Raw genomic sequence first — 135,248 nt, forward strand, 5'->3', positions numbered from 1 at the left:
AGAGGATGTGGTTTGCCCCAGTGTTTTATCGAACAACTCTCTCCACTTCCTGTTTTCAGAAGCTGGGAGTGGAAGAGAGCCTGGGGCTGGCCCCAGCTGCTGCTGCGGAACAGGGGTCACTGGACGCTGGGACCCTGGCCAGGCTGGCTGGGGGCCTCAGGAAGAGGCCTGCTGCAGCGTCATCCTGGCCGAGATCCCTCCCTGCAGGGGCCCCTGGCCATGCTGCTGCAGGGTCTGCTGGGGCCACCAGAAGCCCACGCTCCTGCCTCCATCTCTCCCCTCTGTGCTCACCTCTCACCAGCAGGCCCTCCCAGAGTCCAGTCTCTTTTGCTCTTTTTTTGTTTGTTTGTTTTTTGAGATGGTGTCTCACTCTGTCACCAGGCTGGAGTGCAGTGGCGCAATCTCGGCTCACTGAAATTTCCGTCTCCTACTCTTTCAGCATCAGGTTTTATTACTGGGATTCTGCTACAGCCAGAGACCCTGGGAGCAGATTCCTAAGGCTTATGTGAGTGTGGACCCAGCACCGTGCCTAGTAGACATACAAAAGGAGCATGGTGACAGTGAGGTCTGTCATCTCCAGCTTAATGACTGTTTTGATCCTTGTCAAAAAGGTGATTTTTGGCTGAGCATGGTGGCTCACACCTGTAATCCCAGCACTTTGGGAGGCCGAGGCGGGTGGATCACTTGAGGTCAGGAGTTGGAGACCAGCCTGGGCAACATGGTGAAACCCTGTCTCTACTAAAAATACAAAAATTAGCTGGGCATGGTAGCGGGTGCCTGTAATCCCAGCTACTTGGGAGTCTGAGACAGGAGAATCACTTGAACCCAAGAGGCAAATGTTGCAGTGAGCCAAGATAGCACCACTGCACTACAGCCTGGGTGACAGAGCAAGACTTGGTCTCAAAAAAAAAAAAAAAAAAGTTTATATTTTTGTTCTAAAACTTATCTTAATGTCTTCATTCTATATTTTATATAATTATAAGAGCTATATAAGATATACTACCCCTAGTACTTTGTTTTTTGGATATTCTATTCACTCCTGATGGTTAATTTATGTGTCAACTTTGCTAAGCTATGATGCCCTGTTGTTTGGTCAAATACTTCTCAATATCTTGCTGGGAGGTTATCTCATAGATGTGATTAACATTGACAGTCAGCTGACTTTAGGTAAAACAATGTGATTAACGCTGACAGTCAGTTGACTTTAAGTAAAACTGAGGTTTCCCAGAGAAGCAGGAATTCTGCTTTAACACTATAACATGTAAATCCTGCCTGAGTTTCTGGCCTGCTGACTGCTCTCCAGGTTTTAGGTTCCAGACTTCGAGATCAACTCTTACCTGAATTTATAAGCTGCTGGTTTGCCATACAGATTTTAAACTTGCTAGTCCCCACAACCGTGTGAGCCAATTCCTAAATAAATCTCTCTCTATGTATAACCTATTGGTTTAGTTTCTCTAAAAACCTTTTACATCTAGTTTCCTGGATGTTAAGTAATACTGAAACTAGCTAGTAACTTCTTTTCTTTTTTTTTTTTGAGATGGAATTTTGCTCTTGTTGCCCAGGCTGGAGTGCAGTGCCGCGATCTTGGCTCACCGCAACCTCCACTTCCTGGGTCCAAGCGATTCTCCTCCCTCAGCCTCCCGAGTAGCTGGGATTACAGGCATGTGCCACCATGCTCAGCTAATTTTTGTATTTTTAGTAGAGATGGGGCTTCTTCATGTTGGTCAGGCTGGTCTCGAACTCCCAACCTCAGGTGATCCACCTGCCTTGGCCTCACAAAGTGCTGGGATTACAGGCATGAGCCACCGCTCCCGGCTCCTCGTAACTTCTTCTTTTCTGTGATATGTCTCTTATCTCTAATAATACTTTTCTTCTTAAAGTCTACTTCATTAAAAATAGTAATGCTGGGCATGGTGGCTCATGCCTGTAATCTCGGCACTTTGTTGGAGGTTGAGTTGGGTGGATCACTGAAGCCCAGGAGTTCAAGACCAGCCTGGGCAACATGGCAAGACTCTGGCTCTACAGAAAAATACAAAAATTAGCCGGGTGTGGCTAATATAATTCTAAGTTAGCACACCTGTAGTCCCAGCTACTTGGGATGCTGAGGTGGGAGAATCGCTTGAACCTAGAAGGGAGAGATTGCTGTGAGCCAAGATCATGTCACTGCACTCCAGCCTGGGAGACAGGGTGAGGCTCTATCTCAAAAAAAAAAAAAAAAAAAGAAGTTATACAGCTTTCTTGGTTAATGCATGCATATTTTTCATTATTTTCCACCTTTCTGTATCCTTATATAAAAGGCATTAGTTGGGTTTTTATTTCCAATTAGTTTAATTTTTATTATCCTTTTAAATGTAACTAATTATTTATTTGGGTTGAAAGCCACCACCAATTTGTTTTCCATGCCTACTCTCTTTCTTCTTATCTCCTCCCACATCTTGTTTTGCATTTATTATTTTTATTATTTAATTTCCTCCTCTATTAGTTTTGTAACTGTGCAGTCTTGGAGTTATTTTAAAAGAGACAGTAGATTATTTTAGAGCTTACAACATGCATCCTTCACTTACCAAAGTCTAACATGAGCTAGTACTTTTTTGTTGTTGTCGTCATTGAGACAGAGGGAGTCTCGCTCTGCTGTCCAGGCTGGAGTGCAGTGGAGCAATCTTGGTTCACTGCAACCTCTGCCTCTTGGGTTCAAGCAATTCTCCTGCCTCAGTCTCCTGAGTAGTTGGGATCACAGGCGTGCACCACTATGCCCAGCTAATTTTTGTATTCTTTTTTTAGTAGAGACAGGGTTTCACCATGTTGGCCAGGCTGGTCTTGAACTCCTGACCTTAAGAGATCCGCCTGCCTCGGCGTCCCAAAATGTTGGGATTACAGGCATAAGCCACTGCGCCTAGCCTATGAGTTAGTACTTCTATCCCCTTCCTAGTCAGTACAAGAACCTTGGAACAGGAATGAAATTTACCCCCAATGACTTATATGCTAATATTTTTGTGTTTTTTAAATATATGTATATGTGCAGCTGGGTGCGGTGGCTCATGCCTGTAATCCCAGCACTTTGGGAGGCCGAGGCGGGCAGATCACAAGGTCAGGAAATCGAGACCATCCTGGCTAACACAGTGAAACTCTGTTTCTACTAAAAATACAAAAAACTGGCTGGGCGCAATGGCTCACACCTGTAATCCCAGCACTTTAGGAGGCCGAGGCGGAAGGACAACCTGAGGTCAGGAGTTTGAGACCAGCCTGACCAACATGCAGAAACCCCATCTCTACTAAAAATACAAAATTAGTCGGGCATGATGGCGCATGCCTGTAATCCCAGCTACTCGGGAGGCTGAGGCAGGAGAATTGCTTGAACCTGGGAGGCGGAGGTTGCAGTGAGCTGAGATCGCACCTTTGCACTCCAGCCTGGGCAACAAGAGCAAAACTCCATCTCAAAAATAAAAGATAAAATAACTAACTAACTAACTAAATAATACAAATTAGTCGGGCGTGGTGGTGCATGCCTGTAATCCCAGCTACTCTAGAGGCTGAGGCAGGAGAATGGTGTGAACCTGGGAGACGGAGATTGCAGTGAGCCGAGATCGCACCACTGCACTCCAGCCTGGGCGACAGAGTGAGACTCCGTCTCAAAAAAAAAAAAATATATATATATATATACACACACACACACACACACACACATATATGTGTGTGTGTATGTGTTTTTGTGTGTGTGCGTGCATAGATGTATCTGTGTGTTTTTTGTGTTTTTATTCTTATTTATGTTGAGAGTGTAGAGCTATGTAAAAATAAACAGAATTGTATAATGAAGCCCCATGTATCCATTCAATTTCAACAACAATCTTATGGCCAAGCTAATTTCATGTATACTCTTTCTCTTTCCTGCTTCCTTCTACCCCACATTATTTCAGTGCAAATCCAGATATATAACTTTACCCATACATATTTCAGTATGCTTTATTTATTTTAAACCCCACAAAATACCATTTTCTATACTACTACAATTTTATAACAATAACATTCATTTAGATTTACTCAAACATTTACTTCTTCTGTTACCCTTTATTTTTATTTATAAAAATATATTTGGGAAAAAATATCTTTGCACACATAGTCAAGGATCTCCTGAGGGCTATGTCATGGCCAAAATATACATATATATTCCATATTTATATCTATCTATATATACACACACATACACACACACATATATACACACACACACATATATGTATTCCACTTTCACTTTTTTATTTGTTTTTTGAGACCGAGTCTCGCTCTCTCGCTCTGTTGCCCAGGCTGGAGTGCAGTGGTGCGATCTCAGCTCACTGCAACTTCTGCCTCCTGGGTTCAAGTGATTCTCCTGTCTCAGCCTCCAAATATCTGGGATTACAGGCATGAGCCACCACGCCTGGCTAATTTTTTTTTTTTTTTTTTTTTTTTTTTTGAGACGAAGTCTCACTCTGTTGCCCAGGCTGGAGTGCAGTGGCACGATCTCGGCGCACTGCAACCTCTACTTTCCTGGTTCAAGCAATTCCCCTGCCTCAGCCTCCTGAGTAGCTGGGATTACAGGTGCACACCACCATGCCCAGATAATTTTTTTGTATTTGTAGTAGAGACAGGGTTTGCCTATGATGGCCAGACTGTTCTCAAACTTCCGACCTCTGGCAATCCACTCACCTTGGCCTCCCAAAGTGCTGGGATTATAGGCATGAGCCACCATGCCTGGCCGGTTTTTTTTTTTTTTTTTTGAGATAGAGTCTCGTTCTGTCACCCAGGCTGGAGTGCAGTGGCAAGATCTTGGCTCACTGCAACCTCCGTCTCTGGGGTTCAAGCAATTCTTGTGCCTCAAGAATTGAGTAGCTGGGATTACAGGCGCCCACCACCACATCTGGCTAATTTGTGTATTTTTGGTAGAGATGGAGCTTCACCATGTTGGCCAGGCTGGTCTTGAACTCCTGACCTCAAGTGATCCACCTATCTCGGCCTTCCAAAGTGCTGGGATTACAGACATGAGCCACCATGCCCGGCCATTTTCACTTTTGAAGGATATTGTTAGTGCACATAAAATTCTAGGTTGGCAGATATTTTCTTTCCTCAGTTTGAAAACATGATTCCCTTGTATTTGATTTCTCCTGTTTTTATTGAGAAGCCAATTCTCAATCTAATTTTGCTCATTTGAAGGCAATGTCTTTTTTTGTTGTTGTGTTTTTTGAGATGGAGTCTCACTCTGTCGCCCAGGCTGGAGTGCAGTGGCGTGATCTCAGTTCACTGCAAGTTCTGCCTCCTGGGTTCACGCCATTCTTCTGCCTCAGGCTTCCGAGTAGCTGGGACTATAGGTGCCCACAACCACTCCCAGCTAATTTTTTGTATTTTTAGTAGAGACGGGATTTCACCATGTTAGCCAGGATGGTCTCGATCTCCTGAACTTGTGATCCACCTGTCTTGGCCTCCCAAAGTGCTGGGATTACAGGTGTGAGCCACTGCACCTGGCCCCTTAATTGTTGTATTTTTAATAGAGATGAATTTTTGCCGTGTTGGTCAGGCTGATCCCGAACTCTTCGTTTCAGGTAATCCACCCTCCTCAGCCTCCCAAAGTGCTGGGATTACAGGTGTGAGCAACCCCTACACCCCAGCCTGAAGGCAGTATCTTTTTTCCTCTGGCTGCTTTAAAAAGGTTTGTCCTTGGCTTTGAGCAGTTTTACACTGATGCATTTAGGTGGTTCTTCATTCTATGACTTCATTCTTTTTTGTCCATTTTAGAAAATTCTCAGCTTTGGCCGGGCGCGGTGGCTCAAGCCTGTAATCCCAGCACTTTGGGAGGCCGAGACGGGCGGATCACAAGGTCAGGAGATCGAGACCATCCTGGCTAACACGGTGAAACCCCGTCTCTACTAAAAAATACAAAAACCTAGCCGGGCGAGGTGGCGGGCGCCTGTAGTCCCAGCTACTCGGGAGGCTGAGGCAGGAGAATGGCGTGAACCCGGGAGGCGGAGCTTGCAGTGAGCTGAGATCCGGCCACTGCACTCCAGTCTGGGCAACAAAGCGAGACTCTGTCTCAACAAAAAAAAAAAAAAAAAAAGAAAATTCTCAGCTTTATCTCTTCAAGTATTACGTCTTTCCCATCCTCTCTCTTCTCTCCTTATGAGACTCCAATTTCACATGACTTATACCTTGTTAAAGTATCTCCCATGTCTGTTAATCCATTTCCTGTGTGTTCTGTCTATTTTTCTCTTTGTACTTCAATTTGTACATTTTGTATCAAACTATCTCCCAATTAGCCGGACATGGTGGTGGGGCACCTGTAACCCCAGCTACTTGGGAGGCTGAGGCAGGAGAATGGCTTGAACCCGGGAGGTGAAGGTTGCAGTGAGCTGAGATCATGCCACTGTCCTCCAGCCTGGGCAACAGAGTAAGACTCTGTCTCAAATAAATAAATAAATAAATACCAGTTCATTATTTATTTATTTATTTTTTATGTTTGTGTCTACTGTGCTGTTCAAATTGAGTTCCTAATTCCATTTTTTTTTTTTTTTTTTTTGGAGACACAGTCTCTATCTGTTGCTCAGGCTGGAGTTCAGTGGTACGATCTCAACTCACTGCAGCCTCTGCCTCCCAGGTTCAAGCGATTCTCGTGCCTCAGCCTCCTGAGTAACTGGGATTACCATGCCTAACTCAGTTTTGCGTTTTTAGTAGAGACGGGTTTCACCATGTTGGCCAGGCTGGTCTTGAACTCCTGGCCTCATGTGATTCACCCCGCTGTCTCCCAACGTGCTGGGATTATAGGCGTGAGCCACCACTCCCAGCCTCCATTTTTTTTTTTTTTTTGAGACGGAGTCTCGCTCTGTTGCCCAGGCTGGAGTAGAGTGGCACGATCTCGGCTCACTGGAACCTCCACCTCCCGGTTCAAGAGATTCTCCTGTCTCAATCTCCCGAGTAGCTGGGACTACAGGCACATGCCACCATGCCTGGCTAATTTTTGTAATTTTAGTAGAGATGGGGTTTCACCATATTGGTCAGGCTGGTCTTGAACTCCTGACCTCAGGTGATCCACCCACCTCAGCCTCCCAAAGTGCTGGGATTACAGGAGTGAGTCACCATGCCCAGTGCGTCTATTTTTTTATAGTGGCCAGTTTTCTGATTAAATTCTTGTTTCTTTATATCCTTGAATATAGATATAAAGTACTTATTTTAAAGTTCATGGTCTGACAATTTCATAATCTAGAGATCCTATGGGCCTTTTAAAAAATTGTCTCTGCTTTCTCTTGAGCTTTGTTCCTGCTGTCTTATTTCCTTGTTTGCTTGGTTGTTTTTAATTTGGCAATGGAGGGTGTGTATAAAAATTGTTAGAAATAATTTTTTTTTTGAGATGGAGTCTCGCTCTGTTCCCAGGCTGGAGTGCAATGACATGATCTCGGCTCACCGCAACCTCCACATCCCAGGGTTCAACTCTCCTACCTCCGCCTCCCGACTAGCTGGGATTACAGGCAGGTGCCAGCATGCCTGGCTAATTTTTGTATTTTTAGTAGAGATGGGGTTTCACCATGTTGGTCAGGCTGGTCTCGAACTCCTGACCTCATGATCTGCCTGCCTCAGCCTCCCAAAGTGCTGGGATTACAGGCGTGAGCCACTGTACCCAGCAATAAATAATTTTTAAAAATAATTTCCAGCCCCAGCACGATGGCTCATGCTTGTAATCTCATCACTTTGGGAGGCTGAGGCAGGCAGATTGCTTGAGCCTAGAAGTTCAAAATCAGCCTGCGCAACATGGTGAAACCCCATCTCTACAAAAAATAAAAAATTAGCTAGGCGTGGTAGTGTGTGCCTGTAGTCCCAGGTGTTTGGGATGCTGAGGTGGGAGTCTCACTTGAACCAAGGTGATCGACGCTGCAGTGAGCCATGATCCTGAGACTGCACTCCAACCTGGGCAACAGAGTGAGATGCTGTCTCAAATAAATAAATAAAAATAAAATAACGTGAGGCCTAGAAGTCTGAAATTCTGGGATCTCCCTTATGCATTTGAGCGGCTGAGATGATCTGAAGCTGGATCCAGTGCTCCTGAGGGCTGCTCTATTTCTGGTTGACTGTCACTCCTAGAGTAAGAAACCTGCACCCCACGTGTGGGGCATTATGGCATTGCCTCCCTCAGCCACGTGAGTAGGTCAACAACACTGCTCTAGAACAGGTGTGGTGGCTCACGCCTATAGTCCCAGCTACTCAGGAGACTGAAGCAGGAGGATTACTTCAGGCCAGGAATTTGAGACCACCCTGAGCAATATATTAGGTTGGTACAAAAGTAAGTGTGGTTTTTGCCATTAAAAGTAATAGCGACCCTGTCTCAGCAAAAAAAAAAAAAAAAAAAAAAAAGGGAAGAAGAGAAAAAGAATCAGCTGGGCATGGTGGCTCACACCTGTAATCCCAGTACTTTGGGAGGCCGAGTTGGGTGGATCACAAGGTCAGGAGATTGAGACCATCCTAACATGGTGAAACCCCGTCTCTACTGAAAATATGACAAATTAGCTGGGCATGGTAGTGGGCACCTGTAGTCCCAGCTATTCGGGAGGCTGAGGCAGGAGAATGGCGTGAACCCGGGAGGCGGAACTTGCAGTGAGCCGAGATCGCACCACTGCACTCCAGCCTGGGTGACTAAGCGAGACTCTGTCTCAAAAAAAAAAAGAAAGAAAGAAAAAAACCCCACTGCTCTGTCTCTCAGCCTCCTCTTCCAGGATTGGCTGTCATCTTGAGGGGAATGCTGGCCTTGCCTGTCTCCAGCCTTGTTCTTCTCTGCCTCCTATGCCTTTAAGCACATGTTTTCTATTTGCTGGGCTGTGAAATCTGCACTTCATCTGATGGGGTTTGCTTTATAGGTGACTAGATCCTTTTCTCTTGGTGGTTTTAGAATTTGCATCTTCACATTGACTTTAAATAGTCTGATTACAGTTTGCCATGGCAAAGACCCTTTGCGTTGCATTGTTTGGGGATATTTGACCCTCTTTTATCTGGATGTCTAATCTCCTGTTAGATGTGAGTAGTTTTCATTATTATTTCATTAATGGGCTGGCATGTGGGCCGTGGTTCCAGGGGGGCTCAGAGAGGCAGCCGCCTGATGTCTGACCGCTTCTCTTTCTGTCTCTTTTCTTACCTGGACTCTGGGTTGCTTGTTAGCTGCTTCTGCCAGTTCTGAGTTTTCAAGGGGAGAGGGGCCCAGTGATGGCTGTTCTTTGAAGGAAAGGGAAGAATGTCTCCTGCTTAACACGTTTCTATGTTTCCAGTTAGTTAGTTAGGTTAGTTAGTTAGAGCCAGGGTATCTCACTCTGTTGCACAGGCTGGAGTGCAATGGCATGATCTTGACTCACAGTAGCCTCCACCTACCAGGCTCAAGCAGTGCTCCCACCCCAGCCTGCCAAGTAGCTGGGACTGCAGGCATGTGCCACCATGCTTGGCTACCTTAAAAAAAATTTTTTTTTTTTTGATACAGACAAGGTCTCACTATATTGCCCAGGTTGGTATTAAACTCATGGGCTCAAGTGATCCTCCTGCCTTGGCCTTTGAAAGTGCTGATATTACAGGCAGGGCTTCAATTTTTTAAAGCTCCCAGCAGGGGTATTAAACTCTCCCTTTCCAGAGAAAGCGCACTCTGTCCCCATCCCTCATGTTATCCTCTCCTGCCTCTGCTTAGGGTTCACTCTGGGGGAATTGCCACTTGAGAGATTCCTTTTTGTGTGTGGCTTCTGACTGACCGGTCCCTGCTCACAGCTGCTGCTTCTCAGGGTGGGGTCCCTGAGGCCTGGAGTGTGGCCTCTGAAAACCTTCAGGGCCAGAAGCAGAATGAGAGCCTGTGGCCACATAGCCCCTGGTGGGAGACGTCCTGCCACCCTTTGCTTCTCTGTGCCACTCTGGCTGTACATTTCAGATCCCTGGGAAACGTTAACTGGTAGGACCTAGAAGGGGAGGTGAGGAGGGGTCACGCCCCAGGTGTGCCTGTGGTGAGCCTTTGTGCTGAGCAGGTGCAGGGAGGGAGGCCCAGGTGCACACATCTGTGAAGTAGGGGCAGCTGGTTGGGCTCCTTGACCTGCTCCAGAACTTCTTATTTTCTAGCCACTTCACCTGCAGAAGGCCCAGGTGGCTGTGGTCTCTAGGGTCCCTTGCAGTGAACATGATGCCTGTCCTCAGCTCCTCTCTAGGCCTGGTGCTGTGCTCAGCACCGTCGTATGTGTGTATGTGTGCACGCACGTGAATGTGTGCAGACATCATGAGGTGTGGTCCCTGCTCTTAGGCAGCTTGCCTTGTGGCTGAAATGAACCATCACCTGCATCAAGGGGTGGAAACACAAGGCCAGATGCAGTGGCCTTGTCTGGAGTCAGATGGTGGCTCTGTGACCTGGCTTCACTCCAGAACTACCTGGGGTTTCTAGTTGTGCAAATCCCAGGTCCCACCCAGATTATGAGTCCAGTTTTCTACAGGTGGAGCCCAGGAAGGTGTATTTTTAACACGATGGTACTGCTCATTCACCCAGCCCAGCCAGTGGTCTCTGTGTACCCAGGAACTGCTGACACAGAGCTGGTGCTCCCCATAAAACGGGAGACAGAGCCTTCACGGACGGGGGACGTGTGGCTTGGTCATGACAGGGTGTTTCGTACCAGCACAGACTGTGTTCAGGTGACATTAAGGACAAGTTCCTGCAGGCTAGCTGCCTGGACAGGGCTGGGTGGGGGTAGAAGAGGGGTCACAGAGGGGCTTCCTCCCGGCCGCCTCACCAGCTGCTTGATTTAGGGCTTGGCTCTGGGTCATCCTGGGCCTGATTCTGAACCACGGGACTGGTGTGGCCTGCAGGCTCCTGCCACAAGCTGTTCATGGTGCAGGGGGAGAACAGTGTCCACAGTTCCCCAGACAGCAGCAGTGGATACCAGGCCCCCAGGAGTTGTTACTGAAGTTGCTGCTGGACAACTCGCCCTTCAGTGAGCTCCACATAGCACCCGTGGTGATGGGAGCCGGGTGGAGAGAGTCTGCCAGCCTGCGCATCAGCTCCCAACTGGGAGGGGCAGAGGGAGGAGGGGGTGGGAGCCCCAGGCAGCAAGGCTCTGGGAGCAGTGGGGCCCTGGGTTCCAGGGGTAACTGGCAGGCCCCTCCTTACTCTACCTCGCTTAGCCTCTGGATGGAGATGCTGGCCACAGTCAGGCTCTGTCTCTGACTAAGGACTGGAGAAGTGGTGGGTGTGGGCTGCTGCCCCGTGCAGCCTCTGAACAGACCCCAGGGCCTCTGCCAGTCATGACTCCTTGCTTTCAGCTGGACCCACAGGCCCTGCAGGACAGAGACTGACAGTATGCTGTCATCACCATGAATGGGGTACGTGTCCGTGGGACTTTCCTGGTGCCCACATCCCCCAGAAGGGTAGGGTGGCCTCTTCATTTTCAAATCCGTCAGAGGTGGCTGAGCCTGAGCCAGCATCTGACACGGAGCCTGGTTGGAGGAGGGAGGTTCCCCGAAGAGCAGAATCACCGTGCCCGGGAATCGTCATTCACTGACTGGGATGCAGTTGCCAGCCAGGCCCTGAGCATCCCTCCTCAAACAAAGGTCTCATGGCACCACCAGTACAGGTGGGGCCTCCACTCGGGGACCTGGGGACTGCATGTAGAAATGGAGACCTCTTGGCGGGCGCCTGTAGTCCCAGCTACTCGGGAGGCTGAGGCAGGAGAATGGCGTAAACCCGGGAGGCGGAGCTTGCAGTGAGCTGAGATCCGGCCACTGCACCCCAGCCTGGGCGACAGAGCGAGACTCCGTCTCAAAAAAAAAAAAAAAAAAAAAAAAAGAAATGGAGACCTCTGATTTGTCTTTAGGTACCCCAGAAAGGTTTAGACCTTAAAAGCAATGACACACCCAAAAAGGCCTGGGCATATATGGTAAAATGTTAATATTTGATGATTCTTGGCTTTTTCTTATACTATTCTGTCTTTCCTACTTAATTTTTAATTGTTATTAAGAAAGAGAGAGTGGGCACAGTACACCTATGGTCTGAGCTACTCTAGTGGCTGAGCCAGGAGAATCACTGGAGCCCAAGAGTTCGAGTACAGCCTGGGCAACATTGCAAGATCCCATATTTAAAAAAAAGTAAGCAACCAAGAGAAGCAGCAGGGATTTTAGGAGGTGGTTCTGCAGAAGCCAGTCCTTTACACCATCTTCAACAATCCTGGCTCTTCAACAATCCCCTGTCGCCCAGACTAGGGGATTCCCTGAGGGGCAGCCCTACCCCATGCTGAGACCTCTGCATGCCTTGGGAGTGGAAATATTTGATGAGACTCCAAGGGGCCCTTGGGACCTTGGGCTATGAGGGCCAGAAAGATTAGTGGACTATGCCCTTTCTCCCCTCTATAGATTGAAGTAAAGCTCTTGGTCAAGTTCAACAGCAGAGAGTTCAACTTGAAGAGGATGCCATCATGAAAACAGGGGTCTTCGGAGCCGAGATTGCTGTGGTCACCAAGTGAGTGGGGAGGGGCTTGGGCTCATGCACTGAGGGTGCCTGTCCCTTCAGCTGTTTCTGCAGAGAAGAGCATGTGTGGGTCTCTCCTCTCTCTGCGTGGCCGCTTCGTGGTGAGGTCAGGCCCCAGGGAACACTTGGTGTGTTCAGCTACCTCCTGTGTTTACTCAACACCAGCTCAGGAATGTCCTTGCCGCCTTGCTTGGAAGCAGTAGGGCTGGCTCCAGGAACTGCCCGAGTGCAGTTTTCTGCCCTCGCTTGGAATTTGTCATGGTCCCAGGTTCCTGTTGAATGGCCATAACCCCTGCCCCTTTGTCACGAGTCAGTTGCCAAGAGAAGCCTGTTGGGTTTGAGAGCAGTTCTTGCAGACACAGACCACTTCCTCTGAGAATTCATTTGCTTCCCCAGGTTGGAATCCGGCTGGGCCCCTGAACTTGCTGGTCATGTGGGCCGGGGCCTCCATCAATCATACCCCGGACTCCTTTCTGTGTCTAAACAGCACACTCACCCCCAACTGCACGGCAGCCACTTGCGTAGCACTCTGGGAGGGCTCTGGGCATGAGCAGCGAGGACTCCAGCAGCAGCCCCCCCAAATAACCACTGCTAATGAGGGTGGCTTGAGAAGCGGCTTTGATGTGCTCCTAAACCCAGTTGCAAAACAAAGCTAAAGTTAAGGCCTCAGCACAGCGCTCTGTTCTAACTTTGAAGTATTCTTACTCTAGTGTCCTGTGTGGCGGTATTGGAATTGTTCAGTGCTAGGACTCAGAGGAGTAAAGCACTTAGCAGCGCAGGACTTAGAGCGCTGGTGCTGAGGCAACCCTTCATTCATTCATCGGATGTGTGTTAAGGCCCAGGCCCAGGGCAGGGGTCAGGGATTCTCTTCTCACACAGCACGCGGGTGGCAGGACCAACACCGGGTCTGATCTCCCAGCTGGGGACACAGGCTGCTAACCCCAGGCCTGGAATCTGTCAGATGCCCTTTCTGTGCTGACTTTACTTAGACAGGCCTCCTGACCTTCCCACAAAGATCATGTGTGACTTGCAGGGGTTCTGGCTGCTTGAAAGGTCCTGAGACAGTACATGCAATGAGGACTGAGCTTGCAGAGGGAGCACAGGCATGCAGAAGGTTCTCTGTGCAGCCCCACACCTAGTCACCTTAACCATCATCCTCACTCCACCTCCATAGAGCAGGTCTCCTGTGTGTGGCCCACGCAGGGCTGCCGGGACACTGAGAACATTCCCTACTGCCGCAGGAGACAGAGGTCCGAGGTGCCCTACATCGTACGCCACTGCGTGGAGGAGCTCGAGCGCCGAGGCATGAAGGAGGTGGGCATCTACCGCGTGTCCGGAGTGGCCACGGACATCCAGGCACTGAAGGCAGCCTTCGACGTCAGTCAGTGGTGGCCTGGGGAGGACAGGATGGAGGTGTGGGAGGCGGTGTCCGCGATGAGATCTCAGAGTGCTCCATGGTCCGGGCATGTCACATGCTTTTCTGTGTCTTTTCTTCATTTACAGTGTTACTATTTTTAAAAAAGAGAAGACAAGAATTATAGAAATAGCTTCTGTAGAAGCCAGTTTTTAAACCATCCTAGCCATGCATGCCACTTGCTGGGGTGAACCAGGGGCTTCTGTGGGGCCTTGGCCTTCCTGCCTTGGGGGTGGACAGGAGGTGGAAGCCCAGGACTCAGTGCAGTCTGTCCACTGCCCTGTGTGACGATGCGGTGGGCAGAGGACACTGATGGGACCCAGCTCAGGCTGGGGCTGAAGCATCTCTGCCTCCATTTCACCAACTCTCTCAGGCTATGAAAGACATGGACCTGCCTCAAGTGCCAGAGGAGGACACAGAGGCCCCAGAAGGTCCTTTCCAGCATCTGCAAAGCAACAGGATTTTGTGCCTGCAGACCCTTCTTTGGGGCACACACCACTGACCCTGACCAGGACCCCTAGAATGCCTATCACCCCTGGGTGGGCCCTGTGGTAATTTCCCTCTGGGGGCCCAGAATAGACCTGGCCTGTGGTGAGGACGCAAGCACCAGTGGCCCATTGGGTCCAAAGGAAGACATTGATTCAAACACTGAAACCAATCAGATTCTCCCACAGCCTTCCTGCCATCAGAAGACACTGGTGCAGGGGTGGTTGCTATGTACAGGGCAGAGTCACCCGATTCCCACGCAGGCACTGTGTCCTGCTGTGCTGGCCTCCTCCTGGCCGTCACATCGGGCCAAGCAGGGGAGAGGAATGGGAATGCCCATGCAGCCCCATCAACTCTGCAGACACAGAACCACACACAGCTCTTGGGAGGGGTCAGATGAGCTGCTTAAAGCCGGGGAGGGACCTGCACAGTGGTCAGCGTGGCAGGGATGGTGCTTTAGCCAAGGCAGGGATGGTGGGAGACTCACTCGGGATCCTGAAGGAGGCCGCTGCATTTCCGTGCTCTTTCCAGATAACAAGGACGTGTCGGTGATGATGAGCGAGATGGACGTGAACACCATCGCAGGGACGCTGAAGCTGTACTTCCGTGAGCTGCCTGAGCCCCTCTTCACCGACGAGTTCTACCCCAACTTCGCCGAGGGCATCGGTGAGCACTGAAGGCCTTGGCCTCATGGGAAACGTCTCCTCCACGTGCACTGCTGCCCTTGGAGGCTGTGAAAAGTGATGTGTGGGAACCCGAGCTGTGCCCCCTCTGCCATGGTCGGTGTTTTAACCCAACCTCAGAAAACAGGACCAAAATCAAGCCTGTCCTGGAAGACCTCGCCCATCCCCAGAGGGCTCCCCGTCCCTGTTCCTCAAGGGGACCAAGAGGGTGAAATGGTCAGCACTGCCGTGCTGTGGGGTCCTAAAGTCTGCTGTCCTCCTTCCTGCAGACCAGGACTGAAGGAGCGCCCAGGTGCTCTAGCCACGGGTCCTGGCCCAGTCAAGCATGGGTTCAAACCTGGCCTGACCCTTAGTCAACCTGCAGGCTGATGGCTAGAGTGGGTGCTGGTTCATGTGGCACCTGTAGTCTCCACATCACCCTTAGGGCAGGTCTGCCTCCCAGGCCCATGCACAGAAGACCTGCAGGTGGCCCTGTGGTGTCCAGGACAATGAGGGAGTCTCTGCATACTTGGTGGGGCTGGAGCCCTCCCACTTCCCACCTCTTTGTGTCCCTCACTCCCGTTTCATTCCACGCCAAACCTCCCCTACCTTGGGCTCCCCTGGGGAGGGGGTGGTGGCAGGAGATGCCCAAGTGCAGCTCTGTCCATGAGCGACTGCTCTCGCAGCTCCTCCTGCTGCTGTTCGTCGGGTGCTGCTGACCCCTGTGAGGTGGAGAAACTGCGTTCAGGTGGCTCATACCCCACACCAGCGCCACTTGCAGAGTCCTCACTGGGAGCCAGAGCTGTGGGACTGAGGATGATGACAACCTGGGCTGTGCAGGGACACGAGCCCCAGGCACTCCACGTAACCACCTCAGGAGAGGTTTCTCAGGAGAGCAAAAATTACACGGGGCAGGCCGGGCATGGTGGCTCACGCCTATAATCCCAGCACTTTGGGAGGCCCAGGCGGGTGGATTACCTGAGGTCAGGAGTTCAAGACCAGCCTGGCCAACATGGTGAAACCCCGTATCTACTAAAAATACAAAAATTAGCTGGACCTGGTGGCACATGCCTGTAATCCCAGCTACTCAGGAGGCTGAGGCAGGGGAATTGCTTGAGCCCGGAGGCAGAGGTTGCAGTGAGCTGAGATCATGTCTCTGCACTCCAGCCTGGCTGAGAGAGCGAGACTCTGTCTTAAAAAAAAAAAAAAATTACGCGGGGCAGAAGAAAGAAGGCGTGGAGGCACGGGTGATGGGCGGAGGGCCCGGCTGCCTGCGGCCCATCGTGCTTGCCTGCGCAGCCCGGGTTGGGGGTGCGGAGAGTGGGCGACCATGGGGTGGTGTGGCCTGGCCCCAGCTCCAGCATCATTGTCTCCACAGGGACATGCAGGCGCTCTGGACCAATGACCACGCGCTGGCCTGGCACCTGAGCGATGACTTCCGAGAGGACCCTGTGGCCTGGGCACGCACTCAGTGCCAGGCCTGGGAGGAGCTGGAGGATCAGCTGCCCAGCTTCCTGGAGGAGCTGCCGGACTGCCCCTGCACCCTGACCCAGGCCCGGGCAGACTCCGGCCGCTTCTTCGTGAGCCTCCAATCAGGGCCCAGTAGAGGGGATGAGGGTGTCGCCTCCCCACTGAGGACAGCACCAGGGGAGGCAGACAGAGGTGTCCTGGAGGGTGGGGCGGGGGTCTCAGGGCACCTGCAGAGTTGGCCTCGGGAAGGCGATGACAGAACCGGAGGCCACTGGGTGACAGCCACCTGCTGCTCTGCAGACGGACTATGGCTGTGACATGGAGCAGGGCAGTGTGTGCACCTACCACCCCGGGGCCGTGCACTGTGTGCGCTCTGTGCAGGCCAGGTGAGCCCCCAGGCTGGGGCCGGGGTGGGGACTGGGGACAGGGGTGGGCTCCCAACAGTGGCCTGGCCGTGACCCACTGGCTCCCGCAGCCCTCGGTACGGCTCGGGTCAGCAGTGCTGCTACACAGCGGACGGGACGCAGCTCCTGACGGCTGACTCCAGCAGCGGCAGCACTCCCGACCGCGGCCATGACTGGGGCGCACCCCCGTTCCGCACGCCACCCCGAGTGCCCGGCATGTCCCACTGGCTCTACGATGTCCTCAGCTTCTATTATTGCTGCCTCTGGGCACCCGACTGTGCCCGCTACATGCAACGGCGGCCCTCCAATGACTGCCGCAACTACCGGCCCCCGCGACTAGGTGGGTGCCATCCTGTGCCCCGGACCCTGGGAAAGATCGGGCTGGGCTGGGGTGCACCCCACCTGACCCTCCACTCTCACCCCAGCCTCCGCCTTCAGAGACCCACACTTTGTGACCTTTGACGGCACCAACTTCACATTCAATGGGCGCGGAGAGTACGTGCTGCTAGAGGCAGTGCTGACTGATCTGAGGGTGCAGGCGCGGGCCCAGCCCGGGAGGATGTCCAATGGTGAGGCCAGGGCTAGGGGCTGCTCTGGGTGGCACAGGGTAGATCCAAGGTGGGAGGCTGGAGCCAAGTGGCGCCCGTTCCGCTCCCACCACCACAGGCACACAGACCCGTGGCACAGGGCTGACTGCAATGGCCGTCCAGGAGGGCAACTCAGACGTGGTGGAGGTCAGGCTGGCCAACGGGACCAGAGGTCTGGAGGTGCTGCTGAACCAGGAGGTGCTGAGCTTCGCCGAGCAGAGCTGGATGGACCTGAAGGGTGAGTAGTCCAGCCACGCGAGGCTTCGGGCTGCCCTCACCTCCTCCCCATTCCTGCGGGGAGACTGAGGGGAAGCCCTGGGCCTTCACGCCTCTCCCAGCCCTGGCTAGAGGCCTGGGCGGTCCGACCTCAGGCCTTCACACCCACCAAGGTGCCCACATCGTACCCACCTGGTCAAAAGCCAAGAGGCCAGGATGGGGGGACATGTCCTCCCTACGGAGCATCCCGGGAGCCATCTGGAGGGAACTCACCCGGTAACGTTCACTGCTGGCCTGCACAGAGCCACTCTTGTGCTCCTGTCTCTCCCTCAGTCCTCAAAAGCCACTGCAAGGTCGCCAGCCCTGCACAGTTAAGGATGCCCCTGGCAAGCGGTAGCGCCAGCATCCGAACCCCTTGCTTCAGGGAACTGAGCGAATGAAAAGATTCCTGGTTGGGATGGGTGGGGACCTGGGAGGGGCCTGTCAGCACTGAGGGTACAAGGGCCCTCGGGATGTGCCCAGGCAGGTGTGGCTGCTGCAGCCAAGGCCAGAGGGACCCACACGTGCATCTCAGCATGGGGGGTTCACCGCAGGGGCTGCACCTCAGGTGCCGCTGAGGGTTCCACCACAAGCAAGGCAGGGGTGGTGGAGGGTCATGGTCAACAGAATTGGCCCTGGGTATGCCCTCCCTTCCCCTGCAGGTGCCCTCACCCACAGCCCCGGGTGCAACCGCCGCCACCACCGCAAGGCCTGCAAAGATGATGCCCAAAAGCACCGTGTAGCTGCGAACTGGTGGGGAAGCGAGTGTCAGCGAGGGGCCCTCTGGGGTGGTGAGTGGGGACAGGTGCAGGCAGGTATATGAGCAGGGTGTCCTCACCTGGCTGGCACTCCGGGGTGGGTGAGGACCAGGTGCCATCAGCCTGGCAGGTGCTGGTCTCTGCCCTGGCCAGGCTGTAGCCGTTGTCACAGTGGAAGTAGATGGTGGAACCTGCCAGGTACCTGTTGCCCTCCTTTTGTCCGTTGGGAGGTGGGGCCAGCCAGCCACAGGACACTACTGGGATGGCGGCAGTGTGTGCTGCTGCGACACAGGAAGGGCAACATGTGAGACCCCCCAGCCCCTGTCCCGAGACCCCAGGGCAGCCGGTGGGACCGCCGATCCTACTTCTAACTGCCCAGCCTGGAAACAGGAACCTAAAAAGTATTGATGACAGAGATAGGAGAGGGCTGGGGCCCTGCTCATTTTGTCTGGAGTTTAACTCACTTGAGGTAAAAGTTTGTGGCTGGCAGAGAGGTTGGTAAATGAGGGAGAAATTGCAAAAAGGAGAGAGTCACTGATTGTAGGAATCCCAAATTCTAAATACAACTGAGGACAAAGCCCTGGCTGCCCCTGCACTCTGTGTGTGGGGGAAGATGTACGGAGCCCAGCTTCCAACTCACTTGGTCAAATGAGGAAACTCTGAAAGTCTCTACAGTCAGCACTGCTTGGGGAGGAGAGTGGCTGTGGGTGCTCAAGGAGGTGGAACTTCATTCCCCAGGCCTGGGCACTAAAGGAGGAGGATGGCCTGTGTGCTGTGCTGGACGGTGATGTTCGGCTTCTCCCCAGGTGGGAGCCAGCAGCTGCTGAGGAAGGGTGATGTGGAACAAAAGAGAGAGCCTGGGTCTGAGGTGTGTGGTGGTTTTAACGGATCTGGGTTTCTAATGAGACACCCCCGGCGCTGATGTGACAAAATCACACCATTGTGTCTAGTGTTGTATCTTCCGGGGCAGGAGATGGTGGTTTCTGTCCTGGGGGCTGAGCCCCTGCAGGAGGCTGGACCAGCACGGGGAGATGCAGAGACGCGTGAGCACAGGGCAGGGTCCACCCTGGGGTGGGCAGAGCTGGGAGGGTAGGCCTGCAAGGGCCTCAGGGGCCTGTGCTTGGGTCATGTGCGAGGACAGTGTGGAAGAGGGGACCCAGGCAGGATGGGGACACCCATAACCCTCCTCCTGAGGACCCAAAGAGAAGGCAGAGCTGCCTCAAATCTTTCCATATGACAGTTCATTTTGTGTGTCAAATTAGGTAGGCCACAGAACCCAGTCATACACTCAAACAGAAATCTAGATGTGTCCATGAAGGTATTTTTAAAGATGGGATTCACATTTAAAGCAGCAGACTTTGATTAGCCTTCATCTGTTTTTTGCGTTTTTGTTGTTGTTGTTGTTTTTTGTTTTTGCTTTGAGACAGGGTCTTGCTCTGTTACTCAGGCTGGAGTGTGGGAGTGCAATCTTGGCTCACTGCAGCCTCAACCTCCTAGGCTCAAACAATCCACCCACCTCCGCCTCCTGAGTAGCTGGGACCACAGGTGTACAGCCCCACATGTGGCTAATTATTTTATTTTATTTTTTGTAGAGACTGGGTTTTGCCATGTTGCCCAAGCTGGCCTCCAATTCCTGAGCTCAAGTGATCCACCCACCTCAGCCTCCCAAATTGCTGGGATTACAGGTGTGAGCCACCGCACCTGGCCAAGTTCATCATTTACAATGTGAGTCATGTCCTTTACCCAATCAGTTGACAGCCTTGATAGAAATAAGATGACGACTGAGCTGTTACCTCTGAGATGACAATAAGAAACACATCACCCAGGTGAGATGACAGAGACTTTGCTTGGGTAAGAGCCTATCAGATCCATGTCACCCCAAGTCCATGTTGTAGGTGACAGCACAGTTTTAGCTCAGCAACGCTCAGCCCCGGGCCAGCTGCACCCACACTCTGCCCATCAGCCCCAGAGCCGTGTGTCTTGCACGGGTCTGTGCCTCTTCCCTGACTCCAGCTGTGCTTGCTCCTTGGCTCACCCTTTCTGGTTCCTCTAACTTTCCACCAGCATCCTTCACCTCCCCTTCCTCAGATACAAGCAGGCCCCATGGACCCAGAACAGGATTCTTTCAGTACTTAAGTTTTACTTCCATTTTTTTATACTTTTCAAACTAAGCTTGGCTTGACCCAAATCAACATCTTTCGACCTCCACCAAAGTCTCCAACGAGATATTTTTATCTTAAACCACAAATTTCTCCTTGAAAAAACATAATTAGGGTGAGGCAATATGAACAATGGATAGAGCTAAAGGTTAAACTAAATATAAGCATATGGCCCCGTCAGATCTAGTTGTTTGAGGAAAATCAGGTGTTGTTTGAAGAACTGACAACAGAAGGCATGCCTGAGCTAGACTTGGGAAAAGTCACCAGCCAAGATGACTGTGCAATCCCGGAGAACAGAAGGGCGGTTTTGCTTACTTCTCTGTAGGTCTTGGGCACTAAGTCTTAGAGTTGCTATGCCGTACATTACAGTAATAGCCTCATCCTCAGGCTGCAGCCCAGAGGTGTGCAGAATCCCTGCATTGGCTGAGGCATCTTTACTTCCAGAGAAGCAGCTGGGACTCCAGAGCCCTGGTGTTTATTTGAGTCTGAATAGTATTCTCAGGAGAAACTGGGGAGGGATCCCTGGCTTTTGCTAGAACCAGAGTATTGAGAAGTCATCAACACGGAAGCACAGAAGCCACTGCTCAGGGTGCAGGTGAGTCTGGCAGATGCTCCCAGGGATGCAGAGAGGGAGGGCGGCTGAGTCAGCATGGGCTGGGAGAGGGAACCTGCAGACAGATAGTCCTAGGTGCTAGGACAGTGACCAGGGTTAAGCTGTTTGGGGGTATGAGCCAGAGGAGGATGACACAGGCTCAGGACCTGACCCTGGACATCAAAAGACTGTTCCTATCTGTGCAGTGAGAGAGGAACATGAGGAGGAGGGGATCCAGGCCCTGGTGGACACAGCCCTCCTGAAACCTGAGTGCCGTGCTGGGCTGCACAGGCCTTTTTTATCTTCTCCACTTGCCTGGTGGGGAGGGGCTGTTCATGTCAATTTGTTTGATCCACTGGTGATCTCTGCCTCACCCTGAGAACCAGCTGAGGTCTGAGCTTGGTTCTTTAGACAGAGGGTCTGAGGGGTGAGACTCAGAGTTTGCCCCATTGGAGGGACCAAGGAGGAAGCAGCTTCTGGGACCTTCCACAGATCTGTGAGCACGAGACTCTGCCCAGCTTGGAAGGACACAGCTGCTGACTCCTCAAACACAGGCTTTGCTGCCCTAGCCCTGGGGAGATAGGGGGGCGGCACAGCTGCGGGTGCTCCTGTGCAGACCCTGAGACAGACCCACAGTGCCCTCTGCTGCTCGCTGGCCACCCTGCAGTCTCTCAGCGGAAACTGTGAGTGGAGTCACCTGAGAGCCAGGCCACTGTCAGGCCACAGAATCTGAGTCAAGACTCCTGGCTCTGCCCCGTGTTACTGACAGGAATAAGAATCCTTTACTCATGAGGTTTTTCTGGATTTCCAAGAGAAGCCCACGAGGGAAATCTGATGACCATCCAATGTGAGGAGGCTGCAGGGAGCGGGGAATGCAGAGGGCTCTGGAAGCGAAGACCTGAACAGCTCCCTCCACAGGGGCCAGGGAAGGAGGCAACTGATAGTTGGATATTGTAAATGGGAAAATGTCTCACATGTCTGGCCTCCATCCTGGATGATTTTACTCTTAGGCCACATACGTTGCTGCCTCTCCTGCCACAGGATGCCTCTCCTGAGACCCAATACCATGGATGGGTGGCTCAGCACAGCCTGGGCCCTGGACCCTGAAAGATGAGTGTGGTGCAAAGGAACATGCTTTAGTCCACTCCGGAAACACTAGCAAAAGACCAGGACAAAGCAGCAGTGAGACAGGCGTGAGGACGTCAAAGTGAAACCATGAAAGACCGCTGTGGTGAAGCAGTGGACAGAGAACAGGAGCGGTGGAGGCGTCCCCAAGGGTAACACCCGGTTTTGTCCACGGAGGTACAAATTTACTTGTTCAGGTCATCTCAGTGCCCTGGATCTTCTTGAAGTGAAAAATCACTGAAGTCTTTGTGCTTTCTGACATTCTGGGCCCTCTCTTCCTTCATCTTCCTTTGCTGCCCCAGCTTGAAGAGGGTCTGCATTGGCACATTCAGTGAGGGGCTCTGAGGCGGTGGTGTCCTCCCTGCGTGGACATTTTCCACCAGAGGCTGAGAGGTAGATCAAGTGCTGAGTTCCTCTTCTCAAATGCAGCTCACTCCCCCGCTCTCTGAATGAGAACCTGTTATCTATGTGTGTTTCTCTTATTTCCACCCAGGGACGCTTTTGTTAAAACTGTGTATATCTCCTCTGTTTAAGGGGCAGCGGTGGCCGCAGGTGCTCCTCATGCTTGAAGGAATGGGAGGTGAGTGTCCACAGTGGCTCGGCTCCTTGGCTGGGCGCAGTCACTGGCAGGGTCAGCTCCAAGTCCTCATTAGACCAGCACCCAGGCTCCTTAGCCCAGGAATGTCCAGAATCTGGGCACAGAGCCCAGGCCTCAGGCCACCATGGCCCACCTGAGCAGCTCCTCCTCTGCACTTCCTGGGGCCCGGCATGGAGGCACAGCCCCCAAGGCTGCTGGAGGATGACCAGGGCCTATCAACATTTCTCGAGAGGGTCCTGAATGGGGGCTCAGGCAGGGTAGCATTGGTCAGATTTGCCCCTTAGGTCTCAGAGAAAGTGCTGGAGAGGGTGAGGCTGGAGGTTGGGGGCTGGGTGGAGAACGGGGTTGGGAGGAGAGGAGGGGGGGAGTTGAGCCCCCTCAGTGTGGCCTGCAGCGCTGGGAGTGGCCACATGGGGGCAGCAGAGTGTAGGAACAGCGAGTCTGGGTGGCGGGAGGTTGGGAGGGCAGTCAGCCCCGCCCTGCAGCTGGATCAACAGGGTTGGTCACAACCGCAGCCAAGGTCTGCGCACAGCCCACCCCTCTGCCGCCCCTCACCTGGGCCATCCCCCCATCTCAGGAGTGTTGAAGAGGTTGCACAGGTTGCCCCAGGTCATTCAGCAGGCACTGACCATAGGGTGGGAGTCCAGGCCTCCCACCTACTTGGTCTTGCCCTTGGCGAATGGGAGAGCTGGGGAGGCAGAGGCAGGTCTCATCTGAGGCCTTCCTGGAGGAGGGGAATGTGCATGATGGGGCCCGTGTGCGGGAACAGAGCTGAGAGGGTTGCAGGGCAGGGTGGCAGGAAGCTAGCAGATGGGAACGGGGTCTGGTTTCCTGTCTTTCTAGACCTCACTCTGTTGCTTCCCCATTCCCTGGGTTTGCACCTCCAGGCACGGTGGGGCTGAGGGCCAGCCGCTTGGCCAGCTGGGCAGGCACTTTCCTCCCTACAGATGAGGTAAGGCAGGGCTCCCCTCCCACTGTCTGAATCCCCAGCGCACCCTGTGCCACGCCAGGCCTGGGCCGCCACGTGTCAGTGGGTGAGAGGTCAGTTTCCTGGTCAAGGCCTGGACATGAGGGAGCGGGCACAGGTTTACAGGGGGCCCAAGAGGGTCAGGGGCAACTTGGCAGCTCATCAGGTCCACTAGAGGGTGTCCCAGACAAGAACAGCCCCCGAACTGAAGTCACCAAACAGGTTGGATTCTCAGAGCTCTGATTGGTTGGACAAGGTGTTCTGGGTAGAGGAACAGTCTATGCAAAGGCTCAGAGGAAGTGCAGTCGTATCTGCGGAATGGCAGGGGTGGGGGCCAGCCAAGGCCACCCCTACCAGGTCAAGGCAGTTAGACTTCATCCTAAGAGCAAAGTGTGGCCTGCTTCGGGCTCCCCCACCCCCACCAATCTCCCTCCAGGATGGGCCCTTGGTCTGCCCCCGCACCTCCCCTTTCCAGCAGGAGAAAGGGTGCCCTGTCTGTGGCCCTAGTCCCAGACATCAGATGTTCCCAGTGACAGGGGCGGGCCAGCCTGGGAAGCCCCACCACCTGCCAGGGGCTTTTCCTAGGGCCTGTGCAAAGGCGGAAGGCCTGGAGCCAGTGCAGACTCTCTAGAGACATCAAAGGCGGTGACCTCCACCTCAGGGGGATGGTCTCCCAAACAGCAGCCCAGGGCTTGCAGGACGGGCAGCCATGGGAGCTTTGCGGGTGGTTCACGGTGGGGTTGAAATGACAGAGTATCAGAGTCACCCAGTGGCCTGTACCGTCGTGGTGGTACCAATCAGTGGGGCAGATGGTAACCCAGGGCTTTGGAAACACAGGTGATGAGAGAGCTGGGGGTTGTAACAGGAGCTGATGAGGTCCCTGCAGGATCCCAAGACCCACCTTGGACAGAAGGGCAAAGGGAGGAAGGAGTGTGCTATGGGAGCCAGGTCCAGGTCCCCATGGAAGTGGGTGTCACACAGGCCTGTGGGCCGAGGGGAGTCATAGAGGTGACAGCCCAGCTGCAGGTCCCCGTTGACTAGAGCAGGGAAGCCCCACTTCTCTGTGCCCCCTGCCCTCCAGCCTCCCACTAGGTCTCTTATTGGCTGAGCACAGTGGGTGAGGCTGACCTGGGGGCCAGGATCTGACTCAGTACAGTACAGTACAGTACAGCCACAGCTGGGGAGCGAGGGACCCCCTCCTCTGCCACGCTGCTTCCTTCTGCAAGCCCCAGGGTGGCCGAGTGCCTGCTGTGGGCCAGAGCTCTGCTAGGCCCATCAGGACCCCCCTGTCCTCAGGGTCCAGTGCTGCCAAGGAGGAGGGAGGGGTCAGTGCAGCGCATTGTAGGAGTGGGAAGTCAGGGAGGCATCCTGGAGGAGTCCGGCTTCCCACAGGCCCCCTCCAGGCTTTCGCCAGCTCCCTTTGTTGCAAGGATGTAAGGATGACTGACTTTGGAAGCCATGCCAACCAAGTCCCTGCTGACCTGATCTCCCACCACTACTGTTCCAGGACCAGGAAATAAACTTCTTTTCTGATTAAGCCTTAATATGTCCAATTAAGCCTTAATATGGACCATTTGTTCAAGCAGCTGGTTGGTCCTGAGAAAGGAAAGAAACTTCTCTTTGGTGAGACAGGGTCTCACTCTGCCACCCAGGCTGGAGTGCAGTGGTGCGATCATAGCTCATGGCCGCCTCAACCTCCCAGGCTCAGGTGATCCTCCTGCCTCAGCCTCACAAGTAGCTGGGGCCACAGGCACGCCCAGGCTGGTCTTGAACTCCTGGGGTCAAGCAATCCTCCTGCCTCGGCCTCCCAAAATGCTGGGATTACAGGCACGATCCACTGCACCCGGCCAAAAATAAACTTTTTACCTGAGGAATGAGTGCCCCCTTTAATTATCAGGCCCAGAGAGGCATTGAAATGTGACAGGGTGTCACAGCAGTCGTGCCTCACTCCCACCTTGATGCCACTTGCTAGGTGGGTTCTAGACTAACCGATGTCAAGTAGCCATAAAATGCCATGTGCTGGACACCATGATGTAGGGGCCACAGGAAAACTTCCCCTTCACCCTCTGAAGTTTCAAGGAAAAATCAGCTCACAAAAGGCAGATTAATTGGAAAACAAGGCATGCAAATTTATTAGCATGCATTGGGGAGAATCATAGAGTCATTGCCGAATATCCCAATGGGATAAAGATGCTTATATACCCCGCTTCTTAGGGGAAAGGGAGATGGGAATCTCTCCTTTGATACTCAGCTGCAGCCAGACTCCTGCAGGAAGCCCCCCTGACCTCCCACTCCTACAACGCACTACACTGGCCACTCCCTCCTCCTCGGCAGCACTGGACCCTGAGGGGAGGGGTCTCCTGATGGCCCACAGCGGGCACTTGATCACCCCGGGCTGGCAGGAGATGGGAGTGAGGATGATTTCAGGAGGACAGTACATGATTTGGGCTGGGGAGAATTTTTGTTTGTTTGTTGTAAGAGGGAGTCTACCTCTGTCACCAGCCTGGACCACCCAGCTACTTGGGAGATTGAGCCACTGCCCCTGGCCTGGGTGGGAATTTAATTGGTTTAAAGAACGTGGCCGGGCGCGGTGGCTCACGCCTGTAATCCCAGCACTTTGGGAGGCCGAGGCAGGCGGATCACAAGGTCAGGAGATGGAGACCACGGTGAAACCCCGTCTCTACTAAAAATACAAAAAAAATTAGCCGGGCGCGGTGGCAGGCGCCTGTAGTCCCAGCTACTCAGGAGGCTGAGGCAGGAGAATGGCGTGAACCCGGGAGGCGGAGCTTGCAGTGAGCCGAGATCGCGCCACTGCACTCCAGCCTGGGCGACAGAGCGAGACTCCGTCTCAAAAAAAAAAAAAAAAAAAGAACGTACAGGGCCGGGCGCGGTGGCTCATGCCTGTAATCCCAGCACTTTGCGAAGCTGAGGCGGGCGGATCAGGAGATCAGGAGATCGAGATCATTTTGGCTAACATGGTGAAACCCCGTCTCTACTAAAACTACAAAAAGTTAGCCAGGTGTGGTGGGGGGCATCTGTAGTCACAGCTACTCAGGAGGCTGAGGCAGGAGACTCGCATGAACTCGGGAGGTGGAGCTTGCAGTGAGCCGAGATTGCACCACTGCACACCAGCCTGGGCGACAGAGCGAGACCCCGTCTCAAAAAACAAACAAAACAAACAAAAAAAACATACAATGGGGCTGGGCACAGTGGTTCATGCTTGTAATCCCAGCACTTTGGGAGGCCGAGGCAGGGGGATTGCGAGGTCAGGAGTTTCAGACCAGCCTGGCCAACATTGTGAAATCCCGCCTCTACTAAAAATATAAAAAATTAGCCGGGTGTGGTGGTGTGCACCTGTAATCCCAGCTACTTGGGAGGCTGAGGCAGGAGAATCACCTGAATCTGGGAGGCACAGGTTGCAGTGAGCCAAGATCGTGCCATTGCACGCCAGCCTGGGCAACAGTGTGAGACTCCGTCTCAAAAAAAAAAAAGAACATACAAACATATAATGGGCCTGGCTCGGTGGCTCATGCCTGTAATCCCAGCACTCCAGAGGGTGAAGCAGGCAGATTATGAGATCAATAGATCAAGACCATCCTGGCCAACATGGTGAAACCCCATCTTTATGAAAAATACAAAAATTAGCCAGGCGTGGTGGTGCACACCTGTAATCCCAGCTACTTGGAAGGCTGAGGCAGGAGAATGGCTTGCACCTGGGAGGCGGAGATTGCAGTGAGCCAAGATCGCACCATTGCACGCCAGCCTGGTGACAGAGCAAGACTCCATCTCAAAAACAAACAAACAAAAACAAACAAAACCATACAGCGCCCTGGGACAAAGTCTGTTGGGCCTGAAGAGCAAACAATAGATTGTGACAAGTCTGTCCAGGTGTGTTGACAGTTTTCAGTCTTTCTTCCTGTGACAGGAGTTCAGTTAAGGAAGACCTGGGCCGGGCGCGGTGGCTCACGCCTGTAATCCCAGCACTTTGGGAGGCCGAGATGGGCGGATCACAAGGTCAGGAGATCGAGACCATCCTGGCTAACACGGTGAAACCCCGTCTCTACTAAAAGTACAAAAAAAACTAGCCGGGCGAGGTGGCGGGCGCCTGTAGTCCCAGCTACTCAGGAGGCTGAGGTTGGAGAATGGCGTAAACCCAGGAGGCGGAGCTTGTAGTGAGCCGAGTTCGCGCCACTGCACCCCAGCCTGGGTGACAGAGCGAGACTCCGTCTCAAAAAAAAAAAAAAAAAAAAAAAAAAAAAAAGGAAGACTCACAGGAGGGACCAGAGCTCATGGTTTTCTTCTTTGGCAGATCCAGACTTCAGGCAGATAAGGAACTTCAGAGAACAACTTCATCCTGAGCTCTGGCTGACAGATTGAGACCGAGGCGGGGAGAAGTCAGAGACCTTATGGCTTCTTCTTCAGTTCAGTGCCATATTTTGGGGTATCAGTTTCTGAGTCCCAGCAATAACTCATACTCTATAGTTCAACAGTAACCAGCCAGGCAAGGAGCAGTGGCTCACATCTGTAATCCTAGTGCTCTGGGAGATGGAGGCAAGAGGATCGCTTGAGGCCAGGAGTTCAAGACCAGTATGGGCAACATAGTGGAGCCTGCCTACAAACACACACACACACACATTTAGCCATGACAGCATGCACCTGTAATCGCAGCTACTCAGGAGACTGAGGCAAGAGGATCATTTGAGCCCTGGAGGATGAGGCTGCAATGAGCCATGATGACACCACTGCCAACAGAGCGAGATCTCATCTCAAAAAATAAAATAAAATAAAGCCAATCACTAACGCGTGTTATTGAAACTGCCTTTGCAAAAAAGCATAATTGAGGAAATTATGACAGTGAAAGAAATCAGAGGTGACCAACTCTCCAAGAGTCTGAACCTCCTCAAATTGCTGCTGGGGATAACATCACTATTGTAAAACTTGAGATCAGGGCTTGAGATATTTTGCAGACCCTGCACTCCATGGATCAGCTGACGCCACCCAGACTGCTATTCTGGCTCAACCAGTTCTGCCATCACAGCCAGGAACAGAAGACAGCAAGAAAAACTCATTTCCACCCGCTGTGATTCCATCTTCAACCTGACCAATCAACACTCCCCATTTCCCAAGCCCCTACCTGCCAAATTATCTTTAAAAACTTTGGTCAGGCACCTAGACTCATGTCAGTAATCCCTGCAGTTTGGGAGACTGAGGCAGGCGGATCACTTGAGGTCAGGAGTTCAAGATCAGCCTGGCCAACACGGTGAAACCTCGTCTCTACTAAAATCGCAATAATTAGCTGGATGTGGTGGCACATGCCTGTAGTCCCAGCTGCTCAGGAGGCTGAGGCATGAGAATCACTTGAACCCAGCAGGTGGAGGTTGTAGTGAGCGTCTCAAAAAAACAAAAAGCAAAAAACAAAAAACTCTGATCCCCGAATCCTTGGGGAGACTGATTTGAGCGATAATAAAACTCCGATTGACTCTGCATGAATTACTCTTTGTCCACTGCGACTCCCCTATCTTGAAAAATAGGCTCTGTCTAGGCAGCTGGCAAGGTGAACCCATTGCAGTTACATTACCTCTCTAAACCACTGAGAATTCCTGCTAAACAATTTTATATGAAACCACTCCCTATCCTCTTTTACTATTTATTTATTTATTTTTTTGAGCCAGAATCTCGCTTTGTCACCCAGGCTGCAGTGCAGTGGCGCGATCTTGGCTCATTGCAGCCTCCACCTCCTGGGTTCAAGGGATTCTTCTGCCTCAGCCTCCCAAGTAGCTGGGACCACCAGTGGTGTGCGCCACCACTCCCAGCTAATTTTTGTTTGTTTGTTTGTTTTGAGACGTAGTTTTGCTCTTGTTGCCCAGCTGGACTGCAATGGCACAATCTTGGCTCACCAAAACCTCTGCCTCCCAGGTTCAAGCGATTCTCCTGCCTCAGCCTCCCAAGTAGCTGGGATTGCAGGCATGTGCCACCACACCCAACTAATCTAATTTTGTATCGTTAGTAGAGATGAGGTTTCACTCTGTTGGCCAGGCTGGTCTTGAACTCCCAACCTCAGGTGATCTGCCCACCTTGGCCTCCCAAAGTGCTGAGATTACAGGTGTGTGCCACCATGCCCAGTCTCCTTATCCTCTTTTGTCTTTAAAGAAACTGCTTTTGTGGCCAGGCATGGTGGCTCACGTCTGTAATCTCACCACTTTGGGAGGCCAAGGCAGGTGGATCATGAGGTCAGGAGTTCAAGATCAGCCTGGCCGAGATGGTGAAACCTCATCTCTACTAAAAATACAAAACGTTAGCTGGGCATGGTGGTGGGCGCCTGTAAGCTACTCGTGAGGCTGAGGCAGAGAACTGCTCGAACCCGGAAGGCAGAGGTTGCAGTGAGCCAAGATCATGCCACTGCACTCCAGCCTGGGTGACAGAGTGAAACTGTCTCAAAAAGCAACAACAACAACAACAATAAAAACAAAACAAAACTGCTTTTGGGCCAGGCATGGTGGTTCATGCCTGTAATCATAGCACTTTGGGAGGCTGAGTTGGGAGGATCACCTGAGTTCAGAAATTGGAGGCCAGACTGGGCAACATAGTGAGACACCATCTCTTTAAAAACAAAAACAAACAAACAAAAACTGCTTGTAACAAAGGTCGAATGAAGCACTCCCCAAGGCAACTTGGAAGTGTGTCTGGGGCCACTGTTCTCAACCTTGGCCCAAATAAACTATACTAATTTTGCCTCAGTTTCTTCCTTTAGGTCAATAGTCCCTGTAACAATACACCAAAGGCATAGGTATAAAAAGATGGCCTTACCTTTTTCATTAGTGTGGAAAATAAATACTGTGTGTGCAAGGTGAAAAAAATCTAAACAGAACAATTCAGGGAACTAGCCCCCGGCTAGGGGACATTGAAGCTGTGCTCAGCCTTTTGCTTCTTTAAACACTATGGTACTGTGTAAATAAGTTCAGGTTAACCTGGAGGAGAAATTCACACGAGTAGATCAGCTGGTTAAATGGCACAAGCATTTTCTGTCTCGAGTTATACTGGTGTAATCTCAGCTCACTGAAACCTCTGCTGAGTTCAAGCCATTCTGCAAATATTCACCCATTGTGAGTTGTCTTTTCACTGTTTCAGTGATGTCTTTTGTTGAACAGAATTTCTTAATTTTCATATAGTCCAATTTATCATTTTTTTCTTCTATACTAGCTTTTGTGTCCTGTTTAAGAAAAAATTTTGGTATGCAACAAAATAAAAAAACAGAATTAAAAAAAGAGAAGCATTTACTTACTCTAAAGTCACAAAGATATTCTCTTTCTTTCTGTAAATACTACTTAATATTTTATTTGATTATTTATTTATGTATTTTTGGAGATGGGGGTCTCACTACGTTGCCCAGGCTGGTTTCGAACTCCTTGGCTCAAGTGATCACTCGGTTGCTGTATTTTTAGTACAGACAGGATTTCACCATGCTGTCCTGGCTGATCTCGAACTCTTGACCTCGTGATCTGCCCGCCTGGGGCTCCTAAAGTGCTAGGATTACAGATGTGAGCCACCGCGCCTGGCTTGTTTGTTTTTGAGATGGAGTCTTGCTCTGTCACCCAGGCTGGAGTGCAGTGGTGTGATCTCCACTCAATGCAACATCTTCCTTCCAGGTTCAAGCAATTCTCCTGCCTCAGTCTCCCAATCAGCTGAGATCACAGATGGCTGCAACCATAACCGGCTAATTTTTTTGTATTTTTAGTAGAGACAAGGTTTCACCATGTTGGCCAGGATGCTCTTAAACTCCTGATCTCAAGTAATCCACCTACCTCAGCCTTCCAAAGTGCTGGGATTGCAGGCAGTGAGCCACAGTGGCTGGCCTATTTATTTTGATACTTAATTTTTTTTTTCTTTCTTTTCTTTTCCTTTTTTTTTTTTTTTTTGAGATGGAGTTTCACTCTTGTTGCCCGACCTGGAGTGCAATGGTGCCATCTCGGCTCACCACAACTTCTGCCTCGCAGGTTCAAGCAATTCTCCTGCCTCAGCCTCCTGAGTAGCTGGGATTACAGGCACACACCACCACATCCAGTTAATTTTGTATTTTTAGTAGAGATGGGTTTTCTCCATGTTGATCAGGCTGGTCTTGAACTCCCGACCTCAGGTGATCCGCCCGCCTCCACCTCTCAAACTGTTGGGATTACAGGCATGAGCCACCATGCTCGGCCTTGATTCTTATTTTCTACGTAACTGTTTAAGCGATGAATTTTCCTCTGAGCCCTGCATTAGCTGTACCCTATAGGGTCTGATCTGTGCTGATTATAGTGCAACTTGAAGATGCCGCCCTTTTGGTGTTGATTTCCTCTGTGTAACAGGATGTTTCAAGAGCCGGCTGTAAGAGTCTCTGGCTGGGCTGGGAATGCACATTGGCTGGCACTGCTGGTGGTGCAGCATTGATGTGAGGGCAGGGCCTGGGCAGGTTCCCCAGGGTGGGATGAGCAGGGAGGGAGAGGAATGGGCTTCCTCCAGGGCCTCAGGAACCAAGGAAGTCTCCGAACTACCTCCAGGCAGGGTCAGATGTGCATTTTCCAAAGCTTATTGCATTAAGAGTGAGGAGTAGACTGTGGTGGTGCTAGCAGCATAAAGACTGAAAAGAAATAAGGAGGTGGAGCCAGGGCTGAACCACACAGCTGGAGGGGATGGGCGGGGGCAGTGGGGGGGGGATTCTACAAGTAGCACAGGAGGGAGGCGAGGCAGGCACCACAGAGCTTTCAGCTGCCTCACGGCTGACTTCTATTTGGCTTGTTGAGTCCAAGGTGCCTGTGCACCTTGTCCAGATGCTCTGGAGGTGGTTGGGGGATTGCTCGTGTATGTGAGTCTGAGACTGCACACAGCTCGGCCAATGCCAACATGGAGATCCATCAGTTCACAAGTGGTGAACGAGCCTTCTCTGGGTGGGTGGCAGTCCCAGGTTGGCCAAGAGTCCAGGGAGTGCACCCTCAGTCTGCAACTGAGTTAGAATCTGGCACAACGGAGTTAGGGTTGTACCCCTGCTGCGGGGAACAGGAGCCCCTTTTCCTCTCCCTGACATGCAGGGACAAAGTTATCATGCTCTGTGGGTGCCGCTGGGAGGCACTGATGGGAGAGACTGGCCAGGCCTTCCCAAGCAAGCTCCAGGCAACCTCCCAGCACCCCAGCCCAGGTGCAGGTGTGGTCTGGGAGCACAGAGCCAGGTTCCCTGAGGGCACCTGAGGTTTGTGTCTAGCAGCCTTTTCCTCCTTCGGTTCCCTTTTCCTGTTTGGCCCACAGGGTTTGGGACAGGTGGCTGCTACCAACAGGTCTCAAGGTGGCCCCACAGACCTGAGCCAGCCACTTCTCCATAGCCCTCCCCTGCCCATGAAGACTGCTCAGAGGTGCCCCATTGAGAGCTGGATCTGGGACTTTGGTTAAACTGCAAGGGGAGAAGCTCTGTCACCCTGCAGGGCGTGAAGTTCAGCTGAAGCCATTGGGACCATGGCCTGGGAGCCCAACTAGGGGGAGGCTACCACACAGAGCGCCTGAGTTCTGGCAGCGGCGCAAGAGAGTCAGTGATGATGGCAGGTCTGCCCGAGGGTGGGCCGGCTTGGCCCCTCAACTCAAAGTGAGCCAGCTTTTGCTCCCTGACCTTCCTCCTAGTCTGCCAGACCACCCCTTCCAGCCACGCAGTCAAGCCCACATTAGGAATTAGCCCCATCCAGCCCCTCTCCCACATACGACCTCCAAATATGTCCATGTCCCAATCCCTACAACCCAAGATTAGACCTTATGTGGCAAGAGTGACTTTGAAGATGTGATTCAATTAAGGATTTTGAGATGGGGAGATTATCCTGGACCATCCAGGTGGGCCCACTATGCCCCCAAAATTCACATGTTGAAAGCTAATCACCAATGTGATAGTACCTGCAGGTGGGGCCTTTGGGATGTGGTTAGGTCATGAGGGTAGAGCCCTCATGAATGGGATTAGCGCCCTATAAAAGAGACCCCAGAAGCCGGGCATAGTGGGCTGCACCTACAGAACCAGCTACTGAGGAGGCTGAGGCAGGAAGATCTCTTGGGTACAGCAGAGAGCTCTATGATCACGCCATTGCACTCCAGCCTTGGTGACAGAGCGAGACCCTGTCTCTAAAGTAATTAAATAAAAGGGACCCCAGAGAGCTAGCTAGCTTCTTCCACTATGTCAGTTAGAAGGCGCCATATAGGCCGGGCGCGGTGGCTCAAGCCTGTAATCCCAGCACTTTGGGAGGCCGAGACAGGCGGATCACGAGGTCAGGAGATCGAGACCATCCTGGCTAACACGGTGAAACCCCGTCTCTACTAAAAATACAAGAAAATTAGCCGGGCAAGGTGGCAGGCGCCTGTAGTCCCAGCTACTCGGGAGGCTGAGGCAGGAGAATGGCGTGAACCCGGGAGGCGGAGCTTGCAGTGAGCCGAGATTGCGCTACTGCACTGCAGCCTGGGGCACAGAGCAAGACTCCGTCTCAAAAAAAAAAAAAAAAAAAAAAGAAGGCGCCATATATGAGGACGTGGGCCCTCACAGGACATCAAATCTGCCAGCACCTTGATCTTGGACTTCCCAGCCTCCAGCGCTGTGAGCAATAAATTTCTGTAAAATGCTATAAGCCACCCACTTTCCAGTATTTTTGTTATGGCAGCCCAGGCAGACTAAAACAACCTCTGTGGCACATTTGGGGTGATGTAGGAACAGCCGATGTTCCCAGGAACCAGTGAGGGGCAGGAGTCCCAGATCCCTCTAGCGAGATCCCCAGAGAGCGCCATGTACCCGCCCTGCAGCTGGCAAAGCTGTTTATGGAAGTTAGGGGCCTGTTGGTTTAGAGCGGCCATTCTCAACCAGGGGGATGTGGCACTGTCTTGAGACAGTTTTGGTTGTCATGAGTGGGTGTGTGTGGTGGGGAGTGCTACCGCATCACACAGGCTGAGGCACGGGATGCTGCTCAACATCCTACAGTGTGGGGACGGCCCTCACAACAAAGAATCACTTCATTCAAAACATGGATGAGGGCCAGGCGCAGTGACTCACACCTGTAATCCCAGCATTTTAGGAGGCCGAAGCAGGAGGATTGTTTGAAGCCAGGAGTTTGAGACCAGCCTGGGCAACATGGTGAAACCCCATCTTTACAAAAAAAGCAAAAAACCAGCCGGGCGTGGCGATGCACACCTGTACTCCCAGCTACTTGGAAGCCTGAGGTGGGAGGATGGCTTGAGCCCAGGAAGTCAAGGCTGGAGTGAGCTGTGATTGTAACAGTGCACTCCAACCTGGGCAACAGAGCGAGATGCTGCCTCAAAAAAAAAAAAAAAAAATTGTACATATAGTAAAAATTATCACCAATGCCCTAATGCCCCAGAAGAAAATCACTTTACAGACTGCCACAGGAAAAACAACCTCTTTTACAAATAAAGTCACAAATATAAATTAAAAATCACACAAGGAAAAAGTCACCATGAGGGAGAGTCTGAGAGGCCCCAGCCAGGAAACTAAAACTCACTTCTGAAAAATGGCATCAACCACAGACCAGAGACCAAGGTGCTGAGATTCTCAGCCTGGGAGCAGTGTAGACAACACCCTGCTCTCTGTCTTGGAGGCCATGGAACTGGCCTGGAGGCCACAGTGGCCTCACAAGGTCCCCAACTCCTATGGTCCCCAAAGCTGAAGTATACCTGGCCTAAGAATCTCAGTGACTGAGTTCCTCTCAGGTGGCTTTGAGCAGCACGGACTTGGGGAGTGGGCTCTGCCCTAGGCATCCAGGTCGGACCTCAGCCTCACCTGGCTGAAGCTGGGCTTGTACTCCACACGGCCCTTACTGTTGACATGCAGGATGGGGGCTGCAATGGCAGCTCTCAGGTCAAAGCCAAGCCATAGCTTGTTCATGATGGCCTGGGGGAGAGATGAGGGATGCAGGGAGAAAGGGGGTACCCTCTACCCTACATCAGCCCTCACATCCCCACTCCAGGGAGAGTCAGACAGTATGCTGCCCAGAGAAGACACTTGAGCCCAGAGCCCCCCAGACTCACCTGGGCCACGGCAGAGACAATGAGCTCCCCGCCAGCCCCACCAATCACTAGCTTCGACCTTTGGGCTTTGTTGATCAAGATGGAGGGCACCATGGAGGACGGGAACCGCTTGCCTGGAAGTGGGGGCCAGCACCTTCCGGGAGCTCCATCCACCCTGTCTCCGTTCACTGCTGAGCAAACAGCGGCTAAGTGAGTGCAGTGACCCATCCAGGGGTCAGCATGCAGCCCCAGCCCAGCCCCCTCTCTCCTCTCCCCTGGTGGGGGGCCCTTGTGGACCCCAGGTGGGAAGCCTTGTTCTCACCAGGTGAGGGGGTGGTGCCGGAACCCCGGGGGCATCGCTCGCATAAGTCCAGGAGCTCGTTGTTGAGGATGATGCCTGTCCGTGATGAATATACCATCGCTCCAAAGCTGCAGCCGTGGAGGCAGAGCCTGGGCTCCCACCAGACACCGCCTGCCCTGCCCACCTTGCAGGACCCCCTCATTTTACAGCTGCCCCGAAGCATGCTGGAGCCACTGTTCTCTCCCTGGCATCACCCAGGAGGGGTCCCCAAAGACCCACCTGTGCCCCCATATCAGGGCACCCTTCTGAGTGAGGCCGCCCATTCCCAGGTAAGTCTTAGCTCGGGGCCACCCCAGCAGCAGCCTTTCCAGCCAGAGATGTCAGGGGTGGGGGCCTCTTTTGAAACAGAGGAGGAGACAAAGGGCAAAAGCAAGGTCCTGCCCCATGGGGACAAGTGAGGGGACATGGGGCTGGGGGAGTGCAGGTCTAGGAGAGGAGGAGTGAGGCCACCAGCCTTCCCCCAGGCCCCACGCACGGTGTGTTGATGGTGCTGGTGGCAGCCACGGCGCTGCCATCCTCCCCCAGCACAGACATGGGACATGCCTGTCCCATGGCCCCAGGCCTCGGCCAAGCTGTAGTGGCTGAGCTGGTTGTCCCCCCGGCCATCGAACTGTTGGCGGATGAGCTGGGCCAGGGTCTCCCCCAGCAGGTCCTGGGAGGCATTCTGGGGTGGGTGGGCAAGTGGCAGGGTCAGTGAGGGGCAAGGCGGGATGTGCAGAACCAAGGGCAGGACAAGCTCAGCCCCCATGGGGGCCACCTCCAGCCTGTCCTCTACCTTGTGGCCAGGCCTCCCTCAAGCCCAGGCTAGGTCTAGACTCTGCCCACCCTCCAGGTCCTTTGAGATATGGTGCCACTCCTGCATCTGACCCCCGTACCTGCCACCCCGGGATCCCTTTCAGTCCTGCCCTGGCCTAGAACCACATACATCTCCCTCCAACCTCCCCCTGCTGGGCCTGACCCTCCTTTCATGCTAAGTCTCAAGCCAGGGAGGAGGACAGCCCCCCAGCCCAGCAACCTCAGCAACCTCACCTGGAGCTTCGGGTGGCTGCGAGGGTCCCCCAGCCTCCACCTCTGCCCCCTGGCAAACTTGAGCTTCTCCACAAGGTGGTGGTACATGTTCACCCTCCCCTCAGGCCTGGCCACAGACTCTGCTGAGAAGTTGAACCCTGGAGAGGGTTCAGGGCACAGGTTGCGGTCACCCTATGTAATGGATTGAATGTTGCCCCCCCCCGCAGAAGGATTCACCCACATTCTAATTCCCAAAACCTGTGGATACTACCTTATACAGCACAACAGTGACCTTAAGTGGAAAAGTATGTTAAATATATATATATATATAATTTTTTTTTTTTTTTTTTTTTTTTTTGAGACAGAGTCTCACTCTGTTGCCCAGGCTGGAGTGCAATGGCCCTGTCTCAGCTCACTGCAACCTCCGCCTCCCAGGTTCCAGTGATTCTTGTGCCTCAGTCTCCTGAAACTACAGGTGTTCGCCACCATGCCCAACTAATTTTTTTGTATGTTTAGTAGGGACAAGGTTTTGCCATGTTGTTCAGGCTGGTCTCGAACTCCTGGCCTCAAGTGATCTGCCTGCCTTGGCCTCCCAAAGTGCTAGGATCACAGGTGTGAACCACCATGCCCGGCCTTTTTTGTGTGTTTTGTTTTTTTTTTTTTTTTTTGAGAGGGAGTCTTGCTCTATCACCCAGGCTGGAGTGTGTGGCACGATCTTGACATGACTAAAATAGTCCCTATGAAGCCAATAGGGCCATTGGTATCATGTAGAAGGATACAAGACACGAAACACTGTGTGCCAGCAGACTGGTATCATGTCTGTGTCTTTAGCAGGAGTCCTCACAGCTGTCCACACTTCAGTCCAGGGGCTATTCTCTGGATTCTGCTCCCCAAGTGACACCTCAGGTGCAAAGGAACAAGGTCACATGGGTGGGCACAGGGCTACCCGGCTTAGAAGCCTGTGTCCCAAAAAGAAACTGAGATTTCTTTTAACAGTCCCACAGTCAAAGTTTTCAAGAGTCCCAGCAATGGACATGCCTAGTTACAAACACCACTGCACTCAGGGAAACCCAAAGTATGGTTTACCTCTTGATTTTTTCTCCAAAGTAAACCACCAAAAAGTTGACCATAGACTTCAAAACATTTCTAACAATAGCAAAGTTCAGTTGATGGCAGACTTCAAAAATCGCAATTACTCTTCTCTAACTCTAGATGCCCCCATTGTTTACAATTCATTCATAGCTCTCCCAATTCAGATGATGATGACCAACTATGGGCCATTTTTATATGTAGTCTGGTAACCCAACACAGATGACATTCCGCCTTTTCCAGGTTTCCAAGGGAACTGACTCAGAAAGTTAACCCAAGTTCATATTTATTTCTAGAGAAAGATAAAAAAAATTTTCTAACTTTATTCATGCATACACAATACAAGGGTACACGAAATTTCTGAGAGACCTTCAACCTCACTGCCAAATTTTCAAGAGCTGTGACAAACCTTAATGTCAAACCAAGACTGATTTTATAGCAGAACTGCCATCACATCTGTCAGGTGGATCTGCCATGGACTTTTTTGTGTCGTATCAACTGCTTCCCCATGTCTCTGAGTTGTTGAAAGTATCACAGCCCCAAATACATTTGTTTTTCTTTCACTTTTTTTTTTTTTTTGGAGATGGAGTCTCACTCTATCTCCCAGGCTGGAGAGCAGTGGCACAATCTCGGCTCACTGCAACCTCCGCCTCCTGAGTTCAAGCGATTCTCCTGCCTCAGCCTCCAGAGTAGCCGGGACTACAGGCAGGTGCCACCAAGCCCGGCTAATTTTTAGAGATGGGGTTTCACCATGTTGGCCAGACTGGTCTCGAACTCGTGACCTCAGGTGATCCACCCGCCTTGGCCTCCCAAAGTGCTGGGATTACAGGCATGAGCCACTGCGCCCGGCAGGCAAACACATTTCTAGTTCATGCATACATATGCCAGGTGGGATGAACCTGCCCTGGGGCCCCCGATGGTGCTCATGGGTAGAGCAGGGTGATCCCAGGCTCCAAGATGGCAGGCTTGGATGCCGGCAGCAGGTGGTCTGGCCTGTTGTTAGGCCCCCTGCTGGTGCAAGCACAAACCAGAAGTGGCAGGAAGGGCAGGTCTATCCCTAGGTCCCTGGATGGAGTACTTGGGCACTTGTGGGGTGGGGGTTCTTTGGGAGGGGTTAGCCTGTCCTCAGGCCCTGTGGGAGCCTACATGGACACAGGTTGTGGTGGGTGGGCTGGGGTGATCCTCAGGTCCCTGAATGTCATCCTTGGGCACCAGGGGCAGATGGCCTGGGTCTGTTGTCAGTCCTCCCTGTGGTATGTGTCTGTGCCCATGGCAACAGGTGGGCAGAGCAATTTCCAGGCTCCCGGGTGGTTTGCTTGGGTGGCAGTGGTGCTGACTGGTTGTGAGCGGGGTGAGTCTGCATTCAATAGCCAACTCAGAGACCCCAGATGCCATTTTCCATGACAACTGGCCTGTCTGGACATTGTGCCATGTGGCTGGCCCCACACTAGGCCAGGCCTCCATGAGTATAAGGAAACATGGGAGGCAGGAGGTCGGGGCCCTGCCCTGCGGAGGGAGAAGAATGGGTCACAGGCAGTGGTCATTGAGCAGAAGAGAGAATGAGCAGAGGATGCTGCGAGGCAGTGAGTATAAGGAATCATATAGCTGAAGGTATTCATCTGACATATACCGGAAACTAATACAGAGTAAGAAAATACAAAAACCAAATAATCCAACAAAACTTGGGCAAAGAATCTATAGACATTGCTGAAAAGAAGGCAGGAAATGAACTAACAGGTAAAGGAAAAGCTTGTCCACATCACTAATCATAAAAAAAATTTAAAGCAAAGCCACACTAAGAGAGTGTCCCCATCCACATAAGATGTATGTTGCCAAAAACAAAAACAGAATTTTGAAAAGGCAATCAACAGTGTAGATTTGCAGAGAGGGAAACTCTTTGACACTACTGGTGGGAATGTAAATTGATGTACACGCTATGAGCAATAGTCGGCAGTTCCTCCTCAAATGAAAAATACAACTACTATGTCATCCAGCAATCTCAGCACTGGGAAATACAAAGTACATGGATGTATTATGCTCCCTGATTAAAAATGACATAGAAGAGCTATAGTGATCCAAACAATATGGTATTGGCATTAACACAAAAATACAGAACAGACACGACGAGGGAGCCAAATACCAAACCCAAATTCATATATGATAGATACATTAAAAAAAAATACACCCAGGGAATGGGAGACCCCAGGCTGCCTTTTGCCGGGATGCTGAAGTGTCCTGGGGTCTACAGATGCCGCTCACCTGGGCTCTGGATGGTTTCTACTCCATGAGGATTTCCAGAGTTTCCCCTCAGCCACCCTCAGAGTCAGGGGGGCTCCCATGGGCCAGTGACCATCTGTCCCAGTCTTTCGTGTCTTCATGACACACTGCGTGACCTATGTATACTGCAATATGTAGGTGCGTGTATTGAAAGCGTACAGTTAAGATGACCTACAACCAATGCTACTCGAAGTCTTCCAGAGATTTTTCAGATATCCCCAGACCAAAACAAACTAGTGACATTCCATGGTTTTGCAAACCAGAACCAACAACTGCACAGAAACAGCTCCTTATGCACCATCAGACACTCTCCAGACCTGCCCCACATTCACAAACCTAACGAACGAGCATGAACCCAGGCAGTCTTCACTCCTAAGGGCCATTTAACAACCTCTATCAGTCATGCAGCCTTTGATCTGGGCCAGGCTGCCGACATACAGGGGTGAATTGTGCCTCTAATGCTGAGTGTTGCTTCCCCTCACTGGGCTAACCCCCACCCTTGCACCAAGAAGGGTCCCTAGGGAAACTGCTGTTCGACATCCAGGAGCCCATGTGGAATGTTCCAGCAACCTGGATGGCCTCGGCCACCTCTAGTACCAGCCTTTCCCTCTGTGGGGCTCCCTTCCTGGCTCTTGCTCATGAAGGCTGATCTAAAGTGGCTGAGATGTCCTGCTCCCTTAGCCACCCAGGTCACCCTGATGGCATCACACTGGCCAGAGGCAGATGTCTGCATTCAAGAATGAGGTATTCACAGTCCGACTTCCCTGGTGCAGGGGACAATGTCTGGCACCTCCAGACAGCCAGAACCAGGTAAGGAATCCAGCTCTGACATAGCTCAAAGACTCTGTGGCAGACCTGGAGAGATTCTCCAGGCCTGTGTCCTCTCCTGGCTCACTGGATTCTTAGGAGGATTATTGAGACACTGGGCTTAAAGCTCTCAGCCTAGGGCCCAGAATGCCACAGGGAATCAAATCAGGGCGATCAAGGACTGAAAACGTCTCCTTGGCTGGGAATGGGGTATCAGGGTTGCAGAGACAAGGGGCACAGAGTGATGCCTGTACCATCAGAGGATCTGGTCCACCCTGGGCTCCTCAACCTGAGTGTGAGGCCTTGCTGGGACCTGAGCTCACCTGCCCCTTGGGAGTCCATTGTGACTACAGTCCAGCGGGATCAATGTCCTCACTGATGCCAGACAGAAGTCCTGGGAGATGCGGAGGGCATCCTGTAGCAGCAGGCAGTCTGGGTGGTCCACAGGTGTGTGCTTCAGCATGTCCTGGAAAGGGATGAGGTGGTGAATTGAGGGATGTGTTTCCAGGGATCAGTGAGAAGCCCCTGGGGAATGCTCAGTCCTCACCGAGAGAATTCAAAGGGCAGGCCCTCAGGGACCCACACTCATGCCTGCAAAATCTGAACTGAAAATTAGAATCGGAGCAGCAGGGTTGACTCTAAAAGGGCCCCAGCTGGCTTTTCTCCCTGCTGCAGTCTTTACTCTTTTCCCCTGGCAGAGGCAGCCAGGTGGAGGCTCATCTCACCACGCAGCTGGGAGAGACACCCCTCTACCCACCCTGCAGCTGCTCCAAGGATCCTGGAGACAAAAAGACAGGGGTTGGGGAAGCAGGACCTTCCTGCCTCCACCAAGAGAGCAATTGGCCAAATGCCAAGCTCAGTAGCTAAGCTCTATTGAGGCCCTGGCCCTGTTGGCATGGTTACCACAGGCCAGGGAGGCATACTCAGGGCCCAGGATCCCTCTGCCTGACTTTTCAAATGGTCTGTTCTCAGTGACTCTGGTGCCCTCCCACACCGGGCTCAGTCTTCTGAGAAACTCCTAAGCCCTCTCTGGCCCTTCAGGGGCCTTAACACTGGTGCATAGGACCAGGATGCTCTGAGTGACTTACTTGGTCAATGGGCTGGTACAGCAGAGCTGTTGGGGACAGCAGAGAGAAAAAGGACAATGACAATACAAAAAACCACTCAACACCTCAGAGACCAGTTTTTTCCCCCACCCACCTTGCTCCCCCCGTGAACACCTGCTTGCAGGAAGCCAAAGAGGGTCCACAGCAGCCTCCACCTCTGTTATCACTCCCAGGGCAGACCAAGCAGCAAGAACAGGTGACACACAGCCCTGGTGACCGTGTCCCCTCTCTACCCATGCCTATTCTCCCATCAGACTTGGCTTCTTCGAGGGCTGCCCCAGTCCTGTCCAGGCCTTACCTGGCTCAGAGCAGATGATCCCCTGCACCTCCCACCCTGAATCACACGGCTACACCCAGCACATGCTACAGAGGCCCAGCACACTCTGGGTCACATCCAGAAACTCTACAGTAGGGGAGGGGACACGCTGTTTCCCAGGAAGGGCAGCTCCCCAAGCCTGGTCATTCTCAGACTCCTTCAGTCAAAGGCCGGCCACAGCCAGCTGGGATCGCCACGCTTCACGCTGACAAACATAACTGGCCTTGCCTCCCCTATGGGAAGAGACCCCTGCACACAGCCTCAAACCCAGACATAACAGGACAGGACAGGCTGGGCGCTAGGGAGGCCAGCCAGATCTCCACACAAAGGCTCTGCTCTTAAGCAGGAGGCAGCCTCAGGTGCAAAAGTTTCCTGAAGCAACTCAGGTCAGGCCTCACATACAAGAGCCCCAGAGGCTGCAAAAGCACCAGCTCAGCCAGCCAAGAACCCAGGGCCACACCCTTCTGAAACCCAGACACCAAGTGAGGATCGCTGGGATTCAGCAGAACAGGAGGACGTGACAGCTGGCGGACCAACACTTCCCAACACCCTTCCAGCAAGCAGCTGCACCCCTCCTGATGCGAGTCACCTCACTTCGGTCCTGCACCTGGATGCCTCTGTCCAGGGTAGCATATTTGGCCTCCTGTCATACGAGCAGTGAGAGGCAGGATGGTGGTCTGGGAAGAAGGATCCTAGACTGGGTGTCCCATAGGACCAGGTTGTGACAGATCCCACAGCCAACACTCATGCCCCAGCCAACCCCCAAACCCAATAGCTCCCCAAAGCCCTTGATGTAAATAGCCTGTGCACTGCTAAGTAGACACCTCAGGGAACAATCTGATGGCTGTGAAGAAGATGCAGCCTCAACAGGGTTCCACAAGCCTTCTACAAGCAAAGCCTTCTTTGTTTGGGTGCCTATTCAAAGCACTAGGGAAGATCTTAAAAGATAAATTCAGCATTGTGGGAGGCAGAGGCAGGAGTACAGATTGAGGTTAGGACTTTAAGACCAGCCTGAGTGCAATGGTGAGACCCTGTCTCTACAAAACACAAAAATTAGCGTGGCATGATGGTACATGCCCATAGTCCCACCCACTTGGGAGGCTGAGAAGGGAGGATTCCTTGAGCCTGGGAGGTCAAGGTTGCAGTGCCCATGATCATGCCACTGTGTTACAACCTGGGCCACAGCACAAGATCCTGTTACAATCAAACAAACAAACAAAAAGCTAAAGATGCCTGTTTTCTGCCCCATCAAATAAACCCAAATCTCTGCGGGGTGACACAGGGTATTCACATTTGTAAATATCTCCTTTGCTGAAGTAAATGTATAGTAATGGCTGAAAACCACTGAGTTATGTAAATACACTTCCTATGACTTATTTGTAGCCCTTTCGTGTCTAGCAATTTCTACAGACCCTCTCCGTGGGCTTTGGAAGCCGGAATGGGCAGGGCCAGGTGTGAGGTGTCCTAGCACACTGAGGCTAGAGCACAGCTCCCAGCTCAGGGGGACCCATTTCTGAGGCTAAGGCACCCACCAGGGACTCAGCCTATCTTCAGAGGGAAAATCACACCTCAGAACCCCAGAGACCCAAAAGAAAGCTCGAATTTGGCAGATACCTGCCAGTGGGTCCCGGAGCGGCAGCCCCAGGGAAAACCGCCATTGCACTGTCAGCTCCCTCCAGCCTTCTCTCAGGTCCCAGCGGGTGGAGGTCTCTGACTAAGCTCAAAGGTCTCAACAAACGGCGGGTTGAACCTCAGAGGAGTTATTAACAGGCCTATAGTTACCTCAAGACTCCACCTGACCAGGGCCAAAAATGAGTCCTGGGAGGGCAGCCAGGAAGACAGCAGAGCAGAGAGGAAACACAGGGAGAGGGGCCCTGGGACCACGTCGGATATGGAGGAAGCCAGGGGAAGGAGGGCAGCCCTCAGGATTGTGCTCCCCATAGGCCCTGCATGTCTGTGTCCCCTGAGAATTCAGGGTGAGGAGCTCACTCTTGCCCTTCACCTGTTCCTGGGCTCTGGCAGGCTGGCCTGCTTCCTGCCCCAGCCTCACCCACTCTCCCCACTCCTCACCACTGATGTGGGCAAGTTGATCTCTCTGGTTTGCTGGCCTCTCACTCTCTGCCCAATGGCACCGAGTTAACTTCTTTGCATGCTTTATTTTCTGTGATTAAAAAGGGAAGCAATTCTCACTAACACCATTTCTCAGAGGAGAAAACAGGCACAGGGATGTTCTATGACTTCCTCATGGTCACCAAGCTACAAGTGGGAGCTGGGCTTTGAATGGAGGTCTACCCATGCTCCTAAATTTGAGCCGTCCTCCAAAGAAAGGACAGCATTGTAAAAGCTCAGTGAATGTGGCAGGAGACTTCACTAAAGCCTGACCAGGCTGGTACCCTGATATCCAACTTCCAGCCTCCAGAACTGGGAGAAACATAATTCTGTTTTTGATGAGCTCCCCAGGCTATGGCTCTTTGTTGTAACATCCTGAACTACCCCAGAAGTGCGATTCCATCATGTGTGTCCTATTCCATCATTCAGAAGGGAGTCACTAAGCCCTCAGTGCTGTCTTTGTGGATGCTGCCCACCCTCGGCTGAGATGGGGCACAGGGTCTGGGTCTAAATAAAATGGGAAGGCACTGGAAGGTGAAATGTCAGAGGAGGAGGATGTCTGAATTTCATTTAATCTCAACCTCTACTGGTGCATCATGAAAGACGAGGCCCAGAGCAAAAGTGTCTTCTCCTGAGACCACACTGTGGACCCCAGGCCCACTGGAGTTGTATTGCATGCTACCTCTCAACGCTTCTTGTATTTCTTCCATCTGTAACTGTGTGCAATATCTACAGGGAACATCACATCATGAGTTTTATAAGATCTATCTCAAACACACCTCATGAGTTCCCTAGGAAGGAGATGCTAGCATAACCCCCATTGTGCATGCTGGGAAGGCCCCAAAACACCAAAGGAGTTCTCTAGGGTCTCACAACTGCTAAGATAAAGGTTGTTTGACCCAGAACTGTCTCCTTAAAACTGGGACCCTGGTTACATCCAGGTCTTCCCAAGGTGCCGAAGGGGCACACTTTGGCATAATGGTGAAAGGTAAGGAGTTGATGGGGGAGGGTGAGCGGCCAGAAGCCCAATGAGGCCTTTGAGTAGGTCTTATGGAAAGGAGGAGCTTACAGGATGGAACCTACAAGATGTGACCTCACTTCCTTGCTGACAGACCCCAACAGAACTTAGAATTCTGGTAACTAGGCACCCATATTATACACACAGCCCCATTTCCAGCTCAGTTGTTAGTTGACACCCAAGGGAACAACATGTTCTCTTGCTGTGTCCCGACGTGCTGCCGACCTCCTCGTCGCAGAAGAGGCCAAAATGAGAGTCTTTCTCGAGAATATAGACATTGGTTCAACCCTCACCCTCGACGCCTCTGGCCATTTGCCAGAAGGCACCCACAGGTAACACAGGACCCAGGGCAGGCCCATCCAGGCCAGGCCTCAGCTGTGTCCATCAGGGCAGCGCTGAGCCCCTCCCCATGTGTTTGGGGGAAACAGGAGAAGAGGGGCCCTCCCTGGACAGGAGCAGGTAGGTTGTTGGGGGTTTGGAGCCTGATAGGTATGTCAGGTTCACAGCCCAGGCCATGCCTTCAGGATGGGAAGGTGAGTTTCGAGGACATAGTTTGTCTGCTCAGATCTGAATCCCAAGACCTCAAGCTTCATCTGCCAGAGACGTCAACATCCTCTGGCTGGAGGTCTATATAAATGCTCCTATGTGCCAAATCCTGTTGCGGAAGGGGGCGCCAGGGAGGAGTTCTAATGGGGTATCCCACTATGGGGTCAGCCAGACAGGCCACTGACACCTCTTGGCCCGGCTCTCGGGCACTCTCTTTGCAGAGCTCCACACAGCAGATCAAGCAGGAGCTGTTGGATGGATTCCATTTCTCCATCTTCTTCAAAGAAGGGCAGGGGCCCCCTGCTACCAACCACGGCCAGTGCTGGTCTGGGGTGAGATTGGGCACAGAAGGGTCTCCATAGACAGGGACTCCAGAAAACCAGGGTGGACCCAGGACTCAAATACGAATATGGGGACTCGCTAGGCTCTGTCCTAGGGCTTTCACACTTGAGTGAGCCACTGTCCTCTCCCAAAGGAATCTGGCTGCCATTAGTCCCCAGTGGCAACTTGGTTACAGGCAAAGTCCCTTTCACCTATCAGAGGAAGATCAGAGAAAATCCTTCTGTTTTCGCTTTATACTATGCCAGGAGTATCCCAGCATGTTGCTATAAGAATTGGGTACAATGGTAACACTGTAGAAACATACTCATACTGTTGTCATTTTAACTCCCCACCCTAAGTGTATCTCCGGCAACAGGCAGCTCCTCTGCCCTGCCGACCTCTTCCAGGACTTAAAATCCACCACTTCTACACAAACGAGTTGGGGGGGTGGTGATTACAACAAAAGAAGGTGAAGCTACTCTATGCATCTGTCTTTAAAGTGTCATCTCAGAGAACGCATCCCTGCAGACCCACTGGGCAGGAGCTGCACCCTCGCATGTCACTGTAATATTCCTTAACGGAGGCCCTGTTCCACAGTGGGTCAGCCTCTCAGTGCTGGTGGAGCCTGTCATGATAAAATTCCCTATCTAGGCAGCCTTTCTATAGGCAGCATAATCCTAAGTGTGTCCTAATAGGCTGGAGCAGTTTCCCAGGGCTGCCATAACATGCCATGCTGACTGAAGGGCTTAACCACAGAAATCTGGTTCCTCACAATTCTGGAGACTGGAAGCCCAATGTCAAGCTGTCAGTCTGGGGTGGTTTGTCTGGGCCTCTCTCCTTGCCGTGGAGATGGCTGACTTCTATCTCGGTCAGCACAGGGTCTTCTCTTGAACTTCTCTGTGCGCTGCCCACCTCTCCTTGTAAGAACCCCAGGCATATTAAATTAGGGGCCACCCTAATGAACTCACTTCACCTGAATTACCTCTTGGAGAACTCTGTGTCCCAACACAGTCACATTCTGAGTCTCTGGGGTTGAGAATAGAAACAGTTACATTTGGGGGAGGGGACACAATTCAACCCATAAAATACACAAATCCCCTGCGGAAGACACACACCCGGGAAAGGGAAATCTGGGTGAAAGGATGTGCAGATAGCAAGTTTCAACAGCTCTAGCCAGCTGACTTTCCAAAAGGGCTCCAGCTGCTCACACGGTCACCAGCAGCCTCTGAAGGTAGCTGCTTCTTTGAACACAACCTCCCCTGAATACTAACATGCTCTTAACTTTCTGCCAATCTGCTGTCTGTGTAGCAGAGAAAATTACCTTGTTTCATTTCCAGTTTCAAACCTACATTTCCGTAACCTTTCCCGGTTTCAATACCTGCCTGCGTTTTCTCTTCCACAAGCCACCTGGCAGATCCTAGGCGTTGGGATGCGCTTCCTCCCACCCTGGAGTCTTCCGGCATTTTCCCCTTGGCCAGGGCTGGGATGGCCATAGCTGTTTCTCCAGATTCACATTCGTGTTAAAGAACAAAAACAATCATATACTTTTAAGTCAAAGGCTTCTTCTAGAGCATCTTGTCTGGTGCGCTGTCACTAAAATAAGGAGTGGATGAGACCTCCCCAGGCCCTTCCCTTCCATACAGAAGCGGAGCCTCAGGTGGCCTAGAGGGAATTTCATCCAGTCCTCCCTGTGGAAGGTGCTCTCCTCTGACCCGGGTGCTGCTGAGCAAGCATCTGACATCCAAAACCCCGCATCTCCTCTTCTCCACCATGAGGGTGATTTTTGAGGATTGCAGGGATGATGCTCTTCATGCAGGCTGTTGATACAGAGGGTGCTATTGCCCCACAGCTGACATTCACCGTGCCGATGCCTTGAAGGCATGAATCATTTTATCCTTCTCCATCCTCACATGCAATTTTACCTTGAAAGCCTAGAACCCTTTTCACCATGGGCACCCAGGGTCTCCACATGCACAAGTCCCTGAAGGGTTGATGCTTCTTGGAGTGATTACCAGAGCCCGGTCCTGTGGTGGTTCATGGTGTTACACTGACTCCCATGTCCCTCCTTGTCCCCCTAGTATGAAAATGAGATCTGCAGGATGCCAACTTTCCAGCCCAGCACAGGGGAGAAGCTATTGGAGTCCCTGGTTCCAGCCTTTCTAACTAAACCCATCTCCTCCTATGCCACCTGCCTGGGTCCCTCCTGGGACTTTATCACCGTGCCACACTTTTTGGAACTACTGGTTAGAAGGTGAGTGTCCATCCTCTCCAAGGCATGGAGGTGCCTCTGTCCCCTACTGGCTGTGTCTTGAAGATGCACCTCTTGGAGCCTCAGTTGGCTCCTGTGGAACAGGGAGTAATGAGAAGATGAAGCTCACAGGGCTCTTGTAGGGACTGAATGATCTAAGACACAGCAAACAAAGGGGTCCCTAGAGCCTAAAACTCTGGACAATCTGCTGTGGGTGCTGTGATTCATGTTTATTACTTTTCTCTTCCCACTCACTGAAGCAGCTCTCAGCATTCTGCCGCAATGGCCCATCTCTCTTGCTGTTTGGAAAGGCACATACAAAGCAAGTCTGCAATGGCATTGCTAAAGGATGTCTGCGTTTCCTTCTGGCTGGACTTTCTCCTTGACACAGACAGAAGAGGGGTCCCTTCATGCTGAAAAAGGAGCCACAGGCCCACTCAGACATCTGGAGAGGCTCACTGGGTTCTCCAATGGTTGGGGTTCACTCATTCAACACATACATACAAAACACCTCATTTGTGCATCGTTCTTCTTGTGACTTGGCCTAATTTCATAAACAAGGCAGATGACAATCCCTGGGCCTCAATTCTACTCAGAGTCAGGTGCTCACAGTAGACAGAATAAACAAATCATATCTACAGAATGTTAAGAGGGGAAACCCTCATGGCCTCCTCTACGTATGGTGGCATCCTCCCAGATCCTGACTAGAATGACGGAGCCCAACAAGTATAAACTGGGGGGACTTAGGGTTCTGAAAGGCCTCTTCACCCACAAAACATGGGGGGAAATATGTGGACTCTGGCTGGGGAGAGAATAAAGGAGCCCTGGGGTTCATGTCTTATAATTCCCACAACAAGGCTGACATTTGGGAACTTCCCCTGCAAGAAGCAAATAGTGAGTTCTGTAAATGGAGACTTAGGTCTCCTGCAAAGGAGAGGTGAGGCTGGGGCCACAAGTGGCCACTGAGAGACCCATCCCCAGCACTGTGGCTTCCCAGCTCTCCCTGTCCTCCTCCACCCAACATCTGCCCCTACCCTCCTAACCCCAGGACCAGGGGAACCAAAGCTGGAGCTTTGATGAGCAAGCTGCTCACAAATCTGCCTGGAGCTGCAGTCTTGAGTGCCCAGGTGCACAGTGCTGTGCTCCAGGGCCATTGGAAAGAGAATGTCAGTGGGACGCCGGGGCACACAAGGGTCTGTAGAGCCCTGTTGCATGGCCAGGTCTGCCCCATCCAGGACAGCACTGATGGCTTGGGGTAGGGTGGGGCTGTCCTCTACACAGGCAGCAAGAGGCCAGGGACCCAGAACCACGCAAGGGTGCCCTGGAGGGTTGTGTGGGAGAAGGCCAGGCCTCTGACTCAGCTGTCCACTCCATCACCAGCACCACCACCTCCATTTTGTTCACCTGGCCCCCTGAAAACACCTCAGTTTGCTGCCAGGCCCTGCAACGGTCATCTTTCTGGATAAAGCTGGCCTTCAGGACCTTCGCCTGGCCTGGACTGGGCGTGGAGGACCATCAGGAAATTGTCCTAGGCCAGTTGGTGCTTCCGGAGCCCAAGGAGGCCAAGCCAGATGGTGAGAAGACTTTCTGGGGGTGGTGTTTTGGGGCTATAATTCCCTTAAATTCCATCCAGGCATTTCTATACTTGGAAATCCCAGTGAAGAGTGACTGCAATGGTGACCTTTTCTCCTTTTCCAGATCCTGCTCCACCTCCTGGGCAACATGCATTAACAATGCTGGCCCTGGAGCCAGCACCACCACTGCTGGCGGACCTGCGGCCTGCTCTGGAGCCAGAGTCACCTGTAGCCCTGGATGCACCAGGATATCTACATTCAGCATCAGCATCAGCATCAGCACCAGGGGAAGGGCCCCCTCCAGGAACAGTGCTGGAGCCACAGTCAGCCCCAGAGTCACCCTGTCCCTGTCCCGGGACTGTCCAGAGCCAACACACTGAGGACCTGCCGGACATCACGACCTTCCCTCCCAGGCTGCTGGCTGAGCAGCTGACCCTTATGGATGCGGTGAGCAGCTGGGCTTTGCAGGCTGTGCCTCTGGCACCAGCTATCTCAGACCAGCCTGTCTCTGAGGAGCGGCCAATGCCCTGGGTCCAATTTCAGCCCCACTGCTTACCAACCATGGGATCTGGATGAGTTTCCTCACCCACAAGCCTTCCCTGTCTGCATGTGGACAGCAGAGATGGGAAATCACCCGTGCCAGCTGCACAGAGTGACTGTGCAGACTGAATGACGGGGGATGGACAGAAAGCAGGACAGGGCAGGTGATCACTGAGGGGCAGGCAGGGCCATGGGTCACTCACCCAGCTGCTCAGGAGCCTCACTACCCTCAGCACTTATTAGGTACCTGATGCATACTAGATTCTATGGCAGACACCCAAACAGAGCCCAAGGTTGCAGCTGCTGCAAGGAAACTGCACCAGTAGGGAGAGAAGGAGTAGAGGGCTGATTGGGATGGGAGGAAGATGAGGCCTCAGGATGGGGAGGCCTGAGCCACCTTCTAGTTCTTGAAGTGAGGATGGCCTGGGAGAAAATGTCACTCTCTCTTCCCACCCTTGTTGGTTTCTGGGACATGATGCATTCAGGGCCCTCGGTGGGCAGAAAACCAAACCCAGGGACTCCCACAAGTCTGGAGCATATTTTAAAGCTTTCTGAGCTCAAGCTCGGTTCCTGCCAGAGACTGTGGATGACTGTGAGCTCAGTCCCTGCCTGGGACTGTGGGTGACTCTGAGCTGGGGTGTGCTGTGTCCATGACACTCTCCTCCTTCCCCAAAGGATCTGTTCAAGAAGGTGGAGCTCTACGAATGCTTGGGCTCCATCTGGGGCCAACGACATCAGAAGGGGAGTGAGCACGTGGCACCCACAGTTTGTGCCACCATTGCACACTTCAACAGGCTCGCCAACTGTGTCACCACCTCCTGCCTCGGGGACCACAGCATGAGGGTCCAGGATAGGGCCAGGGTGGTGGAGCACTGGATCAAGGTGGCCAGGGTAAGCCATGGTTGGGCCTTGGGATTCCCTCTTTAAAAATGGGGAACTGCCTCTTCTCCTCCATCGGCTTTCAAGATTGGCATCTGTATCTCTAGCCTGAGCCCTACACATCCCCTAGGCCCTTCTTCTCTGAGCTTCCCTGACCTTGACCCCCATGGCCCAGTGGTGGTTGCTCACGTCTGACCTGGGATCTTCCTTGGGTTGAACTGAAATCTTTCTAGATGAGTGACATTCACTCAGCCCCAGGTGTACCCTCCTGAGGCTCCCTGGGCCTCTGCTTCATTCAGGAAGGGAGATCTCAGCAGAGGGGGCTGAGGCTGAAGTGGGTTGGACTCCAACTCTAGACCTCACAGCTCACTCTTCCCTCTCCAGGAGTGCCTACGCCTCAACAACTTCTCCTCGGTGCACGCCATCGTCTCTGCTCTGCGCAGCAACCCAATACATCGGCTACACAAGACGTGGGCAGGAGTGTCCAGGTGAGGAGCTCCCTCCACGGGAGCACCAGTGTTGACTTAGGGACCCATAGGTCTCCCCATGTGCCCTCAACGACTCTGAAAAGTTCTTGGAGAACAGGGACGCTGGAGGCAGGGATGGGCTGGTGGGTGTGGTCACTAAGCTGCCCTGGACTCCTAGGCAGGATTTCTAACTCAGGAGTAAGGTTTTTTAACCATCAGGAACAGACTGGAGCCAACTGGAGGCTTTCAGGTGTTTGTACCCAGCAGTGGAACTGTGTCCAGCTGGAAGTTAACTGTGAACACGCAGGGCTCATGTGAAGTGGAGATGGGCCAGGGGAGGAGCATGACAGTCCCACCCTGGTCCTCTGGAGCCCTTGTCATCAGATGACCCCACTGGAAACTCTCACGCAGGAAGCTGAGATTCACTGGGTTTTCAAACAAAAGGGATTGGAATTCACAAATCTCCCCCGTGATTCCCAAATTTATCCTTTTTTCTTTCTTCTATCAATAGCAAAAGCTCAAAATATCTAAAAGAACTCTGCAAAAAAGACACTGCAGTGAAGAGGGACCTGCTGATCAAGGTACAGTGGAGTCTGGGAGATGTGGGACAAGTGTTTAAGGGTCAGAGGAAAGAGTGAGTTTGGAAGGGCATTGATCCCGGTGTGCAGTGGTTATTTTGTAATGTTTTGACTTACCTACTAAAAGTGGACTTGAAAAATTCCCTCCATGCCTACTTTGGGCAAACAGGAGGAGAGGTGTGTGGGTCGATGGGCACGTGGGGGCACGGGGGCAGCAGGCCCTGGAAATGGGATGTGGCAATGGCTGCTGGGCTTCTGAGTGAGGGTGATGAGCTGCAGCATTAGCAGGACTCTGGCTCCCATGCTGGTCCATGCTGCTGGCATGGAGCTTCCTCCAGGCTGGGGGGTGGTCATGGTAGGTGGGACTTTCCTTCTTCCTCAAACTGGCAGCAATTCCTCAGGAAGCCAGGCCTCCGCTGCTGCTTCTGTCTGCAGCGCACCTCCATGGGCAGGGACTGCAGTCCACACTGGGGGAAAGAGGGAACCACAACAGAGGAAGCTCATATGCCAGGGAGTCCAGTAGACTGCCCAGCGATGGGTCCCAATGGGCAAACTCAGGACAGATGTATGTGTTTGCTGGGACTCCCCACTCTGCCCTTTGCAGACATCTAAAAATGGTCATGTCACAGGATTCTCACCAATTAGCAGTGACACATGCTCATGACAAGTATCTGGGGGATTCATGCAATCCTAGGGGATCCTCCCTGACCAGATCTCAGAAACCTCCATGCAAATGAGAAGGCAACATGCCACCCCACCCAGGATTCTGGAAAACCCTGCCATGTCCGTGAGAGATGTCGCCTCAGGAGGCCACATCCTGAGTGGAGGAAGAGAGTTCTGTGCACGGAACTCCCCTAGGGGATCACTGGAGAGGCCAAACCATGGATTTGGCATGGTGCAAACCCAGTTTGTGTGGCAGAGACTCCAGTGGGGCTCAGATAGGCAGGTGCCACTTAACCAGGTCTCCTAAAATGCCCTGTCCCTTTCCCATCACGACTCTGCAAGGCAGGAGACCTAGACACTCAGAGACTCCAAAGAACAAGACCCTGATGGGTGGTGGTGCTGGGATATGGGGTGAGGGCAGCCGAGACAGAGCCTCCAGGATGGGGAGGAGGTGCCTTCTCTTTTGGGGCCCTGGGGAGTCACTGCCCACTCTTGGTCTCTGTTTCCTTATCTGGAAAATGAAGGGATGCTGAGCCTGTAGTGCAGGCCTCACAGGGTGGAAATGAGGTTCAAGAAAAGAAAGCAATTGGAGGGTGCTCGTGAATGGTTCTTCCTCAGAGGGATGAGGGGGAGAACAATGACAACAGCTACAGGAAACAGTACTCAGGAGGTCCTGTGAGGTAGCTGTGGTTTTCATGGCTCTTTACAGAAAGGAAACAGTCTCAGGGAGGCCTGGCTGCATGATTGGGTGACACACACACGGAGTGTCGAGCTGGCCAGTGGTATGAGCACTGTGCCAGGTGACTCACGCTAGTCCCTGGAGATCCAAGTGTGGAGTGGCTGGGGTGTAACTGGGGGAAGGGAGGAGAGCCTCACTGTCCCTGTACCTGACACCTGGCAGGCGGGGAGCTTTAAGGTGGCCACCCAGGAGAGGAACCCCCAGAGAGCCCAGATGAGGCTACAGAGGCAGAAGAAGGTGAGTGAGACTGTGGCATGGAGGGACCGCAGGGGATCAGAGGACAGGGCTCTTTTCCTCACCAGCTGGAGGCCTCCATATCAACACAGCGGGGGCTTCCTCCCCAGCCCTGCCCTCCTATGGCCACTGGGCCTGGAAAACCTCCATTGGAGAGACCAGAGCAAGGGTCTGGGAAAGCAGAACTCAGAGTGTCCCTAGGGTAAGGCTGGGACCACAGGACCTTGTGACTTGTTAAAATCCCACCATAGAGGTAACTAGGAGTGATTGCCAGACTTGGAGGTCAGCTGGAATAGAGGAGGCAGGGAATTGGGAAAGGCAGCTGAGGGTCTTTGGCTGCTACAACTGGGAGACCTGGGGACAGGGGTTCTGGGACACAGGGGCTGATGGGATTTCATGGGACAGGGCCTTGGGCAAGCACCTGAGGGTCAATACTCATCACCACTACCCCTCCTACCTCCCCACCCCTCCATGGCACAGGGCGTGGTCCCCTTCCTGGGGGATTTTCTGACTGAGTTACACAGGTTGGATTCAGCCATCCCGGATGATCTGGATGTGAGTGAGCCTGGGGCAGTCTGGCTGGGAACCAGGATCCTGAGGCTTGGGAGGAGAGCGGCCTGGACGGAGCCCTTAGATCTTAGCCCTTGGAAAACCTCCTCTCCTGAGAGCCTCATAGCTGCTCCTGTGGGTGGGGGTGTCAGGCCCATCTCATTACCTCTGACTGACAGAGGCTCCATGACAGTCACCAGTCCCTATCTCTGAGTGGTGAAGCTGCAGAGCTGCCTGATTGCAGCGCTGCTGAGGTGTGGGCTGAGCTGGACTCAGCCTCTCCCTAGGGTAGTCCCATAATAGGAGGGTGAAATTGAGCCTTTCCAAGGGCAGGCAATTCCAGGGTAACTGAGCACTTTCTTTCTAAGGGAGACCTCAGTTTCTCTGTCTGTCATCTCAGAGGGTTGGGGCAGAAGGTCCCTGAGCCTCAGCTCCCATGCCCACTGCCCTAGAGCCCGGAGCCTGAGGCAGGTTCACGTTGTGTCATGTGCACATCCCCTGACCCTGGTGGCCCTGGCAGTAATGCAGCATAGGAAGGGATGGGGTGGGGCCGTTGTGGGCCAGGGACCTTTCTGATGGGCTCTATCTGACTTCCAGGGCAACACCAACAAGAGGAGAATGGTGAGCAGCTGGGGCATTCACACTGGATGAGGGTAGGGATGTGGACGTCACAGTCCACCCTGGGCAGGACACTCCCTGGCTCCATCCTCTACATCTTAGTTTTACTGGGAGGGTTTGACACACACAGGAGAAGGAGACCTATCCCAGTGGGGAAAGTGGGAAAGGCACTGGAATGAAAGACCAATTCCTGCAGGAGGGGCTATTTACATCCAACTCTGAGAACAGGCTGGGGGCTGCATGGGGCCCCCTCAGAGAACGGCCCCAGGGACCAGCCCCTTCTCCCTGCCTGCCAAAGGTCCCCTCAGCGTCTTCCACCCAGGCCCTGTCAGCATCCTGCCCTCTGTCTCTAGGAGGTCCGAGTTCTGCAGGAAATGCAGCTGCTCCAAGTGGCTGCCATGAATTACAGGCTTCAGCCTCTGGAGAAATTTGTCACCTGTTTCTCAAAAATGGAGCAGCTCAGTGACAAGGAGAGGTGAGGGCCTGGCACATGGGCAGAGGGTGGGAGAAAGCTCTCCATTTTTTTTTAACATGGTCTGGCTCTGTCGCCCAGGCTGCACTGCAGTGTTACCATCTCTGCTCACTGCAACATCTGCCTCCTGGGCTCAAGCCCTTCCTCAGCCTCCCAAGCAGCTGGGACTACTGCTATCCACCACCATGTCCGGTTGTTCTCCTGTTGTTGTTCTGGTACAGATGGGGTTTCACGATGATGTCCAGGCTGGTCTCAAACTCCTGGCCTCAAGCAATCCACCCACCTCAGCCTCCCAAAGTACTGACAGTACAGGTGTCAGCCACCCCACCTGGCCTAGAGGAGGCTCTCCTGTGGACAGCAGCAGAGAGCCTATGGCCATGACTCCACTGCCAGCATCAAACCTTGTTGCATGGGGACTGCTGGGGACCCAGGATTCCAGCTGGTCAGGCAATGAGAGGGGACCTGATGTGTAGCTCATGGTGGCCTCACAGCTGCCTCTCTGTCCTGCAGCCACAAGCTGTCCTGTCAGCTGGAGCCCGAATCCCAGTAGGCTGGAAACATCCTGCAGTGGCTGGGGCCGCACTGGGATGCTGGCCAGAACACCAGCTCTGCATCATCCTTCACCCAGACCGTGACACCAGGAAACCACATCTAGGTGGCTTGCAGCTCAGCTACATCTTGACCCCACTCCTCAACACCAGCTGCTCCTGCTGGCCAGGATCAGGCCATGGGAGTTTTGCATGTCAGGCGGGAAACCATTTTATGTTTATTTTCTTTAGTGTATAAGTAACGGGTTTTTTCCTTAACTTTCGTTAAAATAAAATTTTAAAACACTACTCAGAATGTTCTATAGTGTTGGAATGAGAACAGTAACTCCAGTGCAGTAACCGTATACCAGTCTTTAGGATTCATAGTCTAGCATGTCACATTGAGGCTATGGCTGAACAAGTCATGGAATAGCGTTTGCATTACACCTGCCAACTGTTTAATGTTTTCCTTCTTTATTCAAATTAATTATTGCTAACTCTGTTTAAGGAAAACAAAAAATAAAACAAACAAACTAAAAAACACTTAAAAACCACAGTATGTCACCCAATCTATGTCACTTGTTCTACTGACCAGTTACTCTCAAACTTAAATTCTAGTTAAATTCAAGTTCCACCAGGTTACTCTACTTTTTTAAGTTGTAAATATTTAATGAATCACTTAAATATTTACTGAAGGGCTGGAGATGGGAGGTAGTTATGCAAGTGGTAGGGCTGGCCTTCTCCAGAAGTCCTGTGCAGAAGGGAGCTGGCCATGAGTCTCCAGGAAACACAGATAAACTTTTCCCACTATGGATCTTCCCAGACTTTCTGACACCTCTCCCCTAAGGGAACATCAAGGAAGGAGAGAATTGTTTGAACCCAGTATCTAAAGGATGTCCCACAGCTTAATTTGAACACAAGCCCCACTGTGGTATATCAGACAAAAACAAGTCAAAGAAATCAACATTTCAGGGTCTGAAATATGATACCCCCAAATCAACACAAAATAAACACTTAAATCCAGTCCTGGAGCCACAAAGCTCCTATAAGAAAAGTGGGAGTTTATTTCAGCAAAACTTGTATCTATGCATGCAGTTTGCAAAAAAGAAAGAAAACAAAAGCAAAAATTATCTATGGCAACAAACCCTTAGACCATGCAATTGATTTGGCAATACTTTTTCTTTCTTATTTTTTGTTCTTTTTGGATGGGACACAAAAATCACTGCTAGCAAATGTGAACACAAACACATGGGACTATACATTATCTTAGAGCTTCCGCATGGGAAAGAGAAACAACGAACCATTAAAGAAGGCATCCTGATGAGTTCATGTCCTTTGTAGGGACATGGATGCAGGTGGAAACCATCATTCTCAGCAAACTATTGCAAGAACAGAAAACCAAACACCGCATGTTCTCACTCATAGGTGGGAACTGAACAATGAGAACACTTGGACACAGGAAGGGGAATATCACACACTGGGGCCTGTGGTGGGTTCGGGGGTTGGGGGAGGGATAGAATAGGAGATATACCTAATGTAAGTGACGAGTTAATAGGTGCAGCACATCAACATGGCACATGTATACATATGTAACAAACCTGCATGTTGTGCACATGTACCCTAGAACATAAAGTATAATAATAATAAAAAAAAGAAGGCATCCTACAGATTGAAAGAAAGTTCAGCAGAATCATATCTGTGAAAGGGGCTGCAATCTAACATGTATGAGAAACTAACACTACTCTAACTCGGAAAATGAACACAACCTAATACCCAAGCTAAAACTGGGCAAAGAACCTGAACAGGCACATCTGAAAAGTAATCAGGGAATTGACTGACAGGTCACAGAGAAGTTGCTCAGTTTCACTAATCCTCACACACATGTCTAAGTGCAAACCACACTCAGATACCTCTCACTCTAATTAGAATGAAACTTACCAAAAACAACAAAAAACCCATACATTCACAGGCAGTGGCCAATGTAGAAATGCAGAAAAAGAGATTTTATACACTATTGGTGAGAATGTACATTACTATACACACGAAGCGGAACAGTGGAAGGTGACTTAAATATTTTACAACTACCCATTCACCTACCAATACCACCACTGGTTATACACAGAAAGCACATGGAATCTGTTATGTTGAAGAGATATCAGCCTTCCTATGGCGACTGAATCACTATGCACAATAGCGAAGGTATCCAATCAACCTACCTGTTCAAGCACAGATAAAGGGATAAAGAAACTGCAGTACACAATGGAATCCTCCTTGGCCATAGAAATCCATGAAACCATGTCATCTGCAGCAATATACAGAAACCTGGAGGACATGACCTTCAAGGAAATGAGCCAGGAAGAGAGAGACAAACACTGCAAGATTTCATGCATGTGAGAATGAGATCAACTTTCTCTCTAAACGACTTTATCTCTTAGAAGTAGAACATTCCACAGTCGTGAAGAGAGCCTGGGGGTTGGGGAGTTGGGGCAGGAACTGGGAAATGGATACAATATTACACTCAGATGACAGGAATAAATTCAGCTGTTCTATTCCACAGTAGGATGTCTAGAGTTAACTGTATCCTACCGTATTTTCCAAAAAAGGCTGAAAAGAAGGATTCTGAATATTGCAACCATAGAGAACTAATAAATAATAACTACACAAGGTAACAGAGACAATGCCTTGCTTTCATTATTACACAAGGTACATATGCACGGATTATAATGTCCCACTCTACTCTTTAATTGTATACCTTTACTAGAGAGCAAATTGGTTTTAAGGACATAGAAATAAACAATGCTGAAGTTCATGTGAGACCAGGAAATGCCCTGCATTTCCAAAGCAATTCTGAGAAATCCAAACTACATTGGATGCATCACACTCCCTGATGTGAAATTTCACTCAAACTCTAGGGACCTGCTTCCACATGGATGAGTGGAAGAGAACAGAGAACCTGAAGTAAACCCACACACCTCATACTACCTGATGCTGGATGAAATACACAATGATAAGTAAAGGGGAAAGAACTCCCTTTTCCATAGTTTTGGGATAAATGGAGAGCCATATGCAGAAGAGTAAGTAACACTAGGCCTCTACTTCTCACTATGTACCAAAGTTCACTCAGATGAATGAAAGATGTAAACGGAAGACCTCAAAGTACAAAAATCCTACAAGAGACCCTAGGAAATACCCTTCTTGACATCAGCTTTGACAAAGCATTTATATGCCTAAGATGCCACATGACATGGTAACAACAGCAATAATCAACATGTGGGACCTAATACACTAAAGAGCCACCACACAACACAAGAAATCACCCACAGAGTAGACAGACAACATACAGGATGAGAGAAAATGTTCCCAAACTATGCGCCTGACCAAGGCCTAATATCCAGAATCTACCTTAAAGACCTTACAGAAATCAATTAGCCAACCCCCCTAATACTTAGTAGGCAATGGATATAAACACACACTTCTCGAAAGATGATGTGAGAGCAACCAACAAATTGAAAATATGCTCAACCTAATTGTCAGAGAAATATAAATCAAAAGCACAATGAGATATATCTCTCGCTGGTCAGAATGGGGGTTACACAGTTTAAAAAAAAAAAGGACACTGGCGAGGCAGCAGAGAAAGGGGACACTGGTCCACTTTTGGTGAAAACGCAAAGTACTTCAGACACCATGGAAAGCACTTCGGAGATTGCTCAAAGAACTTAAACCAGAACTACCATCTGACCCAGCAATCACACCACTGGGGTATACACAGAGGAAAATAAATCCTTCTGTGCAAAACACGCATGCACACAAATGGTCATGGCAGCAGTATTTACAATGGCAAACATGTGAAATCAGCCTAGGTACCGGTCAACAGTGGATCGGAAAAGGAAAATGTGGTACCTATATACCACAAAAAACTAGGCAGGAATTAAAAGAAAAAAGAAGGAAATCATGTCCTTGGCAGCAACATGAAAGGAGCTGGAGGCCATTATCTAAAGAGAAATAAGGAAAACACAGAACACCAAATGCCACATGTTCTCACTTCTAAGGTGGAGCTAACATTGAATACACCCTACCGTAAAAGTGAGAACAACAGACACTGCTGACTATCAGATGAAAAAGGAAGAAGGGATGAGGTATGGGCTGAAGACCTATCTGGTGGGTCCACCCACTGCCTGCATGATAAGGTTGCTTGGACCCCAAGTCTCAGTGTCATGCAATATACCAAAGGCAGTAACTAATCTGCCTTTGTACACTTTAGTCTGTAATAAAGGTGGATATTATGTAATAATTACAAACTTAGAAGTTAAAAGCATGAATGAAAAACACAAACTTCTACAATTATCAAAACAATCTTTTATTTGGCATAAACTAAGAAAGTGGACAGAATGAGTAAACCAAATACTCAACCCCAATTGAACACGTGTTTCAAAAGAACACCAAAAACACACAATGGGCAAAAGAGAGACTGTTCAATAGATGATTTTGAGCAAACTGAATATTCACATAGAAAACACTGAAATAGGACCCTTGTGTCATGCAACACAAAAATCAATGCAAAATACATTAAAGACCTAAAACTCAATTCTGAAACCACACAACTCCTACAAGAAAACATAGGGTGTGCATGTATTTTAGAAAAGAAATCCATGCATGTAGGCTGCTAAAGGCATTAAAAAAACTTTAAAACAAGGAAACACCCATAGACAATGTAATGGCTTGGCATTTTCACTCAAAAGCTGGGGACGTGGTTCCACAGAACAGTGGAACACATTAGAAGACCCAGATATAAACCTGCACATCTGAAACCATCTGACACTTGAAAAAAATCAACAAAAATAAGTGATGGAGAAAGGACTCCCTATCAGTAAGTGGTGCTGGGATAAGTGGCTAGCTAGATGTAGAATAAATAACACTGGGCCCCTGTGTCTCACCATGTATAGAAAATAACTCAAAATGAATCAAAGTTTGAAATGCGAAATCCAGGGTGGGCGCAGTGGCTCATTCCTGGAATCCATGCACTTTGGGAGCCAAAGCGGGTAGATGACTTGAAGTCAGGAGTTCAAGACCAGCCTGGCCGACATAGTGAAACCCTGCCTCTAATAAAAAAACAAAAGTTAGCTGGGCGTGGTGGCGCGTGCCTGTACTCTCAGCTACTCAGGAGATTGAGGCAAGAGAATCACTTGAACCCAGAAGCTGGAGGGTGCAGTGAGCCAAGATCACTCCATTGCATTCCAGCCTGTACAACAGAGTGAGACTCAGTCTCTAAATAAATACATAAATACATAAAAATGCAAGACCTGAAATGAAAAAATCCTGCACGAGAATCTAGCAAATACCCTTCTCAACAGAGGCTTTGGCAAAGCATTTATATGTCAAGTCCCCAAAAGCAATGGCAACAAAAACAATTACTGATAAGTGGGACCTAATACTCAAAAGAGCTGCTGCACAGAACAAGAAACAACCAACAGAGTCAGCACACAGCCTATAGAATGAGGGAACATACTCCCCAACTACGCATCTGAAAAACGTCTAATATCCAGGATTTATCGTAAAGACCTTAAACAAATAAAAAGAAAAAAAACCCAACTTATAAATGGGCATGGGACATGAACACACACTTAAAAGAAGGTGTACCAGTAACCAATGAGCATGAAAACATGTTCGATCTCACTGATCATCAGAGAAATGCAAATCAGAAACATACTGAGATACCATCTCACACTGGTCAGAATGGCAATTATGACACACAGTCCACAACAACAGAGGCTGGTGGGGCAGATGAGCAAAGAAATGCAGGTCCACTGTTGGGGGAAATGCAAACTAGTTCAGACCCCCTGGAGAGCAGTGTGGACATTTCTCAAAGAACCTAAAAGAGAACTACCACCCAACGCTGCAACCCCACTCCTAAGGATCTACCCGAAGGAAAATCCTTCCATACAAAACACGCATGCACTCGTATGTTCATGGCAGTACTACTCACAATGGTAAAGACACGGAATCAGCCTTGGTCCCCATCAGCAGTGGATCAGAGAAAGGAAATGTGGTACATACACACCACGGAACACTACACAGCCATAAAAAACAAATCCATGCCCTTACCAGAAACCTGGGCAGAGCCGCAGGCCATTACGAACAAAAGGCAAGAACAGAAAACCACAATTTTCAAAATAGCTTCAGAGGTCAGTTGTGAATATTCTCTCCACAGAGAAATCATAACTCAAGCTCACAGAGGTGCCAGACACTGCAACTTCATGATGATGCTACGTTTACACAGATCAAATTGTCCCTTGCACTCACTGGTTATACACGCATACTCTACGGCAATGAAACTCTGTCCCATTTTGGTAACATTCATTCTCACCGGAGTAAGATGATATCTGAGTGTGGTTTTGATTGACTTCTCGTGAGGATCAGTAATGTTGATTCAGAATATTTTACCTATGCATCCATCTCAGGTCTTCAGGTCCTTTGCCCAGTCTTACACATCAAATAGAAACAAGTTCACGATAACCTGGCAAACATCTCTAACCACAGCAAAATGTAAATCAAAACCACACTTAGATACCATCTCATTCTAATTGGAATGAGTGTTACAAAAAAAGACAAAATCATTGAAAGAAAGGCAAATGCTGGTATGTGTTTCCAGAGAGAGACAGAGAGACAGAGAGACAGAGAGAGACAGTCTTCTCCACAGTTCGTGAGAAGGTAAACTAGTGCACACGCTACAGAAACCACTTGGAAATTCCTCCAAGCCTTAAAAGACTCCAATTACCATTTCAACCAGCAATTCTACTACTAGAAATACACTCAAAGCCATTGAAATCAGGACACCAAAGATAGACCTACCCACCCATGTGGATTTCAGCACTGTTCCCAAGACCCAGTGTAAGCATCAACCTACCTGCTTATCCACAGACGAAGGGAGAAAGAAGCTGCTCCACATGTACACACCGGGATACTCTTCACACAGAAAAGCACAATGACATCATATCATAGGGAACCACATGGTTGCACCTGGAGGACATGATGGTAAATTAAATGAGCAAAGGGGGAGAGAAACAAACCTGAGTCATCTCACACATGCAGAATCTGAGAAACTCTATCTCAAAGACCTGGCGAGCACAATACTGGTTTCCAGAGATTGGGGGAAAACAGGGGTAATGGGCAGGGATTGTAAATGGGTACAAAGTTACACACAAATGAGAGGAAGAAAATTCTGTTGTTCTATTGCACTGCAGGGTGACCAGGGTTGACAGTATCGGCACATCACTTTCAAGGCAGCTTGATAGAATACTGAAGGTTCTCAGCATAAAGGAATAAACAATGGGAAAAGGTAACAGAATCACTAAGTACCCCGATTTCGTTGTTCCACAAGGTACGCATGGGCCATAATGCCACACTCTACCCTCTCGTTGTATTGATCCTTTACTATGCAATACATTTGTTGAAAGAAATAGAAATAGGCGCTGCTAATATTCATATGAGACCATGAAGTGCCCTGAGTTTCATCCTCAGCAATCCTGAGACATCCAGACTACGTCAGATTTTAAATTTCATGGAAAAGCCACGGACCCACTTCCACACAGAGCAGTGGAACACAAGAGAGGACCAAGAAGTTAAACCACACACTGAAAACCATCTGATCTAACACAGAATCCACAAAAATAAGCAAAGGGAAAAGGACACCCTGTTCAATCACTGATGCTGAAATAAGCGGCTAGCCATGTGCAGAATAACACTAGGCCCCTAACTCCCAACACACACAAAGAGGAACTCAAGATGAATGGAAGATTTCAATGTAAAAACTCAAACTATTAAAATCTTACCAGAAAACTCGTGAAATACCCTTCTCCACATAGGCTTTGGCAAAGCATTTAGATGGCTAAGTCCTGAAGAGCAACGGCAACAAAAACAAAAATTGGCAAGTCAGACCTAATACCTGAAAGAGCTGCTGCACAGCAAGAGAGACTACAACAGAGTAAACAGACAGCGTACAGAATGGGAGAACATGTTCCCAAACTGTGCATCTGACCAAGGTCTAATATGCAGAATCTACAAGGCCCTTCAACAAGTCAACCAGAGGAATAAACAGAAAAAGAATATCCCATTAATATACAGGCCAGGGATGTGAACACACACTTCTCAAAAGTCGATGTACAAGCAACTAACAAATAGGAAAACATGCTCAAGCTCACTCATTAACAGAGAGCTGCCAATCAAAAGCACGACGAGATGCCATCCCACGCAGGTCACAATGGTGAGGACCACACAGACAAAGAACACACGTTGGTGAGGCAGCCAAGGAAAGGAAACACTGGTATGCCTTGGGGGGTATGAAAACTAGTACAGACACCATTGAAAGCAGATCAGGGATTTCTCAAAGAGCTGAAAACAGAACTACCATCTCACCCAGTAAGCCCACTCCTGTGCATCCACCCAAAGGAAAATCAACCCTTCTATCCAAAAGACACAGACACTTGTATGTTCATGGCAGTGTTATTCACAATGTCAAAGACATGGAATCAACCTAGCCATCAACAGTGGATGAGAGACCGGCACAGTGACTCACACCTGTAATTCAAGCACTTTGGGAGGCCGAGGCAGGTGGATCGCTTCAGTTCAGAATTCAAGACCAGCCTCAGCAAAATGATGAAATCCCATCTCTACAATAATACAAAAATTAGCTGGATGTGGTGGCGGGCACCTGTAGTCCTATCTAATCTGGAGGCTGAGGTGGGAGGATCACCTGAGCCCAGAAGGTGGAAACTGCAGGCCATTGTTATAAGTGAACTAAGGCCCAAATAGAAAACCAAACGCCACATGTTCTCACTTGTAAGCGGGAGCTAAACTTTGAATGGACTCAAACATAAAGAAGAGAACAACAGACACCTGGAATGACCACAGACCAATAAGAAAAACAGGGGAGAGGGAGCGTGTGCTGAAGACCCACCCTGTGGGCCCTCTGCTCACTGCCTGGGTTACGGGGTTAATGGGACCCCAAGTCTCAGCGTCATGCAATCAACAGATGTAACTAACTTGCATATGTACCCTTTAAACTATAATAATAAGAGTAGAAAGCATTAAAAAAAATCCAAGGTTAGAACCAAAGAAAACAATAAATGAAAAAACAATCTACTTAATCCAAACAATCCATGACTGTCACAAACACAGAACGAGGACCTAAGTGACAGAAAGAGGCAGCCAAATACTATATTCAACATGATATGTAGGGAACACATTTTTCAAAACCCCAAAAAGACACAATGGGAAAGGGAGAGTCTGGTTCAATTACTGATTTTGAGAAAACTGAATCTCCACAGGAAAAACACTGAAATAGAACTCTTACAATGCACAATACACAAAATCAACACAAAATGAATTAAAGACCTAAACTCAATCTTGAATTTGTAAAGGTCCTATAAGAAAATATAGAGTGGGTATATATTTTAGGAAACCCAGTATCTATGCAAACAAGCTGCAAAAGGTAAAAAAGCATCATAACACTGAAAAAAAAAAGTAGGGAAACTACACCCAGAGACAACGCAAGGCTTGGTTCTGTGTGTGTGTGTGCGTGCATGTGCACGCACATGCACACATGTTTTTGTGTTTAGTGGAAGTCGGGTGTTGAACACAAAAATCACTGCTCACATACAAAACTATAACCATATGAGACTAGGGACATTTTGCAACTTCTACAGGGAAAAGAAAACAATGAAACAAATTAAAAAAAGCATCCTAAAGACTGGGAGAAACTATAAAAAATCCTAACCCTGAAAGAGGTTGTTATCTAACACGTACAATAAACTGATATGACTAAGTGAAAAACAACAAAAACAACAAAAAATATCCAAGGTAAAAGGATCTAAATAGACCTGAGTGAAAAGAAAGCAGGAAACTGACCCACAGGTGACAGTTCCTCAATATCACTAATCCTCACAAAAATGTGAATCAAAACCATACTCGGTTACCATCTAACTCCACCTAGAATGAGTATTACAAAACACAAAAATCAAAATTGTTGAAGGCAATGCTCAGTGCTGACTTGCAAGAAAAAAAAAAAAATCCTCTACACTCTTCATGGAATGAAAATTACTATATAAACTACAAAAAAAGTTTGGAAGTTCCTTAAAAAAGTAAAAGGTAGGCCGGGTGCAGTGGCTCACACCTGTAATCTCAGCACTTTGGGAGGCTGAGACAGGTGGATCACCTGAGGTCAGGAGTTCGAGACCAGCCTCATTAACATGGTGAAATCCCATCTCTACTAAAAATACAAAAATTAGCTAGGCGTGGTGGCAGGTGCCTGTATTCCCAGCCACTTGGGAGGCTGAGGTGGGAGAATCACTTGAATGCAGGAGGTGAAGTTTGCATTGAGCCGAAATTGCCCCACTGCACTCCAGCCTGGGAGACAAGAGCAAGACTCCGTCTTTAAAAAAAAAAAGTACAACTGCCACTCCAGCTGACAATCCCACCACTGGGTACATGTTTAGAGAAAACGAAAACCCTGTGTTATCTGCCTTTTCATGTGTCCTGAAGCACTAGTCACAATAGCCGAGATGTGGAATCAACCTACCTGTCTATCCACACATGAAGGGATAAAAGAACCACAGTATATATACACAATGAAACACACATCAGCTCTAATACTTCAGGAAATCATGTCATCTGCAACCACTTGGAGAAACCTGGAAGACAATTAGGTGAAATGAAACGAGTCTGCTAGGGAGAGACCCACGCTGTATGACATCAGGCATGTGGAATCCAAAAAACCTTGTCTCCTTGAAGCACAACTTCCAATAGGGGTTACTGGAGGCTGGGGAGAGCAGGGAGCCTGGGCAGGGATTGGTAACAGGTACAGAGTGATGCTCAGATACAAGGAATCCATTCTGGTGTTCTATTGCACAACAGGGTGACTAGGTGATTAGGGTCAACAGAATCTAGTAAATTTTTTCAAAATCAGCTGGAAAATATGGTTCTGAATATCCTCTCCACAGAGAAATAATAATGATGGAAGGTCACACAGATGCCAGATACGATGATTTGATCATGATGCTACACAAACATATGTCAAAATGTCCCTTGCACCCTTGGGTTGGGTGTGTGTGTGTGTGTATACTCTATAGAAATAAAACTGCCATCAAATGTTGGTAGCATTCATTTTAACTGGAGTGAGATGAAATCCGAGTGTGGTTTTCTCACACTTTTGTGTGAATCAGCGATGGTGAGAATCTTCTCTTTGACCTGTGCATCAACCTCATGTCTTCAGGTCCTCCGCCCAGGGCTACATAACAAATTAAAAACAAATTCACAATAACCTAGCAAGTATCACTTATCATACACACACAAAAATCAAAAACACACTCAAGATTTCATCTCACTCTACATTCAATGGATGCCACAAGAAAAAAATTGAAACATATTAAAACACAAAACAATCAAGGTGTGGATTTCCAGAGGAGGAACTTGTCTTCACATTTGGTGGGAAATGGTAAACTAGTATGCACACTAGAAGAAACCACTTAGATGTTCCTTGAAATTGTAAAACTACAACTACCATTGTCTCCAGCAATTCTATTCCTAGCTATATACACAGAGTGCACGATCAGGACATGGAAGAGATTATCTGTCATCCCAGGTGGAATTCAGCCCTATGCCCAAAAGCCAAGATAAGAAATCAGCCGACCTGTCTATACACAGATGAAGGGATGAAGAATCTCTAGTATACAGACACAATGGAATACTTTTGCACCATCAAAGTTCATGGAATCCTACCATTTCCAGTAATATGGCTGAACCTGGAGATATTCTGTTCAATCAAATCAGAAAGGCAGACAAAGACCAAGCCTGCATGTCCTCACTCATGTGGGAGCTGAAAAATTTAACTCACTGAAGGTGAAAATACAGCAGTGGTCACCACAGGCTAGGGGGAGGAGAGGACATCAAGGACTGGCAATAGGTACACAGAGAGTTACAGGAGAGGAATACATTCTGGTATTCCAGTCCAAAGCAGGGTGATGATACTTAACAATATGGTCGTGCTGTTTTCAAAATAGCTACTAAGGAGGATTTTGAATGTTCACACATCGAAGATATCAAACCTACACGTGTTCACAAGCATGGGAAACTCCCTGATTTTATCCATACTCAAGGTATACAAACAAGTATCACAATGTCCCAATGCACCCCTAATTCTGGACATGAAGTATAAAACAAATGTTTTATGAAATGTTAACAATACGCGGCTAAAAATTCACATGGAACCACTAAAGACCCAAAGAACCTGAATATGGAAAGCAATCCCAGGGAATACAAACTCAATTGGAGGCCGCACACTCCCCAATTTCAAATTACATGTAAAATCTCCACTTGGGCCGGGCGCGGTGGCTCAAGCCTGTAATCCCAGCACTTTGGGAGGCCGAGACGGGCGGATCACGAGGTCAGGAGATCGAGACCATCCTGGCTAACACAGTGAAACCCCGTCTCTACTAAAAAATACAAAAAACTAGCCGGGCGAGGTGGTGGGCGCCTGTAGTCCCAGCTACTCCGGAGGCTGAGGCAGGAGAATGGCGTAAACCCAGGAGGTGGAGCTTGCAGTGAGCTGAGATCCGGCCACTGCACTCCAGCCTGGGCGGCAGAGTAAGACTCCGTCTCAAAAAAACAAAAAACAAAAAAACAAAAAAACAAAAAAAAAAAACCTCCACTCATCCAAAGACTACAGTACTGGCATAAAAATGAATCCATGAACCTAGGGACATAAGAGAACCTAAACGCACGCCTGTATGCAGTCAACACATTTTTTTTAAAGAATGCCTAGAAGATGCAATGAGGCTGGGTGCTATGGCACCTGTACTCCTAGTGCTTTCAGAGACTGAGTCAGGTGTGGTGGCGCACACCAGCAATCCCAGCCACTTGGGAAGATGAGGCAGGAGAATCGCTCGAAGCAAGGAGGCAGATGTTGCAGAGAGCTGAGATCTCGCCACTGCACTCCAGTGTGGACGACAGCATGAGTGGGACTACATCCCAAAGCGGAAAAAAGATGAGATGAGGAGTCAGTAGTCTGTTCAATTGAGCAGTCTGAAACGACTGGATAGCCACATACAAAAGAATGAAACAAGACATAAGACCTTGATGTTATACAATACACAAATATAAACTCAAAATACATTAAACCCTAAACACAAGACCTAAAAGCATAAAACTGCTACAGGAAAACACAGAGTGAGCTTAAGTTTAGGAAAACCCGAATCTAAGCTCACAGGATATAAAAGCAAACAATAGGAAAAAAAAAAAAGAAAAACAGAAAAAAAACCACTTCCAACAACATAAGTCAAATTTTCTAGTTTTTGTTATTGACTTTACCTTACAAAAACAATCACTGCTAGCCAGTCATGCTGGCTCACATCTGTAAATCCAGGACATTGGGAGGCCGAGGCAGGTGGATCACCTGAGGTCAGGAATTCGAGACCAGACTGGCCAACATGGTGAAACCCTGTCTCTACTAAAAATACAAAAATTAGCCAGGAGTGGTGGCACACACCTGTAGTCCCAGCTACTTGGGAGGCTGAGGCAAGAGAATCAATCGAACCCGGGAAGCGGAGGTTGCAGTGAGCCAAGATCATGACACCACACTCTAGCCTGGGCAACACAGCAAGACTCCGTCTCAAAAAAAAAAAAAAAGGAAAAACAAAAATAAAAAAATCACAACTAAAATAATCAAGAAACAAAAACACAAAAAATCCTGAAGAAGTTCTGCACATTAAAGAAAGCAATGCACCAACCAACACTCAGAAGGCATTCTTCAGATAGAAAGGACATTATAAGGAATCATGCATCTGATACTACCACACCACTGAGGAGCAAAACACATAAAACCAACTAACCCAACCAAAACTGGGACACAATCCTGAACAGACATCACTAAAAAGACAATGCACAATTCACTAACATGTGAAAAGGGCGGTTCTCAACATTACTAATCATCTCTAAACTGTAAATGAAAACCACACTCAGATACACACTCACCCTAATTTGAACAAATAAAAGAAACCAATTATTTCAAACAAATTCCCTGGAGGAAGTTGCACACACAGCTACTCTCACACTGTTGGGAGAAATCACTGTTACTACAGACACTATGAAAACCTCTTGGAGCTTCCCAAACAATCAAAAAGGAAACTACCATTTCATCTGGCAATTCCAGCAGTGGGTATATACTTAGGGACAGTGAAATCACTGCATGAAAGCCACAGCTGCCTTCCCAGGTTGACCAAAGCACTATACACAATAGCCAAGGTATGCAATCAACCTACCTGTCCATCAACTGATGAAGGGATGAAGGAACTTCAGTATACGGACACAACGAAATATGCCCCATCAACAAAGATTGATGACATAATGTCTTTCTTTTGTGGCAACACGGATAAACCTGGAAGACATTATACTCAGTGGAATCAGCCAGGCAGGGAAACAAAAACACTGCATCATCTGACCCATGAGGAGACTAAAAAAGAATTATCTAATGGAAAGTGAAAGTACAATAGTGGTTATCACATGCTGGGGGGAGGAGAGGGCATGGGCTGGCATTGGTAATGGGTACCAAGTTGCACTTCCAGGGGAGGAATTAATGCTGGTGATCTACTCCACAGGAGGGTGACTACAAGTAACAATACGGTAGGATCTCTTTCAATAGAGGTAGAAAGGAGAGGAACACTGAAGGTTCACACAACAAACAAATAAAAACTAGACATGGGAATAGATATGCAAAACACCCTGACTTCATCATTCCTCAAAGTATGCAAGTAAACAAAATCCCACTGTACCCCCTAATTTTGGACATGTATGACAAACTCAATTTTAAAACTATAAATGGACAATGGTAAAATTCACAGAGAACCAGGGAAGACCCTGAAAATCCAAAGCACTTCCCAGAAAGAGAAAATCACTTGATTGCCTCACGCTCCGCGATGTCAAATTACATCAAAAAGCTATACTTACTGAGGCAGCAAGGAACTGGCATAAAAATAGAAACATTTATCATTGGACAGTATTGGGTAGCCAACAGACAAATCTGAATGTACTTACAGTCAACAGATTTCTCAAAAGGCCAGGCGCGGTGGCTCACGTCTGTAATCCCAACATTTTGGGAGGCAACGGCTGGCGAACCACTTGATGTCAGGAGTTTGGGATCAGCCTAACATGGTGATAATAAAAATAGAAAAATTAGCCAGCATGGTGGCATGTGACTGTAATCCCAGCTACTTGGGGGCTGAGGCAGGAGAATCGCTTGGATCTGGGAGGCAGAGGTTGCAGTGAGCAAAGATCACACTACTTCACTCTAGCCTGGGCAAAAAAGCAACACTCTGTATCAAAACAAACAAACAAACAAACAAAAAACCCAAACAAAATGGGAAACAGCTAGTCTGTTCTGTAAATGACTTTGAGAAAACTGGAAACCCACACACAAAACATGGAAACCTCCTTGAGCTTATCCTTAATCCTTATGCAAGGTACACAAGTGCTGTAATGTCCCCATTGCACCCCTAATTCTGGACATGCAGTATGAACCAAACTTGTCATGAAATGTAACTATACACAGCTAAAAATTCACATGGAACTACCATAGACTCTGAATATGCAAAGCAATCCTAGGAAATATAAACTTGTTTGGAGGTCTCACACTGTTCAATTTCAAATTACATGGAAAAGATCTACTCATCCAAAGACTATGGCAGTGGCCTAACAATGAAACCATGCAGACATAACAGAACCTAAACGTACATCTGTATGGAGTCAACACGCTGTTTTTTCAAGAGAATGCCTGGAAGACAAAATGAGGAGTGGGAGGTCTGTTCAATTAATGAATCTGAAAATACTGGATATCCACATGAAAAAGAATGAAATAGGACCCTTATGTTACACAATACACAAATACCAACTTGAAATAAATGAAAACCAGGCCGGGCGCGGTGGCTCAAGCCTGTAATCCCAGCACTTTGGGAGGCCGAGACGGGCGGATCACGAGGTCAGGAGATCGAGACCATCCTGGTTAACACGGTGAAACCCCGTCTCTACTAAAAAAAATACAAAAAACTAGCCGGCCGAGGTGGCGGACGCCTGTAGTCCCAGCTACTCGGGAGGTGGAGGCAGGAGAATGGCGTGAACCCGGGAGGCGGAGCTTGCAGTGAGCTGAGATCCGGCCACTGCACTCCAGCCTGGGTGACAGCGCGAGACTCCGTCTCAAAAAAAAAAAAAAAAAAAAAAAAAAAAAAAAAAAAAAAAAAAAGAAAAAGAATGAAATAGGACCCTTATGTTACACAATACACAAATACCAACTTGAAATAAATGAAAACCAGGCCGGGCGCGGTGGCTCAAGCCTGTAATCCCAGCACTTTGGGAGGCCGAGACGGGCGGATCACGAGGTCAGGAGATCGAGACCATCCTGGCTAATACGGTGAAACCCCGTCTCTACTAAAAATACAAAAAACTAGCCGGGCGAGGTGGCGGGCGTCTGTGGTCCCAGCTACTCGGGAGGCTGAGGCAGGAGAATGGCGGGAACCCGGGAGGCGGAGCTTGCAGTGAGCTGAGATCCGGCCACTGCACTCCAGCCCGGGCGACAGAGCCAGACTCCGTCTCAAAAAAAAAAAAAAAAAGAAATAAATGAAAACCTAAACACAAGACCCAAAAGCATAAAACTTCTACAGGAAAACACAGAGTGAGTGGAAGCTCAGGGCAACTTCATCTATGCTCATAGGTTGCAAAAAGAAAAAACAGGAAATACATGGAAAATACACTGAAAATCAATGAAATGTATCAAAATTGTGATTTTTCTTTCTGGCCTGACCCAAAATCGCTGCTAACAAAAGGAAAACTCAACACGTGAAAAAGAAAACTCGAGAACTACGGCATGGTAAAGGGAGCAATGAACCAATCAACAATGACAAGGCATTCTTCATATAGGGAGGGCATGATGAGGAATCATTTATCTGAAAGAGGTTGTTACATGGTATGCACGAGAAACTAATGCTACTAAGAAGCAAAACATGCAAGGCCAAGTCACCTGGCCAAAGTTGGGCAATGAACCTGAAGAGATATTTCTCAAAAGTCCCAGCTACTCGGGAAGCTGAGGTGGGAGTGAGCTGAGATCGCACCCCTACACTCCATCTTGAGCAACCATAGCCAGACACTGTATCAAAAAAAAAAAAAAAAGGAAAAAAGAAAAAAGAAATAAACTATGCAGAGAAAGACAAACATCGCATTGTCTCACTCAGGAGGAATCTACAAAACTTTATTTCCTAGAACTAGTAAGCATAACTTTCTAAATGGGTTGGGGTTCAAAGGTGGGGCATGGTCAGAGATTGGAAACAGGTATAAAGTTACATATTCCCATGAGAGGAATGAAACCTGTAGTTCTTTTCCACAGCAGCAGGGTGACTAGGTCTAACATTATCAGAGTGTACTTTTCAAGAAAGCTAGAAAAGAGGATTCTGAATGTCTTCACCTCACTCTATGAGGAAAGACAGATGCTAAATACCCTGATTTCATCATTACACAATGTATGCATGGACCAAAGTGTCTCATTCTACCCTCTGGTAGTACACCTTTACCACAGGGTAAATTTTTGTAAAGAAATGTAAGGGAACAGGCTGAGCATGGTGGCTCATGCCTGCAATCCCAGCACTTTCAGAGGCTGAGGCAGGAGTATTGCTTGAACCCAAGAAGTGCAGGCTGCAGTGAGCCAAGATTGCACCACTGCACTCCAGTCTGTGCAACAGAGTGAGACACTGTCTCAAAAAATAAAAATTAAAAAAAAAAATGACGTTCAAGTGATCAACCAACATGAAAAAATGTGCAACCTCAGCGCAATGCAACTCCCAAACACAATGAGATATCATCTCACGTTGGTCACAATGGGCATTTTTTCAAAGTCAAAACAACATGCTGGCGAGGCTGATAATCTGTCCCAAATCAAGGCAGCAAAATTCCTGCAAAGAAAAAAAACTAAAGCATGTCTGCCAGCTGCTGGTCTGTGTTAGAGAAGGCTCTTTCTAGGGGCACCAGAGGGAATGGAGTGTAATTCAAACTGGAAGACTTTTAAAGCCAGAGCTAGCTCACCTATTGAGGCTATACCTTTTAACTAAACTCAACTGCAGTAGTCAGGACTCTTGTTGCAAGTGACAGAAACCCAACTCAAACTAGCTTAAGCCTAAAGACAGATTTATGGACTATCTCATGGAATTCATAAACAAGATAGTTCTGACTCTCTCTCAGACCTCATTGGCCTTAAGAACAATATGGAGTCAGAGACTCAAACACCACTCTCTTCTCTTGTCATGTCTCTGTTTCTTTGAGATTTGTCCTTTTTTCTCAGCAATTCCCCCAATCCTCTAGTTCACATAAGATGGAGTGGAGTCTCCCTCTGTCGCCCAGGCAGGAGTGCAGTGGCACAGTCTTGGCTCACTGCAACCTCTGTCTCCTGGGTTCAAGCGATTCTCGTGCCTCAGCTTCCGAGTGGCTGGGATGACAGGCATCTGCCACCATGTCCAGCTAACTTTTGTATTTTTAGTAGAGACGGATTTTCGCCATGTTGGCCGGGCTGGTTTCGAACTCCTGACAGGTGATCCACCTGCCTTGGCCTTGCAAAGTGCTGGGATTACATACGTGAGCCACCGCGCCCGGCTACTGATGCAATAATATATTCTTAACTCTGGTTCAAAGACTTTTTGAAGAAGCAGATAATGAGCATGACAGAATTGAAACTGATTTGGGGAATCGATTAAAATCTCCATCTATGTTGGGCGCGATGGTTCACACCTATAATCCCAACACTTTGGGAGGCCAAGACAGGCAGATCACTTGCAGTCAGGAGTTTGAAACCAGCCCAGCAAACATGCTGAAACCCCATCTCTACTAAAAATACAAAAATTTGCTTGGTGTTTTGGTGTGCACCTGTAATCCCAGCTACTCAGGAAGCTGAGCCATGAGGATCACTTGAACCCAGGAGGTGGAGGTTGCAGTGAGCCACGATCACGTCACTGCACTCCAGCCTGGGCAACAGAGTGAGACCCTGTCTCAAAAAAAAAAAAAAAAAAAAAATCCCCATTCATACATGATGAAACCAAAAGATCAAAAGAAAGCAGAACGATTTTTTTTGGAGCAAAACACACTGCTTGCTGTCAATAAAAAGATTACAGTCCTAACTTTTCCCCCAAGAATTCTGTCAGATAATCTCAAAGTTATCAAAATGAAATGGGATTATTTAAAGATGAAGGACTTAAAGAAAAATACTTGGCCAGGCACGGTGACTAATGCTTGTAATCCCAGCCCTTTGGAAGGCCGAGGCTGGTGGATCACCTGAGGTCAGGAGTTCAAGACCAGCCTGGCCAACATCATGAAACCCCGTCTCCACTAAACATACAAAAATTAGCCGGGCATGGTGGCCGGTGCCTCTAATCCCAGCTACTCGGGAGGATGAGGCAAGAGAATCGCTTGAACCCAGGAGGCGGAGGGTGTGCACCTGTAATCCCAGTTACTGGGGAGGCTGAGGCACGAGAATTGCTTGAGTTCAGGAGATGGAGGTTGCAGTGAACTGAGATCTCACCACTGCACTCCAGCCTGGGTGACAGAATGAGACTGCCTCAAAAAAAAAAAAAAAAAAAAACAGTGCTATTTTAAGTGTTTTATGATTAAACTTCTGTAATTGTCTATTGCACTAAGTTCATTATTTTTATTGTATTAAACTTTAGATTCACGGGGCACATGTGCAGGTGTGTTCCATGAGTACACTGCAAAATGCTAAGGCTTGGGCTTCTATTGAACTCATCACCCAAACACTGACCATAGTACCCAATGAGTAGTTTTTCAACCCTTTCCCCTCCTTCCCTCCCCACATGTGGAGTTCCTAGTGTCTGTTATTTCCATCTTTATGTCCATTTGAACCAACTGTTTAGCTATTTATTTATTTATTTATTTTTGAGACAGAGTCTTGCTCCTTCACCCTGGATGGAGTGCAGTGGCTCCATCTCAGCTCACTGCAATATTCACCTCCCGGGTTCAAGCGATTCTCCAGCCTCAGCCTTCTGAGTAGCTGGGATTACAGGCAGGTGCCACCACACCAGGCAAACTTTTGCAATTTTAGTAGAAATGGGATTCCACCATGTTGGCCAGGCTGGTATCGAACTCCTGACCTCAAGTAATCCACCTGCTTTGCCCTCCCAGAGTGCTGGGATTATAGGCATGAGCCACTGTACCTTGCCTATTTTTAAATAATACTTAATTTTCTTTCATTTTGCTAATAATTTAGAGTACAATTATATAATGATATTAACTTTTTTTGGGGGGTGGGACAGGGTCTCACTCTGTCACCCAGGATGGAGTGCAATGGCTCAATCATGCTTCCATGCAGCCTCAAATTCCTGGGCTCATGTGATCCTCCCACCTCAGCCTCCCAAACAGCTGGGACCACAGCCATGCACCACCATGTCCAGCTAATTTTTCTATTTTTGTGGAGACAGGGTCTTGCTATGTTGCCCGGGGGGTGTCAAATTCCTGAGCTCAAGCAATCTGCCCGCATTGGCTTCCCAAAGTGCTGGGATTAGAGGCCGAAACCACCGTCCCTAGCCTAATAATGTAGAATCTTACTTAATGTTTCATAGTATGATTTTCAAAGTTTGTATTTGAAATGTATTTAAATATGTAGTTTGATCTTTTGAAAAACATTTGAATTCCTAACAGATTATAAAATACTATTGTGCCCAGGAGGTGGAGGTTGCAATGAACAGAGATCAAACTGCTGCACTCCAGCCTGGGTGACAGAGCAAGATGCCAGCTCAAAAAAAAACAACAACAACAAAAAAAAAACTAGTTGTGTTAGGGTTCAAACCAGAGAAGCAGAACCAGTAGGAAAGATACACACATTCAGATATACATAAACATATAGTGACACACATCTGCATAGATATAGAAATGGATGGCTTCTAGCCAGGCACAGTGGCTCACACCTGTAATCCCAGCACTTTGGGAGGCCGAGGCAGGCAGATCACCTGAGGTCAGGAGTTTGAGACCAGCCTGGCCAACATGATGAAACTCTGTCTCTAATAAAAATACAAAAATTAGCCAGGCATGGTGGTGCATACCTGTAGTTCCAGCAAATCGGGAGGCTGAGGCAGAAGAATTGCTTGAACCCGGGAGGCAGCAGTTGCAGTGAGCCGAGATCACGCCACTGCACTCCAGCCTGGGTGACAAAGCTAGACTCCATCTCTAACAAACAAACAAACAAACAAACAAAAAAGCTATATACAGACATACATCTAGATAGATAGATATATTCGTAAAAGCTTGGCTTCTGCATTTGTGGGGTTGGCTAAGCAAGCCCAGAGCTCGCAGGACTGGCCGTCAGGAACGACAATCACCACCCAGGCAGGGCCAAAGCTTGCTTTTCACAGGCACTCAGGAAGAAAGATCCAGAGGGAAGGGAGCACAATTGTGGACTCAGCTGCTATTTGAAGTCTGTGCTCCAGGAAGTCCTAAGCCCTCTCTTTTCTAAAAAAAAGAAACAAACTTTTTGGCTTGTGGTGCCACAAGCTGTAGTCTCAGCTGCTCAGGAGGTTGAGGCAGGAGAATTGCTTGAGCACAGGAGTTAGAATCTAGCCTGAGCAGCATAACAAGACTTTGGTTCTAAAAAGCATTTAAAAAATAGTCCGGCTGCAGTGGCTCACAACCGTAGTCCCAGCACTTTGGGAGGCTAAGGCAGGTGAACTGCTTGAAGTCAGGAGTTCAAGACCAGTCTGGCCAACATGGTGAAACCCCGTCTCTACTAAAAATACAAAAATCAGCCGCGCGTGGTGGCGCATGCCTGTAATCCCAGCTACTTGGGAGGCTGAGGTGGAAGAATTGCTTGAACCTGGGAGGCAGAGGTTGCAGTGAGCCGAGATCTCACCATAGCACTCCAGCCTGGGCAACAAGAGTGAAATCCCATCTCAAAAAAAAATTTTTTTGTAATGAAAAAAGTTTTGGAGATAAGGGGTCTTGCCCTGTTGACCAGGCTGGAGCACAGTGGCACAGTCACACCTCACTGCAGCCTCAAACTCTTGGGCTCAAGCAATTCTCCCTCCTCAGCCTCCCTAGCAGCTGGGACTGTAAGTGCATACCACCATGCTGACTAACTAAAAGAAAAAAAAAATTGGCCGGGCGCGGTGGCTCAAGCCTGTAATCCCAGCACTTTGGGAGGCCGAGGTGGGCGGATCACAAGGTCAGGAGATCGAGACCACAGTGAAACCCCGTCTCTACTAAAAATACAAAAAATTAGCCGGGCGCGGTGGCGGGCGCCTGTAGTCCCAGCTACTCAGGAGGCTGAGGCAGGAGAATGGCGTGAACCCAGGAGGCGGAGCTTGCAGTGAGCCGAGATCGCGCCACTGCACTCCAGCCTGGGCAACAGCGTGAGACTCCGTCTCAAAAAAAAAAAAAAAAAAAAAGAAAAAAAAAAGAAAAAAAAAATTTAGAGAGATGTAGTCTCGCTATGTTGCCCAGGCTAGTCTCACACTCCTGACCTCAAGATCTTCCCGCCTTAGCCTCCCAAAGTGCTAGGATGTGAGCCACCATCCCCGGCCCCAGTAAACCAATACCGATACATTATTATTAACTAAGGTTCATCTTGATTCAGATTTCTTTACTATTTCCCATAATGTCCTTTTCCTGTTCCAAGATCTCATCCAGGAGACCATACTATGTTTAGTTCTTAAGTCTCCTCAGGATTGCTGGAGTGCAGTGACTCCATCTCAGCTCACTGCAACCTCCGACCACCAAGTTCAAGCTATTCTCCTGCCTCAGCCTCCCAAGTTGCTGGGATTACAGGCACCTGCCACCACGCCCAGCTAATTATTATTTGTTTTTTTGAGAGGGAGCCTCCCTCTGCTCCCCAGGCTGGAGTGCAGTGGGGCAATCTTGGCTCACTGCAACCTCTGCCTCCTGGGTTCAAACAATTCTCCTGCCTCAGCTTCCCTAGTAGCTGGGATTACACGTGTGTACTACCACTTACTGTCTTTTTTTTTTTTTTTTTTTTGGAGACAGTGTGAGATGGGGTTTCACCACATTGGCCAGGCTGGTCTAGAACTCCTGGCCTCAGGTCATCCACTCACCTCAGCCTCCCAAAGTGCTGGGATTACAGGTGTCAGCCACTGTGCCCGGGCTATTCTGCACTTCACTTGCAAAATATTTTTCCTTTTACAATAAATTGCTCTATGCTGCATCACCTTTCCTGTGTGTTTCTTATTTAAATTTTTTATTTATTTTAATTATTTATTCTTTTTGAAACAGGGTCTCACTATGTTGCCCAGGCTGGTCTCTAATCTTTGAGCTCAAGCGATCCGCCCACCATGGCCTCCCAAAGTGCTGGGATGACAGGCATTAGCCACCACACCCAGCCTAAATTCTTTGAAACTGACAACTGCGGCCCCACAACAGCTGTCAATCATTGTACCACTGCCATCCAGCCTGGTTGACAGTGTAAGGCCTCATCTCACAAGAGGAAAAAGATATATTAAAAATAAATAAATAAATAAATATATTTTTTTTCCTTAAAAACAAGGTATCCCAGTCATGCACGGTAGCTCACACCTGTAATCCTTGCACTTTGGGAGGCCAAGGCAGGTGAGTCATCTGAGGTCAGGAGTTCAAGACCAACCCAGGCCTACATGGTGAAACCCCGTCTCTACTAAACAAAAACCACAAAAATTGGCTGGACATGGTGGAAGGTGCCTGTAATCCCTGCTACTAGGGAGGCTGAGGGAGGAGAATCACTTGAACTTGGGAGGTGGAGGTTGCAGTGAGCCCAAGAGTGCACCAGTGCCCTCCAGTCTGGGCTCCTACAGAGTGAGACTCCAGCTCAAAAACAAATACAAACAAAAAAGACAGGGTCTCCCTCTGTTGCCCAGACCAGAGTGCAGTGACATGGTCACAGCTCACTGCACCCTTGACCTCCCAGGCTCAACTGATTCTCCTGTCTCAGCAGCTGGGACTACCAGCACACATCACCATGACTGGAGAATTTTTAAATTTTTTGTGCTGATGGTCTTGCTATGTTGCCCAGCCTGGTCTTGAACTCTTGGCCTGAAGCGATCCTCCTACCAAGTCCTCCTTACAAAGAGCTGGGATGACAGGCGTGAGCCACCGCACCTGGCCCCCTGAAGCTGCCTGTTCCTTAAGCACGATGTATATCAAGGGGAGCTAGAGTGAGAGCAGCACCGTGGGGAAGGGACAGGACTGCCACCCTGAGCTATGTGATGTTAGGCCAGACCCCTCTTCTCCAAGCAAGATCAACCACATGAGTGATCTCGGGAGCCCGTGCCCGCTCAGACAGCCTGGATTTTAGCTTCGTAGGTGGATGGGAACCTGTGAAGGTTTAGAGATGCTGGGAGAACCTTTTTCCTGGGAGAGCTTTCCAAACAGGGAACAAACAGAGCCACCCTGGGCCCCGCTGAGGGAGGATCCTACCAGAAGCTCTCACCTCTGTCTCACTCCACACCAGTGGTGATGGTGATGTCATCGATGTAGGTAGTTGGTGTCGTGTACAGAAGCACAGACCGCTGTAGTCCCGCATAGTTGAAGAAGTCAAAGTCTGTGTTCTGGACAAAGTAACCCTTGGGATACCTAGGGCAGGAGGACTGTGGTTCGCTGGGCCCTTGCCATGGGTCTTTTGCCCTCAGGTCACTTGCCTCCCCAGATCAGGGCCTCCTCTCTGTGTAGGCCACCCTGTCCCTGGCAGGAAGACCACAGGGTGGGGCGGGAAGGTGGGTGCACGCAGTGGAGGCAGGATGGTACTCACTTGGAGTTGTCAGTCGTGTACGGATGGTCCCTGGTGGCAGGGTGGGGGCGAGCGTGTTGTTGATGGCGACAGTTGATGACGCAGAGGCGGGAGGGCAGGGGCCCCACCCGGAATAGACTGCTGCTGTCAGCCTCGAAGGGGAGGTAGCCCCTTTCATGCTCTAGCTTGTGGACACCAATCACCCACTGCAGACATAGGGAGATATGAGAAGGGGGTGGCAGGTCGGGGCATGAGGAGGGGCTCTGCTATCGGGCACGCCCTCACATAACCCGCAGCATGGGGCTCAAGGGCCTGCCAGCCAGACGGGAAAAAGGACATCCCAGTGGGGTAGATCAGGCCACCTATCCCCCTACACAGGGCACAGCCCCCAGGGCAGGGTAAGGCCCCCCACTGTCCCACCCCAGGAGACAGGCTGTGGGTGGAATCTGAGGGTCCCATGCTGTTCAGCAGCTGTGCCCACACACCTGCCCTGCCTGCTCCTGGCCACACTGACCACAATGGCATAGAAGTGGGCACTGCCAATCCTCAGCACCACTCTTATGTGCAGGTCCCGGATCCATCGCTTCAGCAGGGGCACCTCCCGTTCATACCACATCCAGCTGACAAAATGCTGCAGCCGCCAGTCCTGGCTGATGTCATTGAAAATGGAAACTGGTATGTCCAAGGTGGGGCCCGACTGCGAAGAGAAGGGCCGGGCTCAGCTCCTAGGCCCACAAAGGGATCCGGGAAAACAGTGCTGCACAGCTGTGCCCCCAGGCCTAGCACAAGCCCTGACACATGGTGAGGACTCCTGGCAGAAAAGACAGATAACTTGCTGATGACAGGTCAACTGCCAGGGCAGTTTGCGCACCTGGGCCACTGGGGTCAGAAGTTCGAGACCAGCCTGGCCAATATGGTGAAACCCCATCTCTACTAAAAATACAAAAATTAGCTGGGGGGGGTGGCGGCGCCTGTAGTCCCAGCTACTCAGGAGGCTGAGGCAGGAGAATCGCTTGAACCCAGAAGGCGGAGGCTGCAGTGAGCCAAGATCATGCCATCGCACTCCAGCCTGGGTGACACGGCGAGACTCTGTCTCAAAAAAAAAGAAAAAGAAAAAGAGGATGTAGATCAGGCAAACGCGGCCCAGACCTCACCGGATCCCACTTCTTTGCTGACCACATCCAAGTCAGGAGGGCAACAGGGGTGGCGTCTTTGGCCTGATGTCACAGTCTGTCCTCTATCTGAACCCTGAAAACCAACGTACCTTCCCCCCTCAGCAGAGCCGACATCAGAATGTCTAAACTGTCCCCTGCTGGCGATCTCTGGGCCCAGCTCTGTGCAGCGCCTGCTGCTCCGGCCTGACGAGTGTCTGGTGGCTCATGCCTATAATCAGTGCTTTGGGAAGCCAACGTGGGAAGATGGCCTGAGGCCAGTAGTTCGAGATCAGCCTGGATAACATAGTGAGACCCTGTATCTTAAAAAACAAAACAAAACGAAAAAGTTGGTTTTTGTTTTGAGACAGAGTTTCAGTCTGTCGCACAGGCTGGAGTGCAGTGGCTTGATCTCGGCTCACTGCAACCTCCGACTCCCTGGTTCAAACAAGTCTCCTGCCTCTGCCTCCCAAGTAGCTGGGATTACAGGTGCTCATCGCCACGCCCGGCTAATTTTTGTGTTTTTAGTAGAGACGGGGTTTCACCACGTTGGCCGGGGTGGTCTTGAACTCCTGGCCTCCGGTAATCCGCCCGCCTCAGCCTCCCAAAGTGCTGGGATTACAGGTGTGAGCCACCAAGCCCGACCAAGTTTCTTTTCTTTGTTTTTTTTTTTTTTTTTTTTTTTAATTAGGCATGGCGGCCCCAGCTAAGTTGCAAGGCTGGGGCGGGAGAATCGCTTGAGCTCAGAAGTTAGGATTGTGCCACTCCGCTGCAACCTGGGCGGCAGGACCAAACCCAGTCTCAAAAACATTTCAAAAATTAAAAATAAATATTAGGAGACTGCCCGGGCTCAGCCTTCGCCTCCGGAGGCGGCTGGACAGGAGCGCTTCCTCCTCCTCCCGCCTCCTCCGCCCTGGCCCTCCTGGGTCCCCCTAGTCACCCCAGTACCCCAGTCCTCCAACCCCGCGCCCCCAAGCCCATTGACCTTTAACCTCCTCCGGGCCCCCAGCTCCCGGGCACTCAGGTGAAGGAGGCCGCAGGGCGCCGGGGCTTAGGCCATTCCCAACGCCGGGCTTCCGGGCGCCTCTCGCAACGGTCGCGCCTACCTCTGCTCCTAGAAGCCCGGGAGTCGGTTGTTGGAGAAGTCGGCTTGGAAGCTTCAGAGGCCGTCCAGCTCCTTGCGCTCCCGCGATGCGCTCTGCCGGATGTACAGCATCCCGCCCAGCAGCGCCTGCGGGCAGCCACACAACAGCCGCCGGAGAGCCGCCCAGGACACCGCCACCAGCCAGGTCATACTTCCCGCTCCTCCTCTTGTCAGCCAGTCTGAGGGGATGAGAGCGGCGCAGGGGAAGCCCTGCGGGCTTGTCGCCTGAGGCGCGTGCGGCATGGCGCGCGTGAGGCCTTGGGCGCCATGTTTGTTGAGGGCGAGTGCCAGGCCTGGAGGGGCGGGGCAGCGCCAGGCGCTGCTCAGTAGAACCTGTGGCTGGAATCCAGGGCTAGGCCTTTGGGGAAGCGGGACCCCCACCCTCAGCTCCAGCCAAGAAGGGCGTCGTCTGCTGCCATCCCAGCAGAGGCTGGATGATCCAGGGCCGCAGGTCAGGACAGAACCCCCGAGATTGGTGGCCTTACTGTTTCTTCAAGGGGCACCTCCACTTGCTTTCCCCAGCAGGAATTGGAGCAGGCCCCAGCGGAGCCTCTTCCATGACTGCTGGATGCAGCCTCTTGCAGGGATGCACGTCCTTGGGAGGCGGCTGTAGCCTTGACCTTGGATCTCTGGGACCCTGATCCTAACCAAGGGGACAGAAGTTCCTTCTTGGCTTTGAAGATACAGGGAGATTGGCCGGGCGCGGTGGCTCACGCCTGTAATCCCAGCACTTTGGGAGGCCGAGGCGGGCGGATCACAAGGTCAGGAGATCGAGACCACGGTGAAACCCCGTCTCTACTAAAAATACAAAAAATTAGCCGGGCGCGGTTGTGGGCGCCTGTAGTCCCAGCTACTCGGGAGGCTGAGGCAGGAGAATGGCGGGAACCCGGGAGGCGGAGCTTGCAGTGAGCCGAGATCGCGCCACTGCACTCCAGCCTGGGTGACAGAGCGAGACTCCGTCTCAAAAAAAAAAAAAAAAAAAAAAAAAGAAGATACAGGGAGAGAGGCCAGGTGCAGTGGGTCAGGCCTGTAATCCCAGCACTTTGGGAGGGCTGAGGTGGTCGGATCACCTGAGGCCAGTAGTTCGAGACCAGCCTGGCCAACACAGCGAAGCCCCCTCTCTACTGAAAATACTAAAAAAAGAAAAAAAAAAAAAAAGGAGGAGCCAGGCATGATAGCAGGCGCCTGTAATCCCAGCTACTCAGGAGGCTGAAGCTGAAGAATCACTTGAACCCAGGAGGCGAAGGTTGCAGTGAGCCGAGGTCACACCACTGCAGTCCAACCTGGGTGACAGAGCAAGAATCTATCTCAAAAAAAAAAAAAAATTGCAGGGAGAGGGTGCCCTGCTGGACCCCACTTTACTCCAGTAGGGAAGGCACCGTGTGGAAGGGTAGAGGAAGAGATCTGGAGACAGTAAAAGAGACATAGGTTTATTAAGGGGACTTTCACACAGGTGCAGTGGCTGTGGCTGGACATGAGAACCACTACATTTGTAAAAAGCAAGCAGCTTCCATAACATTTTCACCTAGCATCCTCGACCTGTTACCGGTGGAAGGTATCCGAGTTCCTGGTGGTGAATCCATACACAACTGAAACAACCTCAATTCTTGCCTCCTCAGAAGAAAGAATTTAACTGAGGGTCATAAAGTAGAAACCAGATAGAGGTAAGTTGCAGAGCAGGAGTAAAATTTTATTAAAAAGCAGGCCAGGAACAGGCGTGGTGGCTTATGCCTGTAATCCCAGTTCTTTGGGAGGCTGAGCCCAGTGGATCACCTGAGATCAGGAGTTGGAGACCAGCCTGGCCAACATGGTGAAACCATGTCTCTACTAAAAATACAAAAATTAGCTGGACGTGATGGTGAGTGCCTGTAATCCCAGCTACTTAGGAGGCTGAGGCAGGAGAATCTCTTCAACCTGGGAGGTGGAGGTTGTAGTGAGCTGAGATTGAGCCACTGCACTCCAGCCTGGGTATAGAGTGAGATAGTATTTAAAAAATGGTTACTAAAAAAACTTTAGAATAGGAAGTAAAGGAAAGAAGGAAAGTACAACTTGGAAGAGGGCCAAGCGGTCGACCTGAGAAACCAAGTGCCCAGCTTGACCTCTTGACTCAGAGTTTCACAGGTTGGCATCCTTCCAGGATCTTGTCACTCCTGATTCCTTAGCTTGGGGCTCCGAACGGACTTTCTTCTTTGACCGTAAAGTCATTCTGAGGGTCCACATCAGTTACGGCTGTCGGGTGCCTCTGCCATACAGAGGGGTCCCTCTGGTCCTAGGAACCTGGACTGGACACAGTTGTTTGTACGATTACTCCCCACCCCTTTTCTCATGCTCGCCAAATCCACCTTCTGAGAATGGACCTTAATACTGGAAATGGAGTCCCCAGCATAGTGAAAATAAATACATTGTAGAAACTGACAAGGCCTAAAGGCTTTTTCCCAAATGTTTATGCTTTTTTTCTTATTTTATTTCTTTAAAATTTTACTTGTATATTCCTTTAGTGAAATGCTTACATGCTTAAATTAGGATATAGTTCACTGTTTATGAGGCAGCTTTAGGCCACATTTAACAAAAGTAAGAAAAAGTAGGATGCAAAAGTTTATACAGTATGTATAAATCAGTAATTCAGGACGGGCTTAGTGGCTCACACCTGTAATCCCAGAACTTTGGGAGGGGGAGACAGGAGGATGACTTGAGCCCAGGAGTTTGTGACCAGCCTGGACAACATAATGAGACCACTGTCTCTACAAAAAATACAAAAAAACAAAAAAAAAATTACCCAGGCGGGGTGGCATACACCTATCATCCCAGGTACATGAGAGGCTGAGGCAGGAGCATCGATGAACCCCGGGAAGCAGAGGTTGCAGTGAGCCAAGACTGTGCCACTGCACTCTAGCCCAGGTGACAGAGCGAGACCCCATCTCAAAAAAAAAAAAAGAAAAGAAAAGAAAAAAATAAGACTAAAGGGTGCCAGAGAAGATGCCTTCCTTTTTCTTTTTCTTTTTTTTTTTTTTTGAGTCTCACCCTGTCACCCAGACTGGAGGGCAATGGCCCGATCTCAGCTCACTGCAACCTCCACCTCCCTGGTTCAAGTGATTCTCCTGCCTCAGCCTCCTGAGTAGCTGGATTACAGATGCTCACCACCACACCCAGCTAGTTTTTGTATTTTTAACAAAGACAGGGTTTCACTATGTTAACCAGGCTGGCCTCGAACTCCTGACCTCAGGTGATCCACCCACCTTGGCCTCCCAAAGTCCTGGAATTACAGGCGTGAGCCACCACGCCTGGCCAATTCAAGTATTTCTTCAGTTTACAGTTGGCTAAGAAAGCAAAGCTTTATCTAAAACCTTGGGGCCAGCAGAAGGGGTGTTAAGTTTCTGCCTGTGAGTGTGATTCCCTCCAGGCCCCTCAGGAAGAAATTTGGAACAAAGAACGCCAGTCAGAGTTCAGTCCTCGGTTCACCCTTATCTGAGGTCGAAGGGAAAGCTGTCACCATTTTTCATCCGGTGGAGATCTGCGCTTCCGAAAACAACTTAGGGACATTTGTCAAGATGTCATCTTTACTTTCTATAGGGGATCAGATATCTTGTGGCTGTAACCAACTTGGATGGCTATTGTTCTGAGCTATTATTACCTTTTTCTTTTTCTTTTCTTTTTTTTTTGAGACGGAGTCTCACTCTGTCTCCCAGGCTGGAGACCAGTGGTCCAATCTAAGCCCACTGCACCGTCCACCTCCTGGGTTCAAGCAATCCTCCTGTGTCAGCCTCCTAAGTAGCTGGGATAACAGGCATCCGTTATCACATCCAGCTAATTTTTGTATTTTCAGTACACATGGGGTTTCACCATGTTAGCCGGGCTGATCTTGAACTCCTGACCTCAGTTGATCTATCTGTCTTGACCTCCCAAAGTGCTGGGATTACAGGTGTGAGCCACTGCACCCAGCCAATTACTACCTTCTTCTTATCAAGTTGCTAATTTACTTCTCAGGAATAGCCAGGTGCCCAGAATTTCCCTTAAAGGCTAATGTGGTTCGAGTATGTGCCCTCCAGATCTCATGATGAGATGTGATTTCCAGCCAGATGCAGTGGCTCACACCTGTAATCCCACCACCTTCTCCTCCTCCTCCAATTCCTCCTCCTCCTCCAACTCCTCCTCCTTCTCCAACTCCTCCTCCTCCTCCAACTCCTCCTCTTCCTCCACCTCCTCCTCCTCCAACTCCTCCTCCTCTGTTTCTTTATCCTCCTCCTCCCCCTCTTTCATTTCTTTTTCCTCCTCCCCCTCCTACATTTCTTTTTCCTCCTCCTCCTCCTCACAGGCATGAGCCACTACACAAGGCCTGGCTGTTTGTTTCTTTCTCCTCCTCCTCCATTTCTTTTTCCTCCTCCTCCTCCTCCTCCTCCTCCTCCTCCTCCTCCTCCTCCTCCTCCTCCTCACAGGCACCAGCCACCACGACTCACCTGGCTATTTCCTTTTCCTCCTTTCCTCCTCCTGCTCCTTCTCCGCCTCCCAAATTGCTGGGATTACAGGCCTGAGCCACCACACCTAGCTATTTCTTCTTCTTTTTCTTCCTCTTCTTCCTCCTCCTTCTTCACTTAATTTTATTTTTCTTGATATAGAGTCTCCCTCTGTTGCCCAAGCTGGAGTGCAGTGGTGCGATCTCGGCTCACTGCAACCTCCACCTCCTGGGTTCAAGCCTCCCAAGTATCTGGGATTACCAGCGTCCGCCACCATGCCCAGTCAATTTTTGTCCTTTTAGTAGAGACAGGGTTTCACCATGTTGGCTAGGCTGATCTCAAACTCCTGACCTCATGATCTGTCCACCTCCACCTCCCATAGTGCTGGGATTACAGGCATGAGCCACTGCACCCAACCCCCTGGTTTTTTGTTTTTTGTTTTTTCCTTGAAATGGAGTTTCACTCTTGTTGCCCAGGCTGGAGTGCAATGGCATGATCTTCCCTCACTGCAACCTCCACCTCCTGGGTTCAAGAGATTCACATGCTTTAGCCCCCCGAGTAGCTGGGATTACAGCTGTCAGCCACTGCGCTGGGCCTACAGCTCATTTCTTACCACATAAATCTTTGCGCCTCTCCACAAAACTGCCATCAGGGATGTCCCCAGAAACCATTCATCCCAGGTGCCATGCAGAGAAGAGCTTCTCGTTCTCCTTTTCCCTTTACCTCTTCCCTCTCACCTCATCTTGTTCATTCACTCATCCCTTTTCCATTCTCACTTTTAAGCGTTAACCTTTCAAAAGCCTGTCTTCCCCTATAAGTAATGTATTGTAACTCCCGCCATCACCATATCCTTCTCCAACCCACCAAACTGCCAAGGATGGTAAGTCCATAAACTAAGAAGAAATGGGAAACATTCATTGCAAACTTTGCAGCCCCTCAGTCACCCAATGTGACAGCACAGATCTTCTGGTCTTTGAAGACCCATTTTTTTTTTTTTTTAAGACAGGTGTCGCTCTGTCACCCAGGTTCAAGTGCAGTGGTGCAATCACAGCTCACTGCAGCCCCCAACTCCTGTGCTCAGGTGATCCGCCTGCCTCAGCCTCCCAAGCAGCTGGAACTACAGAAACACACCACCACACCCAGCTAATGTGCTTATTTTTTGTAGAGATGGGGTCTTGCTCTGCTTAACAGGCTGGTTTCAAACTCCTGGCTTCAAGGGATCCTCCCACCTTGGCCTCCCAAAGTGCTGGGATTACAGGCATGAGTCACCAGGCCCGGTCTGAAGACTTTTAAATGCTGCCATATTCAAGATACATTGAAACTCACCTGTGTTTGATGAGCCTGCTTTTTGCAAGTGAGTAATATAAAACACACTGAAATACCTTAAGCTTCTCAGACTTTGTACCTTCCTCTGGAATAATCAGTGCATCCCAAAAGTAAATCCATAATGAGGTCCAGTTTTTCCTTCCTCCTTGGCTATGAAATAGACAAGAAAAAGGCAAGCAAGCCATGTCCACCTCACTGTAGGAGACTCTCCTGTTTGCTTTTTGACTGTGGGAAGCGGGGGCCTGACTGCTTTCCTACTTCCTAAGCACAACTTCCTTTACCTAGGAAATCCTCAGCGTGACCTACATAGATTAAACCAGTTTCTTCACTTTCTTTCCAATATTCTTACAACCAAAATATCCAGAAAGGGCAAGGCAACCTGAAAAAATGAGGACAGGTATATTATCCCATGAGCCAAACTGCCACTTACACTGGTTAGTAATGAAATCAGCAAAATTCCAGATGAGCTCTCCAACTATGTATTTTCTATGTTTTTGATCCAGACCCAGATGGTACTGCTCTAGCAGACTGTTCTGGTCATCTTCACTGAACATCAGAGATGGATCCTGGAATTCAAGGCAAAGAGAATTTAAGAATCAGAACTGGCAGAATTGTAAATGTCAGATAAAAAATAAAGATCCACTTGATTGTGACGAAAATACCTGACCTCACAGGGGGCTGTAGTGACAGCAGGACTGACTGATGCTAGGATAAAGACAGCCAGGGAATGATCTAATCCAGAATAAAAAGGAGGTTTAAAAAAAAACCAACATGGTCAGGCATGGTGGCTCACGCCTATAATCCCAGCACTTTGGGAGGTTGAGGCCAGGCAGATCACAAGGTCAGGAGATCGAGACCATCTTGGCTAACACGGTGAAACCCCATTTCTACAAAAAATACAAAAAATGAGCTGGGCATGGTAGCGGGCACCTGTACTCCCAGCTACTCAGGAGGCTGAGGCAGAAGAATGGTGTGAACGTGGGAGGTGGAGGCTGCAGTGAGCAGAGATCATGCCACTGTACTCCAGCATAGGCAACAGCAAGACTCTGTTAGAAAGAAAGAAAGAAAGAAAGAAAGAAAGAAAGAAAGAAAGAAAGAAAGAAAGAAAGAAAGAAAGAAAGAAAGAAAGAAAGAAAGAAAGAAGGGAGGGAGGGAGGGAGGGAGGGAGGGAGGGAGGGAGGGAGGGAGGGAGGGAGGGAGGGAGGGAGGGAGGGAGGAGGGAGGAAGGAAGGAAGGAAGGAAGGAAGGAAGGAAGGAAGGAAGGAAGGAAGGAAGGAAGGAAGGAAGGAAGGAAGGAAGGTCATTAATTAGTAATTGCTTTATTTATAAATGTAATTTGATATTCGATTCATCTTACTTTTCCATCTCTATCTGCTGGTACAGTCTTAAGGCTGAACTACACTAGAAGTAAAAATGCCTTGGGACCAGGCATGATGGCTCATGCCTGTCATCTCAGCAGTTTCGGAGGCCAAAGTGGGAGGACTGCTTGAGCCTAGAAGTTCAAGACCAGCCTGGGAAATATAGCAAGACCCCATCTCTACAAAAACTACACAAAGTAGCCAAGCATGGTGGCACACACCGGGGGTCCCAGCTACTTGGGAGGCTGAGGTGGAAGGACTGCTTGAGCCCCGGAAGTTGAAGCTTCAGTGAGCTGTGTTTGCATCACTGCACTCCAGCCTGGGTGAGAGAGCGAGACCCTATCTTAAATGTATGTATGTATGTATGTATGTATGTATGTATAATGAAATTAAACCAGGCTGGGCATGGCAGCTCAGGTCTGGAATCCCAGCACTTTGAGAGGTCAAGGCAGGAGGATGAGCACTTGAGCCCAGGAGTTCAAGACCAACCTAGGCAACACAGTGAGACCCAGTCTCTACAAAAAGTTTAAATATTAGCCAGGTGTGGTGACGCATGCCTGTGGTTCCAGCCACTTGGGGGGCTGAGGAGGGAGGATCATTTGAGCCCAGGAGGTTGAGCAGTGAGCTGTGATTATGCCACTGCACTCCAGCCTGGGCAACAGAGTGAGGCTCTCTCAAAAAAAAAAATTATTTTTAATTAAACTAAATAAATTCAGCTATTCTAGTCATATATCAAGACCTCAATAGCCACATGTAGTTAGTGGCCACCATTTCACACAGTGCATATAAGGGACATTTCTATCATTGCAAGGGTTCTTTTTTGAAACAAGGTCTCACTCTGTCCCCCAGGTGGGAGCGCAGTGGTGCAATCATGGCAGACGGCAGCCTTGACCTACTGGGCTCAAACAATCTTCCCACCTCAGCGTCCCAAGTAGCTGGGACTACAGGCAAGCACAACCATAACCAACTGATTTTATTTTTTATTTTTCTTATTTTCTTGAGACGGAGTCTCGCTCTGTCACCCAGGCTAGAGTGCAGAGGCACGATGTTAACTCACTATAACCTCTGCATCCCTGGTTCAAGCAGTTCTCCTGCTTCAGCCTCCTGAGTAACTGGGATTACAGGCACACACCACCACACCCAGCTAATTTCTGTATTTTCTTAGTAGAGACGAGGTTTCACCATGTTGGTCAAGTTGGACTCGAACTCCTGACCTCATGATCCACCCACCTCGGCCTCCCAAAATGCTGGGATTACAGGTGTCAGCCACCATGCCCGGCCGCAACTAATCTTAAATTTTTTGTAGAGATGGGGTCTATGTTGTGCAGACTGGTCTCAAATTCCTGGGCTCAAGAGAGCCTCTGACCTCGGTCTCCCAAAGTGCTAGCATTCCAGGTGTGAGCCACCACACCCAGCACCTGCAGCACCCAGGTCTATCAGTGCTGACCTAGAACCTCTCGGGAGTTTCTTAAGAATTCAGAACTGGGGGTATTAGCCAAGATGGCGGCGGCCGCAGCGAGTTGAGGAATCAGGGCAAAGCTGGGCCTGCGTGAGATTCGCATCCACTTATGTCAGCGCTCGCCCGGGAGCCAGGGTGTCATGGACTTCATTGAGAAACGCTATGTGGAGCTAAAGAAGGTGAATCCCGACCTACCCATCCTAATCCGCGAATGCTCCGATGTGCAGCCCAAGCTCTGGGCCCGCTACGCATTTGGCCAAGAGAAGAATGTCCCTTTGAACAACTTCAGTGCTGATCAGGTAACCAGAGCCCTGGAGAACGTGCTAAGTGGTAAAGCCTGAAGCCTCCACTGAGGAATAAGAGCAACAGCCCCAGAGCCTGGCCTCTGCTGGACTTAGTATAATGTGAAAAAAATGTGTTCTCCTATTCCTCATAAAGCTTGTGCTGTAAAATACTTTCTCAGGGTGTTCTTGTCCTCATCTACCCTCTATCCCTTACTGTGTAACCACTGAGGCAAAGTAGCTTAATATAAAAATAAAACTTTATTCTGCCTCATCAAAAAAAAAAAAAAAAAAGAATTCAGAACTGGGGCCAGGCATGGTGGCCCACGCCTGTAATTCCAGCACTTTGGGAGGCCAAGGCAGGTGGATCACTTGAGGTCAAAAGTTCAAGACCAGCCTGACCAACATGGTGAAACCTCATCTCTACTAAAAAAAAAAAAAAAAAAAGATTAGGAGAACATGGTGGTGCATACCTGTAATCCAAGTTACTTGGGAGGCCAAGGCAGGAGAATCGCTTGAACTGGGAGGCAGAGGTAGCAGTGAGTCAAGATTGTGCCACGGAACTCCAGCCTGGGTGACAAGAATGAACTTCTGTCTCAAAGAAAAAAGAAATCAGAACTGGTTACCTTTTCAAAGGGGATGAGCAAGGGTGCATATCCACGAGCCACTTCCCCCTACTTGACTAGTTTGCAGAAGTGGCATTCTGTAAGCACGATAAATTTAAGGGTGCAAACAGAACAGCGCAGTCCACTGTGGGTGGCTGTTCTTTATGTGTCAGCAGGAGTCCCAGGAGCTGTGAGAAACCAGTGTGAGCTGGCTGGGGAGGGAACGAGGGGCTGGATGGGGTTCAGGAATCCATATAAAAAAAAAAACCGACAAGATAAAGCAACCTATCTTTGGATAGGAAGACAAAAAAATGAGAGGGATAAAAAAAATGAGGACAGGCTGGGCGTGGTGGCTCCCGTCTATAATCCCAGGATTTGGGTAGGCTGAAGCAGGCAAATCACTTGAGGTCAGGAGTTAGAAAGACCACTTGGGCATGGGTGATAGGAGGCTGTCTGGAAACAAGGCCGGTAAGGAGGCCACTTTTGAGGACCAAGCGAGTGGGGCAGAGGCCTGGCTGCTGGCAAGAAGGCAACGTGGACAGGGTAGCGGGAGGTGAGCCCAAAGGTGAAGCAAGGGGCACACTGCAGTGGGCACAGGGCAGGCCAGGGGAGGTGAGTGACATCTCTGCCCAGAGAGAACACACTATCACAAAGTTCAACACCGCTTACCTGGTGAAACCCTACAATTCTGTCGCTCTGTACTCGCTCTGAATAATGGGCTTGCGATAAGTCTTACACCAATTCTCAAACTGGGGGCCAGCTGCAGCAGAATCAATGCCAGTTGCCCGTAGTCGTGATACCAAGTGTAGTAGTTGTTCACACAGATCACGTCCACATACGGAGCCCAGGACCAGAGCGGCAAAGCCCGTTCAGCACCCAGAAGACTGCATGACTCAGCACTCACACACTATGGGGGCTCTTCTGGCAGAGAAGGTAAGAAGGGGATGTAATCCCAGCATTCTGGAAGGCTGAGGCAGGAGAGTGACTTGCAGCCAGGAGTTAGAGACCAGCCTGGGCAACACAGCGAGACCCTAGCTCTACAAAAACTAGTAGTAAGAAAATTAGCATGGCACAGTGGCTCGTGCCTGTAATCCCAGCACACTAGGAGGCCAAGGTGTGAGGATCACCTGAGCCCAGGAGTTTGAGACCAGCCTGGTCAACATTGCAAGACCCCATTTCTACAAAACAAAATAAAACAAAACAAAAGGCTAGAATGAGAAGAGCTGCCTCCTGGGGCTAAGAACATCCAAGTGCATTAAGTTAGATCCTGAAATTACCCTGCCCCACAGGCAAAAATCATGGTCAGAAAGTGGCCCAAAGGAGGCAGGCCTGTGACTGCACACTGACACTCACGACGTGTGCAGCTGGGAAGGGCTATGAGAGACAGAGCAGCTGCCAATGCACAGTCCTCGGCCAAAGCCCAGGGCCCCCGCCACTGGAACTGACTCCTCTCCGGGCAGCGCTCCCATCACTGGGCTTCCCCTCACCTTGCCCTGGAGAAGCACTCCCTCCTGAGGGGCTGATGCAGTCATTGTCACAGAGAATCTCTGTTTTGTTTTGGAGACAGTCTCGCTCTGTTGCCCAGGCTAGAATGGAGTGGTGCAATCTTGGCTCAGTGCAACCTCTGCCTCCCAGGTCAAGCACTATGAGCAATAGCCGGCAGTTCCTCCTCAAATTAAAAATACAACTACTATGTCATCTAGCAATCTCACCACTGGAAAATACAAAGTACATGGATGTATCATGCTCCCTGATTACAAATGACATAGAAGAGCTATAGTGATCCAGACAATGTGGTATTGGCATTCACACAAAAATACACAACAAGAAGACCCAACAAGGGAACCAAACCCAAATTCATCTATGGTGGACACATTTAAAAAAGAACACCCAGGGGATGGGAGACCCCGGGCTGCCTTGGGTGGGGCCGCAAAAGTGTCCTGGGATGACCTGTAGCTGCCTCTCACCTGGGCTCCGGATGGTTTCCACTCCATGAGGATTTCCATAGTTTCTGCTCAGCCACTCTCAGAGTCAGGAGGGCTTCTTTGGGGCTGTGACCATCTGTCCCAGCCTTTCCTGTCTCCATGACACACTGTGTGACCTACGTATACTGCAATATGTAGGTGCGTGTACTGAGGGCGTACAGTTAAGATGACCTACAACCGATGCTACTCGAAGTCTTCCAGAGATTTTTCAGATATCCCCAGACCAAAACAAACTAGTGACATTCCATGGTTTTGCAAACTGGCACCAGCAACTGCACAGAAACAGCTCCCTACGCACCATCAGACACTCTCCAGACCCGCCCCTCGCTCACAAATACAACACAGGAGCATGAACCCTGGCAGTCTTCACACCTAAGGGCCACTTAACAGCCTCTATCCATCAGGAAGCCTTTGATCTGGGCCAGGCTGCCGACCCACAGGGGTGAATTGTGCCTCTAATGCTGAGTGTTGCTTCCCCTCACTGGGCTAACCCACATCCTTGCATATAGAAGTTTCCCAGGGAAACTGCTGTCTGATATCCAGGAGCTCATGTAAAATGCTCCAGCAACCTGGATGGCCTTGGCCACCTCTAGTACTAGCCTTTCCCTCTGTGGGGTTCACTCCCTGACTCTTGCTTGTGCAGGCCAATCTACAGCGGCTGAGATCTCCTGCTCCCTCAGCCTCCTGGGTCACCCTGATGGCATCACGCTGGCCAGAGGCTGGTGTCTGCAATCAAGAATGAGGTACCCACAGGCTGACTTCCCTGGTGTGGGAAGCAATGCCTGGGGTCTCCAGACAGCCCACCCGAGGAAAAGAATCCAGCTCTGACACAGCTCAAAGACTGTGTTATGGACATGGAGAGACTTTCCAGGCCTGTCTCCTCTTCTGGCTCAGTGGATTCCTAGGAAAATTATTGACACACTGGGCTTAAAGCTGTCAGCCTCAGGCCCAAAATGCCACAGGGAATCAAATCAGTGTGACCAAGGACCAAAGACTTCTCCTTGGCTGGGAATGGGGGATCAGGGTTGCAGAGACCAGGGGCGCAAAGTGATACCTGTGCCGTAAGAGAAGAAACTGGGGATCTGGTCCACCCCGGGCTCCTCAACCTGAGTGTGAGGCCTTGCTGGGCCCTGAGCTCACCTGCCCCTTGGGAGTCCATTGTGACTGCAGTCCAGAGGGGTCAATGTCCTCACTGATGACAGAAAGAAGTCCTGGGGGATGCGGAGGGCATCGTGTAGCGGCAGGCAGTCTGGGTGGTCCACAGGTGTGTGCTTCAGCATGTCCTGGGAAGGGATGAGGTGGTGAATTCGGGGCCGTGCTTCTGGGACTCAAATGAGAAGCCCCTGGGCAATGCTCAGTCCTCACGAAAGAATTCAAAGGGCAGGCCCTCAGGGACCCACACTCATGCCTGCAAAATCTGAACTGAAAATTAGAATCGGAGCAGCAGGGTTGACTCTAAAAGGGCCCCAGCTGGCTTTTCTCCCTGCTGCAGTCTTTACTCTTTTCCCCTGGCAGAGGCAGCCAGGTGGAGGCTCATCTCACCAAGCAGCTGGGAGAGACACCCCTCTACCCACCCTGCAGCTGCTCCAAGGATCCTGGAGACCAAAAGACAGGGGTTGGGGAAGCAAAATATTCCGGCCTCCACTGAGAGCAATTGGCCAAATGCCAAGCTCAGTAGCTAAGCTCTATTGAGGCCCTGGCCCTGTTGGCATGGTTACCACAGGCCAGGGAGGCATACTCAGGGCCCAGGATCCCTCTGCCTGACTTTTCAAATGGTCTGTTCTCAGTGACTCTGGTGCCCTCCCACAACTTACTTGGTCAATGGGCTGGTACAGCAGAGCTGTTGGGGACAGCAGAGAGAAAAAGGACAAAGCCATGCAAAGAATCACTCAACACCTCAGAGACCAGTTTGTTCCCCACCCACCTTGCTCCCCATATGAACACACACTTTTGGGAAGCCAAAGTGGGTCCACAGCAGCCTCCACCTCTGTTATCACTCCCAGGGCAGACCAAGCAGCAAGAACAGGTGACACACAGACCTGGTGACCCTGTCCCCTCCCTATCCATGCCTGCTCTCCCATCAGAACCGGCTTCTTCGACAGCTGCCCCAGTCCTGTCCAGGCCTTACCTGGCTCAGAGCAGATGATCCGCTGCACCTCCACCCTGAATCACATGGCTACACCCAGCACATGCTACAGAGGCCCAGCACACTCTGGGTCACATCCAGAAACTCCACAATAGGGGAGGAGACAAGCTGTTTCCCAGGAAGGGCAGCTCCCCAGGCCTGGTCATTCTCAGACTCCTTCAGTCAAAGGCCGGCCACAGCCAGCTGGGATCACCATGCTTCACTCTGACCCACATGACTGACCTTGCCTCCTCTAGGGGAAGAGACCCCTGCACACAGCCTCAAACCCAGACATAACAGGACAGGACACGCTGGGCGCTAGGGAGGCCAGCCAGATCTCCACACAAAGGCTCTGCTCTTAAGAAGGAGGTAGCCTCAGGGGCAAAGGTTTCCTGAAGCAACTCAGGTCAGGCCTCACATACAAGAGCCCAAAAGAGGCTGCAAAACTACAAGCTCAGCCAGCCAAGAACCCAGGGCCACACCCTTCTGAAACCCAGACTCCAAGTGAGGATCACTAGGATTCAGCAGAACAGCAGGACGTGACAGCTGGAGGACCAACACTTACCAACACCCTTCCAGCAAGCAGCTGTGCCTCGCCCCTCCCCACATGACTCACCCAACATCAGTCTTGCACCTGGATGCCTCTGTCCATGGGGTCATGATCTTTGACCTCCTGCCATAGGAGTGGTGAGACACATGATGGTGGTCTGGGAAGAAGGATCCTAGACTGGGTGTCCCATAGGACCAGGTTGTGACAGATCCCACAGCCAACACTCATGCCCCAGCCAACCCCCAAACGCAACAGCTCCCCAAAGCCCTTGATGTAAATAGCCTGTGCACTGCTAAGCAGACACCTCAGGGAACAATCTGATGGCTGTGAAGAAGATGCAGCCTCAACAGGGTTCCACAAGCCTTCTGCAAGCAAAGCCTTCTTTGCTTGGGTGCCTATTCAAAGCACTAGGGAAGATCTTAAAAGATAAATTCAGCATTGTGGGAAGCAGAGGGAGGAGTACAGCTTGAGGTTAGGACTTTAAAACCAGCCTGAGTGCAATGGTGAGACCCTGTCTCTACAAAACACAAAAATTAGCATGGCATGGTGGTACATGCCCATAGTCCCACCCACTTGGGAGGCTGAGAAGGGAGGATTCCTTGAGCCTGGGAGGTCAAGGTTGCAGTGCCCATGATCATGCCACTGTGTTACAACCTGGACCACAGCACAAGATCCTGTTACAATCAAACAAATAAACAAACAACCAAAGATGCCTGTTTTCTGCCCCATCAAATAAACCCAAATCTCTGCAGGGTGACACAGGGTATTCACATTTGTAAATATCTCCTTTGCTGAAGTAAATGTATAGTAATGGCTGAAAACCACTGAGTTATGTAAATACACTTCCTATGACTTATTTGTAGCCCTTTCGTGTCTAGCAATTTCTACAGACCCTCTCCGTGGGCTTTGGAAGCCGGAATGGGCAGGGCCAGGTGTGAGGTGTCCTAGCACACTGAGGCTAGAGCACAGCTCCCAGCTCAGGGGGACCCATTTCTGAGGCTAAGGCACCCACCAGGGACTCAGCCTATCTTCAGAGGGAAAATCACACCTCAGAACCCCAGAGACCCAAAAGAAAGCTCGAATTTGGCAGATACCTGCCAGTGGGTCCCGGAGCGGCAGCCCCAGGGAAAACCGCCATTGCACTGTCAGCTCCCTCCAGCCTTCTCTCAGGTCCCAGCAGGAGGTGGTTTCTGACTAAGCTCAGAGGTCTCAACAAACGAGTTGAACCTCAGAGGAGTTATTCACAGGCCTATAGTTACCTCAAGACTCCACCTGACCTGGGCCAAAAATGAGTCCTGGGAGGGCAGCCAGGAAGACAGCAGAGCAGAGAGGAAACACAGGGAGAGGGGGCCCTGGGACCACGTCGGATATGGAGGGAACCAGGGGAATGAGAGCAGCCCTAATGATTGTGCTCCCCACAGCCCCTGCATGCCTGTGTCCCCTGAGAATTCAGGGTGAGGAGCTCACTCTTACTCTTCACCTGTTCCTGGGCTCTGGCAGGCTGGCCTGCTTCCTGCCCCAGCCTCACCCACTCTCCCCACTCCTCACCGCTGATGTGGGCAAGCTGATCTCTTTGGTTTGCTGGCCTCTCACTCTCTGCCCAATAGCACCAACTTAACTTCTTTGCATGCTTTATTCTCTGTGATTAAAAAGGGAAGCAATTTTCACTAATGCCATTTCCCAGAGGAGAAAACAGGCACAGGGATGTTCTATGACTTCCTCATGGTCACCAAGCTACAAGTGGGAGCTGGGCTTTGAATGGAAGTCTATCCATGCTAAATTTGAGCCGTCCTCCAAAGAAAGTACAGCACTGTAAAAGCTCAGTGAATGGGGCGGGAGACTTCACTAAGGCCTGACCAGGCTGGTACCCTGATATCCAACTTCCAGCCTCCAGAACTGGGAGAAACATAATTCTGTTTTTGATGAGCTCCCCAGGCTACGGCTCTTTGTTGTAACATCCTGAACTACCCCAGAAGTGCGATTCCATCATGTGTGTCCTATTCCATCATTCAGAAGGGAGTCACTAAGCCCTCAGTGCTGTCTTTGTGGATGCTGCCCACCCTCGGCTGAGATGGGGCACAGGGTCTGGGTCTAAATAAAATGGGAAGGCACTGGAAGGTGAAATGTCAGAGGAGGAGGATGTCTGAATTTCATTTAATCTCAACCTCTACTGGTGCATCATGAAAGACGAGGCCCAGAGCAAAAGTGTCTTCTCCTGAGACCACACTGTGGACCCCAGGCCCACTGGAGTTCTCTTCCATGCTACCTCTCAATGCTTCTGGTATTTCTTCCATCTGTAAGTGTGTGCAATATCTACAGGGAACACCACACCATGAGTTTTATAAGATCTATCTCAAACACATCTCATGAGCTCCCTAGGAGGGAGATGCTAGCATAACCCCCATTGTGCATGCTGGGAAGGCTCCAAAACACCAAAGGAGTTCTCTAGGGTCTCACAACTGCTAAGGTTGTTTGACCCAGAACTGTCTCCTTAAAACTGGGACCCTGGTTACATCCAGGTCTTCCCAAGGTGCTGAAGTGGCACACTTTGGCATAATGGTGAAAGGTAAGGAGTTGACGGGGGAGGGTGAGTGGCCAGAAGCTCAGTGAGGCCTTTGAGTAGGTCTTATGGAAAGGAGGTGCTTACAGGATGGAACCTACAAGATGTGACCTCACTTCCTTGCTGACAGACCCCAACAGAACTTAGAATTCTGGTAACTAGGCACCCATATTATACACACAGCCCCATTTCCAGCTCAGTTGGTAGTCGACACTCCGGAGAACATGTTCTCCTGCTGTGTCCCGACGTGCTGCCGACCTCCTCGTCGCAGAAGAGGCCAAAACGAGAGTCTTTCCCGAGAATATAGACATTGGTTCAACCCTCACCCTCGACGCCTCTGGCCATTTGCCAGAAGGCACCCACAGGTAACACAGGGCCCAGGGCAGGCCCATCCAGGCCAGGCCTCAGCTGTGCCCATCAGGGCAGCACCGAGTCCCTCCCCATATATTTGGGGAAAACAGGATATGAGCGGCCCTCCCTGGACAGGAGCAGGTAGGTTGTCAGGTGTTTGGAGCCTGGTAGGCATGTCAGGTTCACAGCCCTGACCATGCCTTCAGGATGGGAAGGTGAGTGTCGAGGACACAGTTTGTCTGCTCAGATCTGAATTCCAAGACCTCAACCTGTCATCTGCCGGAGACCTCAACCTCCTCTGGCTGGAGGTCTATGCAGATCCTCCTGTGTGCCAAATCCTGTTGGGGAAGGGGGCGCCAGGGAGGAGTTCTAATGGGGTATCCCACTATGGGGTCAGCCAGGCAGGCCACTGACACCTCTTCGCCTGGCTCACTCTCTTTGCAGAGCTCCACACAGCAGATCAAGCAGGAGCTGTTGGATGGATTCCATTTCTCCACCTTCTTCAAAGAAGGGCAGGGGCCCCCTGCTACCAACCACGGCCAGTGCTGGTCTGGGGTGAGACTGGGCACAGAAGGGTCTCCACAGACAGGGACTCCAGAAAACCAGGGTGGGCTCAGGACTCAAACACGAATATGGGGACTCCCTAGGCTCTGTCCTAGGGCTTTCACACTTGAGTGAGCCACTGTCCTCTCCCAAAGGAATCTGGCTGCCATTAGTCCCCTGTGGCAACCTGGTTACAGGCAAAATCCCTTTCACCTCTCAGAGGAAGATCAGAGAAAATCCTTCTGTTTTTGCTTTATACTATGCCAGGAGTATCCCAGCATGTTGCTATAAGAATTGGGTACAGGCCGGGCGCGGTGGCTCAAGCCTGTAATCCCAGCACTTTGGGAGGCCGAGACGGGTGGATCACGAGGTCAGGAGATCGAGACCATCCTGGCTAACCCAGTGAAACCCCGTCTCTACTAAAAAATACAAAAAACTAGCCGGGCGAAGTGGCGGGCGCCTGTAGTCCCAGCTACTCGGGAGGCTGAGGCAGGAGAATGGCATGAACCCGGGAGGCGGAGCTTGCAGTGAGCCGAGATCTCGCCACTGCACTCCAGCCTGGGCCACAGAGTGAGACTCTGTCTCAAAAAAAAAAAAAAAAAAAAAAATTGGGTACAATGGTAACACTGTAGCAACATACTCATACTGTTATCATTTTAACTCCCCACCCTAAGTATATGTCCGGCAACAGACAGCTCCTCTGCCCTGCCAGACCTCCTCCAGGACTTAAAATCCAACGCTTCTACACAAACAAGTTGGGAGGGGGGTGTTGATTACAACAAAAGAAGGTGAAGCTACTCTATGCATCTGTCTTTAAAGTGTCATCTCACAGAACTCATCCCTGCATCCCCACCAGGCAGGAGCTGTACCCTCGCATCTCACTGTAATATTCCTTAAGGGAGGCCATGTTCCACAGCGGGTCAGCCTCTCAGTGCTGATGGAGCCTGTCATGATAAAATTCCCCTCCTAGGAAGCCTTTCTACAGGCAGCATGATCCTATGTGTGTCCTAATAGGCTGGAGCAGTTTCCCAGGGCTGCCATAACATGCACGCTGACTGAAGGGCTTAACCACAGAAATCTGGTTCCTCACAATTCTGGAGACTGGAAGTCCAACATCAAGCTGTCAGCCTGGGGTGGTTTCTCTGGGCCTCTCTCCTTGCCTTGGAGATGGCTGACTTCTATCTCAGTCAGCGCAGTGTCTTCTCTTGAACTTCTCTGTGCGCTCACCACCTCTCCTTGTAAGAACCCCAGGCATATTAACTTAGGGGCCACCCTAATGAAGTCACTTCACCTGTTACCTCTTGGAGAACTCTGTGTCCAGACACAGTCACATTTTCTGGGGTTGAGAATAGAAACAGTTACATTTGGGGGAGGGGACACAATTCAACCCATAAAATACACAAATTCCCTGCGGAAGACACACACCCGGGAAAGGGAAATCTGGGTGAAAGGATGTGCAGATAGCAAGTTTCAACAGCTCTAGCCAGTTGACTTTCCAAAAGGGCTCCAGCTGCTCACACGGTCACCAGCAGCCTCTGAAGGTAGCTGCTTCTCTGAACGCAGCCTCCCCTGAATACTAACATGCTTTTAACTTTTTGCCAATCTACTGTCTGTGTGGCAGAGAAAATCACCTTGTTTCATTTCCAGTTTCAAAGATACATTTGCGTAACCTTTTACAGCTTCAATACCTGCCTACGTTTTCTCTTCCCCGAGTCGCCTGGCAGATCCTGGGCCTTGGGATGCGCTTCCGCCCACCCTGGAGTCTTCTGGCATTTTCCCCTTGGCCAGGGCTGGGATGGCCGTAGCTATTTCTCCAGACTCATTTTCATGTTAAAGAACAAAAACAATCATATCCCTTTAAGTCAAAGGGTTCTTCTAGAGCGTCTTGTCCTGTGTGCTGTTGCTAAAATGAGGAGGGGACGAGACCTCCCCAGGCCCTTCCCCTCCATATCAGAAGTGGAGCCTCAGGTGGCCTAGAGGGAATTTCATCCAGTCTTCCCTGTGGAAGGTGCTCTCTTCTGACCCGGGTGCTGCTGAGCAAGCATCTGACATCCAAAAGCCCGCGTCTCCTCTTCTCCACCATGAGGGTGATTTTTGAGGATTGCAGGGATGATGATGCTGTTGATACAGAGGGTGCCGTTGCCCCACAGCTGACAAACACCATGATGATGCCTTGAAGGCATGAATCATTTGATCCTTCTCATGCGATTATTCTTTGAAAGCCTAGAACCCTTTTCACCATGGGCACCCAGGTTCTCCACATGCACAAGTCCCTGAAGGGTTGGTGCTTCTTGGTGTGAGTTCCAGATCCTGATTTTCTGGTGGTTCATGGTGTTACCACTGACTCCCATGTCCCTCCTTGTCCCCCTAGTATGAAAATGAGATCTGCAGGATGCCAACTTTCCAGTCCGGCATAGGGGAGAAGCTGTTGGAGTCCCTGGTTCCAGCCCTTCTAACTAAACCCATCTCCTCCTATGCCACCTGCCTGGGCCCCTCCTGGGACTTTATCACCGTGCCACACTTTTTGGAACTACTGGTTAGAAGGTGAGTGTCCATCCCCTCCAAGGCACGGAGGTGCCTCTGTCCCCTACTGGCTGGGTCTTGAAGATGCAGCTCTCCGAGCCTCGGATGGCTCCTCTGGAAAAGGGAGTAGTGAGAACATGAACCTCACAGGGTTCTTGTAGGGACTGAATGATTTAAGACATGGCAAACAAAGGGTTCCCTAGAGCCTAAAATTCTGGACAATGTGCTAGGGGTGCTGTGATTCATGTTTATTATTTTTCTCTTCCCACTCACTGAAGCAGCTCTCAGCATTCTGCCGCAATGGCCCATATCTCTTGCTGTTTGGGAAAGCACATAGAAAGCAAGTCTGCAATGGCATTGCTAAAGGATGTCTGAGTTTCCTTCTGGCTGGTCTTTCTCCTTGACACAGACAGAAGAGGGGTCCCTTGGTGCTGAAAAAGGAGCCACAGGCCCACTCAGACATCTGGAGATGCTCACTGGATTCTCCAATGGTTGGGGTTCACTCATTCCACACATACATACAAAACACCTCATTTGCTCTTCTTGTGGCTTGGCATAATTTCATAAACAAAGCAGATGACAATCCCTGGGACTCAATTCTACTCAGAGTCAGGTGCTCACAGTAGACAGAATAAACAAATCATATCTACAGAACGTTAGAGGGGAAACCCTCATGGCCTCCTCTACGTATGGTGGCATCCTCCCAGATTCTGACTAGAATGACGGAGCCCAGCAACAAGTATAAACTGGGGGGATTTAGGGTTCTGAAGGGCCTCTACACCCACAAAACATGGGGAGAAATATGTGGACTCTGGTTGGGAAGAGACTAAAGGAGCCCTGGGGTTCATACGTCTTATAATTCCCACAACAAGGCTGACATCTGGGGACTTCCCTCCTACAAGAGGCAAATAGTGAGTTCTGTAAATGTAGACTTAGGTCCCCTGAAAAGAAGGGGTGAAGCTGGGGTCACAGCTGGCCACTGAGAGACTCATCCCCAGCACCATGGCTTCCCAGCTCTCCCTGTCCTACTCCATCTGACATCTGCCCCTACCCTCCTAACCCCAGGACCAGGGGACCCAGAGCTGGAGCTTTGATGAGCAAGCTGCTCACAAATCTGCCTGGAGCTGCAGTCTTGAGTGTCCAGGTGCACAGTGCTGTGCTCCAGGGCCTTTGGGAAGAGAATGTCAGTGGGACGCCGGGGCACACAAGGGTCTGTAGAGCCCTGTTGCATGGCCAGGTCTGCCCCATCCAGGACAGCACTGATGGCTTGGGGTAGGGTGGGGCTGTCCTCTACACAGGCAGCAAGAGGCCAGGGACCCAGAACCACGCAAGGGTGCCCTGGAGGGTTGTGTGGGAGAAGGCCAGGCCTCTGACTCAGCTGTCCACTCCATCACCAGCACCACCACCTCCATTTTGTTCACCTGGCCCCCTGAAAACACTTCAGTTTGCTATCAGCCCCCGCAACAATCATCTTTCCGGATAAAGCTGGCCTTCAGGAACTTCGCCTGGCCCGGACTGGGCTTGGAGGACCACCAGGAACTTGTCCTAGGCCAGTTGGTGCTTCCGGAGCCCAACGAGGCCAAGCCAGATGGTGAGGTGGCTTGCAGTCTGGAAGACTTTCCGGGGGTGGTGTTTTGGGGCTACAATTCCCTTAAATTCCATCTGGTCATTTCTGTGCTTGGAAAGCCCAGTGAATAGTGACTGGTGTGGTGACCTTTTCTCCTTTTCCAGATCCTGCTCCGCCTCCTGGGCAACACGCATTAACAATGCTGGCCCTGGAGCCAGCACCACCACTGCTGGCGGACCTGGGGCCTGCTCTGGAGCCAGAGTCAGGTGCAGCCCTGGGTGCACCAGGATATCTACATTCAGCACCAGCACCAGCACCAGGGGAAGGGCCCCCTCCAGGGACATCACTGGAGCCACAGTCAGCCCCAGAGGCCCCCTGTCCCTGTCCCGGGACTGTCCAGAGCCAACACACTGAGGAGCTGCCGGACATCACGACCTTCCCTCCCAGGCTGCTGGCTGAGCAGCTGACCCTCATGGATGCGGTGAGCAGCTGGGCTTTGCAGGCCGTGCCTCTGGCACCAGCTGTCTCAGACCAGCCTCTCCCTGAGGAGCGGCCAATGCCCTGGGTCCAATTTCAGCCCCACTTCTTACCAACCATGGGATCTGGATGAGTTTCCTCAACCACAAGCCTTCCCTGTCTGCATGTGGACAGCAGAGACGGGACATCGCCCGTGCCAGCTGCACAGACTGACTGTGCAGACTGAACGACAGGGGATGGACAGAAAGCAGGACAGGGCAGGTGCTCACTGAGATGCAGGCAGGGCCATGGGTCACTCACCCAGCTGCTTAGGAGCTTCACTACCCTCAGCACCTATTAGGTACCTGATGCATACTAGATTCTATGGCAGACAACCAAACAGAGCCCACAGTTGCAGCTGCCACAAGGAAAGTGCACTGGTATGGAGAGAAGGAGTAGAGGGCTGATTGGGATGGGAGGAAGACAAGGTCTCAGGTCGGGCTGGCCTTCTAGTTCTTGGAATGCAGATTGCCTGGGAGAAAATGTCACTCTCTCTTCCCACCCTTGTTGGGTTCTGGCCATGATGCATTCAGGGGCCTTGATCGGCAGAAGACCAAACCCAGGGACTCCCACAAGTCTGGAGCATATTTTAAAGCTTTCAGAGCTCCAGCTTGGTTCCTGCCAGAGACCATGGATGACTGTGAGCTCAGTCCCTGCCTGGGACTGTGGGTGACTCTGAGCTGGTGTGTGCTGTGTCCGTGACACTTTCCTCCCCCCCCAAAGGAGCTGTTCAAGAAGGTGGTGCTCTACGAATGTTTGGGCTCCATCTGGGGCCAACGACATAAGAAGGGGAGTGAGCATGTGGCACCCACAGTTCGTGCTACCATCGCACACTTCAACAGGCTCACCAACTGCGTCACCACCTTCTGCCTTGGGGACCACAGCATGAGGGCCCGGGACAGGGCCAGGGTGGTGGAGCACTGGATCAAGGTGGCCAGGGTAAGCCATGGTTGGGCCTTGGGATTCCCTCTCTAAAAATGGGGAACTGCCTCTTCTCCTCCCTCAGCTTTCAGGATTGGCATCTGTATCTCTAGCCTGAGCCCTGCACATCCCCTAGGCCCTTCTTGCCAGAGCTTTCCTGACCTTGACTCCTATGGCCCAGTGGTGGCTGCTCACTTCCAACCTGGGCTCTTCCTTGGGTTGCACAAAACTCCTCTTAGATGAGTGACATTCACTTAGCCCCAGGTGTGCCCTCCTGAGGCTCCCTGGGCCTCTGTTTGTCCAGGAAGGGAGATCTCAGCAGAGGGGGCTGAGGCTGAAGTGGGCTGGACTCCAACTCTGGACCTCACAGCTCACTCTTCCCTCTCCAGGAGTGCCTAAGCCTCAACAACTTCTCTTCAGTACACGCCATCATCTCTGCTCTGCGCAGCAACCCAATACATCGGCTACACAAGATGTGGGCAGCAGTGTCCAGGTGAGGAGGGCTCTCTCCACGGGAGGACCAGGGTTGACCTAGGGACCTATAGGTCTCCCCATGTGCCCTCAGTGACTCTGAAAGGTTCTTGGAGACCAGGGACACTGGAGGCAGGGATGGGCTGGTGGGTGTGGTCACTAAGCTGCCCTGGACTCCTAGGCAAAGATTTCCAACTCAGGACTAAGGATTTTTAACCATCAGGAACAGACTGGAGCCAACTGGAGGCTTTCAGGTGTTTGTACCCAGCAGTGGAACTGTGTCCAGCTGGAAGCTAACTGTGAACACACAGGGGCTCATGTGAAGTGGAGATGGGCCAGGGGAGGAGCATGACAGGTCCCACCCTGGTCATCTGGAGCCCTTGTCATCAGAGGACCCCACTGAAAACTCTCACCCAGGAAGTTGGGATTCATTGGGTTTTCAAATAAAAGGGATTGCAACTCACAAATCTCCCTGATTATTCCCAAATTTACCCTTCTTTCTTTCCTCTGTCCATAGCAAAAGCTCAAAATATCTAAAAGAACTCTGCAAAAAAGACACTGCAGTGAAGAGGGACCTGTTGATCAAGGTACAGTGGAGTCTGGGAGATGCGGGACAAGTGTTTAAGGGTCAGAGGAAAGAGTGAGTTTGGAAGGGCATTGGACCCAGTGTGGAGTGGTTATTTTGTTTTGACTTACATACTAAAAGTGGACTTCAAAAATACCCTTTATGCCTACCTTGGGCCAACAGAAAGAGAGGTGTGAGGGTCCATGGGCACATGGGGGCACAGGGGCAGGAGGCCCTGGAAATGGGATGTGGCAATGGCTGCTGGGTTTCTGAGCGGGGGTGATGAGCTGCAGCATTAGCAGGGCTCTGGCTCCCATGCTGGTCCATGCTGCTGGCATGGAGCTTCCTCCACACTGAGGGGTGGTCATGGTAGGTGGGACTTTCTTCCTTTCTCAAACTGACCAGCAATTCCTCAGGAAGCCAGGCCTCTGCTGCTGCTTCTGTCTGCAGCGCACCTCCATGGGCAGGGGGCCTCTATCCGCACTGGGGGAAAGAGGGAACCACAACAGAGGAAGCTCATGTGCCAGGGAGTCCAGTGGACCACCCAGCTTTGGGTACCAATGGGGATGCTCAGGACAGATGTACGTGTTTTCTGGGACTCCCTGCTCTGCCCTTTGTAGACACCCAAAAATGGTCATGTCACAGGATTCTCACCAGTTAGCAGTGACACATGCTCATGACAAGTATCTGGGGAATTCATGCATACCTCAGTGATACTCCCTGACCAGATCTCAGAATCTTCCATGCAAATGAGAAGGCAACATGTCACCCCACCCAGGATTCTGGAAAAGCCTGCCATGTCAGTCAGAGATGGCAGCTCAGGAGGCCACTTCCTGAGTGGAGGAAGAGAGAGTTCTATGCACGGAACTCCCCTGGGGGATCATTGGCGAGGCAAAACCTTTTTCATGGCTCAAACCCAGTTTGTGTGGCAGAGACTCCAGTGGGGCTCAGATAGGCAGGTGCCACTTAACCAGGTCTCCTAAACCGTCCTGTCCCTTTCCCATCACGACTGTGCCTGGCTGGAGACCTAGACACTCAGAGACTCCAGAGAACACGACCCTGATGGGTGGTGGTGCTGGGATGCGGGGTGAAGGCAGCCGAGACAGAGACTCCAAGAGGGGATGGAGGTACCCTCTCTTTTGGGGCCCTGGGGAGTCACTGCCCACTCAGGGCCTCTGTTTCCTCATCTGGAAAATAAAGGGATGCTCAGCCTGTAGTGCGGGCCTCACAGGGTGGAAATGAGGTTCGAGAAAAGAAAGCAATTTGAGGGTGCTCGTGCCTGGTTCTTCCTCAGAGGGATGAGGGGGAGAACAACGGCAACAGCTACAGGTAACTGAGCACTCAGGAGGCCCTGTGAGGTAGCTGTGGTTTTCATGGCTCTTTACAGAAGAGGAAACAGTCACAGGGAGGCCTGGCTGCATGATTGGGTGACACACACAGGGAGTGTGGGGCTGGGCCAGTCCTATCAGCACTGTGCCAGGTGACTCACGCCTGGGGATCCAAGTGCGGGGTGGCTGGGGTGTAACTCGGGGAAGGGAGGAGAGCCTCACTCTCTCCATCACTGACATCTGGCAGGCGGGGATCTTTAAGGTGGCCACGCAGGAGAGGAACCCCCAGAGAGCCCAGATGAGGCTGCGGAGGCAGAATAAGGTGAGTGAGCCTGTGGCATGGAGGGACTGCAGGGGATCAGAGGACAGGGTTGCTTTCCCCACCAGCTGGAGGCCTCCATATCAAGGCAGCAGGGGCTTCCTCCCCAGCCCTGTCCTCTTGTGGCCACTGGGCCTGGAAAACCTCCATTTGAGAGACCAGAGCAAGACTCTGGGAAAGCTGGACCCAAGAGTGTTTGTGGGGAAGGGCAAGGCTGGGACCACAGGCCCTTGTGAGTTGTTAAAATCCCACCATAGGCCGGGCGCGGTGGCTCACGCCTGTAATCCCAGCACTTTGGGAGGCCAAGGCGGGCGGATCACAAGTTCAGGAGATCGAGACCACGGTGAAAGCTGTCTCTACTAAAAATACAAAAAATTAGCCAGGCGCGGTGGCGGGCGCCTGTAGTCCCAGCTACTCGGGAGGCAGAGGCAGGAGAATGGCGTGAACCCGGGAGGCGGAGCTTGCAGTGAGCCGAGATAGTGCCACTGCACTCCAGCCTGGGGGACAGAGCGAGACTCCGTCTCAAAAAATAAAATAAAAAATAAAAATAAAAAAAATCCCACCACAGAGAAAACTAGGAGTGCTTGCTAGACTTGGAGGTCAGCTGGGATAGAGGAGGCAGAGAATTGGGAAAGGCAGCTGAGGGTCTTTGGCTGCTCTAACCGGGAGACCTGGGGAGGAGGATTCTGGGAGACAGGGGCTGATGGGATTTCATGGGATAAGACCTTGGGCAGGCACCTGAGGACCAATACTCATCACCACTATCCCTCCCACCTCCCCACCCCTCCATGGCACAGGGCGTGGTCCCCTTCCTGGGGGATTTTCTGACTGAGTTACACAGGTTGGATTCGGCCATCCCGGACGATCTGGATGTGAGTTAGTCTGGGGCAGGCTGGTTGGGAACCAGGATCCTGAGGCTTGGGAGGAGAGGGGCCTGGACGGAGCATTTAGATCTCAGCCCTTGGAAAACCTCCTCTCCTGAGAGCCTCACAGCGGCTCCTGTGGGTGGGGGTGTCAGGCCCATCTCATCACCTCGGAATGATGGAGGCTCCATGGCAGCCACCAGTCCCTGTCCCTGAGTGGTGAAGCTGCAGAGCTGTCTGACTGCAAAGCTGCTGAGGTGTGGGCTGAACTGGACTCAGCCTCTCCGTGGGGTAGTCCCGTAATAGGAGGGTGAAATTGAGCCTTTCCAAGGGCAGGCAGTTCCAGGGTCACTGAGTGCTTTCTTTCTATGAGAGACCTCAGTTTCTCTGTCTGTCATCAGAGAGGGTTGGGGCAGTGTCCCTGAGCCTCAGCTCCCTTGCCCCCTGCTCTAGAGCCCGGAGCCTGAGGGAGGTCCAAGTCCTGTCATGTGCACATCCCCTGACCCTGGTGGCCCTGGCAGTAATGCAGCATGGGAAGGGATGGGGTGGGGCTGGTTGAGGACCAGGGACCTTTCTGATGGGCTCTATCTGACTTCCAGGGCAACAGCAACAAGAGGAGAAAGGTGAGCAGCTGGGGCACTCACATTGGTTGAGGGTGGGGATGTGGACGTCACAGTCCACCCTGGACAGGACACTCCCTGGCTCCATCCTCTACATCTTAGGTTTACTGGGAGGGTTTGACACACACAGGAGGAGGAGACCTATCCCAGTAGAGAAAGTGGGAAAGGCACTGGAATGAAAGACCAATTCCTGCAGAAGGGGCTGTTTACATCCAACTCTGAGAACAGGCTGGGGGCTGCATGGGGCCCCTTCAGAGAACGGCCCCAGGGACCAGTCCCTTCTCCTTGCCTGTCAAAGGCCCCCTCAGCATCTTCCACCCAGGCCCTGTCAGCATCCTGCCCTCTGTCTCTAGGAGGTCCGAGTTCTGCAGGAAATGCAGCTGCTCCAAGTGGCTGCCATGAATTACAAACTTCGGCCTCTGGAGAAATTTGTCACTTGTTTCTCAAGAATGGAGCAGCTCAGTGACAAGGAGAGGTGAGGGCCTGGGAGATTGGCAGAGGGTGGGAGAAGGCTCTCCATTTTTTTTAAACATGGTCTGGCTCTGTCGCCCAGGCTGCATTGCAGTGTCACCATCTCTGTTCACTGCAACATCTGCCTCCTGGGCTCAAGCCCTTCCTCAGCCTCCAAGCAGCTGGGACTACTGCTATCCACCACCACGTCCGGTTGTTCTCCTGTTGTTGTTCTGGTACAGGTGGGGTTTCATGATGATGTCCAGGCTGGTCTCAAACTCCTGGCCTTAAGCAATCCACCCACCTCAGCCTCCCAAAGTACTGACAGTACAGGTGTGAGCCACCCCACCTGGCCTAGAGGAGGCTCTCTGTGGATAGCAGCAGAGAGCCTGTGGCCATGACTCCACGGCCAGCATCAAGCCCTGTTGCATGGGTACCGCTAGGGACCCAGGATTCCAGCTGGGCAGGCACTGAGAGGGGACCTGATGTGTGGCTCATGGTGGCCTCACAGCTGCCTCACTGTCCTGCAGCTACAAGCTGTCCTGCCAGCTGGAGCCCGAATCCCAGTAGGCTGGAAACATCCTGCAGTGGCTGGGGCCGCACTGGGATGCTGGCCAGAACACCGGCTCTGCACCATCCTTCACCCAGACCGTGACACCAGGGAACCACATCTAGGTGGCTGGCAGCACAGCTGCATCTGGCCCCTGCTCTTCAAAACCAGCTGTTCCTGCTGGCCAGGGTCAGGCCATGGGACTTTTGCCAGGCAGGCGGGAGACCATTTTATCTTTATTTTCTTTAGTGTATAAGTAAGAGGGTTTTTTTAACTTTCATAAAATAAAATTTTAAAACACTATTCAGAATGTTCTATAGTTGTTGAATGAGAACAGTAACTCCAGCGCAGTAACCGTATGCCAGTCTTTAGGATTCATAGTCTAGCATGTCAAATTGAGGCTATGGCTGAACAAGTCATGGAACAGCATTCGCATTACACACGCCAACCATTTAATCTTTTCCTTCTTTATTCAAATTAATTATTGTTAACTTTGTTTAAGGAAAACAAAAAACAAAACAAACAAACAAAAAACCCTTAAAAACCATAATGTGTCACCCAATCTACCACACTTGTTTTACTGACCAGCTACTCTCAAACTTAAATTCTAGTTAAATTCAAGTTCCACTGGGTTACTCTACTTTTTAAAGTTGTAAATATTTAATGAATCACTTAAATATTTACTGAAGGGCTGGAGATGGGAGGTAGTTATGCAAGTGGTAGGGCTGGCCTTCTCCAGAAGTCCTGGGCAGAAGGGAGCTGGCCATGAGTCTCCAGGAAATACAGATAAACTTTTTCCACTGTGGATCTTCCCAGACTTTCTGACACCTCTCCCCTAAGTGAGTATCAAGGAAGGAGAGAATTGTTTGAACCCAGTATCTAAAGGATGTCCCACAGCTTAATTTGAACACAAGCCCCATTGTGGTATATCAGACAAAAACAAGCCAAAGAAGTCAACATTTCAGGGTCTGAAACATGTAATGCCCCCAAATCAACACAAAATAAACACCTACATCCAGTCCTGGAGCCGCAAAGCTCCTATAAGAAAAATGGGAGTTTGTATTTCAGCAAAACTTCTATCTATGCATGCAGTTTGCAAAAAAGAAAGAAAACAAAAGCAAAAATTATCTATGGCAAGAAACCCTTAGACCATGCAATTGATTTGGCAATACCTTTTCTTTCTAATTCTTTGTTCTTTTTGGATGGGACACAAAAATCACTGCTAACAAATGTGAACACAAACACATGGGACTATACATCATCTTAGAGCTTCCGCATGGGAAAGAGAAACAACGAACCATTAAAGAAGGCATCCTGATGAGTTCATGTCCTTTGTAGGGACATGGATGCAGGTGGAAACCATCATTCGCAGCAAACTATCGCAAGAACAGAAAACCAAACACCGCATGTTCTCACTCATAGGTGGGAACTGAACAATGAGAACACTTGGACACAGGAAGGGAAACATCGCACACTGGGGCCTGTGGTGGGTTCGGGGGAGGGGGGAGGGGTAGCATTAGGAGATATACCTAATGTAATTGATGAGTTAATGGGTGCAGCACATCAATATGGCACATGTATACATATGTAACAAAACTGCACATTGTGCATATGTACCCTAGAACATAAAGTATAATAATAATTTTTTAAAAAAAGAAGGCATCCTACAGATTGAAAGAAAGTTCAGCAGAATCATATCTGTGAAAGGGGTTGCAATCTAACATGTATGAGAAACTAACACTACTCTAACTCGGAAAATGAACACAACCTAATACCCAAGCTAAAACTGGGCAAAGAACCTGAACAGGCACATCTGAAAAGTAACCACGAAATTGACTGACAGGTCACAGAGAAGTTGCTCAGCTTCACTAATCCTCACACACATGTCTAAGTGCAAACCACACTCAGATACCTCTCACTCTAATTAGAATGAAACTTACCAAAAACAACAAAAAACCCATACATTCACAGGCAGTGGCCAATGTAGAAATGCAGAAAAAGAGATTTTATACACTATTGGTGAGAATGTACATTACTATACACACGAAGCGGAACAGTTGAAGGTATCTTAAACATTTTACAACTACCCATTCACCTAGCAATCCCACCACTGGTTATACACAGAAAGCACATGGAATCTGTTATGTTGAAGAGATATCAGCCTTCTTATAGTGACTGAAGCACTATGCACAATAGCGAAGGTATCCAATCAACCTACCTGTTCATGCACAGATAAAGGGATAAAGAAACTGCAGTATACAATGGCATCCTCTTCGGCCAGAGAAATTCATGAAACCATGTCATCTGCAGCAACGTACAGAAACCTGGAGGACATGACTTTCAATGAAATAAGCCAGGAAGAGAAAGACAAACACGGCATGATTTCATGCATGTGAGAATGAGATCAACTTTCTCTCTAAACGACCTTATCTCCTAGATATAGAAAGTTCCACAGTGGTGAAGAGAGGCTGGGAGTTGGAGAGTCCGGGCAGGAACTGGGAAATGGATACAATGTTACACTCAGATGACAGGAATAAATTCAGCTGTTCTATTCCACAGTAGGATGTCTAGAGTTAACCGTATCCTACCATATTTTCCAAAAAAGTCTGAAAAGAAGGATTCTGAACATTGCAACCACAGAGAACTAATAAATAATAACTACACAAGGTAATAGAGACAGTCAATGCCTTGCTTTTCTCATTACACAAGGTATATATGCGTGGATCAAAATGTCCCACTCCGCTCTTTAATCGTATACTTTTACTACAGGACAAATTGTTTTTAAATACATAGAAAGAAACAATGCTGAAGTTCATGTCAGCTGAAGTTCATGCAGGGCATTTCCAAAGAAATTCTGAGAAATCCAAACTACATTGGATGCATCACACTCCCTGATGTGAAATTTCACTCAAACTCTAGGGACCTGCTTCCACATGGATGAGTGGAAAAGAACAGAGAACCTGAAGTAAACTCACACACCTCATACCACCTGATGCTGGATGAAATACACAATGATAAGTAATGGGGAAAGAACTCCCTTTTCAACAGTCTTGGGGATAAATGGTGAGCCATATGCAGAAGAGTAAGTAACACTAGGCTTCTACTTCTCACCATGTACCAAAGTTCACTCAGATGAAAGATATAAATGGAAGACCTCAAAGTACAAAAATCCTACAAGAGACCCTAGGAAATACCCTTCTCGACATTAGCTTTGACAAAGCATTTATACGCCTAAGACCCCACATGACACTGCAACAACAGCAATAATCGACATGTGGGACCTAATACACTAAAGAGTCACCACGCAACACAAGAAATTACCCACAGAGTAGACAGACGACATACAGGATGAGAGAAAATGTTCCCAAACTATGCACCTGACCAAGGTCTAATATCCAGAATCTACGTTAAAGACCTTACACAAATCAATTAGCAAAACTCCCCAAATATTCAATTAATAAATAGGCAATGGATATAAACACACACTTCTCGAAAGATGAACTACAAGCAACCAACAAAAGTGAAAACATGCTCAACCTAATTGTCAGAGAAATATAAATCAAAAGCATAATGGATATCATCTCATGCTGGTCAGAATGGCGATTACAAAGTTAAAAACAAAAAAGACACTGGCAAGACAGCAGAGAAAGGGGGCACTGGTCCACTTTTGGTGAAAATGAAAAGTAGTTCAGACACCATGGAAAGCACTTCGGAGATTGCTCAAAGAACTTAAACCAGAATTACCATCTGACTCAGCAATCCCACTACTGGGGTATACACAAGGAAAATAAATCCTTCTGTCCAAAGCACACTTGCACACAAACGCTCATGACGGCACTATTTACAACGGCAAACACGTGAAATCAACCTAGGTACCCATCAACAGTGGATCTGAAAAGGAAAATGTGGTACATACATACCACAAAACACTAGGCAGCCGTAAAAAAAAAAAAAGAGGAAATCATGTCCTTGGCAGCAACATGAAAGGAGCTGGAGGCCATTATCTAATGAGAAATAAGGAAAACACAGAACACCAAATGCCACATGTTCTCACTTCTAAGGTGGAGCTAACATTGAATACACCCTACCGTAAAAGCGAAAACAACAGACACTGGTGACTATCAGATGAAAAAGGAAGAAGGGACGAGGTATGGGCTAAAGACCTACCTGGTGGGTACACCCACTGCCTGCATGATCAGGTTGCTTGGACCCCAAGTCTCAGTGTCATGCAATATACCAAAGGCAGTAACTAATCTGCCTTTGTATGCTTTAGTCTATAATAAACATAGAAATTATGTTAAAAAAATACAAACTTAGAAGCTAAAAACATGAATGAAAAATACAAACTTTTATAATTATGCAAACAATATTTTATTGGCATAAACTAAGAAAGTGGACAGAATGAGTAAACCAAATACTCAACCCCAATTTACATATAGTGAACACATTTTTCAAAAGGACACCAAAAAGACGCAATGGGCAAAAGAGAACCTATTCAATAGATGATTTTGAGCAAACTGAATATTCACATACAAACCACTGAAATAGGACCCTTATGTCATGCAACACAACAATCAATGCAAAATACATTAAAGACCTAAAACTCAACTCTGAAACCACAAAACTCCTACAAGAAAACATAGGGTGCACGTGTATTTTAGAAAAGAAATCCATGCACGTAGGCTGCTAAAGGTATTTAAAATACGTTAAAACAAGGAAACACCCATAGACAATGTAGTAGCTTGGCATTTTCACTGGGGACCCAGTTCCACAGTGGAACAGATTAGAAGACCTAGATATAAACCTACACACCTGAAACCATCTGACACTTGAAAAAAATCAACAAAAATAAGAGAAAGGACTCCCTATCAGTAAGTGGTGCTGGGATAAGTGGCTAGCTAGATGTAGAAGAAATAACACTGGGCCTGGGCCCCTATGTCTCACCATGTACAGAAAGCAACTCAAAATGAATCAAAGATTGAAATGCAAAACCCTGGGCTGGGCGCGGCAGTTCATGCCTGGAATCCAAGCACTTGGGAGTCAAAACGGGCAGATGACTTGAAGTCGGGAGTTCAAGACCAGCTTGGCTGACACGGTGAAACCCCGTCTCTAATAAAAAAAAAAAGTTAGCCGGGCATGGTGGTGCGTACCTGTACGCCCAGCTACTCAGGAGACTGAGGCAGAAGAATCACTTGAACCCAGAAGGGGGCAGTGAGCCGAGATCGCTCCATTGCATTCCAGCCTGTATGACAGAGTGAGACGCGGTCTCTAAATAAATACATAAACACATAAAAATGCAAGACCTGAAATGAAAAAATCCTGCACGAGAATCTAGCAAATACCCTTCTTGACGGAGGCTTTGGCAAAGCATTTATATGTCAAGCCCCCAAAAGCAATGGCAACAAAAGCAATTCCTGATCAGTGGGACCTAATGCTCAAAAGAGCTGCTGTACAAGAAACAACCACAGAGTCAGCACACAGCCTATAGAATGAGGGAACATATTCCCCAACTATGCATCTGAAAAACGTCTAATATCCAGGATTTACCGTAAAGAGCTTAAACAAATAAAATCAGGAAAAAAAAAACTCATAAATAGGCAAGGGACATGAACACACACTAAAAGGAGGTGTACCAGTAACCAATTAGAATAAAAACATGCTCGATCTCACTGATCATCAGAGAAATGCAAATCAGAAACATACTGAGATACCATCTCACACTGGTCAGAATGGCAATTATGACACACAGTCCACAACAACAGAGGCTGGTGGGGCAGATGAGCAAAGAAATGCAGGTCCACTGTTGGGGGAAATGCAAACTAGTTCAGACTCCCTGGAGAGCAGTGTGGACATTTCTCAAAGAACCTAAAAGAGAACTACCACCCAACGCTGCAAACCCACTCCTGAGGATCTACCCGAAGGAAAATCCTTCCATCCAAAACACGCATGCACTCGTATGTTCATGGCAGTACTACTCACAATGGTGAAGACATGGAATCAGCCTTGGTGCCCATCAGCAGTGGATCAGAGAAAGGAAATGTGGTACATACACACCACGGAACACTACACAGCCATAAAAAACAAATCCATGCCCTTACCAGAAACCTGGACAGAGCTGTAGGCCATTATGAACAAAAGGCAAGAACAGAAAACCAAAATTTTCAAAACAGCTACAAAGGTCAGTTGTGAATATTCTCTCCACAGAGAAATCATAAGTCTGGAGCTCACAGAGGTGCCAGACATTGCGACTTCATTATGATGCTATGTTTACATAGATCAAAATGTCCCTTGTACCCGCTGGTTATACACACATACTCTACCGCAATGAAATTGCTATCTCATTTTGGTAACATTCATTGTCACCAGAATGAGATGACATCTGAGTGTGGTTTTGATTGACTTCTCATGAGGATCAGTAAGTTGATTCAGAATATTTTACCTGTGCATCCATCTCAGGTCTTCAGGTCCTTTGCCCAGTCTTACACGTCACATTGAAACAAGTTCACAATAACTTGGCAAACAACGCTAACCACAAGCAAAATGTAAATCAAAACCACACTTAGACACCATCTTATTTTTTGTAACAAAAAAAAGACAAAAGAACATTGAAAGAAAGGCAAATGCTGGTGTGTGTTTCCAGAGAGAGAGAGAAAGAGACATTCTTCTCCACAGTTCGTGAGAAGGTAAACTAGCACACACACTACAGAAACCACTTGGAAGTTCCTCCAAACCTTAAAAGACTCCAACTACCATTTCAACCAGCAATTCTACTACTGGAAATACACTCAAAGCCATTGAAATCAGGACACCAAAGATAGATCTACCCACCCATGTGGATTCCAGCACTGTTCCCAAGAGCCAGTGTAAGCATCAACCTACCTGCTTATCCACAGACAAAGAGAGAAAGAAGCTGCTCCACATGTACACACCGGGATACTCTTCACACAGAAAAGCACAATGACATCATATCATGGAGAACCACACGGTTGCACCTGGAGAACATGAGGGTAAATTAAATGAGTGAGGGGGAGAGAAACAAACCTTGAGTCATCTCACACATGCAAAATCTGAGAAACTCTATCTCAAAGACCTGGCGAGCACAATATTGGTTTCCAGGGATTGGGAGAAAAGAGGGGTAATGAGCAGGGATTGTAAAAGGGTATAAAGTTACATATAAATGAGAGGAGGAAAACTCTGTTGTTTTATTCCAGTGCAGGGTGACCAGGGTTAACAGTATCGGCACATCACTTTCAAAGCAGCTTGACAGGAGAATACTGAAGGTTCTCACCATAAAGGAATAAACAATGGGAAAAGGTAACAGAAACACTAAGTACCCTGATTTCATCATTCCACAATGTATGCATGGACCAAAACGCCCCACTCTATCCTCTCATTGTATTGTTCCTTTACTATACAACACATGTGTTGAAAGAAATAGAAATATGCGCTGCTAATATTTATGTGGGACCATGAAGTGCCCCGAGTTTCATCCTCAGCAATCCTGAGACATCCAGGCTATGTCGGATACATTACTCCCTGATTTCAAATTTCAGGGAAAAGCCAGGGACCCACTTCCACACAGAGCAGTAGAACGCAAGAGAGGACCAAGAAGTAACCACACACTGAAAACTATCTGATCTAACATAGAATCCACACATGTAAGCAAAAGGAGAAGGACACCCTATTCAATCAATGGTGCTGAAATAAGCAGCTAGCCATGTGCAGAAGAATAACACTGGGCCCCTACCTCACACCAGACACAAAGAGGAACTCAAGATGAATGAAAGATTTAAATGTAAAAACTCAAACTATTAAAATCTTATAAGAAAACTTGTAAAATATCCTTTTCCACATAGGCTTTGGCAAAGCATTTAGATGGCTAAGTCCTGAAAAGCAACGGCAACAAAAACAAAAATTGACAAGTCAGACTTAACACCTGAAAGAGCTGCTGCACAGCAAGAGAGACTACAACAGAGTTAACAGACAGCGTACAGAATGGGAGAACACATTCCCAAACTGTGCCTCTGACCAACGTCTAACATGCAGAATCTACAAGGCCCTTCAACAAGTCAACCAGAGGAATAAACAGAAAAAGAATATCCCATTAATAAACGGGTCAGGGATGTGAACACACACTCCTCAAAAGTCAATAAGCAGGCCGGGCGCGGTGGCTCAAGCCTGTAATCCCAGCACTTTGGGAGGCCGAGATGGGCGGATCACGAGGTCAGGAGATCGAGACCATCCTGGCTAACACGGTGAAACCCCGTCTCTACTAAAAAATACAAAAAACTAGCCGGGCGCGGTGGCGGGCGCCTGTAGTCCCAGCTACTCAGGAGGCTGAGGCAGGAGAATGGCGTGAACCCGGGAGGCGGAGCTTGCAGTGAGGTGAGATCCGGCCACTGCACTCCAGCCTGGGCAGCAGAGCGAGACTCCGTCTCAAAAAAAAAAAAAAGTCAATAAGCAACCAACAAATAGGAAAACATGCTAAAACTCACTCATTACCAGAGAGCTGCCAATCAAAAGCATGACGAGATGCCATCCCACACAGGTCACAATGGTGAGGACCACGCAGGCAAAGAACACACGCTGGCGAGGCAGTCAAGGAAAGGAAACGCTGGTACACTTTTGCAGGGGATAAAAATCAGTACAGACACCGTTGAAAGTAGATCGGGGATTTCTCAAAGAGCTGAAAACAGAACTACACTCTCACCCAGTAAGCCCACTCCTGTGCATCTACCCAAAGGAAAATCAATCCGTCTATCTGAAAGACACAGGCACTCGTATGTTCATGGCAGTGTTATTCACAATGTCAAAGACATGGAATCAACCTAGCCATCAACAGTGGATGAGATGCTGGCACAGTGGCTCACACCTGTAATTCTAGCACTTCGGGAGGCCAAGGCAGGTGGATGGCTTGAGTCCAGAATTTGAGACCAGCCTGAGCAAAATGATGAAATCCCATCTCTACAATAATAAAAAAATTAGCTGGATGTGGTGGCGGGCACCTGTAGTCCTATCTAATCTGGAGGCTGAGGTGGGAAGATCACCTGAGCCCAGAAGATGGAAACTGCAGGCCACTGTCATAAGTGAACTAAGGCCCAAATAGAAAACCAAATGCCACATGTTCTCACTTGTAAGTGGGAGCTAAACTTTGAATGGACTTAAATATAAAGAAGAGAACAACAGACACCTGGAATGACCACCAGAACAATAAAAAAAAACTAGGGAGGGGGAGCGTGTGCTGAAGACCCACCCTGTGGACCCTCTGCTCACTGCCTGTGTTATGGGGTTGCTGGCACCCCAAGACTCAGTGTCATACAATCAACAGATGTAACTAACTTGATTATGTATGCTTTAAACTATAATAATGAGAGCAGAAAGCATTAAAAGAAAAATCCAAGGTTAGGGCACTGTGGCTCATGCCTCTAATCCCAGCACTTTGGGAGGCCAAGATGGGCAGATCACAAGGTCAAGAGTTCACAAGCACCCTGGCCAATATGGTGAAACCTCATCTCTACTAAAAATACAAAAACTAGCCTGGCATGGTGGCGGGTGCCTGTAGTCCCAGCTACTTAGGAGGCTGAGGCAAGAGAATCGCTTGAACCCGGGAGGCACAGGTTGCAGTGAGCCAAGATCGCACCACTGCACTCCAGCCTGGGCCACAGAGCAAGACTCTGTCTCAAAAAAAAAAAAAAAGAAAGAAAAGAAAAAGAAAAATCCAAGGTTAGAAGCAAAGAAAATAATAAGTGAAAATAGCATCTGCAGTTATTCAAACAATCCACGACTGTCACAAACACAGAACGAGGACCTAAGGGACAGAATGAGATAGCCAGATACTCAACCCAACATGATATGTAGGGAACACATTTTTCAAAACCCCAAACAGACACAGTGGCAAAGGGAGAGTCTGGTTCAATCAATGATTTTATCTACAGGCAAAACACTGAAATAGGACCCCTACATTTCACAATACACTAAATCAACACAAAATGAATTAAAGACCTAAACTCAATCTTGAAACTGTAAAAGTCCTATAAGAAAACATAGAGTGGGCATATATTTTAGGAAACCTGTGTCTTTGCACACATGCTGCAAAAGGTAAAAAAGCCTCATAACATTAAAAAAAAAAAAAAAAGTGGCCGGGCGAGGTGGCTCAGGCCTGTAATCCCAGTACTTTGGGAGGCCGAGGCAAGGCGGATCACCTGAGGTCAGGAGTTTGAGACCAGCCTGGCCAATATGGTGAAACCCCGTCTCTACTAAAAGTACAAAAATTAGCCAGGCATGGTAGCAGCCGCCTAGAATCCCAGATACTTGGGAAGCTGAGGCAGAAGAATCGCTTGAACCCAGGAGGCAGAGGTTGCAGTGAGCCGAGATCGTGCCATTGCACTCCAGCCTGAGAGACAAGAGCACAACTTCATCTCAGAAAAAAAAAGGCTGGGAGCAGTGGCTCATGCCTGTAATCCCAGCACTTTGGGAGGCCAAAGCAGGCGGATCACGAGGACAGGAGATCGAGACCATCCTGGCTAACATGGTGAAACTCTGTCTCTACTAAAAATACAAAAAAAAAAAAAAAAAAAAAAAAAAAAAAGGTAGGGAAACTACACCCACAGACAATGCAAGGCTTGGCTGTGTGTGTGCGTGTTTGTGTGTGTTTTGTATAAGTAGGGTGTTGAACACAAAAATCACTGCTAACATATGAAACTATAACCATGAGAGATTAGGGATACTTTACAACTTCTACAGGGAAAGGAAAACAATGAAACAAACAAAAAAAGGCATCCTAAAGACTGGGAGAATACACAAATATAAACTCAAAATACATTAAACCCTAAACACAAGACCCAAAAGCATAAAACTGCTACAGGAAAACACAGAGTGAGCTTAAGTTTTGGAAAACCTGAATCTAACCTGGCAGGTTGTAAAAGAAAACAATAGGAAAAAATAAAAACAGAAAAAAAACCACTTCCAATAATAGAAGTCAAAAATTCTAGTTTTTTGTTATTGACCTTACCTTACAAAAATAATCACTGCTGACTGGGGACTGTGGCTCACACCTGTAATTCCAGCATCTTGGGAGGCCAAGGTGGGTAGATCACTTGAGGTCAGGAGCATGGTGAAACTGTGTCTCCACTAAAAATACAAAAATTAGCCAGGAGTGGTGGCGCACACCTGTAGTCCCAGCTACTCAGGAAGCTGAGACAAAGAATCGCTTGAACCCGGAAGGTGGAGGTTGCAGTGAGCCAAGACTGTGCCACCCCACTCCAGCCTGGGCAACAGAGCAAAACTCCCCCCCAAAAAAGGAAAAATAAAAATAAAAAATTACCACTAACTAAAATAATAATCAAGAAATAAAGACACAGAAAACCTGAAGAAATTCTGCACAGTAAAGAAAACAACGCACCAACCAACACTCAGAAGACATTCTTCAAACAGAAAGGACATTACAATAAATCCTGCATCTAAAAGCAGTTGTTATCTGACATTTGGAAGAAACTAACACCCTACTGAGAAACAAAACACCCAAAACCAAGTAACCCAGCCAAAACTGGGCAACAAACCTGAACAGACATTACTGAAGAGACAATATGCAATTCACTAACAGGTTAAAAAAAAAAAAAGAAAGATGGTTCTCAACATTGCTAATCATCTCTAAACTGTAAATGAAAATCACGCTCAGATACAAACTCACTCTAATTCAGACAAAAAAAAGAAACCAATTATTTCAAACAAATACCCCAGGGGGAGCTGCATACACAGATACTCTTATACACTGTTGGGAGAAATCACTGTTACCATAGGCACTACAAAACCTCTCGGAGCTTCCCAAACAATCACAAAGCTAGCTACCGTTTCATCTAGCAATTCCAACAGCGTGTATGTGCATGCATGGTGAAACTGTGTCTCTACTAAAAATATAAAATACTTAGGGACAGTGAAATTACTATATGGAAGCCATAGCTGCCTTCCCAGGTTGAAGGAAGCACTACTCACAATAGCCAAGATATGCAATCAACCTACCCATCCATCAACTGACGAAGAGATGAAGTAGCATCGGCATACAGACACAATGAAATGCGCCCCATGAACAAAAACTGATGACATAACATTATTTGCGGCAACACGGATGGACCTGGAAGACATTATATCCAATGGAATCAGCCATGCAGAGAAAGACAAACACTGCATCATCTCACCCAAGTGGAAGCTAAAAAAGAATTATCTAAGTGAAATGAAGGTACAGTGGTGGTTATCAGAGGCTGTGGGAAGGAGAGGGCATGGGCTGGCAATGGTAATGGGTACCAAGTTGCACTTCCAGGGCAGGAACCAATGCTGGTGATCTACTCCACAGGGGGGTGACTACAAGTAACAATATGGTAGCCTGTTTTTCAATAGAGCTAGAAAGGAGCAGAACACTGAAGGTTCACACTACAAACAAATGAAAACTAGACATGGGAATAGACATGCAAAACATGCAGCTCTCATCATTCCTCAAGGATATACATGTAGGAAAATAACCTGCTGTACTCCCTAATTTTGGACATGTATTACAAACTTAATTTTAAAACTATAAATGAACAATGCTAAAATTCATAGAACCATGGAAGACCCTGAAAATCCAAAAGCAATTCCCAGAAATAGGAACTCATTTGAAGGCTTCACCCTCCTCGATGTCAAATTACACTGAAGAGCTATACTTATTCAAGCTCAAGGAACTGGCATAAAAAGAGAAACATACGCCATTGGACAGTATGAGGCATCCAAGCAACAAAAATACATGTACTTATAGTCAACAGATTTCTAAAAAGAACCCCGAATAAAATGGGAAATGACTAGTTCATTCTGTCAATGGCTTTGAGGAAATGGGAAATCCACACACAAAAGAATTAAATAAAACCTTGTTTTCCATGACACACAGAAATCCATGCAAAATCACTTCCACAAACAAACACAAGACCTGCAAGCTTAAAATTTCTTTGAGAAAACTGAAGGTGAGCATTAGCTTAGCGAAACCTGAACCTATCATCACGGGTGGCTAAGAGAAAGGAAGATTAAGAAAATCAAAAAAATATACTCACTGCCAAGGGAAAGAAACAGAAATTAGTATTTCTCTTGAGTAAACACAAAACCACTGCCAACAAAAGAAACATGTAACAGACCAAAAATGAAGAGCTTCTTCACTGGAATAGAAAGAAAAAAAAGCAAGTGAAACAGCAGGCATAGTACACACTGGAAGAAACTGGTAAGTAATTACATATCAGAGGGAGGTTTGTATTGAACATTTACCAGAAACTAACACTACTATCAATGAAAACACACACAACCAATGAAAATTGGGCAAGGAACCTGAGTAACACAGCAAAAACTCAGCAGGAAACCTGCGTAGTCACTTTGGATAAGTACACATGAAATGAGTTAACAGGTACAAGAGCCGAGTGCAGGGGCTCACGCCTGGATTCCAAGTACATTGAGAGGCTGAGTAAGGCAGATCACCTGAAGTCAGGGATTCGAGACTAGCCTGGCCAACGTAGTGAAACCCCATCTCTACTAAAAATACAAAAATTACCCGGGTATGGGGGCACACACCTCTACTCCCAGCTACTCAGGAGGCTGAGGAGGGAGAATCACTTGAACACAGGAGATGGAGGTTGCAGTGAGCTGAGATGGCGCCATTGCACTTCAGCTTGGGCAACAAGAGAGAAACTGTCTCCACAAAACAAAAACAAAAAACCAGGTAAAAGAATGGGTTTCTCAACATCACTGTTTGAGATCAACTCATCTCAAACATGTGAATGAAAACCACACTCAGGCACCATCTCAATCCAACTGATATGAATATTGCCAAAAAGAAAGACTGTGTTTGAAATAAGGCAAAGGCTGGTGAGGAGGCAAAGAAAGGGATAATCTTACACACTACTGGGTGGAACTTTAATTAGGATGTGATCTAGGAAAAACACTGGAAGGTCCCTGAACAAATTAAACATGTGCCTAACTTGTAATGTCATCATCCCACCCATGGCTCTCCATGGAAAGCAAATGAAATTCATATGCTGGAGACAAAGCTTCCTTCTCCTCTTTCTTGACACACTACTGACAATAGCCAAAAGATGGAATCAACCTACCTGTCCATCCACAGATGAAGGGATGAAGAATCTTCAGGACACAGGCACAATGGAATACTTTTCAGGCATCAAAATTCAGGGCATTTTCTCTTTCCCGCAACACGGCTGCACCTGCAAGATATGTTCAATCAAATCAGAAAGGCAGAGAAAAGAGAAGGATCAACCCTGCACGTTCTCACTCATGTGGGAGCTGAAAAATTTTACTCACTGAAGGTGGAAATACAGTAGTGGTCACCACAGGCTGGGTGGAGAAGAGGACACAGGCAAGAATTGGCAATAGGTATGCAGAGAGTTAAAGGAGAGGAATACATTCTGGTATTCTACTCCACAGCAGGGAGACTGTGTGTAACAATACGGTTGTGTCTTTCTCAAAATAGCTACCAAGGAGGAGATACCGATGTTCACACCTCAAAGATATAAGACCTATACATGGTCACAGGCACAAGAAACTTCTTGATTCTATCCTTATGCAAGATATACAAGTATCAAAATGTCCCATTCACTGCTAATTCTGGACATGTAGTATGAACCACACGTTTTACAAAACGTTAACTATACACAGCTAAAAATTCACACGGAACCACCAAAGACCCTGAATATGCAAAGCAATCCTAGGAAATACAAACTAGATTGGAGGCCTCACACTCTTCATCTTCAAATTACAGGTAAAAACTCTACTTATCCAAAGACTACGGCAGTGGCATAAAAAGAAACCATGCACCTGTGAACATAACAGTACCTAAACGTATGCCTGTATGCAGTCAACACATTTTTCTCAAAAGAACGCCCATAAGATGCAATGAGGTCGGGTGCTGTGGCTCACAAATTAAAACCTAAACACGTGACCCCAAAGCATCAAATGCCTACAGGAAAACAGAGTGAGCTTAAATTTCAAAAAACCTAAATCAATGTTAAATAGTGAGAAAAACAACAGAAGGAAAACACTTCCAATAATAGAAGTCAAAAATTCTTGTTTTTATTATTGACTATATCTTACAAGAATAATTACTGTGAACTAAAATAATAATCAACCAGTAAAAAAATAAAACCTGAAGAAATACTGCACAGTAAAGAAAACAATGCACCAACCAACACTCAGAAGGCATTCTTCAGATAGAAAGGACATTACAAGGAATCAAGTATCTGAAAGGGATTATCTGACATTCAGAAGAAACTAACACGCCACTGAGGAACAAAACAAAACCAAGGAACCCAGCCAAAACTGGACAACAAACCTGAACAGACATCACTGAAAAGACAATGTGCAATTCACTAACATATAAAAAAGGTGGTTCTCAACATTACTAGTCATCTCTAAACTGTAACTGAAAATCACACTCAGGTACAGACTCACTCTAATTTGAAAAAAAGAAACCAATTATTTCAAACAAATTCCCCAGAGGGAGGTGCATACAAAGATACTCTCATGCACTATTGGGAGAAATCACTGTTACTATAGGCACTACGAAAACCTCTTGGAGCTTCCCAAACAATCAAAAAGAAAACTACCATTTCATCTGGCAATTCCAGCAGTGGGTATATACTTAGGGACAGTGAAATCACTGCATGGAAGGAAGCCATAGCTGCCTTCCCAGGTTGACCGAAGCATTACACACAATAGCCAAGATAAGCAATCAACCTACCTGTCCATCAACTGATGAAGGGATGAAGGAACTTCAGCATACAGACACAACAAAATACACCCCATCAACAAACATTGATGACATAACATCCTTTGTGGCAACATGGATAAACCTGGAAGACATTATATTTAGTGGAATCAGCCATGCAGAGAAAGACAAACACTGCATCATCTCACCCATGAGGAGACTAAAAAAGAATTATCTAATTGAAAGTGAAAGTACAATAGTGGTTATCAGACACTGGGGAGAGGGGAGGGCATGGGCTGGCATTGGTAATAGGTACCAAGTTGCATTTCCAGGGGAGGAATTAATGCTGGTGATCTACTCCACAGGAAGGTGACTACAAGTAACAATATGGTAGGATCTCTTTCAACAGAGCTAGAAAGGAGAGGAACACTGAAGGTTCACACCACAAATAAATAAAAACTAGACATGGGAATAGATATGCAAAACACCCTGACTTCATCATTCCTCAAAGTACGCAAGTAAACAAAATCCCACTGTACCCCCTAATTTTGGACATGTATGACAAACCCAATTTTAAAACTGTAAATGAACAATGACAAAATTCACAGAGAACCATGGAAGACCCGGAAAATCCAAAGCACTTCCCAGAAATAGAAACTCACTTGAATGCCTCATGCTCCCCAATGTCAAACGACATCGAAAAGCTATACTTACTGAGGCAGCAAGGAACTGGCATAAAAATAAGAAACATATGCCACTGGACAATATCAGGCAGCCAACAGACAAATCTGAATGTACTTACAGTCAATAGATTTCTCAAAAGGCTGGGCATGGTGGCTCACGCCTGTAATCCCAACATTTTGGGAAGCCACAGCAGGCTGACCACTTGAGGTCAGGAGTTTGAGACCAGTCTGGCCAACATGGTGAAGCCCCGTCTCTAATAAAATAAAAATACAAAAATTAGCCAGCATGGTGGTGTGTGCCTATAATCCCAGCTACTCGGGGGCTAAGGCGGGAGAATTGCTTGGATCCTGGGGATGGAGGTTGCAGTGAGCTGAGATCACACCACTTCCACTTCACTCTAGCCTGGGCAAAAGAGCAAAACTCCATCTCAAAAAAAAAAAAAAAAAAAAAATCCCAGACAAATAAACTGGGAAACAGCTAGTCCATTCTGTAAATGATTTTGAAAAAACTGGAAACTCACAAAACATGGAAACCTCAAGTTTATCTTTTATCCTTATGTAAGGTACACTAGTACCACAATGTCCCCATTGTACCCCTAATTCTGGACATGCAGTATGAACCAAACTTGTCATGAAATGTAACTATGCACAACTAAAAATTCACATGGAACTACCATAGACTCCAAATATGCAAAGCAATCCTAGGAAATACAACCTCGTTTGGAGGCCTCACACTGTTCAATTTCAAATTACATGGAAAAGATCTACTCATCCAAAGACTATGGTAAAGACGTAACAGTGAAACCATGCGGACATAACAGAACCTAAACGTATGCCTGTATGGAGTCAACACGTTTTTCAAAAGAATGCCTGGAAGATGCAATGAGGAGTGGGATGTCTGTTCAATTAATGAATCTGAAAATACTGGATATTCACATGAAAAAGGACGAAATAGGACCCTTATGTTACACAATACACAAATACCAACTCAAAATAAATGAAAACCTAAACACAAGACCCAAAAGCATAAAACTTCTACAGGAAAACACAGAGTGAGTGGAAGTTCAGGGCAACTTAATCTATGCTCATAGGTTGCAAAAACAAAAAGTAGTTAGGAAATACATGGAAAATACACTCAAAATCAATGAAATGCATCAAAAGTGTGATTTTCTTTCTGGCCTGACCCAAAATCGTTGCTAACAAAAGGAAAACTCAACATGTGAAAAAGAAAACTTAAGAACTACGGCATGGTAAAGGAAGCAGTGAACCAATCAACAATGAGAAGGCATTCTTCATATAGGGAGGGCATGATGAGTAATCATTTATCTGAAAGAGATTGTTACATGGTATGCACGAGAAACTAATGCTACTAAGAAGTGAAACATGCAAAACCAAGTAACCCAGCCAAAGTTGGACAATGCACCTGAAGAGACATGTCTCAAAAGTCCCAGCTACTGGATAAGCTGAGGTGGGAGAATCACCTGAGCCACAGGAGGTCACGGATGCAGTGAGCCAAGATCGTACCACTGAACTCCAGCTTGAGCAACCAGAGCCAGACACTATCTCTAAATAAATAAATAAATAAGTAAAATAAAAGAGAAGAAATAACTATGCAGTAAAAGACAAACCACATCGACTCACCCAGGAGCAACCTAAAAAACTTTATCTCTTAGAACTGGTAAGCACAACTGTTTTACCACAGTTTAGGGTTCAAAGGTGGGGCACGGTCAGGGATTGGAAATGGGTACAAAGTTACATATTCCATGAAAGGAATGAAACCTGTAGTTCTATTCCACAGCAGCAGAGTCACTAGGTTTAACATTATTAGAGTGTAGTTTTCAAGAAAACTAGAAAAGAGGATTCTGAATGTCTTCACCTCAAAGGAATAATAACTCTGTGAGGCAAGAGAGATGTTAAACACCCTGATTTCATCATTACACAATGTACGCACGGACCAAAGTGTCTCATTCTACTCTCTGGTAGTACACTTTTACCATAGGGTAAATTTTTGTAAAGAAATTTAAGGAAACAGGCTCAGCATGGTGGCTCACGCCTGCAATCTCAGCACTTTTGGAGGCTGAGGCAGCCACATAGCTTGAGGCCAAGAGTTCGAGACCAGCCTGGCCAACATGGTAAAACCCCATCTCTACTAAATATATAAAAATTAGCTGGGCGTCTTGGCACACGCCTGTAATCCCAGGTACTTGGGAGGCTGAGGCAGGAGAATCACTTGAACCCGGGAGGCGGAGGTTGCAGTGAGCCAAGATCACGCCACTGCATTCTAGTCTGGGCAACAAAGCGAAACACTGTCTCATAAAATAAAAAAAATAAATAAATTTAAAAAAAAGAAGAAGATGATGTTCAAGTGACCAACCGACATGAAAAAATGCACAATGTCACTAATCATCAGTGAAATGCAACTCCCAAACACAATGAGATACCATCTCACGCTGGTCAGAATGGGCATTTTTCCAAAGTCAAAACAACATGCTGGGAGGCAGCAAAGGAAAGGGAACGCTGCTACACTCTTGGTCAACGTGAAAACTAGTTCACACCGTAGAAACCAGTTTAGAGATTCTCAAAAAACTTAAAACAGAACTACCATCAAACCCAGCAATTCCACTACACTTGGTATCTACCCAAAAAACAATAAATCCTTCTTCAAAAAGACACATGTTCTTCTGCATTCATTGCCGTGCCGCTCACAAGAACAAAGACGTGGAAGCATCCTAGGTGACCAGCAACAGCGGATTTGACATTTTTTTTTTTTAATGTGGTGCATACACACCATAAAATACTACGCAGCCATAAAAAGAACACACAATCATGTCCTAAGCAGCATGGATAGACATGGGGATTATTATGTTCAGCAAACCAACGCAAGAACAGAAAACCAAATACTCCATGTTCTCACTTATGAGTGGGAGCTAAACAGTGAATACATTCAAACATAAAGATGGAAACAATAGACACCGGGGACTATCAGATGAAAAAACGAGGCAGAAAGGGGGTGCAGGCGGAAGAACCACCTCATTGGCACTTTGTTCACTGCCTGGGTGACGGGGTCAGAGGCCACAAGCCTCCATGTCATCAAATGTTCACATGTAACTAACCTGCAATTTAATCAAAATAAGTCGATTATATATATATTTTAAAACAGGTTGCCCCAGCCACAGTGGCTCCTGCCTGTAATCATGGCACTTTGGAAGGCTGAGGCAGGCAGATCACTTGAGCCCGGGAGCTCGAGAGAAGTATGGGCAATATGGCAAAATCTACCTCTACAAAAAGTACAAAAAAATTAGTGGGGCATGGTGGTGCGCACCTATAGTCCCAGCTACTTGGGAAGTTGATGAGGGAAGACTTCAGCCCCAGAGGTCAAGGCTGCAATAAGCCAAGATTGCAGTGCTGAACTCCAGCCTGGGTGACAGAGCGATAACCTGTCTCAAACAAACAAACAAAAAAAAGGATTAGGATATATTGCAGACAGATAGGTAGATACATGGATGATAGATAAAACAAAACCTACAGTCATCCAAGCAATCACTGACTGGCATAAACATAGAAAGACAACCGAATGGACAAAATGAGGGAGCCAAGTAATCAACCCAAAATTATATTTAGGGCAGACATTTTTCAAAAGCACACCAAAGGCACAACAGTTGAGAAAACTGGGTAGTCATGTGCACGAGATTGAACTAGCACCCCTATGTTGCCCAATACACAAAAATCTATGAAAAATAAAACAGTTAAATTCAATCCTGAAAGCAAAACACTCCAAGGAGAAAACATGGGATAAGCATATATTTGGGGGAAACTTGACCCTGTGCACACAGGTTGCAAAAAGAAAAAAGAAAAAGAGAAGGAAAAATGAGGGGATAAATACTTGTAGACAATAAAATGGCCTAACAATCTCTTTTTCTGGATGGGATACTGAAATCACTGCCAACAAATGCAAATATAAACAAGAGAGACTAAGTACAACATTAGAGCCTCTGCACAGGAGAGAACAAATGAACCCAAAGAGAAAGTATCCTAGGCATTCTAGACCAGGCATGGTGGCTCACAAGGTCAGGAGTTTGAGGCCAGCCTGGCCAACACAGTGAAACCCTGTCTCTAGTAAAAATACAAAAATTAGTTGGGCATGGTTGTGCATGCCTGTAATCCCAGCTACTCAACAGGCTGAGGCCAGATAATTGCTTGAACCCGGGAGGCAGAGGTGGCAGTGAGCTGAGATCACGCCACTGCACTCTAGCCTAGCGACAGAGGGAGACTCTGTCTCAAAAAAAAAAAAAAAGTAGGCAGGCGCAGTGGCTCACACCTGTAATCCCAGCACTTCTGGAGGCCGAGGTGGGCGAATCACAAGGTCAGGAGATCTAGACCATCCTGCCCAACATGATGAAACCCCGTCTCTACTAAAATACAAAAAAAAAAAAAAAAAAAAAAATTAGCCAGTCACGGTGGTGCACACCTGTAGTCCCAGTTACTCAGGAGGCTGAGGCAGGGGAATCGCTCGAACCCCAGAGACGGAGGTTGCAGTGAGCCAAGATCACGCCACTGCACTCCACCCTGACGACAGAGCAACAATCTGTCCAAAAAAAAAAAAAAGGAAAAACAAGCGTAAATACACAATGCTAATATTAACATGGAACCACAAACAGCCCTGAACATCTAAGGAATCCTGAGAAATACAAACTAAGTTGGAAGACTCACAATTACTGACATCAAATTGCATTGCAAAGCTGTAGGTAGCCAATATTCCAATCTACATGGTCCTGTGATGTGCCACTGTGCTCCAGCTTGGGTGAGAGTGACCTGTCTCAAAAAAGAAAAAGATTGTGAGAAAATAGGAGGGAACCATAGAAGTGATAACTGGTTGTTATCAAACATGTACACAGAAAAAAATATATCAAATAGCATTAAAAAATACATATCCAAACTAAAACTGGGCAAAAAACCTGAATAGACATCACTGCAAAAATGACATAAAATGCACAAACACATAAGAGAAAAGGTCCTCAACATTATTATTCATCAGAAAAGAATGTACTCCAAAACCACATTCAGATACCATCCCACACCTACTGGAATACATGTTACTGAAAATATCTTAAGAATGCTGGTGTGGATTTGGATAAAGGGGAAATCTTATACACTATTGCTGTAAAGATAAATTAGGATATACACTATGGAAAAAAGTTGTAGGCCAAGCGCGGTGGCCCACGCCTGTAATCCCAGCACTTTGGGAGGCTGAGGCAGGCAGACCACCAGGTCAGGAGATCAAGACCATCCTCGTTAACACAGTGAAACCCTGTCTCTACTAAAAATACAAAAAATTAGCCAAGCGTGGTGGCATACACCCGTAGTCCCAGCTACCGGGAGGCTGAGGCAGGAAAATCGCTTCAACCCAGGAGGCAGCCTTTGCAGTGAGATGAGATCGCGCCACTGTACTCCAGCCTGGATGACAGAGTGAGACTGTCTCAAAAAAAAAAAAAAAAAGAAAAGAAAAGAAAAGAAAAAAAGTGGTAGATTCCTCAAAAAACTGAAAATGCAACTACCGTATGACCCAGCAATCCCACTACTGGGTACACCTTCAAAGCAAATGAAAACAGTATCAGAGATCACAAAGCCTCAATGGGGATAGGAGATTTTTTCATTAAATGGTTTCAAGAAAACTGATGTTTCTATGAAAAAGAAGGAAATAGGGCCCTTCTGGTATACAATACACAAAAATCAACTCAAAATGGACTGAAGACCTGAACACAAGACCTGAAATTATACATTAACATCAAACGTCTGTAAGAAAAAAGGGGGTGGGGGACCTGGTGGAGCACTCAGTTTTGGGGCAACCTGCATCTAGGCTCACAGTTTGGAAACGGGAAAAGAAAAAACGGGAAAAAAAAAGCAGAGGGGTAAAACCTCGTCAAGAATGGAATGGCTTGTGAATATATTTATTTTTTAAATTGGGAAAGCGAATCACAGGTAACAAAAGCAAAAACAACCATGTGGGGCTACATCCAACTGGAAAGCTTCTGTACAGAAAGAAAACAGTGAACCAAATGAAAACCAATCCTACAAATGGGGAGAAAGTTTGGGGGAAGCATGTATCTCCTAAGGGACTGTTACAAAAAATACGCAATGCCTTCACAGTGTCCAACAGCAATAACAACAAGATCATCAACCCCAAACTGGGCAAGGACCCAGCACAGACATTTCTGCACAGGAGACATAACACTGAGCAGCATGGACAGAACCAGGTCCTCAGCATCACCATCATCATGGGCAAGTCCCCGTCAGGCTCGCACCCGGGTGTCCGTTCCCCCGGTCAGGTGGTCGTGTCCGGATGGACAGGAGGGGACACAGGCTTCTTTGGGGGCGGGGGATTGGTGATGTGTCCCGATGGCGGGAAGGCAAATTTAAAAATTCATC

General features: G+C 49.0%; 3 protein-coding genes, 1 long non-coding RNA gene and 3 pseudogenes across 8 annotated transcripts; 5 read left to right on the forward strand and 2 right to left on the reverse strand.

Moving 5' to 3' along the window:
• The first annotated feature begins 11,340 nt into the window (after nt 1-11,340).
• On the forward strand, nt 11,341-14,284 carry LOC139358685 (uncharacterized; annotated as a pseudogene).
• Nucleotides 14,285-18,640: 4,356 nt separating this feature from the next.
• Nucleotides 18,641-81,663, reverse strand: LOC105498473 (glutathione hydrolase 5 proenzyme-like; annotated as a pseudogene).
• Nucleotides 22,027-28,376, forward strand: LOC139358687 (uncharacterized). The gene is made up of 3 exons (XR_011613942.1): nt 22,027-22,579; nt 22,937-22,982; nt 28,277-28,376. It is a non-coding gene; the product is annotated as an uncharacterized lncRNA (long non-coding RNA).
• LOC139358684 (ral-GDS-related protein-like) lies at nt 46,268-57,340 on the forward strand. 3 transcript variants are annotated; one of them, XM_071080133.1, is made up of 13 exons: nt 46,268-46,408; nt 46,844-46,954; nt 49,022-49,194; nt 50,572-50,765; nt 50,890-51,212; nt 51,981-52,196; nt 52,569-52,672; nt 53,163-53,232; nt 54,794-54,868; nt 55,346-55,420; nt 56,012-56,035; nt 56,386-56,507; nt 57,015-57,340. In XM_071080133.1, exons 1-13 carry the CDS (start codon nt 46,268-46,270, stop codon nt 57,052-57,054), a joined length of 1,668 nt encoding a protein of 555 aa, XP_070936234.1. In that variant the 3' UTR covers nt 57,055-57,340. The 3 variants fall into 3 exon arrangements, with proteins under 3 accessions (XP_070936234.1, XP_070936235.1, XP_070936236.1); XM_071080134.1 differs by lacking the exon at nt 55,346-55,420 and having other exon boundaries at nt 57,015-57,205; XM_071080135.1 differs by lacking the exons at nt 46,268-46,408; nt 46,844-46,954; nt 49,022-49,194 and adding an exon at nt 50,268-50,446.
• Nucleotides 81,538-85,705, reverse strand: LOC139358400 (putative inactive beta-glucuronidase protein GUSBP11). Its single transcript, XM_071078928.1, is given in 7 exon segments — nt 81,538-81,673; nt 81,845-81,921; nt 81,923-82,033; nt 82,342-82,524; nt 84,085-84,474; nt 84,608-84,765; nt 85,669-85,705. Coding segments are annotated over 7 exon segments (1,092 nt in total).
• Nucleotides 85,706-92,757: 7,052 nt separating this feature from the next.
• Nucleotides 92,758-93,170, forward strand: LOC139358686 (NADH dehydrogenase [ubiquinone] 1 alpha subcomplex subunit 2-like; annotated as a pseudogene).
• An 8,390-nt stretch (nt 93,171-101,560) lies between these two features.
• Nucleotides 101,561-119,753, forward strand: LOC105497376 (ral-GDS-related protein). Of its 3 annotated transcripts, none has more exons than XM_071080136.1 (12): nt 101,561-101,728; nt 104,088-104,260; nt 105,637-105,830; nt 105,971-106,287; nt 107,046-107,261; nt 107,633-107,736; nt 108,232-108,301; nt 109,855-109,929; nt 110,724-110,798; nt 111,389-111,412; nt 111,763-111,884; nt 112,390-112,571. In XM_071080136.1, the coding sequence occupies exons 1-12, from the start codon at nt 101,561-101,563 to the stop codon at nt 112,427-112,429; spliced, it is 1,578 nt and encodes a 525-aa protein (XP_070936237.1). In that variant the 3' UTR covers nt 112,430-112,571. The 3 variants fall into 3 exon arrangements, with proteins under 3 accessions (XP_070936237.1, XP_070936238.1, XP_070936239.1); XM_071080137.1 differs by lacking the exon at nt 112,390-112,571 and adding an exon at nt 119,626-119,753 and having other exon boundaries at nt 101,620-101,728; XM_071080138.1 differs by lacking the exons at nt 101,561-101,728; nt 104,088-104,260 and adding an exon at nt 105,333-105,511.
• The last annotated feature ends 15,495 nt before the right edge of the window (nt 119,754-135,248 follow it).

This window comes from Macaca nemestrina, chromosome 15, assembly GCF_043159975.1.
Source record: "Macaca nemestrina isolate mMacNem1 chromosome 15, mMacNem.hap1, whole genome shotgun sequence".
Lineage (NCBI taxonomy): Eukaryota > Metazoa > Chordata > Mammalia > Primates > Cercopithecidae > Macaca > Macaca nemestrina.

Bases quoted from the DNA above. Each gene is read 5' to 3' on its own strand.
- LOC139358684 (XM_071080133.1), top strand. From the start codon at position 46,268: ATGTTCTCTTGCTGTGTCCCGACGTGCTGCCGACCTCCTCGTCGCAGA. The intron at 52,197-52,568 runs GTAAGCCATGGT...TTCCCTCTCCAG, and splicing joins ACTGGATCAAGGTGGCCAGG to GAGTGCCTACGCCTCAACAA. The intron at 56,036-56,385 runs GTGAGCAGCTGG...CTCTGTCTCTAG, and splicing joins ACACCAACAAGAGGAGAATG to GAGGTCCGAGTTCTGCAGGA.
- LOC105497376 (XM_071080136.1), top strand. From the start codon at position 101,561: ATGGGGTCAGCCAGGCAGGCCACTGACACCTCTTCGCCTGGCTCACTC. The intron at 104,261-105,636 runs GTGAGTGTCCAT...CTCCATCACCAG, and splicing joins TTGGAACTACTGGTTAGAAG to CACCACCACCTCCATTTTGT. The intron at 105,831-105,970 runs GTGAGGTGGCTT...CTCCTTTTCCAG, and splicing joins CAACGAGGCCAAGCCAGATG to ATCCTGCTCCGCCTCCTGGG.